We start from the raw sequence: 122,396 nt of genomic DNA on the forward strand, positions 1-122,396 counted from the left end.
GGGCCTAAAAAAAAAAACAATCTGTCTCCTGAATTAGACTAGTGTGAATGTGCGCCCAGCTAAATCCTGTCCCAAGCTTGTTTTTCCCAGTTTTCCTTTGCTAAACTATTCCAGTTTTCATCATCATTGCCCAACTTCATAAATACTGGACCCTCAACTTCAAAACTCCTTTGCTAGTTATACAATCATGTCACTAAGAAACTTAAAGCATTTATTGTTTGTAGAATAGTCATGACTGGTTCAAACCATCTGTAAGACATTTTACATTTACATTTTAGTCATTTAGCAGACGCTCTTATCCAGAGCGACTTACAGTAGTGAATGCATACATTTCATGCATTTTTTATTTTTTTTTGGTACTGGCCCCCCGTGGGAATCGAACCCACAACCCTGGCGTTGCAAACACCATGCTCTACCAACTGAGCCACAGGGAAGGCCCACTGGCGAAGGATATCTGGCGAAGGATATCATTGCTACTTAACGCAGATCCATGTTCAATTTTGAGATCCACCGGCGTCATTGGCTTTTATTTAACTAGGCAAGTCAGTTAAAAACAAAATCTTATTTACAATGACGGCCTACCCCGGCCAAACCCTAACCCGGACGACAGTGGGCCAATTCTGCACCGCCCTATGGGACTCCCAATCACGGCCAGTTGTGATGCAGCCTGGAATCGAACCAGGGTCTATAGTGATGCATCAAGCACTGAGATGCAGTGCCTTAGACCGCTGCACCACCCGGGAGCCCCCAAGGCTTAAGGTTAGCCTCTCCCTGCTTGGCTCAATGGGATATGTAGTGATTTTTTCCAACACAGACAGAACACAGTCTGGTACCTTTAACGTTTTTTTAAACTGACTATCGTATTTCTTGATTAAATCAGACTTTATTAATATAATGAGTAATCCAAGACTAGAGAAAAAACTAGAGAAAATAGCAACTCTACAGAGCGCAAAGGAGTACAATGAATGCCTAAATTACTTCCGGACACAGAGTCTGCAAAGCTCCTCCTCACCACTATTATTGATGCTTCAGCATTCAACAAACGTCACAATTCTTTGAAGTGAGCCGGTGTACTTCTGCCCAATCCCAGTAAGTAAACAATAACATTGTAGTCTCCCTGTAGTAGACTGATAAGGATCTCTGTAGCTACTAAAAAAAGAACATCACTCAGTCAGTGTGAAAGAATGCGTTTCTGATTATGCTCACGCCAGCACTGTCATTGTCACCAATGGAAATGCTCATCCTCAGTAGTATCTATTTCAGAGGTTGTTAGTTCATCCTGCCCTGTGAGGTCAGGTGAAAGTATCTTTGTCATTTAAATTTGAAAAAAAAAATACTTTTAATGTTACAGATACATGATACTATTGTCACATTAAAAGTAACAATCGAGATGTAACTGCTAGTTGCGGGACCAAGCTAAGTGAAAGCGTCATCAAACACAAACATTATGACAGATGGCAAGCTAAGATAGCCAGCTAGGTTCAGTGGTTCAAGTTAAGGGAACGTCAGTTTGAGGAACATAACCAGCGCATGCGCGATTAGCTAGATAGTTAGGGTGTGTTTCGCGGAGGACTAGGCAGTTAACGTTACACCAAAGATTATGGTAACGTTTGCTAACCAGCTAGTTAACGTTAGTCAGTCAAAATATGATTGTAACGTTAGCTCGAGCAAACACATCAGCTAACGTTAGCTAGTTAGTCTGTCAGTGCTGTTAGCTACTCTACTAAATATCTCTTCATAGCTTCAGTTTTCCAACAAAAAGTAGCACTAACGTTAGTGAGTTATCAACTAAATTCATTTGCTGCTAGCTACAGTAGCTAAATCAACAATAAATGCAATTTCGTTAGCTATCTAGTGAACGTTAGCTAAATGCTAACGTTAAATGGTAGTCTAAACGTCAATCATCTTGAGAAGATAGCTAGCTAAGCCACTTACTTGCAAATAGACAAAGTTATGTTCGTTGAAAAAAATCAACTGAATTCCCAACGAACTTGTTGGTATAACACTAGAAAAAGATCTACAGGTAGGGTTAGTTAGCAAAATGCAATGTCCACCTAGCTAACGTTACACCAATTTACAGTGTTCATTGCACATTTCTGTCAGAATAAAAGTCGTCTACTTCCGCTTCTTTGGAATTCAGTATAAAAGTCCGTCTGACAAACGTGACATTTGAACTGTTTTCATTGGAATTTTATTACAGTAGTTTCAATAACAAGGCCCAATACATAACACATTTCAAAACATCTGAGCCCTATACTACGAATCAGGTTTAAGTCAGCAAGGTCAAATTAGTTCAACTCGGGTTAACCTTTACCACGAAAGTGGCTCACCTTTTAGCTAGATACATTTCTATGGCAATGAATCGTTCAGAACTAACCTGCTCTGGGGCAGGTTAACTCAGGACTAACTCCATTTATCCTGAATTAAGTGTCTGAGCCACAACCCAGCTAACAGCAAATGTTCCCACAACTTTTGGGGCGGCGGGTAGCATAGTGGTTAGAGCATTGGACTAGTAACCGAAAGCTTGTCGTTCTGCCCCTGAACAAGGCAGTTAACCCACTGTTCCTAGGCCATCATTAAAAATAAGAATTTGTTCTTAACTGACTTGCCTAGTCAAGTAAAGATAAAATAAAAAACGTATAAAAAATAAAGAACTTACCCAGAATGCGTTTGTCATGTTCTCAGAATATAAGATTTTAAGGTATGTAAGGCCCAGATTGTACAAAAATGTAAATACATTTTTTGAAGCTCTGAGGGGTCTTAAAATTCATAATCAAATAGCCAAAGGATCCTCGATAAGACCTTCTTAAAACAATTCCATATAGCTTAGTTTTTTCTGGGACACATAAATGTTTTTTGAAACATTCCTTTAAAATGCGTCTAGAACATGAATATCTTATGTTCTGAGAACAAGGCATCCATGTTTTGTATATGTTTGGTGGGACGTTGATGGACTATTCTCCTAACCCACAGAAAAATGGACATGAATGTTCTTGCAAAGTTCTCATTTAACATGTCTAGAACATTAAAACCTCTTAAGGATTAGCCCCTTTTTTTCCATTTTCGCCTAAAATGACATAACCAAATCTAACTGCCTGTAGCTCAGGCCCTGAAGCAAGGATATGCATATTATTTGTACCATGTGAAAGGAACCACTTTGACGTTTATGGAAATGTGAAAGGAATGTAGTAGAATATAACACAATAGATCTGGTAAAAGATAATTCAAAGAAAAAACCAACTGTTCTTTTGTATTTTTTTTTTTGTACCATCTTTGAAATGCAAGAGAAAGGCCATAAAGTATTATTCCAGCCCAGGTGCAATTTAGATTTCGGCCACTAGATGGCATCAAGGTGTGTGCAAAGTTTAAGACTGATCCAATGAACCACTGTATTGCTGTTCAAAATGTTGTATCAAGACTGCCCAAATGTGCCTAATTTGTTTATTAATAACTTTTCATGTTCATTGTGCACTCTCCTCAAACAATAGCATGGTATTCTTTCAGTGTAATAGCTACTGTAAATCGGACAGTGCAGTTAAATTCTTGTTAATCTAAGCTTTCTGCCAATATCAGATATGTCTATGTCCTGGGAAATGTTCTTGTTACTTACAACCTCATGCTAATCACATTAGCTTACGTTAGCTTAACCGTCCCGTGGAAGGGACACCGATCCCGAAGAAGTTTAAGGGCACTCTTCAGCATTTCCCGTATGATCGATGAGGATCTCCATGTTGGAAATGTACGGTTCCTTACTAGACGTCAGCAAGTGTTATTAAAATAGGCCAATGGCCTCGGGTCGTCACCCAGGGCCCGGTCTTCCGGGAAGTCATCAAATAAAGTCTCTCGGACATTTGGTTTCTGTGTTATAAAATGGTACATTTTTGGACATTTTTACTAGAAAATTCCACCAGATTGCGACTGGCTGCTTATGGCAAATGAATAAAACATCACTAAATGGACATGGCCGTTTCTCGTAAATGGAAAAGACTTTGAAGACGAAACTCAGTGAGCACAGGTTTGGCCAAATGTACTTTGAGCCCAGAAACAAGATGGCATCGAGGCCTCAACGCTCTTTGAGTTAATGCCCATTTTCTGGGATTAAAGGTTGAAATCGGTAATACAGCGCTAATTTGACCACTTCACGTCAAAGTACATAAATCTACGGTGTAAGGAAAAATAGAACCAGCCATTTATCGTAATTTACGAGAAATTGTACAAACGTCCGTTTGATGATGGTTAAACAAATATGTTTTTTTCCCAAAAAGTTATAGATCCAGTTGCAGCATGTTAAGGCAAATCCATTAAGGCGGGTTTCAGAGCTTTATGTGATTTCTGTGATTTTCTGTGAGGGCTTACAGACGCACAGAGCCTGCAATAGTTTCCTGCATTCGAACAATCAAAGAACCGTCAGACTTAGAGTTCTGAAACTTTATAAACCTGTTCTGAGCTTAAGTCGGTAGTACACTGTGAGTTATGTCGCTCTAGAAGGTTCTTAGACCGAGAAACAGCCTCGTCCATTTGCAATAACTTCAATTCATTTTATACATTGCGGAAATGGCAACACTTCAAAAAGTCCCAGAATCACAAGACTAGCTGCATTGAAACCCTCGGGCCATAGAGACGGACCTTAAAGTTCCTGTCTGATAGCTCTTCCAGGGACACTGTGAGTTATGTTGCTCTTGAAGGTTCTCAGGCCGAGAAACAGCCTCGTCCATTTGCAATAACTTCAATTCATTTTATATGTTGCGGAAATGGCGACACTTCAAAAAGTCCCAGAATCACAAGACTAGGTGCATTGAAACCGTCTCGGGCCATAGAGACAGACCCTAAAGTTCCTGTCTGATAGCTCTTCCAGGGACTCGCCCGGAAAAAGGTGAATTTTCATCACTAATTAACCTGTTGGGGATAGGGGGCAGTATTTGCACGTCCGGATAAAAAACGTACCCGATTTCATCTGGTTACTACTCCTGCCCAGTAACTAGAATATGCATATAATTGTTTGATTTGGATAGGAAACACCCTAAAGTTTCTAAAACTGTTTGAATGGTGTCTGTGAGTATAACATAACTCATATGGCAGGCAAAAACCTGAGAAGATTTCATGCAGGAAGTGGCCTGTCTGACAAGGTGTCGTTCTTCTTGTCTCTGTTTATTGAAGAGTGAGGATCTTAGCTGTCCCGTGACACTTCCTACGGCTGCCATAGGCTCTCAGAAGGCGGCAAAACGCTGAATCGTGGCTTTGCAGGCTCTGGCTGAAACAAAGTAGCGCATTTGGGTAGTGGCTGGTTACAGTACTGTGAGACTCAGGCTCGTGCCCGCGTCGACCGAAAGCTTTGTTTTCTTTCCTCTGTTTAGCTAAATGGACATTCCCGGTCGGAATATTATCGCTTTTTTACGAGAAAAATGGCATAAAAATTGATTTTAAACAGCGGTTGACATGCTTCGAAGTACGGTAATGGAATATTTCGATTTTTTTTGTCACGAATTGCGCCATGCGCGCGACCCTGATTTACCATTTCGGATAGTGTCTGGGACGCACGAACAAAACGCCGCTATTCGGATATAACGATGGATTATTTTGGACCAAACCAACATTTGTTATTGAAGTAGCAGTCCTGGGAGTGCATTCTGACGAAGACAACAAAAGGTAATCAAACTTTTATAATAGTAAATCTGATATTGGTGAGTGCTAAACTTGCCGGGTGTCTAAATAGCTAGCCCGTGATGGCTGGGCTATGTACTTAGAATATTGCAAAATGTGCTTTCACCAAAAAGCTATTTTAAAATATCGAGTGCATAGAGGAGTTCTGTATCTATAATTCTTAAAATAATTGTTATGCTTTAGGTGAACGTTTATCGTGAGTAATTTAGTAAATTGTTAGTGAATTCGCCGGAAGTTTGCGGGGGGTATGCTAGTTCTGAACGTCACATGCTAATGTAAAAAGCTGGTTTTTGATATAAATATGAACTTGATTGAACAAAACATGCATGTATTGTATAACATAATGTCCTAGGGTTGTCATCTGATGAAGATCATCAAAGGTTAGTGCTGCATTTAGCTGTCTTCTGGGTTTTTGTGACATTATATGCTAGCTTGAAAAATGGGTGTCTGATTATTTCTGGCTTGGTACTCTGCTGACATAATCTAATGTTTTGCTTTCGTTGTAAAGCCTTTTTGAAATCGGACAGTGTGGTTAGATTAATGAGAGTCTTGTCTTTAAATAGCTGTAAAATAGTCATATGTTTGAGAAATTGAAGTAATAGCATTTCAAAGGTTTTGAAAATCGCGCCACAGGATTCAACTGGCTGTTACGTAGGTCGGACGAATTCGTCCCGCCTGCCCCAGAGAGGTTAATGAGGGATTTTCCATCACCAAATGGACAGACTGAAATCAACACCAACGAGCGATGGAGAGGAACCACAATCACTGCTCGGCCATCCCGAATTCAACGAGCCTGTCAATTGGGCATTTCTGCAGTATGTTAGAGCATGTCCAATTTGTGAATATAAATGCCCATTGTAATACATTGCAAATGGATAGCCGTGCACCTGGTTATTGAACGGGTTACCAGGAGCGATTTTTAATATGGCTCTAAATGGCTTCAGGGGGGTACTAGGGGGTCCATGGCCGGGTAGGGCGCACTCCCTACCCGGGTCCTGCCAATGGGGGGCATCCCTGGTCATTTTAGACGTTTTTAAATTTCTCTCATTGCACCACCGAGCGATGAAGAGGAACCACTATCACTGCTCGTCCATCCTGAGTTCAACGAGCCAGTCTATTGGGCATTTCTGCAGTATATTAGAGCATGGCCAATTCAGGATGGTAAATGCCCATTGTAAGACATTGCAAATGGACAGTGTACAATTGTACATTTCCAATGTATTTAATGAGGGATTTTCCATCACCAAATGGACAGGCTGAAATCAACACCAACACCAACGAACAATTGGACAGTGTCCATCACACATATGCTATATTGTCAGTGTGAATATGCTCTTCTGCAAATTGACAGTGTCCATTGCCAATGTATATCCATAAGGACTCCCCATCACGAAATGGACATGCTGAATCAACATCAACGAGAAATTCTTACTTCCTATGACTTCCTATGATCAAACATGACAAATAGACATTCTAGGTTGATTCAGGGCTTAACATATGGATATATATAATTTGGTCAGTATATATGCCATTTGGACATTTCTTATGCCATTTGGACATGGTTCACTGATATTTGGGTTTGGAGGCTGACTTCCTATGATCATATATGGCAGTTGGACATAACATCCTGATTTGGTACTTTCAATACTTATATATGCCATTTGGACATTTCTTATGCCATTTGGACATGGTTCACTGACTTTTGGGTTCGAAAGCCGACTGCCTATGATCATATATGGCAAATGGACAAAACATAGGCCTTATGGACAAACTCAATAAAATAAGACAAATGTATGTCCATACAGTTACTACATATATATAATCGGCAAAACATTGTCCAAAAATTCAAAATTTCACCCTTGGGACCCGACTCTGTGACCATTTCCAAATTGAAAATCTACGGTGGAGCGCGCTCTTACACTTGGCATTTGTAATGTTCCGGTTGCAATATGGTTTTGATGAACTGCCGCCCATTTGAGTGGTATTTGCGATTGTGTATATGGTTCGACCAATGCCAATAAGTTGCCATTAATTTTTGTCCATTTCATGGGGGTCTTCCCTTACTAGGCCTTACTGCCTAGTATCTAGCCCTTACTGCTATTTAACCCATATTGAAAAACATATTGAATATATAACAGATTCCCTACATGGAAAAACAGTCTCAAAAATCATAAGAAAGTTTGTTCTAAAGTGTCTGTCCTATATCTGAGAGCTATATGAAAGATCAGGAAATATATATATATATATATATATATATATATATATATATATATTTACATGTATTTAACCCCTTATTTTTGGCACTAAACAGTCTCAATATAGTGTACTACCATTTATTTTTTCAACTGATATTGGGGACCTTCAGACGAATCTCGTAAGGCCTGTGTGAGTCCTAGAGCAAAACAACCAACATGTACGTGTTCGTAAGAGTGTCACCTCTTTTATGGATAGCCAGGTGCGCGCTCCAACACTCAGACATAATTTACTAACAAAGCATGTGTTTAGTGAGTCCATCAGATCAGGCAGTAGGGATGACCAGGGATGTTCTCTGTGTGAATTTGGCCATTTTCTTGTCCTGCTAAGCATACAAAATGTAATGAGTACTTTTGGGTGTCAGGGAAAAGTTATGGAGTAAAAAGTAAAAGTTGATAAAAAATAGTAAAGTGCAGATACTGAAAAAAAAATACTTAAGTAGTACTTTCAAGTATTTTTAATGAAGTACTTTACACCCCTGTCTATGGGAGTATTTATATGCCAACTCACCCCTTCTGTCTCTCACTTGCTGTTTTGCAGCAACAGTCTTTGAATTACCTTCCACCTCCCCACCACCACCAACTAAAGGACCATCTTCAGATCCCCGTTCTCCCAGCGGGGGAGGGTTTCGATGCCAGCTGCCCAGCAGAGTGCAACATGTCATCAGCATCTGGCTCTGAGGAGCATTCCTCTGAGACGAGGCCTACCCCAAACTATTCAATGGCAACCATATTCTGTGTATGTTTGGTGGGACCCTCAGAAAACCGGACACGAATGTTCTTGCAACGTCCCATGATACGCGTCTAGCACATTAATATATTTTATTCTGAGAACATGGTAACCATGTTGTGTGTATGTTTGGTGGGACGTTGATGGAATATTCTCCTAACCCTCAGAAAACTGGACACATTAATGTTATTGCAAGGTCCCATTAAATGCATCTAGAACATTAACGTTCTATATTCTGAGAACATTGTAAACAGGTTCTAGATAAGTTCTGTTTGACATTAAGGGAATGTTCTAACTTTAACACCAAACCATGCGAAAAAGGTTCTCACTAACATAGATAGAATGTTCCCCTAACTAACGGAAAACTGGACACTCAAACATTAGAGGAACATTACGGGTAAGATTACAAAAACGTTCTCTCTCAATAGAATTGCTAGCTGGGAAGTTGAGGACCAATGAAATCAGATGCCCTCCCTCTCACAAAGATTGTGTCATCATCACCTTTATTTGAGGAAGACTACTGATTCACTATTTCATTCATCAAATGTTTTTGGGGTGTTTTATGTTAAAGGGATACTTCAGGATATTGGCAATCAAATCCTTTATCTACTTCCCCAGAGTCAGATGAACTCATGGATACCATTTTTATGTCTCTGCATCCAGTATGAAGAAAGTTATAGCACAATGACTGGAAGTCTATGGTTTCAACTAGCATGCTAGCAGTTACCATAGACTTCCAGTCATTGCACTAATGACATTGCGCAGAGACATAAAAATGGTATCCACAAGTTCATCTGACTCTGGGGAAATACATAAAGGGCTTCATTGCCAAAATCCTGAAGTATCCCTTTAAAATACCTATCACATTACACATTTAGTAATGACAGCATTTGCTTACCAAACTGTACATTTTTCACGTGATTGTATTTTGAAATTTGCAAAAGGCAAATTGACAGCCGCAACCAAACATAGACATATGGGCCTAATCCATAGATTGCAGTTCGCAATCAAGTCAAGACTGGTAGCCATTCTTCAGTCAAATTGCCAGGGTTAGAGGTTCCAAATCCCTTCTACGGATTCTATGTATATGGCCACAACGCAACAAGAAAGAGTGAAAGGAGTGGGAAAAAGTGGTCATGATTTGATAAGCACACCAAAGCACATCAAAGACTGCATTAACAATTGCAGAGGCGTCATCCCCATTGGGGGCACAGGGGCACGTGCCCCCTCAGATTGATCCTGTTAAAAATATTTAATAAACAGTAATCATATTTTTGGTTGATGTTTCACTGTAATACTACTAGCCACCTAGACATTTTATGAAGTTAGCCATTTCAGGCTATCAATCAAGTCAGAGTAGCTAGATTGTCAAACTATTTTAGCTGGCATGCATGTGGCAAGGTTGGTAGACTAGAAAAGCAAGCAATAACTAAATGTACTGGATAAGACTCACATTCCTTTCAATCTTTTACACTGTTTTTAGCAGCAATGCAGAGAAGCATATTTCGTTTCTTTAAAAAAAAAACACCAGTGCAAAATGATCCAACCCCCAGCCATCCTCACGTACTTTGTGCGTGTTATATCTAGCCTAGCTGTAGAAGAACGCACATCTGCACAGTTTCACATTGTACATCACTCTGTCGTTTAATGACATGTGCCAAGATTTGCCTGAGTAGATCTAGCTTGCTTCGTAGAATACCACTATGGACATGATATCACATAATGTAAACATAAAACATAAAACATAAAAAACAAGTAGACCTACCATTCTAATCACGCACACCTGCTGGATGGATAACTATGTGCACGTGACAAAACCACGGTGGAGTACCAGAGACAGAAGAGGAAGTGAGACATCTCACCCGCTCCTTTTTTCTGGTTCATATACAGAATATAATACAAGTGCCTTCCCTGTAGCTCAGTTGGTAGAGCATGGTATTTGCAATGCCAGGGTTGTGGATTCGATTGACATGGGGGGCCAGCACAGAAAAAAAATGTATGAAATGTATGAAATTGTATGAAATGTATGCATTCACTACTGTAAGTCGCTCTGGATAAGAGCGTCTGCTAAATGACTAAAATGTAAATGTAAATCTACCAACAGAGGTACAAAGGACCATATGCAGCGCCTTCAGAAAGTATTCACAGCTCTTGCCTTGTCACTGACCTACACACAATACCCCATAATGTCAAAGTGGAATTATAAAAATAAAAAAATCTTTACAAATTAATAAAAATGAAAAGCTGAAATGTCTTTTATCAATTAGTATTCAATCCCTTTGTTATGGAAAGCCTAAATAAGTTCAGGAGTAAAAATGTGCTTAACAAGTCATTTAATTTGCATGGACTCACTCTGTGCAATAATAGAGTTTAACACAATTTTTTATTGACTCTGTACCCCACACATACACTTATCTGTAAGGTCCCTCAGTCGAGCAGTGAATTTCAAACACAGATTCAACCACAAAGACCAGGGAGGTTTTCCAATGCCTCACAAAGAAGGGAACCGATAGGTAGATGGGTAACAATAAAAAAAGCAGACATTGAATATCCCTTTGAGCATCAGGTTTTTTGTATGGGCTGCATCTCAATCCACCACATTCGCCTATGCAGTGGTGGAAAAGTACCCAATTTTCATACTTGAGTAAAGGTAAAGATAACTTAATAGAAAATTACTCAAGTAAAAGTGAAAGTCACCCAGTAAAAGTCTAAAAGTATGTGGTTTTAAATATACTTAAGTATCAAAAGTAAAAGTATAAATCATTTCAAATTCCTTATATTAAGCAAACCAGACGGCACCATTTAAATATTACGGATAGCCAGGGGCACGCTTCAACACTCAGACATCATTTACAAATGAAGCATGTGTTTAGTGAGTCCGCCAGATCAGAGGCAGTAGGAATGACCAGCGGCGTTCTCTTGATACAGTGGCTTGCGAAAGTATTCACCCCCTTGGCATTTTTCCTATTTTGTTGCCTTACAACCTGGAATTAAAATCGATTTGTTGTGGGGTTTGTATCATTTTATTTACACAACATGCCTACCACTTTGAAGATGCAAAATATTTTTTTTTGTGAAACAAGAAATAAGACAAAACTGAAAACTTGAGCTTGCATAACTATTCACCCACCCCCAAAGTCAATACTTTGTAGAGCCACCTTTTGCAGCAATTACAGCTGCAAGTCTCTTGGGGTATGTCTCTATAAGCTTGGCACAGCTAGCCACTGGGATTTTTGCCCATTCTTCAAGGCAAAACTGCTCCAGCTCCTTCAAGTTGGATGGGTTCTGCTGGTGTACAGCAATCTTTTAGTCATACCACAGATTCTCAATTGGATTGAGGTCTGGGCTTTGACTAGGCCATTCCAAGACATTTAAATGTTTCCCCTTAAACCACTTGAATGTTGCTTTAGCAGTATGCTTAGGGTCATTGTCCTGCTGGAAGGCGAACTTCCATCCCAGTCTCAAATCTCTGGAAGACTGAAACAGGTTTCCCTCAAGAATTTCCCTCTATCTAGCGCCATCCATCATTCCTTCAATTCTGACCAGTTTCCCAGTACCTGCCGATGAAAAACATCAGTTGGTTTTCTCGGGGTGATGAGAGGTGTTGGGTTTGCGCCAGACATAGCGCAGATACTCCAATCTCCACTGTGGAGCTTTGCAGCTCCTTCAGGGTTATCTTTGGTATCTTTGTTGCCTCTCTGATTAATGCCCTCCTAGTGTTCTCCATTTTGCTCTAGGACCCCCACAAGTGTCAAGGTACTCGTTTGAGCTTAATCCATACAAAACCAATGGAAGTATGGAGGTAGTTTTGTGCCAACAAAAATAAGGGGTTATATATGTGTCAGAAAAAACTCAAATATTTCCTGAGCTTTCTTACATCGCCTACATATAGGACAGACACTTATGTTCCTTTTTTTCAATGGTAAGATGGCATGAGGGGGACATTTTCCAAAATTTTTGGTGAGTACACAGGTTGGCGATAGAAAGTATAAATAAATGTTGTTAAACGTTCTTCTCGCGTGTGATATTGTATATACAAATGTGGGGAAAATGTGCCTGAAATTGCTAGCAACATAAACAAACATCAGCAAACATTTTCAAACTGTTTTTGGCGTGAAATAAGGGGAGAGTAGCTAACGTGACACACTCAACTTGTGCTCATGGGCACATAGCACATAGCACATAGCACAGAGCACAACAAAATAATAGCCTAACTTTTTATACATTTCTTTCAAAACAAGTTTGTCTACTTCAGAAGGTGGTCATTAATAATTAAAACCTAATTTCAGAAACAAAACTGATTCAAATATTTGTAGTGGTTTGCCACACAGATGATCAATACATTATAATAGATAAGGTAAATGTCTATAAAAAAAAATGGGATTGACTTTTGCCCATTCTGATTAAATTGCATATGTTGGCTAACAGGTAGTTGTGTGGGTCACCATTAATTACTCAGATGCAAAAGATATTCAGAGCATTTTATTAAATTAATTGGTAGGCTATCTCAGATTGGCACCCGGCATAGACCCGGCACAGACCCGGCCACTCCTCAGACCCTGTTTCCTCTCTAAGTTTCTTCCTAGGTTCCTGACTTTCTAAGGGTTTTTTTCCTAGCCACCATGCTTCTACATCTGCATTGCTTGCTCTTTGGGGTTTTAAGCTGGGTTTCTGTATAAGAACTTTGTGACAACTGCTGATGTAAAAAGGGCTTTATAAATACATTTGATTGATGGGTTGCAATTGACTGTTGGCTGTTAAAAGGCCCTCTATGATGAACCTTGAATGTTAGCGTGACTGTAATTTGTAAAGGTCTGACAGGCTCTTTGGAGTTAGAGGTGACTAGCCTATTTAAATGGCATCCAGTATGTTATTACACTTTCATAGGGCTTCAACCTCAGGCTAGCACTCTGGAGATAACATTAGATAACATTTAGTGAATAAAATCAAAATGACAAATAGAAATTTAATTCGAGCACTCTTATAACCTCCCAACCCACTTGGCATGAGAGGACTTTAACTTTAACATGCATTCCAGTCCAATAATTATCTAACCATCTGGTTCTGGAGAGATTCCAGTCAGGAAGGAGCAGAGTGCAGCAGCACAGAACTATGTGAGAAATGTGAGGGAGAAAAAAGAGAAAGACTGAGTGTCTGTAGCTCAGCTGTAGTGCAACTTGACCCTATGCAGTGTAGCCCAATCCTTCCATCTGAAGTACCAACTGAAACATTCCACTGAAGATATTCAATGTTGAGCTCTCAGCTCTCTATAAGAAATAGAGAGACAGAAACTGCGAGAAATAGCCTACACTGCCTAGTGTTTTTTTTTCTCACTCAAAAACAATTGTAGCATAGGCGTACCGATGAAGAAAACCAAAGTAGACCTACATGGAATAAATCACCTATAATAAATCCTTCACCACATTTACATGCACACCGATATCCTGTTATACTCAAGTATTCGGTTTTTAAGTTGATGCATAATCATCATATCCCGTTTACAATAACACGAATAAGCTCCTATCCCAGTTTTGAGAAACCCGAATAAGACGCCTTAGACTGGATACTGTGGCATGTCAACATCTTATCCCATTTACTGTTGTTTTTTCGCGAAGACTTTGCAGGCTCAGTTTTGCATAATAAGGCTATTACCTTTAAAGTTCAGATGGGAACAGTAAAAGCTGGCAGCCTTTTGGGGGCCCTAAGCAAGATTTGGTTGAGGGCACCCCTCTTGGTGACAGAGAGATAAATGTATGTTTTAAAGTTCATTTCCTGCAATTCTAAACATTTTTGCCATGGGTGGAGAGAGAATCTAGCAATTGTATAACACATTTCATACAATTATACTAATTTGACCATGTGGCAGAGAGCCATTTTTGCCATTTTAAAGCTAATTTCATGCAATTCTACCTATTTTGCAATGGGGTGGAGAGACATTTTAGCAGTTTTAAAGCTAATTTCCTGCAATTCTAGATAACTGGCTAGCCTAACTTACCAATCTAAAAATGTAGTCAGTGACTGACAAAACAAAGAGAAAAACTGCTGATGCACAACCAGATGTCAAACTTGCACCTGTATTCTTCTATTCTATTCTAACTCTCAACAGTAAAAACAAATGTCTGGGTTGAGGGGCCCCTAGCGGCCGGGGGCCCTAAGCAACCACTTATGTTGCTTATCCCTGATAGTTGGAATAGTAACTGAAGCCTATTATAAAATTAAAGATGCAGTCCAGAAACTATCAGAAACATGTTGGATAGTTTTCACAGCTTTTCATTTCCTTAAAACTGGTCAACAAACTGATGTCATTTGAAAATTTGGCACGGAAAATCTCCCTGGTCCCAAAATGTATTGATGTCAACTATATTGTTGATGATGCATTCATTCTTTCAATTTATTACATTATTCTGGTGACCAAGGCTATATTTAGTATTCTAGAGCATCAAGGAATGACAGAAGAAAAGCTGCATGTATCTAATTATAAACAAATTGACTAACAAATTTCCTACCAAATGTTGGTAATTATATGCAGAAAATATAATTTAAAAAAAAATGTTTTTAATTTTTTACCCTATTTAAATAGTTTTTAATATAAAATCAAATTCGGAATATTCCATATTATTTTAAAGGGGGTAGATCAGCTTTAATATTGCTGATAGATTGTGGCTTTTATCAATGTAATGGTTTGCATCCTTTCCAATCCCCCATATTTTTTGGGGTATATAATGTATATATTCCTTCTATATTATTTTCCCCTAACCCTACCAACCCTCCAGTAATTGGAGTAAACTAATGGTCAACAATACTTAGGCTTCTACTTTCAGTTTATACATAATATATACATTTAACGGACACAGTATATTTTACATTAGGTATCTTTTCTATTGTCTTAGATTCTACAGATGGTAAATTAAACATTTTTGCTAAGAGTATTATTATATTATTGATTGATTGACTATGAATTTCAAATCACCCAGAAGTGCAATTTGCAGAGTTAGCTTCAAGTAAATATTTCAATTCTTCAGCCATTCCTGAACCTGTGAACAAAAACAAGCTACATATACTGTAGGCTGTAGCAAAACAAGTTATCTATTGATTCTGTATGTTCGCAGCAAAATCTGCAGAGATGGGATGGTTGTATCCCTCATGTATACAGTACCAGTCAAAAGTTTGGACACACCTACTCATTCAAGGGTTTACTTTAATTTTACTATTTTCTACATTGTAGAATAATAGTGAAGACATACAAATTATAAAATAATTCATATGGAATCATGTAGTAAGCAAAAAAGTTTTAAACAAATCAAAACATATTTTAGATTTTATATTCTTCAAAGAGCCACCCTTTGCTCTGATGACAGCTTTGCACACTCTTGGCATTCTCTCAACCAGCTTCACCTGGAATGCTTTTCCAACAGTCTTGAAGGAGTTCCAACATAAGTTGAGCACTTGTTGGCTGCTTTTCCTTCACCTTGCGGTCCAACTCATCCCAAACCATCTCAATTGGGTTGTAGTCAGGTGATTGTGGACGCCAGGTCATCTGATGCTGCACCATCACTCTCCTTCTTGGTCAAATAGCCCTTACACAGCCTGGAGGTGTGTTGGGTCATTGTCCTGTTGAAAAACAAATGATAGTCCCACTAAGTGCAAACCAGATGGGATGGCGAATCGCTGCAGAATGCTGTGGTAGCCATGTTGGTTAAATGTGCCTTGAATTCTAAATAAATCACAGACTGTGTAACCAGCAAAGCACCCCCACACCCCACACCAGCTCTGGGTTGCCACCGATGGAACCGGGGTTACCAGCCAGCTCGTCGGGCTTCCACGCCATAGCTGGCTTGAGAGGTTTCCTTGCCCCGGTTGGCTCGGATGGCATCCATCTCAGGTCGGGCCTCAACCGGATCGTCAGTTCTTGTTCACCCAGCCAGTCCAGGAGTTTTTTGGGTTTATTTTTGTTTTGTTGGTGACGTCGAGGTGGATTCCGCCGCCGATGGAACTGGGGGTGCCTAAGCTAGCCCATCGGGCTTTCACGCCCTGGCTGGCTCGAGAGGTTTCCTTGCCTCGTTGGCTCGGCGGCTTCCCATCCCACGTCACACTCCACTGGATCTTCGTCTCCCTCTCTGCAGCGGGATCGACAGGTGTCTTGCCTCAGCCGGAACGTCTGGCTTCCATGCCTCAGCCGGCTCGCCAGGCTCTCACTTTCCTGCCGGTTCATTGGGCTCTCACGCCCCAACCGGCTTGCCCAGTGCCCATGTCTCGGCCGGTTCGCCCAGGTGGGACGCCGGGTGGTGCCCCAAGAGGGGGGGTACTGTCACGTCTGCTCCAGCTCTCCCCCCCCGGCGCTTGAGGCCGCCAGGCTGCCCTGCATCACGTACTCCTTCCATCCATTACGCACACCTGCCTTCCCTCATCACGCGCATCAGCAATATTGGACTCACCTGGACTCACTCATTACTTGTTATTACCTCCCCTATATTTGTCAGTTCCCCAGCTCTGTTCCCCGCTTCTGCAATGATTGTCTTTTGTTTGTGTTAGCTGTTTGCTGACGCTGTTCCTGCCTCGTTCCATGTCCGTTATTTATTAAATGTTTTACTCCCCGTATCTGCTTAGTCTCTTCAGCGTCATTCCATGTGACATGATTAGGATGAATAATATCTGACATTACCTTTTTAATTCTATGCACTATGCAATTTGCTAGAATTTTGGCATCACAACACTGAAGTGTAAGTGGCGTCCAATTTTTTAGGTGGACTTTTTATATTTACCACCTTTGTCCTGTTTCAGCAATAGTGAAATCGGACCTTCTTGCTGAGTATCTGATATTCTACAATTTTTATAGAAGTAGTTAAAACATGCTAATAATGGTCCTTTGAGTACATCAAACAATATTTGATATACCTCAACTGATATGCCATTAACCGCTTGCGTTTTTCCGGACTTGAAGGCTTTAATTGCATCTAGAAGTTCCTCCTCTGTATGTCTTTCTGTACAGCTGTTAATTTTACACTATTAATAAATAAAATCCTTACAATTAACTTCAGAAGACTGAAATTAAAACATATGCTTAAAATACTTTGCCTCCTTTTTCAAAATATTGTTTAGTAGCATTTCTATGTTGAAGATATAACAATAATTTGGTGCATTTTTACTCATATCCCATCCAGTTCGCTTAATTTTTAATAATATATTACACTTGATCTTCCTTGAATAAGTTCCTCCATTTGTTTTTGTTTTTCCTCTAACTTATTCTGTGCCTCAATGTTACAGTTTTTATTGCTATCTATCTGTACTGATGTCCTGAATATTATCCGCATGTTAACGTGAACAAAAATATAAATGTAACATGTAAAGTGTCGATCCCATGTTTCATGAGCTGAAATAAAAGATCCCAGACATTTTCCATACCCACAAAAAGCTTTATTTCTCTCAGATGTTGTGCACAAATTTGTTTAAATCCCTGCTAGTGAGTATTTCTCCTTTGCCAAGATAATCCATCCACCTGACAGGTGTGGCATATCAAAAAGCTGATTAAAATGCATGATCATTACACAGGTGCACCTTGTGCGGGGGACAATAAAACGACACTCTAAAATGTGCAGTTTTGTTACACAACAAGTTTTAAGGGAGCGTGCAATTGGCATGCTGACTGCAGGAATGTCCACCAGAGCTGTTCTCAGAGAATGTACTGTTCATTTCTCTACAATAAGTTGTTTTAGAGAATTTGGCAGTATGTACTACCTGCCTCACAACTCCAGACCACGTGTAACCACGCTAGCCCAGGACCTCCACATGCGGCTTCTTCATCTGCAGAATCACCTGAGACCAGTCACTTGGACAGCTGTTGAAACTGTGGGTTTGCACAACCAAAGAATTTCTGCACAAACTGTCAGAAACCATCTCATGGAAGCTCATGTGCTTGCCCGTCATCCTCACCAGGGTCTTGACCTGACTGCAGTTCAGCGTCGTAACCGACTTCAGTGGGCAAATTCTCACCTTCGGTGGCCACTGGCGCACTGGAGAAGTGTGCTCTTCATGGTCGAATCCAAGTTTCAACTGTACCGGGCAGATGGCAGACAGTGTGTATGGTTATGGTATGGCCAGGCATAAGCTATGGACAATGAACACAATAGCATTTTATTGGTAGCAATTTGAATGCACAGAGATACAGTGACGAGATCCTGAGGCCCATTGTTGTGCCATTCATCCGTCGCCATCACCTCATGTTTCAGCATGATAATGCACGGCACTATGTCGTTGAAGATCTGAACACAATTCCTGGAAGCTGAAAATGTCCCAGTTCTTCAATGGCCTGCATACTCACATGGCACCCATTGAGCATGTTAGGGATGCTCTGGATCGACGTGTACGACAGCACGTTCCAGTTCCCACCGATATCCAGTAACTTTTCACAGCCATTTAAGAGGAGTGAGACAACATTTCACAGGCCACAATCGACAGCCTGATCAACTCTATGAGATGGAGATGTGTCGCACTATATGAGGCAAATGGTGGTCACATCAGATAGTGTCTGTTTTTTTATCCACGCCCCTTCCTTTTTTTAAGGGATCTGTGACAAACAGATGCATATCTGTATTCCCAGTCATGTGAAATCCATGGATTAGGGCCTAATGAATTCATTTCAATTGACTGATTTCTTTATATGAACAGTAATTCAATAAAATCTATGAAATTGTGGCATGTTGCGTTTATATTTTTCTTCAGTGTAAAATGGACAATAACAAAGATGATCTATTATATTGAGAAGATGGTTGACTGACTGCTCTAACAATGGAAATACATGTCCGCAAAAGGCACACAGGAGGAGGCGATCAGGTGGGAATATTTTAGCCAATGAGAGGACGTGTGTGAACAACAGGCACAACTCCGATATAAAATAGTTTTTCTCAAAGTTTCATATCAGTACACTCATAACAACCTAAGCATTATGAAACTTCTAGATCAAATAAGCCTCACCTATCAACATAGCAATTCACTTTAGCAAATTCTACACTCTCTCATTGCCCCCCATACAAAAACTCCTCACTTGTTAACACTTATTTTCGACCCTCTCGCTTCGCCTCTATGCTAGCTTGAGATTCCCCCCCAAAAAACGCCACTTGAATACAGCTATGACCAGAAGTGTCTTTTTCGTGGCAGGTTAGAGTAATTTACGGAGCAGGTTAGGTAAATTAAGGTAGCAGGTTAGGATAATTAACGTAGCAGGTTAGGAGAATTAGGTTAAGGTTAGGAAAAGGGTTAGATTTAAGGTTAGTGAAAATGCTCTCCTAACCTGCTAAGAAAAGTCACTTCCAGTTGTAGCTGTATTGAAGTGGCATATTTTTAGGGAGGTCCACGCTAGCTTCGCCCTCATGCGGGTGCTAGTAAACTAACAAGAATACTAGGTAGCCTACGGCTACTAGGTATCAACAGCCAATCCAGTAGGGGCTGGCAGGTATAGTGAGCTTTGATTGGTCAATGGTGCCGCGATATTGTTGAGTACCTGCATACATTTCAGCTTTCCCCAACTTAGGTCCCGCCGTGTTGACGCTCTTGCGCCCATGCTTGCATTGCCCAATGGTCCCCCGCCCACTTCGCTTTCCCCCATTGAAAATGAATGGCTTCCGATGTCTCATGGTCGTCACTAGCTTCCATAGCCACAAAGTCATAAACCCTGCCCATTACTACAATTTATTAACCTAACAATAACCTTAGCCCTAACCTTAACCACACTGCTAACCTTATGCCTAACCCTAAGACTAAAAAGCTATATTTTTGTAGCCAATTTTGACTATGGCTTTGGAATCTGACTTTGTGGCTATGGAAGCTAGTGGAAACCATGTTTCATCGCCTCCTGTGCAAAGCTGCGAAGTTGGCCAATCACATGAAGTTAGCCAATAACATCACGGATGAGGCATAATTCTCTTCTGTTTAATTTAAATAACAACATTAAACCCTTGTTTAGCATGATCTAGTCCAACTGTGGCACGTTTGCCATATTTTTATCCGTTTGCGTCAGTTCAATGGGGGACTTTTATTTTGAATGCAAATCGCCGATTCCACCGTTGTTGCTCACGCTAATGTTGTTCACGACACACACGTGGCTACACCAACCACAAACCGGACGACTGGGAGACGCTTGGCTTGGTTCGAGCGCAGCGTTGAGTGAGAGAAGGGACAGCTCTGAGCAGTCAGGGTTAGACTTTAAGGGAGTGTGACGAGCAGGTCGTGAATAAATTAACCGGGTCACCATCCCCCGTATTCCTTCCCAGCAAGGTAAGAGTTTATTGAATGTGTGATTATTGAATTATTTCACAAAAAATTTAACGATTTCAGTTTGATATTAGCCTATTTGTTGGAGGTGAACGCTTTGGATAAGCGTTCTTTGAGTGCCCCCAAAGTAGTGACATGAGTACGGAACTCGATAGAGCGCAACGTCGCTTGACATGACACTTGGGGCTTGTTGCTGTGGTGACAGTTGCAAATGCACATTTAGAATTTAGATTGTATTTTACAGCCTAATTTATCCCAATAAATCCTTTGCTTTTTCGGTTGTTAATGTCCGCGAATAGAGCGTCAACTTTATCTAATTCTCCGTTGGCATGGAGGGTATGGATGTGACATATTACGTCACCACTTGTTCTCTGTGGAGAGGAAATCCTGGGCAGAGAGACGCGTTCACTGACCTATTATAAACAATTTATCATGTTGACATATCTGGTTTTCATCCACATTTTATTTTGCATTTAGACCCACTTCTTAAGTCATAGACCTATTTAGTAATATGTCTTTAGGTTTACAGTATTTACAAAAAGTCGAGAGAGCGTAAAAGAAAGTTGCTGGAGAAAATTGAGGGCGTGCCTTTCTGTGCCAAATTCGAGAACTGTCTGTATGTTATATGAAATCAAATAATAGAAAATAAACACAAAATCCTCTTGCGATAAAACGACTCTACAAATATCTATTTGAAGCTAAATCAAACTGCATACACTGCAAATTCCAGATTGGGGCGTTGTGCAGTGTGCTGAAGTTATACACGAAACTGAATGCCCTCGATTACAGTGAAATGTAATAGTGAAACTTAATTTGACCATCATGAGAGAAAGTCAACATGTTGACTGCAGTAACTAGTTAAAATAATAATAAGGTATTTGCTTAAGTTGCTTTCAATATAGAGACTGCTTTCTATGTTTACCTGATATTAGTTTACAATGTGGGGCTATGATTTTAGTTTTTAACATGATTCGGTTATAGGCTACAAAAGTTGTATTTAGACCGTTTCTAATTGTATCATAAACATATATTATTATATATTTTTGTTTTGCATTTGTCAATGTCAGATATTGAACTTGATGTTTATACTGAGGTTAAACTTCACTGAACTTTTACAAACTGGAGGGCCCGGTGCCAGTCTGTTTCAACAAAAACAGACTGGAACCCACCAGAGAAACTCTAGATCCTGCTCTTTTCTCAGATCAGTGATGAGAAACCTGTTTGACAAGGCACCCCTGACCCAATGGACCAATCCTTTTTAATACAACAAATCTGTATTGTCCCCAAAGACAGGTACAGAAACATAGACCTACAACTATAGCTTCGTTACCATAGCAACTATTACCATGTTATTTCCACTTTGCTATAATGTAAAGTGCTACCAACCAGTTTGCCAGGCCTCTTCCCTCTTGGCCTCTATCCCTCCTTTTGAAAAAGAGGTATTTTGACTTCAATGGGACAACCAGGTAAAATAAAATAGAAATGGTCGTGTATAAAATGCCCTTGTTTTGTGTTCTATCTAGATGGCAGACGTAGAGCTGGTGAAGAAGATGTTACGGGAGGTACTGACGGCCAATAAGAGCGGACCCGGGGTGTCTTTGTCCCGCCTCCAGTCTGAATACAAGGATCTGACTGGTGAACAGATCCCTCATAAGCAGATGGGTCATGGCAACCTGGACGCTCTGCTGCACAGCATGCCCAGTGTGGTCCGCATGGAGCGCAACCGCTCTGGGGAGGTGAGGAGAGGGAGTGTATATATATATATATATATATATATATATATATATATATATATATAAACAGAGAGATGTATGGATGAACAGACACACACATACAAAGACACTGAGAGTGGGGTACCACAGGGTACAAACACTCTTTAGCTCACACCATCTGGATGCTAATCGTTCAGAATCATTGACTTTTGAAAACGTCATTTTCCAGCTAGCCAGCAACTGGATAAAATGAACAGTTCAAGCGTTCTAATTATCCCCTAATTACCAGTTAAAAAGTTAATGCAGGCTGATAATGTAGCTATTAGCTAACTGTTGTGTGTGTGTGTGTGTCTGCGTGTGTGCATCTTTGTGTGTGTGGGGGGTGTTCTCTCTTCCCTCTCCAGATGGTGTATTTCGCCTCGGTCTCTGGTGAGACTGCCCACGTCGCCAAGCTGGTGGCTCGCCAGCGTACCTCGAAGAAGACTGGACGACCCCAAATGGTCAACTGTCAGATGAGAGTGAAGCCTGCCGCCCCTCTCGTCCTCAACGGTAAGGTGTGTGTGTGTGTGTGTGTGTGTGTGTGTGTGTGTGTGTGTGTGTGTGTGTGTGTGTGTGTGTGTGTGTGTGTGTGTGTGTGTGTGTGTGTGTGTGTGTGTGTGTGTGTGTGTGTGTGTGTGTGTTCTGTCTGACTGCCTAAATCCATCTGCTTTTTCCATAACCATTAGACTTGTAGACCTATAGAATGGCAAATTGGGTCTTATCTGAATAGAAGAGGCTTATGTGACTGTCACTGAATGCCTTTTATTGTGTTAGCAGAGAGGTGAAATTCAAGTGTTTTGAAACTAAGATTTCACCTCATACTGGTTCCATGGAATGCCACCTTTTGGATCAAAACGGGAACATTCAGTTAACTTATCAAATTACACAGACACTTGAGCTTGTTTTTAGAATACGCCTGAACTCAATGCCCTACACGAGTTTGCAATGGGACAATGATGTAGGACAATGTATGTACTTGATATACAATTCTAAGTTGACAGGTTGAAAGTTAATTTATAGATATTTTGGGCCGGTCCAGAGGTACTAAGAATAAAAGCCTCGTACAAGACCAGACGCTTTACCGACACAGACACACTAAGAGTTTATTTGTAAAATGCTATATCCACCAATTTTTCACATTTGTGTTTTTTTTTAAATCAGAAATGATTGCTTATGGGTACATTCATCTGTGTGTAAAATACTATTCTCAGATTTTTAATTCCTAGATTTTAGATGTGTATGAAAAAAAAATTTTGTTGCTAAATGCTATATATATCCATTGTTTAGCTGGAATGGAATGTCCGTATCCTGTATATTTCACTGTGATATGTGGTTGTCTCACCTAGCTATCTTAAGATGAATGCACTCACTGTAACTCGCTCTGGATTAGAGCATCTGCTAAATTACAAAAATGTCAAATGAAAATGTTTTACATACAGATCTCATATTACTGTATTGAATGTTTTTATTTAAAATGTATAATTTGTAAAGTTCTTTATTAAAAATGTAGTTATTTGTTATATTTGACTGTAAAACCTAGCAGTACTACTTATTTCTCTGAAAGTGAGGCGGATATATAGCATTTTGCAAAAAACATGATTATTTGTCGCTCTGAAACCATTAAGTGACAGACACGTGTTTGTTTAAAATCTGTCATTGAACAACCCCATTCCATGATTTGATAGTGAAAAAACACACCAGTCTCTTTCATAATTTCTTTATACAATAAAAGCAAATTTCCAAACATTTCAGAAAATGTGTATATATAGTGTTTTGGAATGAAACTCTTTACACACACACACACACACACACACCGAGTTGCTGTACTGAGACACACACACAGTCGTTGTATAGACACCCTCGGTTGGATCAATAGTCTTAGCTGGGATCAGCCCCCGTTCAGGAAATGTGAAGGGGGAGAGAGAGAAGGGAGGAGAAGGGAGATTGAGGAAGAGAAAGGAGGGAGGGAGAGAGAGCGGGTGGGAGAGAGCGAGGGAGGGAGAGCAAGAGACAAAGAGAGATGGGGGGAGAGAGGGAAGGAGAAAGAGAGGGAGTCTAAGCAGACAGAGAGAGGTGGAGGAGGAGAGAAGCTCATGCAGTCTCATCGCAGCAGCGAACAGCGGATTTGGAAGCAAACGGCGAGGTGCTGATTCACATGCCAACGCAGCAGCCTCTCTCTTCCTGCATTCTCTCCCTCCTCTCTCTCCTCTGTCTTTCTCTTCCTTTCTCTCTCTCTCTCTCTCTTCCTTCATATCTCCTGAACAGGAGCTGATCCCAGCTAGTAATATTGATCCTTTCTGAAACAGAAAACCAGGGGAATCTGGGACTGTGATGCCGCTACTGCTGCTGTGTCTGCCGTCTCTGTCTCGCCACCACCGGTGTCGCCTCACCTAAACTCAGACGGCATGTCCCTAGAGGGGGAGGGTCACTGGTATGCATTGAGACAGGCCAGCGCGTACTGTAATTAGCTATAGCTACAGCCTATATCTGTGAAGGCGGTGGGATACGGAGGCTGCCGATGGTTGCTGCTGTGGTGTCTCATTCTCAGCATTAGCAAGGCTTGGTGAGTACTATGTTCTACAGAGGAGTGGAAGGGAGGAAGAGAAGAGCGGAAAGGATGAACAGTGGAGCAGGGAGGGAGGAGGAGACAGTCAGGCTGAGAGGTGTGGTGTGTTAGATCTGGGCTGTTTGTTGTGTGATGTCATGTCAGCTGGGTCGGGCTGATATGGACGATTTCTTACCAGAGTGGTGCTCAGGCTGATGATGTCATACTAGGGTTGGATCGGATCAGAGCCTTTACAATGTAAATAGAAGGCTCTGGATTGGATAGGGTGTCGGAACTAGGTTAATGGGTATGATGTGATGTTAGTGCTGCAGGGGTATTCTTTGTAGAATATCTGGCATCCAATCAGAGCTTGGATTTTTTTTTTAATTAAAAAGAGTATGACGATGTCGTGATTGAGCAGATTAGGAATCTACGATCTCATCAGTTGGATGGCGATCGCACTGAAGGTTTTATGACTTGTCAACCTTGCTTTAAGTTATGAAGTCATTGCAGAGTGAACTAGAAGGTATCAAATCAAATGCATTGGTCACATGCACGTGTTTAGCAGAATGCTTGATGTATTCTATGATGTAGTCTATTCGCTGCACAGCAAGGCATAATAATGACAATGGTGGGATCTACAGTGACAGTATTAGTGACTCGGCTGTTTTTATGATTGACCCAAAGATAGGCAGACAGCCCTTCTTCAATGTCTTGTTTAGATTTATTATTTCTCCTCTTGCCAACTGACCTTTTGCAGATGACTGTGTGTGCGTGTGTGTGTGTGCGCATTGCTTATCCATGTATGTAAAGTATATACCAGATGAATTCAAATTGAGGTCCAGATTACGACAGTTTTTTTTGTTCTACCTGACAATTCATTGCACCCACCTGGTGTTCCAGGTCTAAAGCAGTCCCTGATTGGTGGGGCAGAATGGGGAAAAAAAGCAGTGGAGCTTGCTTCCAAGTCCAGATTTTATGAGGGATATATACTGTACATATGTATTTGTGTATATGTGTGTATTTCCTATCATCCTGACATCACTATCTTTCTCTCCTCCCCAGCCAAGCCCAGAACCTCCCTAAGACAGCCAGACCATAGGGGTCGTGGTGTGGGGCGAGGAGGAGGAAGTGGAGGTGGTGGGGGCGGCCGGTCAGGGGGCCAACATGACTTTAGACAGGGGAGGGACATGAGGGACACCCAATCAGAAGGGAAGACTAATCAGAGTTCCAACCAGAACAAACCAACCCATCCGAACACCACTACCACCAGGAGGTCCTCTGTGCCCTCAGAGAGGTGAGTGGTTATTGGTGGGAACCATAGACTAGACTGGTTAGACTACACTTTTAATTCTAATCATGACTGAAATTAGTTACATAAAAAATCATGGAGGGAAAAAACTTTTCTCCCCTTGGGGGCCTAGTAGTGTGAATAACTTTCCTCTGGGGTTGTTTAAAATGCTGTCTCTGTAGAATTACTCTCTAGGAACCAAAAATGAGGGCTTCTTATTTGGTCCCTTTAGGTTGTCGTGCTGTTATGTAAATAGTTTGAGTTTCTTCCTCTGTTTAGGAAATATTACTTTGAGTTGGAAGCATTGCCATCACTGTGAGGGGGGGAATTTTGTTCCATGGTCTAAGAATCAGGGAAATGAAAGGACAAAAAGAACTAAGACAAGGATTATTTATCTGTCAGTCACTCTCCTCTCAGTTTCTTTCTTTCTCTTTCTTTCCTCCTCTGTCCTCCTCTTTTTTTTCTTTCTTCCTTGGTGCATGACCTGAATGAGAATAGAATCGTGAATGAAGGGCGCTGGAACCCAATGGTTGGTTTAGTTTAGTGGGGCCAGCCATCTCTTCCCCCCTCTCTCTTCCCTCAGTCTCTTCCCCCCCTCTGTGCTTATTCAGCAGTAGCACCAGGGATGCAGCAGCCTCTCTCTCGCTCCCCCCCCCTCTCCCACCCCCTCCCTTTCCCACCTCTCTCTCCTCCTCTCTCGCTTTTCAAGCACAATGTGGCTAACAGCTAGCTAATGAAAACAACTGACCTCACCCCAACTCACACTTTTTTTTGTGTATCATTGGCGCTCTCTAACCAGACAATGGACCACAGGAGAGACCGGAGTGACATGGCTGAAAGCATAGGGACAAGGCAGGCTAATCCCTCTCCTATTCTACTACAGATTAACAGCCAAATGAATCAGCATATTTGTAGTAGTACAGTCTGGGCACTTTCATCTGACGCCTCAGATCAAATGCAGAGGGACGTGCGTGGGAGCACACAAACAAAGCAGCACGCACACACACACACACACACACACACACACACACACACACACACACACACACACACACACACACACACACACACACACAGGAGTGCACACACACATACACACTCACAAACACACATTTATCTGCAACTAGAGGGAAAATCTGGGTGGTGCAGCCACTGATCGCTTGGCCATTGTCAAGTACATACTGGTGGTATGTGAGGGTTTGTGGGGTCAATCACATTTTGGCCGCTCTCAAAAGTTTGTCTGGCTTCCTGTTAACTGTTGGGGCTAATACAATTGAACAGTTATAGCAATCCTGCATAGTTTACAATATTTATTTTCTAATAGTTTAATGTAGATTTCAGTCAAAGTCACATCTCAGTTTTATATACAGTGGGGACAGAATTTTTGAGCATATGCCCTCTCCTGATTAGGAAAAAACTCATAGGCCACAACTAGGGGAGTTTTTCCTGCTCAATGAGGCAACATAATGTGGTTATGACCAACTATTGGCCCCAATTACGTATGTCTGGGGTTGTGCAGCCAAAGAAAGGCCTGTTTATGGTGCATCAGTACTATTCTGCCCGGCGACCCAGTTGTATAAGCGTATGTATTCATAATGTTATGTCCCTATTGTCTAAGGTCATTCTGGGATGGAGAGACTCCCATCAGAGAGCATTATGGGTAGTATGGTGTAATCAGAGAGGCCATCAATAGAAATTGTATTTGTAGGTGGGCTCACCAACCCATGGACTTGAATGGGGACCGTTCTAGGAATTATTCTACTTCCATGAGGAGGCTTCTAGACTATCTCAGGTCTCTAGACATTAGAACACAGGGGTATTGTTTATGGAGTGTGTACAGAATACTGTAGAGTATAGTCTAGTCTAGCACTGACTGCGTTGACTGAGTGATTTCGCTGGCTTCTTCCACCAAAGTTTCTGTTTGGTTGAGAAATGGGGACGCAAACTGAAATGATGATTCCAAACAGGAAACAAATGGCTCAAAGTCAACACTTTATTTCTCTCTTCCTTTTGTGTAGGTCAGACAAAAGGATGACACTTCCGTCACGGTTCCAGAAGGAAGTGCACGCTCACCTATCCAGGAATACCCAAAGCAACTGTAAGTAGTACTCTGTAAAAGTGGCTCGGTGTATGTCCAAGAGCAAGGGTTTTCAAGGTACACAGCATGGCTGTTTTCATCCTTACACTCTAATCAGGGATGTATTTCCTCGTTCAGAGATGAGTCTTTACATCTGAGGCCTTTCCAGGTACTAGAACCTTATTCAAGCAGTTATTAACATATGAATGACTGGCCCCTCTGGTTCCTGGCCTTTAAATTACTGTCCTTTTAAACGCAACACATCGCAAAGCAAGAACATTACAGGCTAGAGTTTAGCTTCAGGCTACAAACTCATGATGTTCTTCTTAGTAATAAGATACAGGTCCAGGAAACAGACAGTTTTTTTTGTGTTACCTTGATACACCAAGAGTCTCTCGCAATGTAACACGTCGTTCTTAGATAAGCTACACCTACTTAGGTCCAGGAGTTTTTCCTCTGGGCCCTAGTTGCCTGGTCAGGACAGAGTCACTTGACTTATTTATTACATATCACCCCAATAACCAGGATATACCTGTAGAAGTTGGTACACGTCCATGCCTAACCAACATACGCTTGACCTAAAATGTCTTCGTCCCCTTATTTTCTCCTTCAGCTCCCTCAAACCTCAACGAGAGTGCTGGCTCTGGGAAGCCCAAGCCGCAGCACTCCCCCAAGGACTACAACCCCTCTGCCGGTGGGAACTACAGCCCCCAGCAGGTGCAGGGGCGTCTCAGAGAGGTGCTGAACAAATACAGTAATGGCTTCTGGGTGTCTAAGTTACCCCAGCTCTACAGAGAACTGTACAAACAGGACCTGCCTAGCGAAGCACTCAAGGATCTGGAGCACTGGACACACGTATGCACTGTAAGTTATATTGGAAACGTAATTTACAGGTCACATATTTTAATGAATATGAATGTAGGAAAGATAAATAAATGAAATGTGTTTGCAAAAGTGTAATACTGATATTGTACAGGGGTGCATTGAGTAAATAAATGTTCCTATAGTTAGATATATACTCATCAGTATGCGGAATTCAATCATCTGGTTTGCATGAGCAAAAATATTTGCATCTTAGACCTTTTGTAAAAGTTGATACTCTCTTAGTCAAATAGCCTGTAGGTCCCCACAGCTGCATAGCATATGGTGAAATATGTTCTATTTTATGATTGATTACTCCTGTATTATTGTTTTAGAGTGTGTTTTAGATCGGCTGGTTCTATGTATCTGAAGAAGGGTCTGGCCTTCTCTTCTGTTTCAGGTAGAGAAACCTTGCAGCAGTAACCCAAAAGAGTTACTCCTGTACCCAGCTAAACAACCAACACTTACACAGACCCCATCCCCTGTCCCTACCAGAGTCCTATCCCCCACCTCCGCCCCTTTCACTCCATCCACGGACATCAAACCCCAGTCAAAGCCCCCTACTAGCCCCCCTACCACCACCATGAGCCCTCTCCCCCTCACCCCCCCTTCCTCCTCCCCCAGTCACCCAGCCTCCCCCTCCACCCTCTCCCCCGACTTGAAACAGAAGCTCGGGGAGCTCCTAGTAAAATACAGCAACGGTCTATGGGCCCACGCCTTACCCAAACTCTACTTGGACACGTACAAGACAAAACTCCCCGAACACGTCCTGGAGAATCTCTCGCTGCTCTCCGACTTCTGCACCGTAGACTACCCCATGCCGGACAACCCCAAGAGGGCCATCCTGTACAAGAGGACCAGGGAGGAGGAGAGCTGCAACAGGAGGGAGTCAGTGGAGGAGCGCAGGGCCAGAGAGGAGGTAGGGAGGAGGCTCAGTACCCAGGCTGTACCTCCTCTCCTCATCCCAAGGGAGGAGTACCCCTCTGTGCTGGTGGTGGAAGCTACCAATACCAACGGAGTCATACTTCGGTAAGAACCTCTGTAACAGGCACAGGCTGTTATGGCAGTTGTTTGGTTATGGGTGATTGGTACTGGCTCTGATGGACAGTTGTTTGGTTATGGGTGATTGGTACTGGCTCTGATGGACAGTTGTTTGGTTATGGGTGATTGGTACTGGCTCTGATGGACAGTTGTTTGGTTATGGGTGATTGGTACTGGCTCTGATGGACAGTTGTTTGGTTATGGGTGATTGGTACTGGCTCTGATGGACAGTTGTTTGGTTATGGGTGATTGGTACTGGCTCTGATGGACAGTTGTTTGGTTATAGTTCATTATGAACAGGGCATGGTTTGTTGACCAGCCCCTTGGTGCTGTTGGAGCTGGACTGACAGCACTCAAAATAAACAAAAATGACTTTGCTGTCCCATAAAATGTGCTTGTGCTCGCTCTCTCTCTCTTCCTCCTCTTAATCGCTCCTAACCCCTCTCACCCTCTCTTTTTCTCTGTCTGTGTGTGTGTATCTGCCCGTACCTGTGTGTATTAACTCGATCCAGGTACATAGGAGAGGGTTACTCCCAGGCCCAGGAGGCTCTGGAGGACGAGATGAGAGAGTTCTACTGTTGCCAAGACAACAACAGTCGTACCCCTCTGGCCTCTCCAACCTCGGGTCAGCTGACAGCCGTCAGGGCTGAGGAGGAGGAGGAGATACTACGAGCACAAGTCACAGAGGTCATGACCGACAAGGTCAAGGTGAGGTCAAAGGTCAATTGGTTGGATATGACAATGGAATTGACTAAAGATACATGGATTTCTATTGCTTAGGTTATTTGTCATATTAAACATCACATCTATGGTGCCAGGTTAATGATTTGAGAATTGGATGAGAGTTTATGGTTTGACATTTTAGAAAATGAATTGCATCTCTCTGCTTTTTTCCACACATACTTTTTGTGTCTGTTGGCGAATCTGTAGGTTTACTACGTGGATCACGGGTTTTCGGAAGTCATCAGCAAGGCCAAAGTGTTTGAGCTGCATGATACGTTTTTCAAGCTGCCTTTCCAGGCCACCAAGTGTAAATTGGCTGGTGAGTTTTTAATTTGAATTTTCAGTGATATATTTTTTAACAATAGTGTTGAGGGTTGGATTCCGTTTTCTATCTTCGCAATGAAGTGTCTGTCTGCCTGTCTGTCTCTGTTTCCTTATCCAGGTCTGGAGACTTTCTGCCAGGAACCTGCTGTTCTGAAGAAGTTTGAGTCCATGGCTAGCGGAAAGATCCTACTGGCTGAGATCCTGGAGAGAGAGCAGACCCCATTGGTGGTCCTGTATGACACGTCGCAGGATGATGATGTCAACATCAACGCAGCCTGTATCAAAGCCCTGCAGGACAAGACCCTAGCCAGCCCCCTACAGGTGAGCTACTGTTATTGTAATTTGCTGTCAGTGGGTTGAAGAGATTCTTGAGCATCCTTCATCAATACTGTACTAATCCATGTTTTTCAGTCATGATTATTTTAATCTTGGGTAATATCTAAATATTAGCCTTGCCATTTTCAAACTTTAATGAACCATGGAACAGATTCCCAGATGCCAGATTGCACCTTCGCATGTTTAAATAAGTGTAATGGGATCATGTCTAACCCAGCCATGGTTCTCTCTCTCCCCGTGTAGGTAAACAGTGCCTATATGAACGTGGCGGTGAGAAGTGTGTGTTCAGACGGGACCATATACTGCCAGCTCCCATCTCGAGGCCTTGCCAAACTCACTGAGATACTGGAGAAGACTGAGGCTTACTTCCACTCACAGGTACCTGTATGTGTGCGTGTGCAAGCTTGTGTATGTATGTGCCTGCGTGTGTGGTAGAGCCTCTGTCACTTATCCTTATACTCTGAGGAGGCATAGTGGCAGATAGTTGTTTCCAGATTGAGATTAAGGAACATAATCTGGGGTTAAGACACAGGCCACTTAATCTGATCACATGACACTGGGACTGACCTACTGGGACTGACCTACAAGCCACATACTACTACTACCTAGCGTAATCCCCAGTTATAATTCATTAAAACGGGTCAAATTGTTCAGATTATTTCAGATGCATACAATACAGATGTATACATAGCACAAGGGCAGGCTACATAATGTTATATGTATCTGGTATTTTGTTATTACCTTGATGTATTGTTGTTATATAAAAAAATATTGACTGTGACCTGAAATATTTTGCTTCAACAGTCACCATAGGCCTCATGTTTCTTCTTCCCTGTGTCTGTCTCACGTTGATGACATAATCCTGCTCCATATTGATGACATAATCTCTTCTGTGTGGCAGGTGACATCAGAGTTCCTGGTGTCCAGACCGTTCTGTGGTAAAGGCTGTCTAGCGCGCTACAAAGGCAAATGGTCTCGCGTGGAGGTGAGATGGATACTATTACCTTAGAGTCAATACTGTACGCTGATGTGGCAGAGACGGATGGATACTATTACCTTAGAGTCAATACTGTAAAGCTGATGTGGCAGAGACAGATGGATACGTTTTGCTAGCTGCTGCCAAATAGGAATGATGTCTACACTTTGGTCCAGAATGAAAAAAAGTGACAGTTAATTTCAGTCCTTTATGCACTCTGATCATAGGAGTGTCCTATCTTTGAGAGTGAACCTTACTTATCTTATTATATAATTTGTATTATTTTATCCATCCCAGGACACCCTGAAAACCTGTGATAATTGTTGCTGAATGGATTGTCCTGGTTAAAAAAAAAATAAACTGAGCTGAACTCATAGTGTACAGAGATATACCCCAGACTCATGACCTCTCTCGCTGCTTTCCTACAGATAACCAACCTCCATGGCAGCAGAGTCCTAGACATCCTTTTCATAGACTTGGGGGTCCAGGCCTCGGTGGAGGTGTTTGAACTGAGGGAAGTCCCTCCCCCTTTCCTACGCGACCTGATTGCTATTCCACCACAGGTCAGCACATGAGAGGGCAGAGGAGAGATGATGTGTGGGACGGGGATGGTGTGTGTGTGTGTGGTTTGTTATGAGCGTGCATCCTGAGGGTTTTGCTTTGAAACAAAGGCCTATAGGTGTTCAGATAGTCTGACATTCTGGTAAATGGATATGATGTGAATGGTAATGTACAACAATGAAAATAAAAACAATATGTATATAAATGACATTTTTTTTTTGCTCAGAAAACTTGGGGGAGGGGGACAAATAAAACCACCCGCGGGCCTCCAGTTGGGGAACCCTGAAATAGAGCCTCCCATAATGCAATTGATGTCTGCCTGGTGCAGTTGGTGAAAAGCAACTGCAGCAACTTGAAGGCGACTTTATCAAAAACTGCATGAACTTTGATCACATTATTATTTTTTTTGCCATAATGCAAATATTCTGAATGGCGGTGACCAACGATGGTCATCGACTTGACTAAAGTGATCCGCTCGAACACGCCCACTCTCTAGGCAGTGAAGTGTTTTCTGGGTAATGTAGTCTGATGTGCAGTAGTCTCTCTCCAGGCAGTGAAGTGTTGTCTGGCTGACCTGGCTGTTAGTGGTGTGGGCTCTTGGACTCCAGACGCTGTTCAGTGGCTCCGAGACGCCGTGCTCAACTCTACTGACTGTAGTATGAAGGTACATGAACGCACACACCCGTGTATGCACACACATACACATATGCATACACAAACACATGCTGTAAATCTGCGCTGAGACGCATGATATGCAGTTGAAGTCAGAAGGTTGCATACACCTTAGCCAAATACATTTAAACTCAGTTTTTCACAATCCCTGACATTTAATCCTAGTCAAAATTCCCTGTCTTAGGTCAGTTAGGATCACCACTTTATTTTAAGAATGTGAAATGTCAGAATAATAGTAGAGAGATTTATTTCAGCTTTTATTTCTTTCATCACATTCCCAGTGGGTCAGAAGTTTACATACACTCAATTAGTATTTGGTAGCATTGCCATTAAATTGTTTAACTTGGGTCAAATGTTTCAGGTAGCCTTCCACAAGCTTCCCACAATAAGTTGGGTGAATTTTGGCCCATTCCTCCTGACAGAGCTGGTGTAACTGAGTCAGGTTTGTAGGCCTCCTTGCTCGCACACGCTTTTTCAGTTCTGCCCACACATTTTCTATAGGATTGAGGTCAGGGCTTTGTGATGGCCACTCTAATACCTTGACCTTTTTGTCCTTAAGCCATTTTGCCACAACTTTGGAAGTATGCTTGGGGTCATTGTCCATTTGGAAGACACATTTGCGACCAAGCTTTAACTTCCTGACTGATGGCTTGAGATGTTGCTTCAATATATCCACATAGTTTTCCTCCCTCATGATGCCATCTATTTTGTGAAGTACATCAGTCCCTCCTGCAGCAAAGCACCCCCACAACATGATGCTGCCAACCCCGTCCTTCACGGTTGGGATGGTGTTCTTCGGCTTGCAAGCGTCCTCCTTTTTCCTCCAAACATAACGATGGTCATTATGGCCAAACAGTTATATTTTTGTTTCATCAGACCAGAGGACATTTCTCCAAAAAGTACAATCTTTGTCCCCATGTGCAGTTGCAAACGATAGTCTGGCTTTTTTATGACGGTTTTGGAGCAGTGGCTTCTTCCTTGCTGAGCAGCCTTTCAGGTTATGTTGCTATAGGACTCATTTTACTGTGGATATAGATACTTTTGTATCTGTTTCCTCCAGCATCTTCACAAGGTCCTTTGTTGTTGTTCTGGGATTGATTTACACTTTTCGCACCAAAGTGCGTTAATCTCTAGGAGACAGAACGCGTCTCCTTCCTGAGCGGTATGACGGCTGCGTGGTGTTTATACTTGCATACTATTGTTTGTACAGATGAATGTGGTACCTTCAGGTGTTTGGTTCATCCTTGGGAAACAATTTCCAGACTTGTGGAGGTCTACAATTTATTTTTTGATGTCTTGGCTGATTTCTTTTGATTTTCCTATGATGTCAAGCAAAGAGGCACTGAGTTTGAAGGTAGGCCTTGAAATACAAAGCTATGACATAATTTTCTGGAATTTTCCAAGTTGTTTAAAGGCACGGTCAACTTAGTGTATGTGAACTTGTGACCCACTGGAATTGTGATACTGTGAATTATAAGTGAAATCTGTCTGTAAACAATTGTTGGAAAAATTACTTGTGTCATGCACAAAGTAGATGTCCTAACCGACTTGCCAAAACTATAGTTTGTTAACAAGAAATTTGGGGAGTGGTTGAAAAACGAGTTTTAATGACTCCAACCTAAGTGTATGTAAACTTCCGACTTCAACTGTAGTCATTTTTTTTTTTTACTCCACCAGTGACCGTTTCATCATTTCTTGTTAAAGTTACCTTTTACTGCAGTAGGCTAAATCAGGGTCACACAGAGTGATTCTTGGTATTCTTAAACAAATCTATCTGAGGCAAAAGTACACACCTCACACACATGGTTATGGGCTTAAAAAAAGAAGACACCTGTACCATGTCAGATATAGAGTTGAAATGTACTACATTTTGAGTTTGCATCCCAATATTACACTTTATATACATTACAGAAGACTGAAATATAACAAAACGGTTTGACATAGAAACACAGGATTTCCGTCTTTCTTTATTAATATTCTTGATTAATTATGAAAAATATTAATAACATTCCACCCATGAGGCCAAAGAGGGTGGTTTTGGTCATTGACTGCAGGAAAGGGTTACAGTTGAAATCCTCGGAATTCTCTTTCACTCTCTCTCTCTCTCCACCCCCTCCCTCTATCCCTCCACAGATAGCCAAGCTGGACAAGACCAAGCGCAGCGTAGTCCATGTCTACCTGTTCACCGACAAGAACTTCCACGACCCCACGAGAAGCCTCAACCGCCAAATGGCCGCCTCTGACCTCTTCAAACACCAAGGAGACGTCTTCCTAAGCAGCCACAGGTAGGGCTAGGAGTTGATTCCAAAAACAGTCTATTCCTGATTCCTAAAGTGTGGAGCCTCCTGCCATTGTGCTTGACTCTCGTGGGGTTTGGATAAAGGAAAAATACAAATTTGTGACAGTTGACAATAAAGTAGATGTTATGTTATCACAGCCCTTCCAAGACCTCCACCTGTAACTCCACTGCCACCCTCACAACCACAACCACTCCCAGCTCCAATGGGACCAAGCCCCAGCTACGACGCGCCCACTCTGGCTCGGGACCCAGGCCAACGGGGGGTACAAGCACCCCTCCTGGAACTCCCCCACCTCCCTCAACCACCGCCCCTATTAAGCTACCCCCTCTGCTGGACCTCCCTCCTGCAGGTCAGAGACATATATTTACAGGCTTCATAATGTTTTATTTTTTATCTGAAAATTAAAGTACTTGTGTTTTGTGCAAAGCTGTTTCCAACCTCCCGTCTGTTGTTCCACCTTCCCCTGTCCCGTTCGTTGATTTAAAAAGATTGATGCACCAACAAAAATCTATGCATCCTAATGCTGAAACCTCAATGTCCAAACTCTCAAAATCTATGCCTCTGCTGCAGGTCACAACATGGATATCTATGTGTCTGTGGCCTGCCACCCGGGTCACTTCGTACTGCAACCCTGGAGAGATATGTACAAGCTGGTAGTTCTGATGGGAGAGATGATCCTGTACTATAATAAAACAGAGGAGAAGCCTCTCAAAGTGGAGAAGAATCAGATATACGCTGCTAAGGTGGAGAACAAGTGAGTAGAGGGAGGAGTGGGTGGGAATGTGTCTTGGGAGTATGTCTGGGCACTGTAGATTTCAAGTGTGTATGAGGGATTTGGGTAGTGCTTCTAGTAGGATAGTCTGACTGCATTCAATCATTTGATTAGCCATCTAGTTTATTTGGGCCCCCCAGGCTAAGGATTAACTTGAATTAACTAAATTAACTTGATTAATTGACCTCTAACCTCTGACCTCTCTTGGTGCCCTCCCAGTTGGCACCGTGTGCTGGTGAAGGGGGTGTTGACCAACGGCCTGGTGTCTGTCTATGAGCTGGACTACGGTAAACACGAGCTGGTCAGCGGCACCCAGCTTCGCCCACTAATCCAGGAGTTCAGACAGCTGCCATTCCAGGGCATCACTGCACAACTCGCAGGTAACTAAGGAAGTGTTGTCCTCCCGGCAACCATATTATGTACCTTAGATTTTGCTATTCACCTCAACATAGCAAAGTAATCTACAACAAGTGGTTCTTGTTATTGGCAGACGTTAGGAAAATAGTTATGTCCCTAAAAATGGGTTCCTTTTTGTTGTTGTTGTGAACACACAAATAAAGCATCCCTACCCTCACTTAGTAGTGTGTCACATGGGCCTTAAAAGGCCCAGTGCAGTCAAAAACATGACTTTCCTATATTTTATATATATTTCCATACTATGAGATTGGAATAATATTGTGAAATTGTGAAACTCATGATAATGCTCTTTTAGTGTAAGAGCTGTTTTAAAAGACTTACGTTTCAGCCTGTTTTGGTGGGATGGAGTTTTGGTCTGCCTGGTGACATTACCAGGCGGTAAATGAGTTAATAGACCAATAAGAAAACCTATCTGCCTATAAAAGCTAGTTTTCGGTTTTTCCCTCCCCACTCCCTGACAATCCTAGCCAAATTCTTGCTTGAGAAATGCTAAGAGGCTATTTTTGTTCCTTTTTTACAATTTTAATTGAAAACAATCACAGTAAGGCACTTAATTGTTACCCAGAAATGATTTGATATTGAGAAGAGAAAAAAATGTTGCGTTGGAACTTTAAGCTCCTTAACGTCCTGATAATTCCATTAATTCAAAACCTTGGAGAAGGGAGGCCTCTGGTGGCAACAATAGACATTGGTCGTGTCCGAATACCCATACTTGCATTCTAAATAGTAGGCTGTTTGGGTATTAGAAAGTTTTATAGTATGTGAAATTTAGAACATTTTGTGTGCTTTAAATGCCAAGATGTTGGATTTTCATCTCGTAAAATTCGCTGCACACTATTGAAGAAGAGAATCGTCTTTTCACACCCACGTGTGTTTGACAATAGCTGATAATCAGAATAGGGGATGTGCTCTACAGAAATGTATGAATGGCGGGAACAAGCACGATTGCGCATTAGATGATGCCTTCTCATTATGGATGAGTTGTATGTTCATATTTGTTGCTTACTACATACTATTTAGAATGTAATGTTTAGTAAAAATGTATGTAGTAGGAATAGTACACATTCTGTAGTTTTAGTAAGTAGTAGGCAACACAGATTTTGGACACGGCCATTGACTGGAGAAATGCCTTTCCATTTTATGAAATTATAAGGTACTTTCGTGTGCCTTTTGTTATAATGCTTGTTTATTTCTAGGATATTAATAGTTTTCGGCATTCAATGCTGATGTACAGTATTCATTATTTTGGTGTAAGGCTATGTGACATTCTCACTCCACCAATAAGAGTGTAACTTTAGTGACTGATATTCTCTGTCCACCAATAGGAATGTAACTTCATTGACAAATATTCTCTCTCCAACAATAGGAGTGAAGCCGAGGCAGTGGTCGGAGGAGGCTTCCATCGTGTTCCGGAACCACGTAGAGAAGAAGCCGTTGGTGGCCCAGCTGGAGGCCGTACAGGAAGCGCATCACCCCTGGGACAGGAAGTTGACCGTCTTCCTGGTCGACACCTCGCAGGAGGAGAGGGACATCTGGGTGCATGACATCATGGCTGAGTTCACAGACGAACTCACCAAAGAAGTGTAGTTGGATAAACTGTGCACAACAGTGCATCTATAGTGCAGGTTATGGCAGGAACAACTAGGTAGGTCTATCCAAAACAAATGTAAAAAAAAAAATATATATATATATATACACATTTGTTTTGGATACCTAAGTGTAGTTGGATGCTGGACTTTGCTGCGGACGTTGCTATGAGAAACCAGAACGCTTGTTGGGGTTGCTATGGAAGACCATTGGGAGATGGTTTAGAGATATGTCACTTAGACTTGTCATTTTGTGTTTGAGAGTGTTTGAGAGTGACAGTGAAACACACTCGCAGCAGCATGGCATGATATTTTCATCAAAAGCTCAATAATATCACCCTCGTGCTGACTTACCTTAAAGCTTTGCCACACAGAGGAGTTATCATAGTAAACTGTTGAATATCTAGTCTTGATAAGGGATGGGTTTCCCAAAGCCTTCGTAGCTAATAATATGGGACAGTACTTTGTTTCTCTGGACAACCCAGACTCACATCACTTTTTGAACAGCAAAGTGCTTCATTTGACAAATTCCGTTCCTTAACTGGAAAACATTGATAAATCTGTTTCTCTCGCTTGTCCAGGTTGTAGAAAGAAATAGCAGTCAACATTAGCTACAAAGGATTTTGGAAACTCACCTATGGCTAGTAGCTTTCATTAGGCTACAGTGTCTATATAAAGAATTCCTACTCTGGCTATACAAGCTATGGAAATGTATATGTGGTGCATTAGCTGCATTATCGATCAACAATGCACAAAAAGTATTTAACTCAACTTGTAAGAGACTGTGGTTGGTTTAAAGGCCTTTACCAATAGCCTGGTTAAACTAGATTGAAAGGTGACCAACAATAGTTAGTGCCGCATTCGGTCTGTTATAACCAGGCTAACTTTACCAAGGTCTGTTCATGGAAATCTGATATAAAAGGTATATATGTGATACATTATGTGATACATTATCGATCAGCAACGCACAAAAAGTATTTAACTCAACTTGTCAGAGACTGTTGTTAATTGAGGCACAGAGTTACAGTATGAAGGCCTTTACTTTACCCAGGCCTGTTAATTTGAATCTGACGTCATGAAGGTTTACAAAACATAGTTTAAAGGGATAGTTCGGCAATTATTTTGTCCATAGACCGCTTTCAAGGTAAGGAAACAAATAAGTAAATATGTTAAAATGACTGAACTATCACTTTAAGACATTCCCTCTAGTGAATTGATGATGCAAAGAAGCCATTGTTATTTCTATTTCCCGCTCATGTGACTTAGCTCGGTTTTAAAAACATTGGTTTTAATTTATTTATTTTTAATTCATTGATTTTGTGATTTTGTGTCAGACAACAATACTTTCTGCAGATACCGTATTCTTAGACCAGGAGTTTTGAGTGACCACGTGACCTGACCGAGAACATTTTTGGGGGCCCTAGCTACAGTATTAGGATATTACTGTACTATAGGGCCCAAAGTTTTTTTTCTGGTCATGTCATCTAGGTCGGAAAAAACTCCTGGCCCTAGATACACTGCATGATATGTTGGAAATTGTGCTGAATTGCGTGCACATAATTTGATAATACAATATATGCTAACCAGTAGTTGTTTACCTGACGATACTCTCTGCTTTACCGTTGGAGTGATGGGATCGTTGGAGTTTTACTGAAAACAGAATAATTACAGCCCAGCTAGCACATTTCGTTCCTTGGAAGTTGTGGGAACGTACGTTTTTGTTTTCCCGTTGGTTCTAGGAACGAAACCATACGTTTTCTGACCGGTAAAACGGAATGTTTTTTAACGTTCTAAGAACGGAGGTGAAAATTTTGCCTGTTGGGTGAAAGTCCATTTTTAGGTTGCAGGAAGGTTCTGAGAACGTTTTACTATGGTTCACTGAACGTTTTTGTCTGTGGTTTTATTAACGTTCTGATAACGTAAATTATAGATTATTTGAAGGTAATTAAATAAGTAATAACTTACTTTAAACTTTCACTGAATGTTTCAATTAGACGTTTAATAACACTGCTAGCTTAGTTTAACTGTTTTAAACTCTAAGCACAGATAGCACACATGGGAAGAGAAAAATATATATATTGTGACACGGCGTCAGTGAGATTTTAACCAATGATCTACTGTTCTCTATCCATGGAATTAGTCTTCTGCGCCACCAGGATGGAACTAGCATGCCATGTTTTTTTTAAGCTGTTCATTTTAGTCTATTCAAACAGACCCCATTTCAAAGGAAACAAGCACTCATTAAGTTCAGGTGTGGCCAATTAGTGGCCACGGCAAACACACCTAACAAGAGAGAGAATAGAGAGAGTTTTGTTGATGCTAAGAATGAAATGTATGTGTTTTAAAATAACATTATTAGAACTTTCTCTGAATGTTACTAAAGTTTTATTACATTTTCACAGAACATTGATTCTTAATGTTCTCTGAATGTTCTGAGAACATTACTTTAAATAGAACCATAAGTAAACCTGAAGGAAATGTTATTTTGAAGTACTGAAATTCCCACATGAGAACGTTGTTAACATTCTCTGAACTATTTGAGAACATTCCCAATGTCAAACCAGTTGGAGAATGTACCTAGAACATTACCAACATTTTAATTAAATGTAGCCATGTTCTGAAATGTTTTGTTAAAGTAATGAAATACCATGAAAATAACATTTTTGTCAAGTTCCTTAAACGTGCTGAGAATGTTCCAAATCCAAGCAACTATCCTGCTCCATTCCCAGAAAGTTGTGGGAAGGTTGTATGCAAAATAATCATAGGACAACCACGCTCTCACCAAGCTCTAAGAAACATATGGTTCTCAGAACGTTATGTTCTAGCTGGGAGTACTCTCGCCTGGTCCCAGATATGTTTGTGCTGTCTTGCCAATTCTATTACTACATTTGCTAATGGAGTTGGCTAAACAGTACAAACAAATCTGGGACCAGGCTATATTTCCTTTGCTTAAGGGTTATTTTATTTTCATTTTGTTAACCTAACATTTAGCCTTGGTTAATTGCATACAGTATGTACAACGTTTTAGGAATAAAGTTTAAAAAAGGAGAGTTTCAAATTTGTCCAGTTATTTGCAGAAGTAAAGTTTACAGGCTTATGGTTAATTGAGTGTGCCTGATACAGTTGAAGTCGGAAGTTTACATACACTTAGGTCAGAGTCATTAAAACTCGTTTTTCAACCACTCCACAAATTTCTTGTTAACAAACTATAGTTTTGGCAAGTCGGTTAGGACATCTACTTTGTGCGTGACACAAGTAATTTTTCCAACAATTGTTTACAGACAGATTATTTAACTTATATTTCACAGTATCACAATTCCAGTGGGTCAGAAGTTTACATACACTAAGTTGACTGTGCCTTTAAAGCAGCTTGGAAAATTCCAGAAAATGATGTCATGGCTTTAGAAGCTTCTGATAAGCTAATTTACATAATGTTAGTCAATTAGAGGTGTACCTGTGGATGTATTTCAAGGTCTATCTTTGCTTGACATCATGGGAAAATCAAAGAAATCAGTCAAGACCTCCACAAGCCTGGTTCATCCTTGGATGCAATTTCCAAACGCCTAAAGGTACCACGTTCATCTGTACAAACAATAGTACGCAAGTATAAACACCATGGAACCACACAGCCGTCATACAGCTCAGGAAGGAGACGCATTCCTTCTAGAGATGAACGTACTTTGGTGCAAATCAATCCCAGAACAACAACAAAGGACCTTGTGAAGATGCTGCGGGAAACGGGTACAAAGGTATCTATATCCACAGTAAAACGAGTCCTATATCAACATAACCTGAAAGGCCGCTCAGCAAGGAAGAAGCCACTGCTCCAAAACCAACATAAAAAAGCCAGACTACGGTTTGCAACTGCACATGGGGACAAAGATTGTACTTTTTGGAGAAATGTCCTCTGGTCTGATGAAACAAAAATATAACTGTTTGGCCATAATGACCATCCAATGTTTGGAGGAAAAAGGGGGAGGCTTGCAAGCCGAAGAACACCATCCCAAACGTGAAGCACGGGGTGGCAGAATCATGTTGTGGGGGTGCTTTGCTGCGGGAGGGACTGGTACACTTCACAAAATAGATGGCATTATGAGGCAGGAAAATTATGTGGATATATTGAAGCACCATCTCAAGACATCAGTCAGGAAGTTAAAGCTTGGTCGAAAATGTGTCTTCCAAATGGACAATGACCCCAAGCATGCTTCCAAAGTTGTGGCAAAATGGCTTAAGGACAACAAGGTCAAGGTATTAGAGTGGCCATCACAAAGCCCTGACCTCAATCCTATAGAAATATAGTGGGCAGAACTGAAAAAGTGTGTGCGAGCAAGGAGGCCTACAAACCTGACTCAGTTACACCAGCTCTGTCAGGAGGAATGGCCAAAATTCACCCAACATATTGTGGGAAGCTTGTGGAAGGCTACCCAAAACATTTGACTCAAGTTAAACAATTTAAAGGCAATGCTACCAAATACTAATTGAGTGTATGTAAACTTCTGACCCACTGGGAATGTGATGAAAGAAATAAAAGCTGAAATAAATCATTATCTCTACTATTATTCTGACATTTCACATTCTTCAAATAAAGTGGTGATCCTAACTGACCTAAGACAGGGAATTTTTACTTGGATTAAATGTCAGGAATTGTGAAAAACTGAGTTTAAATGTATTTGGCTAAGGTGTATGTAAACCTCTGACTTCAACTGTACATGTGTAGATATTTCTTCTGTCCCATGTCTTCATTTTGTACTTAGAAAATGCAGACTGTAAAAAATTATACAAAAAAATGTGTTTTCAAAAGTCTGTGGTTGTAACTCAGTCAGCAACTCAGATTGAAATTCAAATTATTTATTAAAATAGCAAAATGGTATTTTATTTAGATGTCATATTACATACAGCCAATCAGTGTCTACAAACGGATTAATCCAAATACATTTCAAATGCATTTACGAATATACTCTTGCCCATTGTACACCATATTTATTTTCTCAGTGACAGAGTATAGAGGAGAGAACAGGAGAGGAGAGAAAAGGAGTGAGGAGATGAGAGGAGTACATCTCATCCTTAAAGCTGATCAAACACACAAATGATGGCATCCTCTCAGGTCTTCCAGCACTTACCGAATGGACAAAATCATGACGAACTCTGGAAGGCAAGAGAGGGAAATGAGAAAGGCTACAAAATGTATGGGCACCACTGCATTAGATAATTGTATTTTTGTGTATGTGTGTGATCTTACTTCTGTGTGTGTTTGTGTGTCGACCTGTTTCTGCATGTTTGTGAGTGTTTCCTCCGTGTGTGTGTGACCTTACATGTATGTGTCTATGCACAGTTATCTCCTCACCATCAAAGTCGATGCTTCCGTCTCCGTTGATGTCTATCTCTTTGAGTATCTCTTCCAGCTCTCCTTTCTTCAGTTTCTCCCCCAGTAGACTCTTCACCGCCTCCTTCATCTCATCCTGGCTGATCTTCCCATCACAGTCCTGGTCAAACTGAGAGGAGGAGAGGGTAAAGTTATGATGGATGGATGTTGAGGAGGAGAGAATGTGGGTGATTAAGTGAACATGGGAGTTAATATTGGCCGAGGGCCTAACAATAATGAAGAAGCTGGGAGATGTTAATGAGAGTTTGTGTAGGGCCATAATGCCTGTGTTTGTAGGCCTGTGTTTTATGATCATTCACTCAATTTCAGTCTCTTTGGCTCCGTGTCAGTCTCCTACCTGTGAGAAGGCGGACCTGAGCTCTTTCAGCCCCAGCATGTCTGCTGTCTCTCCCATTATCCTGGGACCCATCAGCTCACAGAAATCGTCAAAGTCCATCAGACCGCCCACTGAAGGGAGACAGCCAATCAACAGTCAGGACACAGGTAGGAACTGGACAATAATCACATTTAAATGAAAATAGATTAAAATTGACATACTCCTCATCTTGATCTGTTGCACTATCTCCAGCAGCTCCATCTCAGTGGGCATGTAGCCCATGGTCCTCATGCACTCAGCTACGTCCTTGTAGTTCAGGTAGCCGTCACAGTCGTAGTCAAACTCCTTGAAGGCAAAGTCCAGCTCTGTGCCAAAGGTTAAAGGCTAGAGGTCAGAAGGTGAGGATGACACCATAGAAATAGAACTACCAGAAAGGACATTGCCATTCAAGTCAACGTTCCGTGATGGGTGGACCGGCTGCCATATTGAGTGTACCCATGAATGTACCGTCAAATTGCCGTGGTCTGAGGGGCTTTTCCCCCAATCTAGTCAAACTATTTCTATTGATGATTCAAAGATACCCCCTTTTCACAAATATAATGCCTGTCTGAATCCTAACTTGAGTAACACGGGTTCAGTGTAATAAGTTGTGCAACTAGTCAATCTACTGAAAGTAAAGCATTCTATTGTATGTGCAATATCACTGTGATAAGAAGACTCACCATCCAACTCTGCTTGGGCCAACTCCCTCTCCTAAAGGAAGACAACGGGCAAAGGAGAGACACTGTATAAACAAAAGTATGTGGACACCCCCTCAAATTAGTGGATTCGGCTATTTCAGCCACACCTGACTGGTGTACAAAATCGAGCACCCAGCCATGCAATCTCCATAGAATAAAACATTGGCAGTAGAATGGCCTTACTGAAGAGCTCAATGACTTTCAACGTGGCACCGTCATAGGATGCCACCTTTCCAACAAGTCAGTTCATCAAATTTCTGCCCTGCTAGAGCTGCCCCGGAAACTGTAAGTGCTGTTATTGCGAAGTGGAAAAGTCTAGGAGCAACAACAGCTCAGCCGCAAAGTGATAGGCCACACAAGCTCACAGAATGGGACCACCGAGTGCTGAAGCGCGTGGTGTGTAAAGATCGTCTATCCTTGGTTGCAACACTCACTATAGAGTTCCAAACTGCCTCTGGAAGCAACGTCACCACAGAAACTGTTCGTCAGGAGCTTCATGAAATGGATTTCCATGGCCGAGCAGCCACACACAAGCTTAAGATCACCATGAGCAATGCCAAGCGTCAGCTAGAGTGTTATAAAGCTCGCAGCCATTGGACTCTGGAGCAGTGGAAACGCTTTCCCTTCAGTGATGAGTCACACTTCACCATCTGGCAGTCTGACGGACGAATCTGGGTTTGGTGGATGCCAGAAGAACGCTACCTGTCAGAATGCCTAGTGCCAACTGTAAAGTTTGGTGGAGGATAAATAATGGTCTGAGGCTGTTTTTCATAGTTCGGGCGAGGTCCATACAGAAATGGTTTGTCGAGATCGGTGCTGAAGAACTTGACTGGCCTGCACAGAGCCGCGAGCTCAACCCCAATGAACACTTTTGGGATGAATTGGAACGCCAACTGTGAACCAGGCCTAATCGCCCAACATCAGTGCCCGACCTCACTAATGCTCTTGTGAATGGAAGCAAGTTCCCGTAAGAAATGTTACAACATCTAGTGGAAAGCCTTCCCAGAAGAGTGGAGGCTGTTATAGCAGCAAAGGGGGGACAACTCCATATTAACGCCCATGATTTTGGAATGAGATGTTCGACGAGCAGGTGTCCACATACTTTTGGCAATGTAGCATGTGTTTTAGTAAGGGAGCTGCCATAGAGAAACAACACTGTCTGCCTTTTGAGTAATATTATAGTGTTTAGATCTAGATATACTGGATCGGGTTCACCTTAAAGTGTCAAATACAGGTATTTTTGGATGGAAGTTTAGCACAGGCGATTTGAGATGTACACAGTTGTGTAAGAGGAGGTTGGAAGTTTTAGGGTCAGGTAGATCTGGTGTGGTAGCAAGTTAGTGAGGGATTGGGGACAGGTGGGGCTATTTCCTGATCATGGTGGATTAAATCATTATGGTTTCTATCCTGTTTGTTTGGGACACCAGTCAACCTCATTCACACGTGTTTTTTTTTAAATTTAACTAGGCAAGTCAGTTAAGAACAAATTCTTATTTACAATCATGGCCTACCGGGGAACAGTGGGTTAACTGCCTTGTTCAGGAGCAGAACGACAGATTTTTACCTTGTCAGCTCGGGATTCAATTCAGCAACCTTTCGGTTACTGGCCCAACGCTCTAATCAATAGGCTACCTGTCGCCCCAGCGTGTTGTGTTTACACGCATAGCCTACTCACACTGCATGCTCAGTATGATCTAGTTTAAGTTCTAGTCCGAATTATTCTATCCTAAATCAATGTCTCCGAGCTAAGTTTTACAGTGTCAAGAAACAAAGTAAGAAAAGCAGAAATTGTTCATTTAACATCAGACATCAATTGACACACAATATCACACCGGTCACTGGTGGATCTAAACACTTACAAATATCCCCCCCCAAAAAAGTTCCTAAAACAATCATACAACTTTCCCTTTGTGTTCGATGCTCTTCCTGCAGCTTCTACCCATTAATCCTAATGAATGGTGACGCTGAGCCACACTAAGGATCTATAAGGATTAGCTGGAGAGGATAACTGTGTGTGTGTGTGTGTGTGTGTGTGTGTGTGTGTGTGTGTGTGTGTGTGTGTGTGTGTGTGTGGCTTAGAGAATTATTACCTTCCACACACACATGCAGGCAGGAAGGCACACACACGCAGGCAAACGCAGGTAGGCAAGCAGATAGGCAGGCACGAATGCGCAGGCACCCACTCACACACACAGCATGCAAAGATCAGGAGCTTAGCTAACATTGTAGCTTCTATGACTTTTCATTCCTTTGCATCTAAATGCTAGAGGCGTCACTACAGACACACTGGTTCGAATCCAGGCTGTATCACAACCGGCTGTGATTGGGAGTACCATAGGGTGGCGCACAATTGGCCCAGCGTCGTCCGGGTTTGGCCGGTGTAGGCCGTCATTGTAAATAAGAATTGGTTCTTAACTGACTTGCCTAGTTAAATAAAGGTTCAATAAAAAAAATGGTGTGTGTGTGTGTGTGTGTGTGTGTGTGTGTGTGTGTGTGTGTGTGTGTGTGTGTGTGTGTGTGTGTGTGTGTGTGTGTGTGTGTGTGTGTGTGTGTGTGTGTGTGTTTGCGCGTACCGCTCCAAACACGCTGCTGAGCAGGGTGGTGTGTATCTTCTCCATGTCTTTCCTCTTCTGCTCTTTCTTAGACACCTTCTTAGGAGCCGACTCCGAACCCGAGGACGAAGTCTTCCGGGATTTGCCACCTTTGCTACAGAACATGAGCAAAGAGGCACCAGGTGTTCACAATTTTGGAGACATTGGCAAGAGCTATCTTGACACCTTGACTTGACTTACAGTACTGTAATAAACATGCGACGAAGCCACACAAATAGGATCATCTCTCAATGGCTTCGTCGTACATATTCAAGTCTTACAACTAATAGTTGTGATACAATAGAGAGTTTGTCCGCACAAAAATATTCGTACAAGTATTGTGGAGACGCCGCTTGACGGTTTTGTCGATATTTTAGGGCATCACAAACACATCAGGGATATCACAAACACATCAGGGATATCACAAACACATCAGGGATATCACAAACACATCAGGGATATCACAAACACATCAGGGATATCACAAACATCAGGGATATCACAAACACATCAGGGATATCACAAACACATCAGGGATATCACAAACACATCAGGGATATCACAACCAGTGAGTCAACAATATCACTTGTACAAACTGAGTGTGTACAGCGCCAATGTCTCTCAATAACTCTGTTGTGCCCATCATGGCCAATCAAGTTCTCCAGTCTCAAACGTAGGCGTTGATCTTACCTGTCTGTAGAGGCTGCAGACGTTGCAGAGGTTACAGAGGCTGCAGACGTGGTGGACGGGGTCTTAGACATCCTGAATAAAATGAATATACAGGTGAGAGTGTGTGTGTGTGTGTGTGTGTGCGTTAGCTACATTCTCAGAAACTGATATTGCCAGGTGTCACGGTTTGCAAAGCATACCCAACACACTGTGAAAATGGGTAGCATCGTGGTTAGAGCGTTTTGTCAGTAACTGAAATGTCGCTGGTTTGAATACCTGAGCGGGCAATGTGAAAAATTGTACGTGCCCTTGAGCAAAGCACTTAACCCTAATTTGCTCCATGGGTGTTTTGGCTGACCTTGTAAAACAACACATTTCACTGCACCTATCTGGTGTATGTTACAATGTGTGTATATATATATATATATATATATATATATATATATATATATATATATATATATATATATATATATATATATATATATGTATATATGTATGTGTATATATATATATATGTGTATATATTTTTACTGTAACCTACTTTAGGGACATACACACATACACAGTCAAGGTGTAGGTAATCAACCAACCTGCAAGGAAAAGTCACTTCCACTCTCTATTTAATGCAAATATTACAGACAGAAAATGTCCTTACCTTTAGCTGGTCCTCCTGCAGTAATGTGAATGACAGGACTGGGTCCACTTGCTCTCCTCAACCTTCCCCTCCTCCTCTCTCTCCCTCCCTCTGTCTATCCCTCCATCCATCAAAGAGTATTACCAGGTGATTACCTGGCTAAATGTGTCTAGGTCAGAAAGCTAAACACCACACTTGACACAGTGTGACTGACCGTGGCTCTCTCGCACACACTAGCTCGCACACAGTCGTTCAGTCACACCGTGTGTGTGTGTGTGTGTATGTGTGTGTGTGTGAGACACAAAGTGTATTGTCAAGGGTATTATTGTATTAGGTAGCTACCTGATATCTTTTAAAGTGTATTTGTAGTTGGACGTCAGTGATAGTTAATAGCGTTGTCAAAGCTATTATTTGAGGTACAGTACTGGGCACCCAATTAAACGTGTAAAAAGTATTTTGAACGTATGGTATTTCTGATTCTGACAAATGGAAATACAACTCATTTATTTGGTTAAACATAACAAAGCACAAAGAAAATGTATGATGTTTCATTTAAATTTGATTTAAATTCATCAAATGCAGAGCAAATTCATTCATGAAGATTTTTTTTTATATAGGATTCACATAAATAGGCTGTGTGGTAACACTTTATTTTACAGTACCATTTCATATAGTGTTTACAACTACACTTAGAAAAAAAGGGTTCCAAAAGGGTTCTTCGGCTGTCCTAGGAGTGTAGCATTTATCATGAAATAACATGATATCAACAGGTATTCTTTATTTATAACCCCAATTCATAACTACATGGTACCAAATGGTGCATAGATACAAGGTTGGGGTCAATTCCTTTTCAAATCAGTCAATTGAGGAATTAAACAGAAATTCCTAAATCAAATCACATTTACGTCATTGCCTCCTATAAGAAAAAAATGGAATTGAATTGACCCAAACCTTACATAGATAATAGTCATGCACACTTAAGTAAAAAACAAGTCAACAGTGGACTGAAAACACACCAGAACCAAAAAAACGTTACTTAATGACCTATTCATCTTCACATAGTAGGTCTAGCCCTGGGCATATCGCTGGGGCCAACTTCATGAGGATACACAAGGGCTTTCCTCTGTAGCATCTTGCACTTTGTCTTGCATGTCGTTCTCCTGCGTGCCGTGCAGTTGGGTCCAGGGTATCCCTGTCTGGTGGCTTCCAGCTCTCTGTGTCTCTTGCTGGGGCCCGCCTGATGGCTCTCCTCCCCCCAAGACAGAGTACTGTGGCTGGGCTGGGAACAGTAGGGCTGAGGGAGGTAGCTCTGGAGGTTATCCATGGGTCTCATCAAGGAGGGGCCAGCCTGGTAGCTCTCGTCTCCCCGAGACAGAGTGCTAAAGCTGGGGTGGAGACTGGGGCTCCTGGGGGCCCCTCTCGAGCTCACGTCGTTGTCTCTCCTTCTCTTTCTGGAGGGTGTGGAGGAGGAGGAGGAAGGCAGGACTGGAGACAGTACATGCTCATGGTGCCTGGATGATGAAGATACCACAGTGGCTGAGACTGAGGATGATGAAGTGGAAGGCAAGTATGGATGAAGGTGCTCTGCATGGCGTCTTGGAAGTTTCTTGGTGACTGAAACAGAGGATGAGCAGGAGGAGCCAGTGATGCGCAGAACTGGTTTCACCACCATAGGAGGAGGAGGAGGAGAGGGACAACGCCTGATCATCTGGCTGTAGAGGAAGCTACAGGCCTGCCTGTCTTCCCAGCTGTCTAGAAGGTGGGCCTGGAGGCAGGCCAGGCTTGGGAAGGGCAGCTGACACAGGGCACACTGGTTGCCCTCAGAGCCCTGGTAGCCCTGGTGGGAGCCTGGACTGTTATTGGAGGCCTACAACAAAATACAATACAACTTTATTGTCCATATGTTTCAGTAAACAACAGAAATGTGTCTTCTGCTCAATTCTCCCCCTTCCTCCACACACATATACAACACACATAGACCTGGCTGGAGACATTGCGGACGAAGTCGGCCTGGAGGTGGTCAGTGCATCTGCCTCGAAGCGATCCCAGTTTCGCCTCAAGGTCATTGGGGACGGCGTAGAGATGACAGGCCCTATCAGCCTCCTGGTCCTGCTGGTTATTGTGGACATGGCTGGGGGAAGATGGTGATGGCTCCTCAGATACATGCACCAACGGAGCAGGAGGAGACGGACACAGCCTGATCATGTCACTGTAGAGGCGGTTACAGCCTGTGCTGTGGGTCCAGCTGACCAAGAGGTGGGCCTGGAGGGAAGCAAGGCTGGGGAGGGGCAGCCGACACAGGCCACATTGGTAGCCCTGGAAGCCCTGGTCGTCTGTTCCCTCAGTCAGGTCCTGGTGGACGGAGACACGGTAGAGGAAACCAGCCTGGAGGTGGTCGGGGACTCTGGAGGTGCCTCCCAGGTTTGCCTCAGGGTCATCGGGTATGGAGTAGCGCCATTTGGCCCTGCCAGACTGCTGGTCATGCTCCTGAATACTAAATACCTCATCAAAATACACTGTGGAAGGAAGACAGGCAGAAGTAAAGGTTAATGTCCAAAGCAGCAGCCTATTCCCTACATAGTGCACTACTTTTGACCAGAGAAATTGCACCCTATTCTCTACAAAGTGCACTACTTGTGACTAGAGAAATGGAACACTATTCGCCACATAGTACACTACTTTTGAACAGAACCCTATCCCTGGTCAAAAGTTGTGCACTGCATAGGGAAAAGGGTGCCATTTGGGTCATCAAGCCAGTACTTGGAAATGTATGCTGACTTATTTGTAAATTACAGAGAAATAGACACATTCAAGCAAATAAACCTTCTTTATAGTAAACCTTTTATGTAAATACATTCACAATCTTTTAATAATTTAACAGTTTGTAGTCTTACCACTTGGTAGATCCATTTCTTGGTGAAGGATGGGGGATTGAAAAAGTTTGGATGTCATTGTAACTCACACACCTCTGCTCATTGAAAGTAATGTTTGAATTCTGAAATGATTTGCATATATTTGCTGAAAAGTGCATTCCAGTCTAATGTTTGGTTCTGTTTCCCAGGGAATCATGTGAAAATTCGGATACATCATAGAACTCAATTATGATGGAACCCTGATGTCATAATTGATATCTGCCATGTGTTCTATATATTTTTTTTTACAGTAGGTTATTATTTCCTGGAAAACAGCAGAACTAAAAATGCGACTTTTTCAGGAAGAAAACATGCATATCACAAAGTATTTCTTTCATAAAAAATGGTTTTTAAAAGTAGTGTTAGACATTTTTTAAATATTGTGTTGCATTGATTACATATTTTGTTATTGTGTTATGGGCTATTATTGTGTGTTTTTATGTTTGCTTTGTGTCCGCATTTCATAGGTTACACAATTCTTAGTAGTGCGAAAAGTGATTGAAACCACATCTAATACTACAGATACTAATGGCAATATTGGGTCATTCTTTTCAGTCAGTTGGACTCTATAGCGCTGTAGTGTAAGCCTACAGCAGACTATACTAAGTGTTAACTCCAGGCTGATATAGAAGAGGAAAGGGAAACGCTGATGTTTCCTAGGATGTGCCAGAGTTTAGTTTTGGCAAAGGACACATTAGTGCATGCAGGAGACACTGTGGAAATGTTCAAATGATGCAATGGCTAGGCCTATAGGCTATATAGGAATTGGAATTCTAAATTGTATCAATAGGTCTATGCAAGTGTTAAGCTTTATCCAAATCTAAGAATGTTTAATACATTTGGATGTATACATTTTCTCGTGTGTGTATGCGTGTGCGTGCGTGCGTGCGTACAAGCATTTCGCTACACTACACCAGCAATAACATCTGCTAAATATGTGTGTGACCGATACAATTTGATATGATTTGATTCTGACTAGTTTACTGCAGTATCCTTTTCAGAATGTGAAATAGCTGAAATACCAAGGAATTATGAATGACACTATACAGTCAGAGAGGTGGAAATGTTTTATATAAAACACCCAGAACTCAAAGTTCTGGAAAAATACATTTGAGAATTGAAAAAATAAGTACAATTTTTCCCACAGGCCTATATTTATAACTGGGAATTCCTGTTTCTGTTGACAGAACAGTCAGCGCGGTGGATTTTGGAAAATAAAGAAACTTTATTTGTTTAGTCAGGGATTATTAACCTGTTCAGTGCACTTTCTCCGCACCTGTGACACAGTGAACTGGAGAGTCTCATGAGCCAAACGTCACAGGAAAGGACATGACAATTCTGATGATGTTGGGAAATCTATAAGCAAAACAGCGATTTTCTCTAAATATATAACATTAGAATACCGTAAGTACAAGTTGACAACACCATATTGCTATTATTCTATGACAATGCATCTCTAAGTGTGGGGTTTACTCAAACGTTTCATGTTATCTTCGACCGGGATAGTAAAGGTTTATGAGCCCTTTCCCCCTCCCCTATGCGTTCTGCGTGGATAGTGCGGGCGAGGCGCAAGGAGGGCGCGGTGGCGCGTGATCCACTGTCGATCGCGGAGTTTTCGTTAGGGCCACTAAGGTTACATGGAGAAGTGGGAAATGATTTGATCGAAGATGTCAAATGCGGAACAGGAGGTAGAACCGGTTGCGGTGGCGGTGGGTAACGGAGTTGACACGAGTCGCTGTTACTGGAGAGAGCACTCAGCAGATGACCACAAGCATCTTCACCATGATCCGGTAAAAATTGAGACTATCACCCGAAGTAGAAAAATGGGTGAGTAAGTGATACAAGTAAAAAAGTACACTCAGATGTACAACACTCTGCAGTAGTAGTCTACAGTGATATTGTTATTAATTAGGACTATTTGGAGATATATTACAGGCCAAGGCCTATATAATCATTAGATGTATTTCTTTTCTCAAATACAAACCTTTAGGTAATGATAATCTTTAGGAATAGTTTGACCAAGGTGAAATTGGTTTTATATCGGATATTCGGTGGTTATTCGGTTTTCTCTTCTAAATAGCTATTGAACCAAGCATGCCATAAATATGAAGATGGCATATTCTGAATCAGGGGTGGATGGAGAATAATCCATACTTTGAAATCAGAAATCATATATATTTTTTAATCTTCAATATCTCTTACATAAAGCATGCCATGACTATGATAATGATATATTCCGAATCAGCGGAGGACGGACAAAATCTACAGCTGTTTTTTGTGGGGAAATTTGGAGAGAGAAAAATATTCAGACTTTCAATCTTCAATGGCTCTTACCAAAGCCTGCCATGACTATGACAATTATATATTCAGAATCAACCACTTTTTTTGTTTCTTGAAATATGTACAGTACCAGCCAAAGTTTGGACACACCTACTCATTCTAGGGTTTTTCTTTATTTTTACTATTTTCTACATTGTAGAAATAATAGTGAAGACATCAAAACGATGAAATAACACATATGGAATCATGTAGTAACCAAAAAAGTGTTAAATAAATCAAAATATATCTTAGATTTTAGATTCTTCAAAGTAGCCACCCTTTGCCTTGATGACAGCTTTGCACACTCTTGGCATTCTCTCAACCAGCTTCATGAGGAATGCTTTTCCAACAGTCTTGAAGGAGTTCCCACATATGCTGAGCCCTTGTTGGCGGCATTTCCTTCACTCTGTGGTCCAACTTATCCTAAACCATCTCAGTTGGGTTGAGGTTAGGTGATTGTGGAGGCCAGGTCATCTGATGCTACACTCCATCACTCTCCTTCTTGGTCAAATAGCCCTTATACAGCCTGGAGGTGTGTTTTGGTTCATTGTCCTGTTGAAAAACAAATGATAGTCCCACTAAGAGCAAACCAGATGGGATGGCGTATCGCTTCAGAATGCTGTGGTAGCCATGCTGTGCCCTGAATTCTAAATACATCACAGACAGTGTCACCAGCAAAGCACTCCCACACCATCACACCTCCTCCTCCATGCTTCACGGTGGGAACCACACATGTAGAGATCACAACTGCCGTCTCACAAAGACACGGCAGTTGGAGCCAAAAATCTCAAATTTGGACTCCAGAACAAAGGACAAATTTCCACCGGTCTAATGTCCATTGCTCGTGTTTTTTGGCCCAAGCAAGTCTCTTCTTCTTATTGATGTCCTTTAGTGGTGGTTTCTTTGCAGTAATCGACCATGAAGGCCTGATTCACTCAGTCTCCTCTGAACAGTTGATGTTGAGATGTGTCTGTTACTTGAACTCTGTGAAGCATTTATTTGGGTTGCAATTTCTGAGGCTGGTAACTCTAATGAACTTATCCTCTGGAGCAGAGGTAACTCTGGGCCTTTCTTGTGGTGGTTCTCGTGAGAGCCAGTTTCATCAAAGCGCTTGATGGTTTGAGTGTGCAAAGCTGTCATCAAGGTTAGTTACTACATGATTCCATATGTGCTATTTCATAGTTTTCCTGTCTTCACTATTATTCTACAATGTAGAAAATAGTAAAAATAAAGAAAAATCCTTGAAGGAGTTGGTGTGTCCAAACTTTTGACTGGTACTGTATATATATTTTTCTTCTTTCAATCTTCAATACATCTTAGACAGTGTGCCACGACTATGAAAATAATATATTCTGAATCAGGGGAGGATGGACACAAATCCACTGCTTTTTTTGTTTTGAAATTTATTAAGAGAATATTCTTCCGGCTTTCAATCTTCAATAGTTTTTACACAAAGTATGCCATGACTGTGAAAATTATATATTCTGAATCAGGGGCAGATGGACCAAAAAAATATGATGTGTGGATTTTCTTCCATCCTCCCCCGATTCAGAATATATAATTTTCATAGTCATGGCACGCTTTTTCTAAGATCTATTGAAGATTGAAAGCAACAACAAAAATTATATCTACATTTTAACAAATGAAAAAAGTTGTGAATTTCTGTCCATCCTCCCCTGATTCAGAATATATCATTTTCATAGTCATGGCATGCTTGGTCCAATAACTATTGATGAGAGAAAAAACGAATATCCACCAAATATCTAATGTAAAACTAATTTGACCGTGCTAATATTTTGATGATTGATTGTCTAGTACTATGAATAGTCATAATAGCTCCATTTGATTGAATTATTTGACAACTTGATGATTTAAAGGTCTATGGTGGTCTGTTTTGTTCCCCTTCCCCTCCCTTTCTATTCTTCCTGTTTAGATGGGGACACTATGAAATCAGAGCTTGGCAGATGCCTCCTGTTCTCTCTCTCTCTCTCTCTGTTTCTCTCTCTGTCTCTCTTTCCTGCACTTGTCATAATAAACAACATGAAAGACATGTCACCCTCTGACTCACCAAAATGAACAATGAAGTACTACGAAGTTGTAGAAAGTTTGATTTGTTACCTATTTTTTTACAATCTTGCATTCTACGTTGGTAACCAGTTTATAATAGCAATAAGGCACCTCGGGGGTTTGTGGTATATGGCCAATATACCACAGCTAAGGGCTGTATCCAGGCACTCTGCGTTGTCGTGCATAAGAATATCCCTTAGCCGTGGTATTTTGGCCATATACCACATCCCCTCGTGCCTTATTGCTATTATAAACTGGTTACCAATGTAATTAGAGCAGTAAAAATAAATGTTTTGTCATACCCGTGATATAAGGTCTAATATACCACAGTTGTCAGCCAATCAGCATTCAAGGCTCGAACCACCCAGTAAAACATTTTTTATATTTATCACAATAGTATAAATTCTGTCTTCAATTGTTGGTAATATGTTGTTACCACTCTACTTAAAGCATCCCAGTACAATGAGTTATAACTTGTCCTAAGCATGTATGACCCATTAAAATGTCTTATGACAAGGCTTATAATATGTTGTGTCTTTCTATTCATAACCAATGCACCTGTTTATTACAGAGAGGTCATTCTCCAGAGAAGCTGGCAGTGTAAGGGGAACCATGTCAACGTCTGAAGACAGCTTCCCAACAGGTAACATTTAACTGATCTAGGATCAGGTCCCACCTGTCCATGTAATTAATTACGATCTAAAAAGCAAAACGGATCCTACTCTGAGATGCTTTATGGATGGACCCAGAAATTTGACACCAGTTAAAGGGTCAATTCCATCTTCTCATGCATGTATATCAGACACTTCATTCTGAATGTGGAACTTTCATGAAATTGAATGGAATTTTACAAAAGTTCCAACCACAGTATTCTAATGAGGAGTGGAGAGAGTTTGGGATTTGGCGTCGGCAGTTGGAGTAGTTATGGTTCATGGGTTCTCTCTCTCTCTCTCTCTCTCTCTCTCTCTCTCTCTACGATGAGCTCTGTTATTTAACTGTGGGTTTTGACTGACATTCTGCTACGAACCATCATGATATTTCATAGTTTATGCAGACTGATTTTTTCCAATATCAGGATATCAATAGCAGGGGTTGAGAACCACAAACAGTGTTTTGGGTTCAGTTGGTTGCCTTCTGCCTTCTGCTCTAGTAGTTTGATCCACACTACCACTGTAGACTTATTATCATTAAAAAACCTCAAATTAATTTAGGGGATTGCGAGGTGATATTGAATTTTGTTTTTCTGGTCCCAGATCTGTTGAACTGTCTTGCCAACTCTTATGGTCATTGTTACATTTAGCATCACAGTGACCATAGGAGTTGGCAAGACAGCACAAACAGATCTGGGACCAGGATAGGAATTCACTTCTCATTATGGTAAATCATGTGGTTGACAGTGAACTTTAACTATCTTACACCTTGGACCTGAGAGAGCCTGAGAAAGACTCTTTGAAGTCATTGATTAATCTCTGTAGGTCAGTCACACTGTCAGTCAGTCAAAATGTCACCAGACTAGTGATATGGTAGGCTCCAAAATAGCCCTCAGTTAATAAAGAAATAGGAAGTTAAACAAAATTGAGGATAAAGTATTAGTACTATACCGGTCAGCATATTGACATTATTTCTGAGAGTTTCAAGTTGTTTTTTGTCTCTAACTATAGCAAATCTTAACCTAAACTCTTGACCTACCTTTGGATGTTATAGAATAGGCTATAATTGTGGAATGAGGAAGTTAATTACCTCAGCATGGCGTTTTAAAACACAATGTTCTTGTTTTATTATTGAGTCACCTGAGTATCTCTGTCACCACTTTTTTTTCCTACAAAACATTAACTAGAGAAGAATTGCTCAAACTCAGCTTGTCATAGACTGTAATGGAGATGTAATGTAGATGTAATGTATCCTTAGATTGGCGTTAGAGACAGATATTGATTGGAGTGTATTATAACGAATTGTATTTTAAAAGTACTCAATGTCCATTGCAAAGGAGCAGATTGACACACACACACACACACACACACACACACACACACACACACACACACACACACACACACACACACACACACACACACACACACACACACACACACACACACACACACACACACACACACACACTATGGGTCTTGGTCAACATAGTGCACTATACTGTATAAAGAATAGGGTGTCATTTTAGATGTATCATATTGTTGTAGCGTTGCCCATGCTGCTGGCCATGGTTGAGGGGCCGGACAGGCTTCCTGCCTACATGTTGTTGTATTATATTGTGTTCCTGTCACGTTGTGTTCCAGCTCTACCCATGTTGCTGGCCATCGTGGAGGGGCCCGACAGGCACCCTGCAGACGAGGGGTCTCAGGAAGTGCTGCGGGCGAAACTATGCCTCCTGGAGGCCGACAGCGCGGAGGTCAACGCTCTCTTTACGGTATGACCCTCTTCGTTCAACATTTATGTATCCAGGTAAGTCTTGTTGAGGAAATATGTTTTTTCAAGAGTCATCTATATGTACAGCTAAACCGCATTCGCTAGGATACTGTTCCCAGTTACACCCCACTTGGTCAACATGCTTTGTCACAGCTTTTGTGGAATTATCGCAAGTGTGTAAAGATAGATTGAGTGGAAGGAATGCCTTATGTATGGTGGTGCCATTTTTGCAGATTTGTTATAACCTAATGCCACTACATAGACTTCCAGTCATTGTGCTAACACTAGTTAGCATTGGCTTGCAAAACTACCTCTAACGTCCTTCATACTGGACACAGAGACATAAAAATAGTATCCACGAGTTAATCTGATTCTAGGGAAGTAGATAGATTGCCAAAATCCCAAAGTATCCCAAAGTGTCCCTTTAAATGGTTTTGTTATCAGTTTGTGATTGTTCCCATTGAATACCAATACGTATTTTACTCACAGATTACATTGCTTCATATTGACCAAACAGGTTTAAATGAGTCAACATCTCATGTACACCCTCTCCTCTGTTCTCCTCTCCTGTTCTTAAGGAACTCTCTGCCAGGCTGGTCACCATCAACAGTGAAGAAAACGTTATATTCGTCGCATTCAAAACATTCGAAGAGATATGGAAGTTCACCACATATTACACAATGGGTATGTCTTATAAACACACAGATAAGGGACACTACAGAACAACAAACTCTGTTTGTATGGGATAAGAGGATACTTGGCCACAGTGCTTCTACATCTGCATTCCTTGCTGTGTGGGGTTTTAGGCTGGGTTTCCGTATAGCACTTTGTGACATCTGCTGATGAAAAAGGGCTTTATAAATACATTTGAATTTGATTAATTAGATGTTCAAATCAAATGTCTTATATTTTCTTAGAACATGAAAGTACTAGCTACATAATTTCTTAACAAATACTAGGTAAATACCAACTGGAATAGGACTTTAAATGACAGTTTCCTCACTAACTTGACCTGTTGAACTCTGTTGTCCAGGCTTTCTGGGTCAGTGCATGGAGAACCTGCTCCTAGACCAGGATTTCTGGTTGAGCTCTATGGACGAGAAGAACGTGGGCATAGAGATCTCTATCCAAGAGGACACTCTCAACCTAATGTACAAAGGCATCCTCATGCAAGAGGGTAACTCTCTAACTCTCTACTCATTCCTAAAATGTTGCTGTTAATTTTAACATGAAGATATCTGACTGACAGCTTTTTTCTATGTTTGCAATGTACATTGTTGTTGACCAACTCAGTGGCCTTATGGTTAGAGTGTCCGACCTAAGATTGGAAGGTTGGGACTTCGATCCCTAGTCCAATCATGCCAAGTCCTCAAAAAAATAAGCTTATAGTGTTATAAGATGGTACAGTTATCCCAGCTAGCATATAACGTTCTGAAAACCATATGTTTCTGAGAGCGTGGTTGTCCTATGGTTATTTTGCATACAAACTTCCCACAATGTTCTGGGAATGGTGCAGGATACCCAGCTGAGGACCATATGTTTCTTAGGTGGGAATTTCAGTACTTATGCATAACGTTTTCTACAGGTTTCCTCGTGGTTCTATTCAAAGTCATGTTCTCAGAACGTTCAGAGGAAGTTAAGAAACAATATTCTTCTGTTGGAATTTCAATACTTCAGCATGTTTTCTGCAGGTTTTCCTCATGTCTCTATTTAAAGTCATGTTCTCAGAACATTAAGAAAACTTTCCATAAAAACACAAAATATTAGTAACGTTCAAAGGACGTTCTAAGAATGTTATTTGAAAATACATATATTTCGTTCCCAGCATCAACAAAACTCTCTCAATTCTCCATCTTGTTAAGTGTGTTCAGGTGTGTTGGCCGCGCCTTCTAATTGGCCACACCTGATCTCAATGAGTGCTTGTTTCCTTTGAAAAGGGGTCTGTTGAATAGACTGAAATGAACAGCTTTGTATGAGTTAAAAAAAGCATGGCATGCTAGGTCCATCCTTGTGGCGCAGTGGACTAATTCCATGAGTAGAGAACAGAAGATCATAGGTTTGAATCTGTGTTTGCATGATTAATGCCTAAGCAAATTCATTTATATCGGTACTTGGAGTTCAAAACAGTTAATTTAAGCTAGCATTGTTATCAGAATTGTTATTAAAATGTTCTCAGAACGTTATTTAATTACCATCAAATAACCTATAATTTCTATTCTCAGAACGTTAATAAAACCTCCCAGGAAAACATTTAGGGAAACATAGTAAATAGTTCTTGGAGCCTTCCTGCAACCTAAAAATGTATGTTCCTAGTACAGGCGAAACGTTAAAAAACTTTTATTTTTACCGGTGTCACGCCTTGATCATAGAGAGCCCTCGGGATTCTCTATGGTGTTTTAGGTCAGGGTGTGACTAGGAGGATTTCTAGTGAGTTTATTTCTATGTTGGTGTATGTGTATGGTTCCCAATTAGAGGCAGCTGAGAATCGTTACCTCTAATTGGGGATCATACTTAGTGTGTTCTTTTTCCCACCTGCAATGTGGGATATTGTTTGTGTGTGCGCTACGTAGTGCACGTTCGTTAATTTTTTGTTGTTTTGAAGTTTCACTGTAATAAATATGTGGAACTCTACTCACGCTGCGCCTTGGTCCGATTATTTACATAACGATCATGACAACCGGTCAGGAAACATATGACTTTGTTCCCAGAACCAATGGGAAACCAAAAACGTACATTCCCACAACTTCCAAGGAACAAAATTTGCTAGCTGGGATTTTATCAGATATTAGGTACAATGTTATACATTCCTAGAAGCTCTTCAAATAAAATATTACCAAATCTCTTCCCCTCTCTTAGGTTCCTTCTTCGCCAGCTGCAGTTCCACCCAGATGTTTGACAGCTCCACCTCTGGTAGTGACCTCTACCTGGAGCAGGGGGACATAGCCCTGTTCGAGCCCCCGTTCTTGGGGTCGGGGTGGACTGTACTGTCCCTGGGGGATGGAGCCCGGGGGACCAAGCCCAAACCAGCCCTGGAGCCCGTCATACCCTTCCACCAGTCAGTAAAATATATAATTTCAGCATTGTTAATATTCTGCAATATAAATATATATACAGTACCAGTCAAAAGTTTAGACATCTACTCATTCAAGGATTTTTCTTTATTTTTACTATTTTATACATTGTAGAATAATAGTGAAGACATCAAAACTATGAAATAACACATGGAATCATGTAGTAACCAAAAAAGTATTAAATAAATCAGGATATATTTTAGATTCTTCAAAGTAGCCACCCTTTGTCTTGATGACAGCTTTGCACACTCTTGGCATTCTCTCAACCAGCTTCACCTGGAATGCTTTTCCAACAGTCTTGAAGGAGTTCCAACATACGCTGACTACTTGTTGGCTGCTTTTCCTTCACTCTGCGGTCCAACTCATCCTAAACCATCTCAATTGGTTGAGTTTAGGTGATTGTGGAGAACAGGTCATCTGATGCAGCACTCCATCACTCTCCTTCTTGGTCAAATAGCCCTTACACAGCCTGGAGGTGTGTTGGGTCATTGTCAGTGGTGTAAAGTACTTAAGTAAAAATACTTTAAAGTACTACTTAAGTCATTTTTGGGGGTATCTGTACTTTACTATTTATATTTTTGACAACTTTTACTTTTACTGCACTACATTCTTAAACTTCATACGACACCAATCCCGTCAGCGGGACTGAGTTTGACAATAGCCAGTGAAAAATCAGAGCGCCAAATTCCAAACCACAAATCTAATAATTTCAATTTCTCAAACATACGACTATTTTACACCATTTTATAGATACACTTCTCCTGAATCGAACCACGTTGTCCGATTTCAAAAAGGCTTTACAGCAAAAGCAAAACATTAGATTATGTTAGGAGAGTACATAGACACAAATAACCACACAGCCATTTTCCAAGCAACTAGATGCATCACAAATACCCAAAACACAGCTAAATGAAGCACTAACCTTTGACGATCTTCAACAGATGACACTCCTAGGACATCATGTTACACAATACATGCATTTTTTGTTCGATCAAGTTGATATTTATATCCAAAAACAGCATTTTACATTGGTGCGTGACGTTCAGAAAAAATTGCTTCCAATACTGCCGGTGAATCAGCACAACAATTTACAAAAATACTCGTCATAAACGTTGATAAAATAATAAACTGTCATTCAAAGAATTATATATGAACATCTCCTTTATGCAAACGCTGTGACAGATTTCAAAAAAGCTTCAAGAGGAAAGCACACTGCAATAATCTGAGTACTGCGCTCAGAAAAATACACTAGGCAATACAGATACCCGCCATTTTGGAGTCATCTAAAATCATAAATAGCATTAGAAATATTCATTTACCTTTGATGATCTTCATCAGAAGGCACTTCCAGGAATCCCAGGTCCACAATAAATGTTGTTTTGTTCGATAAATTCCATAATTTATGTACGAATACCTCCTTGTTGTTAGCGCGTTCAGTTAGCTACTCCAAATGTAGGAAGCGCGTGGAAAATGTCACGACGAAAAGTAAAAAAAGTTCTATTTACGTTCGTTCAAACATGTCAAACATTGTAAAGCATCAATCTTTAGGGCCTTTTTAACTTAGAATTTCAATAATATTCCAACCGGATGATTCCAGTGTCTTGAAAAATGTTTTGGAACACAGCTACCTCTCACGTGAACACGCGCCAATGAACTGATGTCCTTCCCTGGGTCACCAACTTCCCAGCCATCTTGTTCGCTCTCTGTTCATCATAGAAGCCTCAAACAACTTTCTAAAGACTGTTGACATCTAGTGGAAGCCTTAGGAAGTGCAAAATGAATCCTTAGTCACTGTGTGTTCGATAGGCAATGACTTGGAAAGATTCCACGCATCAGATTTCCACTTCCTGGTAGGATTTTTCTCAGGTTTTTGCCTGCCATATGAGTTCTGTTATACTCACAGACATAATTCAAACAGTTTTAGAAACTTCAGAGTGTTTTCTGTCCAAATCTACTAATAACCTCTATGGGCTAGGTGGGACGCTAGCGTGCCACCCGTGGTGCACTCCATCAACAGCAGGTGCATTTCAAGAGCGGCAAATTTGAATCCAAATAAATGTCAAAATTCAAATTTTTCAAACATACAACTATTTTACACCCTTTGAAAGATAAACATCTCCTTAATCTAACCACGTTTTACGATTTCAAAAAGGTTTTACGGCGAAAGCATAAATTTAGAGTATGTTAGGACAGTACATTTACAAGAGTTGTGTGTAATGTTTTGTCAATTCAAAGACAGGGTCACCAAAACCATAAAACCAGCTAAAATGATGCACTAACCTTTTACAATCTCCATCAGATGACACTCCTAGGACATTATGTTAGACAATGCATGCATTTTTAGTTCTATCAAGTTCATATTTATATCCAAAAACAGCGTTTTACTATGGCATTGATGTTGAGGAAATCGTTTCCCTCCAATAACCGGCAGTCAAGTCAGCGTCACAAATTAAATAATTAAAATTAGAAAACATTGGTAAAATATTATATTGTCATTTAAAGAATTATAGATTTACATCTCTTGAACGCAATCAACTTGCCAGATTTAAAAATAACCTTACTGGGAAATCACACTTTGCAATAATCTGAGCACTGCGCCCAGAAAAATACGCGTTGCGATACAGACTAGACGTCATGTTGGGGAGATCTAAAATCGAAAATACTATGTAAATAATCCATTACCTTTGATTCTCTTCATCAGATGTCACTTCCAGGTATCACAGGTCCATAACGAATGTAGTTTTGTTCAAAAAAGCTCATCATTTATGTCCAAAAATCTCCGTCTTGTTAGCACATGATCTAAGCCAGCCGGACTTCGATCATGAGGTACCGAGGGAAAAAATATATTTACGTTCGTTCAAACATGTCAAACGTTGTATAGCATAAATCATTAGGGCCTTTTTTAACCAGAACATGAATAATATTCAAGGTGGACGAATGCATACTCTTTTATAACGTATTGGAACGAGGGTACCCAACATGAACTCGCGCGCCAGGTGTCTAATGGGACATCATCGTTCCATGGCTCTTGTTCGGTCAGATCTCCCTCCAGAAGACTCAAAACACTTTGTAAAGGCTGGTGACATCTAGTGGAAGCAATAGGAAGTGCCAAAATATTCCTCAGCCCCTGTGTTTTTCAATGGGATAGGTTTAAAGGCAATACAACACATCAGGTATCCACTTCCTGTCGGAAAATGTCTCAGGGTTTTGCCTGCCAAATGAGTTCTGTTATACTCACAGACACCATTCAAACAGTTTTAGAAAATGTAGGGTGTTTTCTATCCATATGTAATAAGTATATGCATATTCTAGTTACTGGGTAGGAGTGGTAACCAGATTAAATCGGGTATGTTTTTTTATCCAGCCGTGTCAATACTGCCCCCTAGCCCTAACAGGATAATATGCATATCCTAGCTTCTGAGTTTGAGTAGGAGGCAGTTTAATATGGGTACGTATTTCATCCGAAAGTGACAATACTGCCCCCTATGCGATTGGTGTCGTAAGAGGTTAAAGACAATAATGTACTTTTTACTCCATACATTTCCCTGACACCCAAAAGTACTCGTTACATTTTGACAGGAAAATTGTCAAATTCAGGCCCTTATCAAGAAAACCTCCCTGGTTATCCCTACTGCCTCTGATCTGGCGGACTCACTAAACACAAATGGTTCGCTTGTAAATTAATGTCTAAGTGTTGGAGTGTGCCCCTGGCTATCCATACATTTTAAAAAACAATAAAATTGTGTTGTCTGGTTTGCATAATTTAAGGAATTTGAAATTAATAATTATTTTACGTTTGATACTAAAGTATATTTAGCAATTCAATTTACTTTTGATACTTAAGTATATTTAAAACCAAACACTTTTAAGACGTTTACTCAAGTAGTATTTTCCTGGGTGACTTACACATGTTCTATTAAGGTATCTTTTCTTTTACTCAAGTATGCCATTTGAGTACTTTCTCCACCACTGGCCATTGTCCTGTTGAAAAACAAATGATAGTCCCATTAACTTCTCTAGGGCCAGTGAGACGATTTCGTCCCACCTACGTAACAGCCAGTGGAATCCCGTGGCGCGTTATTCAAATACCTTAGAAATGCTATTACTTCTATTTCTCAAACATATGACTATTTTACACCATTTTAAAGACAAGACTCTCGTTAATCTAACCACACTGTCCGATTTCAAAAAGGCTTTACAACGAAAGCAAAACATTAGATTATGTCAGCAGAGTACCCAGCCAGAAATAATCAGACACCCATTTTTCAAGCTAGCATATAATGTCACATAAACCCAAATCACAGCTAAATGCAGCACTAACCTTTGATGATCTTCATCAGATGACAATCTTAGAACATTATGTTATACAATACATGCATGTTTTCTTCATTCAAGTTCATATTTATATCAAAAACCTGCTTTTTACATTAGCATGTGACGTTCAGAACTAGTATACCCCCTGCAAACTTCCGGTGAATTTACTAAATTACTCACGATAAACGTTCACAAAAAACATAACAATTATTTTAAGAATTATAGATACAGAACTCCTCTATGCACTCGCTATGTCCGATTTTAAAATAGCTTTTCGGTGAAGGCACATTTTGCAATATTCTAAGTAGATAGCCCGGCATCACAGGGCTAGCTATTTAGACACCCAACAAGTTTAGCCCTCACCAAAGTCAGATTTACTATAAGAAAAATGTTATTACCTTTGCTGTTCTTCGTCAGAATGCACTCCCAGGACTTCTATTTCAATAACAAATGTTGGTTTGGTTCAAAATAATCCATAGTTATATCCAAATAGTGGCGTTTTGTTCGTGCGTTCAAGACACTATCCGAAAGGGTAAAGAAGGGTGACGCGCACGACGCGTTTCGTGACAAAGAAATTCTAAATATTCCATTACCGTACTTCGAAGCATGTCAACCGCTGTTTAAAATCAATTTTTATGCCATTTTTCTTGTAAAAAAGCGATAATATTCCGACCGGGAAATCGTGTTTTAGTACAAAGAGAGAGAAAATAAAAACATGGCGTCGCCCCGTGCACGCGCCTCAGTCTGATGGTCCTCTGATAGAGCACTTACCAAAGGCGCTAATGTTTTTCAGCCTGGGGCTGGAATTACATCATTCAGCTTTTTCCCGGGTTCTGAGAGCCTATGGGAGCCGTAGGAAGTGTCACGTTACAGCAAAGATCCTAAGTTTTCAATAAACAGAGCCAAGAAGCCCAAGGAATGGTCAGAGAGGGTACTCCCTGAACAGAATCCTCTCAGGTTTTTGCCTGCCATATGAGTTCTGTTATACTCACAGACACCATTCAAACAATTTTAGAAACTTTAGGGTGTTTTCTATCCAAAGCCAATAATTATATGCATATTCTAGTTTCTGGGCAGTAGTAATAACCAGATTAAATCGGGTACGTTTTTTATCCGGCCGTGTAAATACTGCCCCCTAGCCCTAACAGGTTAAGCGCAACCCAGATGGGATAGCGTTTCGCTCCAGTATAGTGTGGAATGCTAGTCAAGTGTGCCTTGAATTCTAAATAAATCACAGACAGTGTCACCAGATAAGCACCATCACACCTCCTCCTCCATGCTTCATGGTGGGAACCACACATGCGGCGATCGTCCGTTCACCTACTCTGCTTCTCACAAAGACACGGAGGTTCGAACCAAAAATCTCCAATTTGGACTCATCAGACCAAAGACAGATTTCCATCGGTCTAATGTTCATTACTCATATTTCTTGGCCCAAGCAAGTCTCTTCTTCTTATTGGTAGTTGTAGTAATTTCTCTGCAGCAATTCAACAATGAAGGCCTGATTCGCGCAGTCTCCTTTGAACAGTTGATGTTGACATGTGTCTGTTACTTGAACTCTGTGAAGCATGTATTTGGGCTGCAATTTCTGAGGCTGGTAACTCTAATGAACTTATCCTGTGAAGCAGAGGTAACTCTGGGTCTTCCATTCCTGTTGCGGTCCTCATGAGAGCCAGTTTTATTATAGCGCTTGATGGTTTTTGCAACTGCACTTGAAGAAACTTTAAAAGTTCTTGACATTTTACGGATTGACTGACCTTCATGTCTTAAAGTAATGATGGACTGTTGTTTCTCTTTGCTTACTGGAGCTGTTATTGCCATAATATGGACTTGGTCTTTTACCAAATAGGGCTATCTTCTCTATACCACCCCTACTTGTCACAACACAATTCATTGGCTCAAACACATTAAGAAGGAAAGAAATTCCACAAATTAACTTTCAACAAGGCACACCTGTTAATTGAAATGCATTACAGGTGACTACCTCATGAAGCTGGTTGAGAGAATGACAAGAGTGTGCAGAGCTGTCATCAAGGCAGAGGGTGGCTACTTTGAAGAATCTCAAATATAAAATATATTTTCAATTGTTTAACACTTGATTCCATATGTGTTATTTCATCATTGTTTTGATGTCTTCACCACTATTCTACAATGTAGAACAAAGAAAACCCTTGAATGAGTAGGTGTGTTCAAACTTTTGACTGGTACTGTATTAATGAATAGTTTATTTCCAAAACGGTATATCCACCAATTTTTCACATTGTATTTTTCATCAGAAATGATTTCTTATGGGTATCTTCCGATGTGTGTAAAATATTACTGTTCTAGATGTGTCTTAAAATGTGTTTCTTTGCAAAACGCTACAGTTGAAGTTGGAAGTTTACATACACTTAGGTTGGAGTCATTAAAACTTGCTTTTCAACCACTCCCCAAATTTCTTGTTAACAAACTATAGTTTTGGCAAGTTGGTTAGGAGATCTACTTTGTGCATGACACGTAATTTTTTCCAACAATTGTTTACAGACAGATTATTTAACTTATAATTCACTGTATCACAATTCCAGTGGGTCAGAAGTTAACATACACTAAGTTGACTGTGCCTTTAAACAGCTTGGAAAATTCCAGAAAATTATGTCATAGCTTTAGAAGCTTCTGATAGGCTAATTGACATAATTTGAGTCAATTGGAGGTGTACCTGTGGATGTATTTCAAGGTCTACCTTCAAACTCAGTGCCTCTTTGATTGACACCAAATCAAAAGAAAAAAATGGTAGACGTCCACAAGTCTGGTTTGTCCTTGGGAGCAATTTCCAAACTCCTGAAGGTACCACGTTCATCTGTACAAACAATAGTATGCAAGTATAAACACCATGGGACCACACAGCCGTCATAACGCTCAGGAGGAAAACGTGTTCTGTTTCCAAGAGATGAACGTACATTGGTGCGAAAAGTGCAAATCAATCCCATAACAACAGCAAAGGACCTTGTAAAGATGCTGGAGGAAACAGGTACAAATGTATCTATATCCACAGTAAAACGAGTCCTATATCGACATAACCTGAAAGGCCGCTCAACAAGGAAGAAGCCGCTGCTCCAAAACCGCCATAAAAAAGCCAGACTACCGTTTGTAACTGCACATGGGGACAAAGATCGTACTTTTGGAGAAATGTCCTCTGGTCTGATGAAACAAAAATAGAACTGTTTGGCCATAATGACCATTGTTATGTTTGGAGGAAAAAGGGGGAGGCTTGCATGCCAAAGAACACCATCCCAACCATGAAGCACGGGGATGGCAGCATCATGTTGTGGGGGTGCTTTGCTGCAGGAGGGACTGGTGCACTTCACAAAATAGATGGCATCATGAGGCAGGAAAATTATGTGGATATATTGAAGCAACATCTCAAGACATCAGTCAGGAAGTTAAAGCTTGGTCACAAATGGGTCTTCCAAATGTACAATGACCCCAAGCATACTTCCAAAGTTGTGGCAAAATGGCTTAAGAACAACAAAGTCAAGGTATTGGAGTGGCCATCACAAAGCCCTGACTTCAATCCCATAGAAAATACTTAAAAGCGTGTTCGAGCAAGGAGGCCTACAAACCTGACTCAGTTACTCCAGCTCTGTCAGGAGGAATGGGCCAAAATTCACCCAACTTATTGTGGAAAGCTTGTCGAAGGCTACCCGAAACATTTGACCCAAGTTAAACAATTTAAAGGCAATGCTACCAAATACTAATTGAGTGTATGCAAACTTCTGTTGGGAATGTGATGAAAGAAATAAAAGCTGAAATAAATCACTCTCTACTATTATTCTGACATTTCACATTCCTAAAATAAAGTGGTGATCCTAACTGACCTAAGACAGGGAAGTTTTACTGGGATTAAATGTCAGGAATTGTGAAAAGTGAGTTTAAATGTATTTGGCTAAGGTGTTTGTAAACTTCCGACTTAAACTGTATATATCCATTGTATAGCTGGAATAGAATGTTCGTATCCTTTAAATTTGACTGTGATATATGGTTGTCTCACCTAGATATCTTAAGATGAATGCACTAACATTAAGTCACTCTGGTCACTCGAGTGGCGCAGTGGACTAAGGCACTGCATCTCAGTGCTAAAGATGTCACTACAGACCCTGGTTCAATTCCAGGCTGTATCACAATCGGCCGTTATTGGGAGTCCCATAGGGCGGCACACAATTGGCCCAGCGTTGTCCTGGTTAGGGTCATTGTAAATAAGAATTTGTTCTTAACTGACTTGCCTAGTTAAAATAAAAAATAAGAACACTTGCTAAAGTGTTAAATGTAAATGTTTTAAATACAGATCTCATATTACTGTATTTAATTCAGTGGGGACTGCTGAGGGGAGGATGTCTCATAATAATGGCTGAAACGTAGCCAATGGAATGGCATCAAATACATGGAAACCATGTGTTTGATGTATTTGATACCATTCCACCTATGCCGCTCCGGCCATTACCATGAGCCCATCCTCCCCAATTAAGGTGCCACCAACCTCCTGTAAATTTAATTATTTAAAAAAATATATATTTTTAAATGTTGATGTGACAAATGTAACATCTGTACAGTTCTTTATAAAAAAAATTTAAACCTAGCAGCACAGCTTATTTCTCTAGGAGGGAGGCGGATATGTACTATTTTGATTTCTTTTTTTAATGTCTTTCTGAAATGAAACCATCGTGATAGATTTTAAACAAATACGTCTGTCATTGAACAACCCAATGCCATGATTAGATAGTGAAAAAAAAAAACACACCAATATCTTTCATAAATTCATTTAACAATAAAAGCTCATTTACCAACATTTCTGAAAATAGATATATAGCATTTTGGAAATAAACTTTATATTATTTCCCTCCTTAAAGATGGTTCTTGAAATCCTGTGCGGAGAACATCTTAGTTGGTAGTGGCAAGCCAGCATGTGACTTCCTCTGCCAGTTTGGTAAGCAGTTCATATTCCATCACTGTACAGATTTCTACACAGTAAATCAATGTAATCTAGTTCTGTAGTATTCTTCATTGACTTCCCATTCTCCCATCTGTAGGATCATTTCCTAGACATATCTTAGTTCTAAGGTCTCCTCTGTCCAGTCTCTTTCCCATAGAATTTGAATTATTGGGGGAATTCTAAACCCACTAGTGGGGGAATTCTAAACCAACCCTAAAATTCTAATTCCATCCTTCCCTCTCTGTATCCTCCTCTCCCCATGCTAGCCACAGGCTCCTGCATTGCCACTGTGGAGTATGACGCAGGAGGGCCAGATGAGCTGAGCCTGGAGCAGGGTGATCACGTCATCATTGTGGGCCTGTTGGTGTCGTGCTTCGAGTGGTTCACTGGCAGGCTAGAGAGGACAGGAGAGGTGGGACTGGTGATGACAACACTGGTCAAGCCAGCTGATGATACCCTTTGTGAGTAAGTGTATCTCCCTGAGTTATATCAATCAATCAATCAATCAATCAATCAATCAGCCGATATCCTTTGTAAGTGTATCCTTCTGATGAGTTATATTTTGATGAACTGCGTCATGATGTTTCCCTGCAACTATGCAGCTCTTTGATATCAGCCATTCTAGTGTATGCAGTAAATGCACATAGACTTTGGACAATGCTATCAGAGCCATGGGGAATTAGATGTTCAAAACACACATTGAAGGTCCTCGCTTTCCTTTTAAAAAGTGTTATTATTCTACCTTCTTTTGATTCATCAATCCCCTTTTAGGTCGGCGGACATATTCCTAGACAAAGAAGAAAGGTTATTTTTTAACCTGAAAGAAGAGCAGATCAAAGAAGAAACTATTGCCTTGCTGAAGAAAATCTCCCAGAATGATGTTGGATCCGTCTACAAACTTGGTGAGACAGAAATTGAGAAATGTGCAAGCGCATTTTGTTCGTGATGAACAGCTCTCTACGACTGCCATACTGTGTAAAGATGGTCAGTTTTGATATTGATTCATGAATTATCCCTTTTATTCCAGATCTGATTGATCAACCAGATTCTCCAAAGGAACCAACTCAAAGTAGGCGTATTTATTGTTTGCTTTGTACAATTTGCACAGTCTGTACGGTTGGGTTTGAGTATTATATTGTTTTTCTTCTCAACATAAAAAAATATTCAAACAATAACTTATTCTGGCTCCTCCCACATGTCCACCATTTCATAAATAGTCATCTTCATCTAATGTCTTACAGATGGTTCCCAAGGAAACATGGACGCTCACCAACAAGCAGAACTGAAGAGGAAGATAGAAGAGATTCTACAAGAAGGGAAGGAGAAAGTGCCTTGTGCGACTGTGATGACAAACGGAACTCTGGAGGACCACAGTGAGTCCTCTAAGACTACATTACCCAGTGGGCCTCACTTCACCGTCCACCCAGTAGAGGAAGGCACCACCACCAACCAAGAGAAACTCCTTCCTTTTCTATCCTTTCTGGGCGGCTCTGACTACAAACCAGATTTTGGCACCCTCTACGGACAAACCCCAGAACTGCTCCTTGCCACTTTCAAAGGCCATTCGGATGACATTGACGAATTGGTGGCATACTTAGGCATAGCCAGGGAAACAGCCAGGAAGAAGCGTCTCCATTGGTCGCAGAGCCGCCTCTGTATGCTTTTGGGGAAACTCTGCGCGGGAAGTTCAAAATTCTCCCAGGCTCGAGTCTACTTTGAGGAGGCCCTCAGCATCCCTCGAGAAGGATTCACGGACATGCTAATGCTAGCTAACATCTATGTAAACCTAGCTGTGATCTATCTTATGCAACAAAACACAGAGAAGTACTTTGCTTTGTCAGAGCGGATTGCTGCATTGCTTATGGGTATCCCTGACTGCGTCTCTACTGTAGAAAAAGACTCTGAAGTTCTCAAATTCATCCTGAAGAAAGCGGTTCTCGCTCAAAACAAGATGGCTGAAGCACGTGCTTGTTTCCTTCTAGCAAAGCTCCACTGGAGGCGAGGCGAGGGGGCGGACGCTGTCCCGTTCTTGGAGAGACTTCTGGTTCTCTCGGCAGAGCCAGCAGGTGTCCGGAGCGTCAGGCCCAGCCACGGCTACCTGAGCCTGGGGAGACTGTACAGCCAGCTCTCCCTCCCCCATCTCTGTGTCAGCTCAGCCAGGAGAGCCACAATGCATCCGTCCGCTAGGCTAGCCGATTGTCTGAATGGAATGGGGCTAGTGCTGGAGAACACAGCCAGACTCTATGGGATCCGGAAGCAGGAAGACACCATTCCAGCTCAAGTGGCTCTGTATCTGAGCCGGTCGCTCTCTTTCACTGGGGAATTAGCTGGAGTCGGTGGCAATGGTGACCACACTCTAAGCCAGGCACTCACACTCTGCCTATCCCAGCTGTTTCAGAAACACGGGAAACTAGGACGTGCGGTGCGCTCCATGCACACTCTCATAGACAATCATTGCGGGCCGTCATCATCATCAGGCGCCACTAGCAGCCCTGAACGCATCAGCGCCCTCGTGTGGCTAGCCTGGCTGCACATCTGTGACAGCCAACCGGAGGTATCACTAGACGTCCTCGACTCAGTGCTGGCCTCCATGCCAGAACACTGCACTACTCCACAGGAAGGTCTGATCTCGTTGCTGTTTATCTTATGTTTATATCTGCTGTATGTTTGTACCCTGGCTGTTTGTCAAATTTCCCAATTAAAAAAATTAAGATTGAGGAATTGAATTATTAAGGATTGGTCCACAACATGAGAGGTGTGGCCCTTCGATGCATGGGAGACCTGCGGAGGGCGGCAGAGAGCTACCAGGCAGCCATTTATGTGTGTGAGGAGTTTGAGGACAGGTAATGATCATTCTTGTGTGTTTTAAATTTGTACATTGTATCAAATAAATCAGCCTTCACTGCTATTGATACTATATAATGTTTCCTTATTGTAAAATAAACCCTTCTCTCAGGGCCAACTGGGCAGTCGCGCAGGCTAACCTGGGGTTGCTGTGTCTGAAGGCTGGGGCTAAGGTAGGGTTGTAATGTTTTGGTTTTGTAACTTCTTCTTGTCTTTTACATTCAACATTGTTTGTTTTACCATCGAGGACCACTTTGGAAATAAATGTTTTAATTGATGTTTTCTAGTGATATCCTCTGGGATCAAATCCACATCTTGCTAGATGTACACAGAGCAAAAATATAAACACAACATGTAAAGTGTTGGTCCCATGTTTCATGAGCTGAAATAAAAGATCCCAGAATTGTTCCTTTTCCAAGATAATCCATCCACCTGACAGGTGTGGCATATTAAGAAGCTGATTAAACAGCATGATCATTACACAGGTGCACCTTGTGCTGGGGACAAAAAAAGGGTACTGTAAAATTTGCATGGATGTTTCAAGTTTTGAGGGAGCGTACAATTGGCATGCTGACAGCAGGAATATCCACCAGAGCTTTTGCCAGAGAATTGAATGTTAATTTTCTGCCACAAGCCAACTTCAACATTGTTTTAGAGAACTTGGCAGTACCTCCAACCGGCCTCACAACCACAGACCACATTTATGGAGTTGTGTGGGTGAGCGGTTTCTGATGTCAACGTTGTGAACAGAGTGCCCCGTGGTGGTGGGGTTATGGTATGGGCAGGCAGGCATAATCTACAGACAACTAACACAACTGCATTTTATCGATGGCAATTTGAATGCACAGAGATACCATGACGAGATCCTGAGACCCATTGTCGTCCCATTCATCCACCGCCATCACCTCATGTTTCAGCATGATAATGCACGGCCCCATGTCGCAAGGATCTGTACACAATTCCTGGAAGCTGAACATGTCCCAGTTCTTCCATGGCCTGCATACTCACCAGACATGTCACCCATTGAGCATGTTTGGGATGCTCTGGATTGAGGTTTACGACAGTGTTCCATTTCTCACCAATATCCAGCAACTTTGCAGAGCCATTGAAGAGGAGTGGGACAACATTCCATAGGCCACAATCAACAGCCTGATCAACTCTATGCGAAGGAGATGTGTCGTGCTAAAGGAGGCAAATGGTCGTCACACCAGATACTGACTGGTATTCTGATCCATGTCCCTACCTTTTTTTTAAAGGCATCTGTGACCAACAGATGCATATATGTATTCCCAGTCATGTGAAATCCATAGATTAGGGCCAAATGTATTTATTTCAATTGACTGAATTCCTTATATGAACTGTAACTCAGTAAAATCATTGAAATTGTGGCATGTTGCGTTCATATTTTTGTTCAGTATATATATTATTTCACCCAAAATAAAATTCAAGGGTCTGGCGGAGAGGCATCTCACGGAAGCCGTGGAGCTGTTCTCAGAGCTGGGTGGAGAGGAGCATGAGGTGAACTTTATAACAGTGCTGCTGGAGCTGGGACAACACTGTGTGAACCAGAGACTCCTGGAAAGAGGGAAGATCTACTTTGAGTGGGCTCTGCTGATGGCCATTAAGTCAAACCATTTAGACAGTAAGTGTCTTTACTGCTTACCTCCTTTTCTCAGTGTAAGTGTGTTACGCATAGAAATGGTTAACTTACGCACACACACACACACACGTGAAATGAATTCCACATGCAAGATTCCTGATTCATCATTTCATCCTCAAATATGGTTTAAGTCCGTATCCATTAACCACTCGAGCTTAGCAGGCTAACAGTCTTGTGGCCTGCAGGAGAGGTTTGAATCACTTTTGGTCACATATACAGTGTACAAAACATTATGAACACCTGCTCTTTCCCTGACATAGACTGACCAGGTGAATCCAAGTGAAAGCTATGATCCCTTATTGATGTCACTTGTTAAATCCACTTCAATCAGTGTAGCTGAAGGGGAGGAGACAGGTTAAAGAAGGCAATTGAGACAAGTGTGCCATTCAGAGGGTGAGTGGGCAAGACAAAATATTGAAGTGCCTTTGAACGGGGTATGGTAGTGTGTGCCAGGCGCTCCGGTTTGTGTCAATAACTGCAACGCTACTGGGTTTTTAAAGCTCAACAGTTCCCCTTGTGTATCAAAAATGGTCCACTGCCCAAAGGACATCCAGCCAACTTGACACAACTGTGGGAATCATTGGAGTCTGGAGGCGAAAGAAACGCACACCTGTTTAGGTGAGGTGCTGGGTAGCGGAGTAAAGGAGAGCTGCACACTCTAGGACAAGGGGGGGAGGGGCAAAGTACAGCCCGCGTGCGTAGGAAACACCGTACACCTGGCGACGTGTCAGCGTGCATGCGCCCGGCCCGCCACAGGTGTCGCTAGAGTGCGAAGGGACTAGGATATCCCGCCGGCCAAACCCTCCCCTGACCCGGACGATGCTGGGCCAATTGCGCACCGCCTCATGGGTCTCCCATTCACGGCCAGCTGTGACACAGCCTGGGATTGAACCCGGGTCTGTAGTGACACCTCAAGCACTGCGATTCAGTGCCTTAGACCGCTGTGCCAGTCGAGAAGCCCCCGCAAATTGATTTTAAGAAACAATTGGTCCCCCGAAAAATGGGGCCCTCCTTTGAATTTCAAAATCCCGATGTGGCCCTCGAGCCAAAAACTTTGCCCACCCCTGCTCTAGGAGCTCAGATACAATAATTTAATAACCTAATAACCAATGTTTCGACAGACAAGCTGTCTTCATCAGGGTATAATGACAAACACTGCAGATCAAAGTCTACGTTGAGACCGAAGGAAGCAAGGGTATTTAAATTAAATGTAAAAACATTTTTAAATGTAACCTTTATTTAACTTTCCCAGCAGAGATCCATACAGCCTCTCGTTTTAACAATACATTTTTGAGGTCACCCCCTCTCCTAGGGAGGGTGACATGTTCGATGCTGATATAATGTAGGGACGAAATCAAGTGGTTCGCATCCAAAAACTGGGCCCCAACTGGGTAAGTTGTGTTTTTGCACCTAATGGTGCTACGATGCTCCGAGATTCGTACTTTTAATTTGCACTTTGTTTTACCCACATCATTTTTACCACACGGACAAGTTATAAGATAAATAACTATTTCCCTGTTTGGGGGTGTTTGAAGGATCTGTGCCATTGCATTGAGCGCAGCCATTACACTTGTAAACTCAGCAACAACAAAAAAGTCCTCTCACTGTCAACTGCGTTTATTTTCAGCAAACTTAACATGTGTAAATACTTGTATGAACATAACCAAGATTCAACAACTGAGACATAAACTGAACAAGTTCCACAGACATGTGACTAACATAAATGGAATAATGTGTCCCTGAACATAGGGGGTTCAAAATCAAAAGTAACAGTCAGTATCTGGTGTGGCCACCAGCTGCATTAAGTACTGCAGTGCATCTCCTACTCATGGACTGCACCAGATTTGCCAGTTATTGCTGTGAGATGTTACCCCACTCTTCCACCAAGGCACCTGCAAGTTCCCGGACATTTCTGGGGGAAATTGTCCTAGCCCTCACCATCCAACAGGTCACAGACGTGCTCAATGGGATTGAGAACCGGGCTCGTCACTGGCCATAGCAGAACATTGACATTCCTGTCGGACCCTCCACCTCCAAAATAGATCCCGCTCCAGAGTACAGGCCTCGGTGTAACGCTCATTCCTTCGACGATAAATGCAAATCCGACCATCACCCATGGTGAGACAAAACCGCGACTTGTCATTGAAGAGCACTTTTTGCCAGTACTGGCTGGTCCAGCGACGGTGGGTTTGTGCCCATAGGTAACATTGTTGCCGATGATGTCTGGTGAGGACCTGCCTTACAACAGGCCTACAAGCCCTCAGTCCAGCCTCTCTCAGCCTATTGCAGACAGTCTGAGCACTGATGGAGGGATTGTGCGTTCCTGGTGTAACTCGGGCAGTTGTTGTTGCCATCCTGTACCTGTCCTGCAGGTGTGATGTTTGGATGTACCGATCCTGCGCAGGTGTTGTTACATGTGGTCTGCCACTGCAAGGACGATCATAGTCCGTCCTGTCTCCCTGTAGCGCTGTTTTAGGAGTCTCACAGTACGGACATTGCAATTTATTGCCTTGGCCACATCTGCAGTCCTCATGCCTGCAGGGACCTTGGGCATCTTTCTTTTGGTGTTTTTCAGAGTCAGTAGAAAGGCCTTTTTAGTGTCCTAAGTTTTCATAACTGTGACCTTAATTGCCTACCGTAAGCTGTTAGTGTCTTAACGGCGTTCCACAGGTGCATGTTCATGAATTGTTTATGGTTCATTGAACAAGCATGGGAAACAGTGTTTAAACGTGAAGTTATTTGGATTTTTACAAATAATCTTTGAAAGACAGGTTCCTGAAAAAGGGACGTTCCTTTTTATGCTGAGTTTAGTTTCCATCCGGTAGAGGCGCAAATAGACGTGCAGGGAAATTTTGGGGCGGTAAGTCAGAGTTTACCAATTGATCTCTGAGATTTCTGCCCCGCGAGAATACATCCACGGGAGGGTTCGAAAACATATTACCGATGCGGTCATCGGATCTCAGAATGTGCCAATGTTTGTCGACGATACCCTTAATTTGTTCAGACTGTCCTTTAAAAAGATAATGTTTTGTTTTGAATTTCCCAATGGCAGTATTAATCTGACCATTTCTGTTGAAATCTGATTGTTTTTTGCAAATTCTTTTGATTCAACAGAATTGGCTGAAGGGGAAACTGTTTTTCAAGGGAAGCGGACAACTATCAGCCCTCAAAAAATCTGTTACGATCAGTAGGTTTCCTGTAAATGTCAGTGTATAGAACAGTATCCCCACACAAAATCGGAAGCTCAAGGAAACTGATTTGTGTGTCAGATTGCATAGTAAATCTCAGGTGCTCAGAACAAGAGTTAAGACAAGCATGGAATGCCTAGGGCAGTTTTGCATCACTCCACCATAGAACAAAAATATCATCAATGTACCGTTTCAAATAATAATGTTGGGCAAGAAAACATTTGAGAGGATTGAAAATGTACTGTTTCTCCATGTAACCCACAAACAAATTAGCATAGTTAGGAGCAATAGGGGATCCCATAGCAGTACCCTTCGTCTGAATAAAGAAATAATTTAGAAACAAGTAGTTCTGAGTACTATTTCAGCCAATGTTATAATGCATGCACTGGATGTTATAATGCAGGCACTGGAAGGTAGTTCATTCGGGTCATGTTGCAAAAGAAAACGTTCCATGGCTTCGATACCGCACTCGTGTGGAATATTTGTGTATAACGACTCAACATCAAAAGTAACCAACAAAGTATTATCAGGGAGAGGATCAAGAGATTCAATAATAGCGATCATACTGCTGGTGTCCTTTACAAAGGAGGGGAGCTGTTCTGCGAGTGGTCTAATAAAAATAAAAAATCTTCAAAAGTCGATAAAGGGGCCGTTACTGCGTCAATGAATGCTACAATAGGGCGCCCTGGAGGTTTTGTAACATTCTTGTATATGTGTTGTTATGTGTTATTAACATTTAGACTACGTTACCCAGCAGGCTATACTGGAAGCGGATAGTTGAAGAATGCCTTGCATGGCTAAACATGGAGTTTTCTAGCTGAAGTATATGTTCATTAAAAGTAGTTAAACCTACGCCCCGGTTTGTCAATATATAAGGAACAAACATAACAGTGTAATTTCGGCAAAGTATAGAAAGTGGCAATTTTATGCCGTTGAATAAGCCAAAAAGTTGTTCTTTTTTTGGTGATTTGACCAGAACTTAATTACCCAAGCATTGGAGTCAACATGGGCCAGAATCCCTGTGGAACACTTTCCACACCTTGTAGAGTCCATGCACAGACGAACTGAGGCTGTTCTGAGAGCAAAAGGGGGTGCAACTCAATAGTAGGAAGGTATTCCTAATGTTTTGTACACTCCGTGTATATACTGTTGCTATGTTGACCTGACTCTATCCATCCATGTTATGTGTGTCCCAGGTCAGTTAAGTGCGACGCGGCGTCTGTGCCACCTGTACGGAGCTGTATGTTCTGACGAAGCTCAGTGCATAATCTACAAAGAACATCAGCTTGCCATACTGGCGACCCGGGGAGACAGGGGACAGGAGGGGGAGGTGCTGGAGACCATCAGCCAGCTATACCTCAGTCTGGGGACAGAGAGGTGTGTGTGGAGTGGGCAGGGGTGTGAGATGTGTGTCTGTCTGTCTGTCTGTCTCTAGTTGGCAGCAAATTCTAACATTTCTGTCCCTTCCTTTCTATCTCTGTGTCCAGGGCTAGGCGGTCGGCTCTGGACTACACCAAGCGTAGCCTGGGTATCTTCATAGACCTGGGCCGTAAGGAAAAGGAGGCATATGCCTGGCTGCAGGCTGGGAAGATATACCAAATGCTGGGCCAAACCGAACTAGTGGACCTCTATGTACAGGTCATAACCTATTCTACTGTATTTTATTCTATTATACAGAGCAGACAGCATTGACTCAGAGTTACATTGACTTATTGCTTCTTGTATTCCTCACAGGTGGCCCAAGATGTGGGCCTGAGTACAGGAGACACACACTTTATCCTACAGCTGCTGGAGGCAGCTGGGGATGTCTTCTTCAACCTCAACCAGGAGAGAGAGAAGGCTGTCTGCTTCTATAGGGTACACACACATACACACACTGCTTATATGGGGTAGGACAGAGTGTGTGTGTGTGTGTGTGTGTGTGTGTGTGTGTGTGTGTGTGTGTGTGTGTGTGTGTGTGTGTGTGTGTGTGTGTGTGTGTGTGTGTGTGTGTGTGTGTGTGTGTGTGTGTGTGCGTGCATGCGTATGTTTACATGTGTGTGTGTGTGACCTAATGTCTTTGTGACATGTACAGTACCAGTCAAAAGTTTGGACACACCTACTCATTCCAGGGTTTTTCTTTATTTTGACTGTTTTCTACATTGAAGAATAATAGTGAAGACATCAAAACTATGAAATAGCACATGGAATCATGTAGCAACCAAGAAAGTGTTAAACGAATCAAATTATATTTTATATTTGACATTCTTCAAAGTAGCCACCCATTGCGTTAATGACAGCTTTGCACACTCTTGGCATTCTCTCAACCAGCTTCTTAAGGAAAGCTTTTCCAACAGACACATCTCAACAAAGTTCTGATGTCGTCACTATTATTCTACAATGTAGAAAATGGTAAAAAAAATAAAGAAAGACCCTTGAATGAGTGGGTGTGTCCAAACCTTTGACTGGTATTGTAGGTGATTTCACCTGTGTGTGTATCCATGTGTGTCTCCAGGACCGTGCCCTGCCCATCGCTGTGAGGACCAGCAGTACAGAGGCCAGACTAAGGCTGTCTAACAAGCTGGTGGAGCTGCTACTGCAACTGAAGCTGTATGGAGAGGCCGTGGAGTTCGCCCAGGCCGCCCTGGACATCAGTGTTACACTGGGTAGGACACAACGGAGCTAGTGTATTCTAGCTATGGCCACCAGATGTCAGACTTAACTTAGCCCAGACCTAGGTTGAATCCCAAATCACCCCTTTCTCCTTCCCCTAGCCCCTCTGCCCTCCGTTTTCGAGTTGACGCGCTCCTCCGCCATATGCACGAGTGTCCCAAAGTTGAGGGTGTGAAAATTATGGAGGATGTAGGGCCTAATTAGTCCAGAAATAGCGCCGTGCCATATGGGATTCCACAATTTGCGAGTTTATCGCAATTTCACACAAAAGAATGGAGAGGCGTGTCTAATTATATACCATGTGTATTTTTGTATGTCTGATGACGAGACTTGACACACAAAAGATTAAATACCTCCCAAATGAAATGTTTAACTGTTACTGAGGTTTATATCTTGTAAAATGACAGGGGGATTTGTTCATTTGAATTTCATGTGTGTTTTATTATTTAAAAGTGGAACATGAATTGCATCATTCAAGTCATGAGTGTGTCCCAAAGTTGATGGGTTTATTGTTCCCCCTTGCCCCTTTCTGGAAGTCACCCTCAGTTTTGTCAACAACACATGACAACGGATGACCCTCTGAGCGAGTTGGTAGGGTCGAGAGAGTAGTATGAGATTCACAGCTAGTCCTTACTTGTATTTCCCTAGAGAAATCTGCATTTACAATTAGCAGATCCTCTTATCCACAGCAACCTGCATGAATGCATTCAATTAAGTTTGGTAGAATAAAATGGAAAAATAGCCATTATCAGCAGAAATTGTGCCAGGGAAGAAAAAAACAAGTGCAATGCCATAGCCTGGTTATAGATAATTTTTTAAAGAAATACTGATGAAATGATGGTTGTATATTTTGAAATAGGAAATCGTCTAAATGAGCGCGTGGCCTTCCACCGGCTGGCCACCCTGTACCACTGTCTGGGTCAGTTTGAACTGGCTGAACACTACTACCTGAAGACCCTCTCCCTCTGCCCCACGCCCCTGGAGTTTGATGAGGAAACCCTGTACTACGTTCGAGTCTATCAGACGCTAGGGGACATCATCTTCTATGACCTGAAGGTAAAATAATCTGAAAACAATAGAAGTTATACATGGACAGTTTTTTGCATTTTAAGTTTTAAATGCACTATTGAAAGAAATACAAATGGTTTTGATTTTAAAACTGATGGTTGACAAGTACATGAGAGTTGTTGAAGTCAATACAGGATTTGAATTGCACTCCTTTGGAGAAATTCCGTGTCATGATGGAGTTGACCCCAACCCTGAAAAACATAGAGGATCCAAGAAGATGCATGAATTTGCATTTCATTGTGTTCATATTCTCCCACTGCATGACTCACATGGACCGAAACAGCTTTAACGATTCCTCCACTGACCCCATCCAATCTCACCTCTAAACCCTGACCCATAACCTTTCACCTTTGACCTTTAGGACCCCTACGATGCCGCGGGGTACTACCACCTAGCGCTGGCAGCAGCCATGGACCTCGGCAACAAGAAGTCCCAGCTCCAGCTCTGCACGCGATTGGCTACGATCTACCACAACTTTCTGGTTGACCGGGAGCTCTCACTCTTCTTCTACCAGAAAGCGCGAGCGTTCGCCTCAGACCTCAATGTACGCCGCATCAACCTCTCGCCCGACCAGAACTTCAGTAGTATGTCGCAGTACAAGTCGATTAGGGTTAGCACTCGGGAACCAACAACAAAGTAACCACCAAACCACCATCTTGGTTTGAAGTTTGGCAGAAGAATGGAGAGTTTAAGGTAGAGGAAATTGTGCCAAGTGGATGTCGTATGTTGGGTTTGAAGAAGTGTACATATGTAATTTTGAGCTTTTTAAACCATTAAGATGTGTTGATGTGATTTTGCCAATTAGGGTTCTGTGCCGTACTGAACAATTTCACTTATAGAATCATATACCAATATCTACAATTGTCTTCAGTTGATGACCTGAAATTAGATGAAGTCATGGTAAAAGGAATGAATCATGAAAGACATACAGTACCAGTCAAAAGTTTGGACACCCCTACTCATTCAAGGGTTTTTCTTTATTTTGACTATATTATACATTGTGGAATAATAGTCAAGACATCAGAACTATGAAATAACACATATGGAATCATGTAGTAACCAAAAAATTGTTAAACAAATAAACATTTATTTTAGATTCTTCAAAGTAGCCACCCTTTGCCTTGATGACAGCTTTGCACACTCTCAACCAGCTTCACCTGGAATGCTTTTTCTTGAAGGAGTTCCCACATATACTGAGCACTTGTTGGCTGCTTTTCCTTCACTCTGCTGTCCAACTCATCCCAAACCATCTCAATTGGGTTGAGGTCGGGTGATTGTGGTGGCCAGGTCATCTGATGCAGCACTCCATCACTCTCCTTGGTCAAATAGCCCTTATACAGACTGGAGGTGTGTTTTGGATCATTCTCCTGTTAAAAAACAAATGATAGTCCCACTAAACGCAAACCAGATGGGATGGCGTATCACCGCAGAATGCTGTGGTAGCCATGCTGGTTAATTGTGCCTTGAATTCTAAATACATCATGACAGTGTCACCAGCAAAACACCTCCACACCTTCTCCCCCATGCTTCACAGTGGGAACCACACATACGGAGATCATCCGTTCACCTACTCTGCGTCTCACAAAGACACGTCGGTTCAAACCAAAAATCTCAAACTTGGACTTATCAGACCAAAGGACAGATTTCTACCGGTCTAATGTCCATTGCTCATGTTTATTGGCCCAAGCAAGTATTCTTCTTATTGGTGTGTCCTTTAGTAGTGGTTTCTTTTGCAGCAATTCAAACCATGAAGGCCTGATTCACGCAGTCTCCTCTTTACAGTTGATGTTGAGAACTCTGTGAAGCATTTATTTGGGCTGCAATTTCTGAGGCTGACAACTCTAATGAACTTATCGGCAGCAGAGGTAACTCTGGGTCTTCCTTTCCTGTGGCGGTCCTCATGGGAGCCAGTTTCATTATAGCACTTGATGGTTTTTGTGACTGCACTTGAAGAAACTTTAAAAGTTCTTGAAATGTTCCATATTGACTGGAACATTTCATGTCTTAAAGTAATGATGGACTGTCATAATATGGACTTGGTATTTTACCAAATAGGGCTATCTTCTGTACACCACCTCTACCTTGTCACAGCACAACTGATTGTCTCAAACGCATTAAGAAGGAAAGAAATTCCACAAATTAACTTTTTACAAGGCACACCTGTTAATTGAAATGCATTCCAGGTGACTACCTCGTGAAGCTGGTTGAGAGAATGCCAAGAGTGTGCAAAGCTGTCATCAAGGCAAAGGGGGGCTACTTTGAAGAATCTCAAATATAAAATATATTTTGATTTGTTTAACACTTTTTTTGGTCACTACATGATTCCATATGTGTTATTTCATAGTTTTGATGTCTTCACTATTATTCTGTAATGTAGAAAATAGTAAAAATAAAGAAAAACCCTTGAATGAGTAGGTGTGTCCAAACTTTTGACTGGTACTGTATATGTAATAAAAGTAATTTAAGAGAAGATAACGGGAGTATGAAGGTCCAGTTGTTAAAGGTTATAGTGGTGTGAATTTCTTTGAGAGTAAAAACAACATGGACTGCACACCTGGGACCCTATCCACAATAAGTCCTGATCTAGGATCTGTCCATATAATTGTATTCATTATTGTCTAAAATACTAAACTGATCCTAAATCAGACTCTTTGTGGATATCTACCCTGACCTCTAATCATAGCCATGTCCTTCAAGGGAAGGATAGAGCCGTAACAAGCGCCTTGAGTTTTTCCTGGTCAGATCTCTAGTCAATAAAAACTACAGCCCCCTATAATCATAACTGATGAGCCACCAATACCTTTTTTGTAATTATTCTCTGTTTCTTGCAATAAACAATCACTGTGATGATGTTTTTATAAAAGTCCACATGCTAAAATAAGTTCCGCAAAGTCTTTCTATGTGGGTTCCCATTGTGAAGCATCTTCAAAATGTCTGTCATAACTGGGGCCCAGAGTTTTTCTGTCTAACTGGGGCCAGGAGTTTTTCCTGACAGAAAAACTCTGGGCCCTAAATCTTTTGAGCAGTGGTGAGGGTGCTTGGGTAAAATCATGCCAGATGGAATGCTTGTCTGCCTTCTCCAGATGGTGTAGAAAAGCAGAGAGAAAGACATGGAGAGGGAGAGAGATAGATGGAGAGAAAGAGACAGTAATCTGCCAGTGGACTCACTTCAAAGACACACTTCAAAGACCTCAAATGAACAACATGCTGCATTGGAATTATGTAAACAAAATATGCCTTGAAAGCATGACTGCTAAAATGTAGTTACAGACAAAGAGAGAAAATAATGCTGCGTCTTGCTTTTCTGTAATGAGTGGCATATTCAGTACAGCAATATCAGAACTTCAGCAACAATTCCATATTTTAATCCTATGAATAACACATCTAAAGTATGCTTAGGAATCGTCAAAATATCACCAAGCACTGCTTCCCCATTTAGGGACCGAAACTAATCACCTTTCGGGCGGGGGGGGGGGGGGCTTTGGATGACGACTGACTGTATGCGAAAGAGTGATGCAGGTTTGGAGCAATACTGGCTGTATCCAAGGCTCAGCCAATCGTTCACATAACAACAGAATGCGGCACGCGACTGAAGAGACAACCTATTTGCTAGTTACAGCATCAACTGTAAAGAGGGTGGAAAGGCAGTTTGCCAGTTAACTTACAGCAGCAGCACGTCCCCTGGCCTGAAATCAAATCAAATCAAATCAAATTTATTTTTATATAGCCCTTCGTACATCAGCTGATATTCTCAAAGTGCTGTACAGAAACCCAGCCTAAAACCCCAAACAGCAAGCAAAGCATGTGAAAGAAGCACGGTGGCTAGGAAAAACTCCCTAGGAAAAACTCCCTAGAAAGGCCAAAAACCTAGGAAGAAACCTAGAGAGGAACCAGGCTATGAGGGGTGGCCAGTCCTCTTCTGGCTGTGCAGGGTGGATATTAAAACAGAACATGGTCAAAATGTTAAAATGTTAAAATGTTCATAAATGACCAGCATGGTCAAATAATAATAATCATAGTAGTTGTCGAGGGTGCAACAAGCACGTCCGGTGAACAGGTCAGGGTTCCATAGCCGCAGGCAGAACAGTTGAAACTGGAGCAGCAGCACGGCCAGGTGGACTGGGGACAGCAAGGAGTCATCATACCAGGTAGTCCTGAGGCATGGTCCTAGGGCTCAGGTCCTCCGAGAGAAAGACAGAAAGAGAGAAAGAGAGAATTAGAGAGAGCATATTTAAATACACACAGGACACCGGATAAGACAAGAGAAATACTCCAGATGTAACAGACTGACCCTAGCCCCCCGACACATAAACTACTGCAGCATAAATACTGGAGGCTGAGACAGGAGGGATCAGAAGACACTGTGGCCCCATCCGATGATACCCCGGACAGGGCCAAACAGGCAGGATATAACCCCACCCACTTTGCCAAAGCACAGCCCCCACACCACTAGAGGGATGTCTCCAACCACCAACTTACCGTCCTAAGACAAGGCCGAGTATAGCCCACAACGATCTCCGCCATGGCACAACCCAAGGGGGGGGGCGCCAACCCAGACAGGAAGACCACGTCAGTGACTCAACCCACTCAAGTGACGCACCCCTCCCATGGACGGCATGGAAGAACACCAGTAGGCCAGTGACTCAGCCTCTGTAAAAGGGTTAGAGGCAGAGAATCCCAGTGGAAAGAGGGGAACCGGCAAGGCAGAGACAGCAAGGGCGGTTCGTTGCTCCAGCCTTTCCGTTCACCTTCACACTCCTGGGCCAGACTATACTTAATCATAGGACCTACTGAAGAGATAAGTCTTCAGTAAAGACTTAAAGGTTGAGACTGAGTCTGCGTCTCTCACATTGGTAGGCAGACCATTCCATAAAAATGGAGCTCTATAGGAGAAAGCCCTACCTCCAGCCGTTTGCTTAGAAATTCTAGGGACAATTAGGAGGCCTGCGTCTTGTGACCGTAGCGTACGTGTAGGTATGTACGGCAGGACCAAATCGGAAAGATAGGTAGGAGCAAGCCCATGTAATGCTTTGTAGGTTAGCAGTAAAACCTTGAAATCAGCCCTTGCCTTAACAGGAAGCCAGTGTAGGGAGGCTAACACTGGAGTAATATGATCAAATTTTTTGGTTCTAGTCAGGATTCTAGCAGCCGTATTTAGCACTAACTGAAGTTTATTTAGTGCTTTATCCGGGTAGCCGGAAAGTAGAGCATTGCAGTAGTCCAGCCTAGAAGTAACAAAAGCATGGATTAATTTTTCTGCGTCATTTTTGGACAGAAAATTTCTGATTTTTGCAATGTTACGTAGATGGAAAAAAGCTGTCCTTGAAACAGTCTTGATATGTTCTTCAAAAGAGAGATCAGGGTCCAGAGTAACGCCGAGGTCCTTCACAGTTTTATTTGAGACGACTGTACAACCATCCAGATTAATTGTCAGATTCAACAGAAGATCTCTTTGTTTCTTGGGACCTAGAACAAGCATCTCTGTTTTGTCCGAGTTTAAAAGTAGAAAGTTTGCAGCCATCCACTTCTTTATGTCTGAAACACAGGCTTCTAGCGAGGGCAATTTTGGGGCTTCACCATGTTTCATTGAAATGTACAGCTGTGTGTCGTCTGCATAGCAGTGAAATTTAACATTATGTTTTCGAATGACATCCCCAAGAGGTAAAATATATAGTGAAAACAATAGTGGTCCTAAAACGGAACCTTGAGGAACACCGAAATTTACAATTGATTTGTCAGAGGACAAACCATTCACAGAGACAAACTGATATCTTTCCGACAGATAAGATCTAAACCAGGCCAGAACTTGTCCATGTAGACCAATTTGGGTTTCCAATCTCTCCAAAAGAATGTGGTGATCGATGGTATCAAAAGCGGCACTAAGATCTAGGAGCACGAGGACAGATGCAGAGCCTCGGTCTGACGTCATTAAAAGGTCATTTACCACCTTCACAAGTGCAGTCTCAGTGCTATGATGGGGTCTAAAACCAGACTGAAGCGTTTCGTATACATTGTTTGTCTTCAGGAAGGCAGTCAGTTGCTGTGCAACAGCTTTTTCTAAAATTTTGGAGAGGAATGGAAGATTCGATATAGGCCGATAGTTTTTTATAATTTCTGGATCAAGATTCGGCTTTTTCAAGAGAGGCTTTATTACTGCCACTTTTAGTGAGCTTGGTACACATCCGGTGGATAGAGAGCCGTTTATTATGTTCAACATAGGAGGGCCAAGCACAGGAAGCAGCTCTTTCAGTAGTTTAGTTGGAATAGGGTCCAGTATGCAGCTTGAGGGTTTGGAGGCCATGATTATTTTCATCATTGCGTCAAGAGATATAGTACTAAAACACTTTAGTATCTCCCTTGATCCTAGGTCCTGGCAGAGTTGTGCAGACTCAGGACAATGGAGCTTTGGAGGAATACCCAGATTTAAAGAGGAGTCTGTAATTTGCTTTCTAATGATCATGATCTTTTCCTCAAAGAAGTTCATAAATTTATTACTGCTGAAGTGAAAGCCATCCTCCATTTGCGAAGGCTGCTTTTTAGTTAGCTTTGCGACAGTATCAAAAAGAAATTTCGGATTGTTCTTATTTTCCTCAATTAAGTTGGAAAAATAGGATGATCGAGCAGCAGTAAGGGCTCTTCGATACTGCACGGTACTGTCTTTCCAAGCTAGTCGGAAGACTTCCAGTTTGGTGTGGCGCCATTTCCGTTCCAATTTTCTGGAAGCTTGCTTCAGAGCTCGTGTATTTTCTGTATACCAGGGAGCTAGTTTCTTATGACAGATGTTTTTAGTTTTTAGGGGTGCAACTGCATCTAGGGTATTGCGCAAGGTTAAATTGAGTTCCTCGGTTAGGTGGTTAACTGATTTTTGTCCTCTGACGTCCTTGGGTAGGCAGAGGCAGTCTGGAAGGGCATCAAGGAATCTTTGGGTTGTCTGAGAATTTATAGCACGACTTTTAATGCTCCTTGGTTGGGGTCTGAGCAGATTATTTGTTGCAATTGCAAACGTAATAAAATGGTGGTCCGATAGTCCAGGATTATGAGGAAAAACATTTAGATCCACAACATTTATTCCATGGGACAAAACTAGGTCCAGAGTATGACTGTGGCAGTGAGTAGGTCCAGAGACATGTTGGACAAAACCCACTGAGTCGATGATGGCTCCGAAAGCCTTTTGGAGTGGGTCTGTGGACTTTTCCATGTGAATGTTAAAGTCACCAAAAATTAGAATATTATCTGCTATGACTACAAGATCCGATAGGAATTCAGGGAACTCAGTGAGGAACACTGCATATGGCCCAGGAGGCCTATAAACAGTAGCTATAAAAAGTGAGTGAGTAGGCTGCATAGATTTCATGACTAGAAGCTCAAAAGACGAAAACGTCATTGTTGTTTTTTTTTTGTAAATTGAAATTTGCTATCGTAAATGTTAGCAACACCTCCGCCTTTGCCGGATGCACGGGGGTATGGTCACTAATGTAACCTGGGGGTGAGGCCTCATTTAACACAGTAAATTCATCAGGCTTAAGCCATGTTTCAGTCAGGCCAATCACATCAAGATTATTATCAGTGATTAGTTCATTGACTATAACTGCCTTGGAAGTGAGGGATCTAACATTAAGTAACCCAATTTTGAGATGTGAGGTATCACAATCTCTTTCAATAATGGCAGGAATGGAGGAGGTCTTTATACTAGTGAGATTGCTAAAGCGAACACCGCCATTTTTAATTTTGCCCAACCTAGATCGAGGCACAGACACGGTCTCAATGGGGGGAAGCTGAGCTGACTACACTGACTGTGCTAGTGGCAGACTCCACTAAGCTGGCAGGCTGGCTAACAGCCTGCTGCCTGGCCTGCACCCTATTTCATTGTGGAGCTAGAGGAGTTAGAGCCCTGTCTATGTTCGTAGATAAGATGAGAGCACCCCTCCAGCTAGGATGGAGTCCGTCACTCCTCAACAGGCCAGGCTTGGTCCTGTTTGTGGGTGAGTCCCAGAAAGAGGGCCAATTATCTACAAATTCTATCTTTTGGGAGGGGCAGAAAACAGTTTTCAACCAGCGATTGAGTTGTGAGACTCTGCTGTAGAGCTCATCACTCCCCCTAACTGGGAGGGGGCCAGAGACAATTAATCGATGCCGACACATCTTTCTAGCTGATTTACACGCTGAAGCTATGTTGCGCTTGGTGACCTCTGACTGTTTCATCCTAACATCGTTGGTGCCGACGTGGATAACAATATCTCTATACTCTCTACACTCGCCAGTTTTAGCTTTAGCCAGCACCGTCTTTAGATTAGCCTTAACGTCGGTAGCCCTGCCCCCTGGTAAACAGTGTATGATCGCTGGATGATTAGTTTTAAGTCTAATACTGCGGGTAATGGAGTCGCCAATGACTAGGGTTTTCAATTTGTCAGAGCTAATGGTGGGAGCCGTCGGCGTCTCAGACCCCACAACGGGAGGAGTAGAGACCAGAGAAGTCTCGGCCTCCGACTCCGACTCGCTTAATGGGGAGAACCGGTTGAAAGTTTCTGTCGGCTGAATAAGCGACACCGGTTGAGCATTCCTACAGCGTTTCCCTCCAGAAGCCATGAGAAAGATGTCCGGCTGCGTGGACCGTGCGAGGGGGTTTATACTAACGTTACTATCTGTACTTACTGGTGGCACAGACGCTGTTTCATCCTTTCCTACACTGAAATTACCCTTGCCTAACGATCGCGTCTGAAGCTGGGCTTGCAGCACAGCTATCCTTGCCGTAAGGCGATCGTTCTCCTGTATATTATAAATACAACGACTGCAATTAGAAGGCATCATGTTAATGTTACTTAGCTTCGGCTGTTTGAAGTCCTGACGAACCATGTCCAGATAAAACCTCCGGGGATGAATGAAAAAAGTTGAGTGAGGAAAAAAGTTGAGTGAGGGAAAAAGTAAAAATATACGGTAATGAAAAAGTAAAAAACCGTCAGGTATCAAAGTAAGATCGGCAACAAAAACGCACAGCAGCGTAAACAAGTCTGCAAGTTGTGACCGGTATCGAAGAGGTAGGTGAGGAGCCTGACCATGGAGACCGGGGTGAGAAAGTCAGACATTTTTGCACACCTGTAGCCTATGTCAACTCTGATTCAGAGGGGTTGGGTTAAATACAGAAGACACATTTCAGTTGAATGCATTCAGTTGGACAACAGACTAGGTTTCCCCTTTTCCCTACTATAGTGGCCACTATAATAGAGCAAAAATAGAATGCCTGTTTGTTTCATTCTATTTCTACTTAAGCTAGCTCCCGAGTGGCGCAGCGGTCTTAGGCACTGCATCTCAGTGCTAGAGGCGTCACGACAGACACCCTGGTTCAAATCCAGGCTTTATCACAACCGGCCGTGTTTGGGAGTCCCATAGGGTGGCGCACAATTGGCCCAGTGTCGTCCAGGGTTTGGTCGGTGTAGGTCGTCATTGTAAATAAGAATTTGTTTAGAGCAGACTTGCCTAGTTAAATAAAAATAATGTTTTTTTTCCCCCCAAGTGCAATATTTAGATGTGTGTGGTCACAAGCGTTCTATTATAAAGGCTGTCATGGCTAACTGCAATATTAGTGTATTGTTTTTTTCTCAAGACTTGAGTGTCATTTGCAGTAAAGTCTAAGCAACAAATAACATTGGATTGCTTTCTTTACATTTTTTATCTGTGAGTTGGGTTCACATTAACCACTTTTTATTTTACACACAGAGACTGATCATATAGATCATATTCTTTGTTGTTTAATTAGTTAAAACCTGCATTTCACCCTGAACGGATTTTTTGCATGTTTCAGTGCAAAACAAAAGTGTCACATTTTTGGGCCCTCAACAGTTTGCAACCCTGCCCATTAACGGCCAGCATAATGGATACATGTGACTGGAACAAGAGGTCCAGGGTTTCCGAAAAGTCCGAGGAGTGATTGACATCGAGTTTTCAAATAAACATACCCACTATGGGCCGTGGTATAAAGTAGTGCACTATACAGGGGATAGGGTGCTATTTGGGATGCATCCCACATGACTTGTTGGACACCCTCACTTCTCTACCATAACAAACATTTATTAGCTCTAACCATGTTATATCCATTCCCCTTAGAGAGAGAACAAGAGCACGAGAGAGAAAGAAAGAGAACAAGAGAAAGAAAGAAAGAAAGAAAGAAAGAAAGAAAGAAAGAAAGAAAGAAAGAAAGAAAGAAAGAAAGAAAGAAAGAAGTATGTGCTAAAAACAGAACCACATCTGCAATTATGTCTGTACTGGCAGGTCATCTTAAATTGTCCTTAAAAGGGGTACTTATAAAAACATGGTACTATACAGCATGTGTCCCAAATGGCACATAGGGCCCATAAGGCTCAAAAGTAGTCTGCTATATAGGAAATATGGTGCCATTTGGGACGTAACCACGCACTCATTCACATCCAGACTGAGGAATGGATTACTTAATGTTTTGAAAAGGAAAAAAATAGAACGTGTCAGATCAGTCACTAGCTGCATGGATGCCCATGTTGTTTGACAGAGACCCAATAATTTACATCAGTTATTTCGACACTTTTTTGGCCCCCAGTATAATATTGTCCAGGTTGTGTTGCTACTGACAACAACGTTCATTTCCAAATCAGGCATCTCAAGGTATGATGACAACGTTCATGCTAGATATGATAAAGAGTAGACCGAAGAGTTATGCGTGGTCAAGAGGATCCAACTCTCCGCTTCCTGGGGTCGCGTTTTTATCGTCAAAGACCTACTTTGCGGAGCTACTTTGGCTTAGTTTATTAATTCGACGATTTTAAAAACAAGCACACATAAAACTTGAAAAATACAAATAAAATCATCGAAGATAACACACAATAATGTCTGGGATTTATTTCCATTGTTGTCCTCCTGTGACATGGTGGTTGGTCAAGATCACTTGCGCTTTGGAGGGGCAGATCCAGACCAGACGCAACGAATGATGTTGGATCTTCAAAAACCTGAAAAAACAAAAGACACCGCACGGCTGTACTGAGACTCATTGGTGTTCATTGCAAATATAGCGACAGTGCATCGATTAGACGCACAATAACGGCATATTTGGGATCAGTTTCCACTTCTTTGGGATAACGTTTCCAATTTAATCTGGACCAAGAACGGGCTGCATATGAGTTGAGAACTTTCCAGTTTTAAGAAAATCCCGGATATCTGCCCTGCAAGCGTAACTTTTATCTCAACAGTCCTGTGATAGAGATGCGTAAAAGTGTGGAGTGTTGCTCGTTGTTCAATCTTCCCAAATTACCCGCGACCGTTTTACCACCGAACATGACCGTGTAAATACTTAGCCTAACATTATTTGTTATTATTTTATAGTTTTTATTTTATCATATCTCCACTGCACTTGATCGCAAACGATGCAGGTCCTACTGTTTGCTACCGTTCTTTACTATATCGTGAACTTCGTCGGGGCTGAGCCCAAACCAAAATGCCCAGAGCGGTGCGACGTGAGCATTTGCCCCAGCCCTAGCTGCGCGATGGGGTACGTTCCAGACCGATGCAACTGCTGCCTGGTTTGCGCCCAGGGAGAAAGCGACCCATGCGGGCGCAAAGATGACCTACCCTGCGGCGATGGACTCGAATGCAAGCACCCGGCCGGAAAGCGGCTAGCCAAGGGCTTTTGTCAGTGCAAATTGGGTCACAAAGTTTGCGGCAGTGACGGCATTACCTATGGGAACGTGTGTCAGCTGAAGGCGCAGAGTAGGAAGGCTCTGCAGCAGGGGCTGCCCGCCATCAACTCGGTCCAGAAGGGACCATGCGAAATCAACAATAACAAAGGTAAGTCATTTGTGTCTAAAAAGAAAACAACAACAACAATAACAGCTGCAACATATAGGCATACTGTAGCTCAACATGAATCAGTAACAGCAGAAATGTATAGGCTGCATACACAGTTGCACTTCATGCAATAGACATGGATGGATAATTTAATAGATGTACTACTTTTTGGGGGACTCAATGCTCAATGCACTATATAGGGAATAGGGTTCCATTAGAGACATAAATATAGTCTAGGCTAGAGGAATATAATTAGCAACCCCTAAACCCCTCCTTTGTCGAAAGGGGCAGACAGCAGACTGTCTGGGTCATTAAAGTTAAACCCTACAACTTTGCCCCTAGACACTGACCTGAGGCCAGGTTTGTGGTTCTCCAAATCATTTAGTTTAAGATTGGGGGAGCGAAACTGATCACCATAATTATTCTCAGCCAGACTCCCTATAGATTACAGTGTCGCATGATAAAACTAATGACCAGCCAGTGAATGACTGAGTTCACTTGTCAGAATGTAGTGTTTGTTTTCCTGTCTATTTTTTATTAGCATTTCCTGTGTTCTTTTTTCCTCCTAATACCCAGCAAAAACAAAAGCGTTTAGTGTGAAAAAAAAAACAGAAAAAAAAACAAAAGTATTATTATTATCGTATGTGCATTGTAGTGGCCATTAGGTAAAATAAACATGACAGTAAATGGGGACACTAGACAAAAAACATAGGTGGCACATCCTGATGTCCACTACAGAGGACATTTATTATTGTTATTTAGCTCTTATTGTTTTTTAGCTCGTATATAATGTGAACAAAATTACAGCTAGCACATATGTTTTGTATTTCTATGTTCATGTTCTAGTTTTGTATTTCTATGTTGGTGTTGTTTGGGATGATCTCCAATTAGAGGCAGCTGGTCCTCGTTGTCTCTAATTGGAGATCATACTTAAGTAGGGGTTTTTTCCACCTGGGTTTGTGGGAGATTAATTTTGAGTAGTGTGTGTTTCACCTCTGTGTCACGGTTTGTTGTTTTTGTCATTAAGTTTATTTATGTAGTGCATAGTTTCACAGTATAAATAAAATGTGGAACGACACACACACTGCACTTTGGTCCGCTCCTCTCTACGACAACCGTGACAGAATCTCCCACCACCAATGGACCCAGCAGAGTGCCCAGGAGAAACAGGAATGGACCTGGGAAGAGATATTGGACGGGAAAGGACCCTGGAGGCAGGCTGGGGTTGGCAGAGTCAGGTTGGAGACCTGAGCCAACACCCCGTGCTTACTGTGGGGAGCGAGTGACGAAGCAAGCACAGTGTGATGGGCACTGTGTCGCCAGTGCGCATTCACAGCCCGGTGCGATCTGTGCCCCGCATTTGTCGAGCTAGGTTGAGCATCCAGCCAGGACGGGTTGGTCCAGCTCTACGCGCGAGACCTCCAGTGTGCCTCCACGGCCCAGTATATCCTGCCTGCCCCACGTACCCGGCCTCCAGTGAGTCTATCCAACCTGGTACGCCCTGTGCCTGCTCCTCGCACTTGCCCTGAGGTGCGTGTTACCAGTCTGGCGCCACCTGTGCCAGCCCCACACATCAGGCCTCCAGTGCACATTCCCAGTCCGGTGTGTCCTGTTCCTGCTCCCCGCACTTGCCCTGAGGTGCGTGTCACCAGTCTGGCGCCACCTGTGCCAGCCCCACGCATCAGGCCTTCAGCCCGCCTGCCCAGTCCGGGGTGTCCTGTACCTGCTCCCCGCACTTGCCCTGAGGTGCGTGTTACTAGTCTGGCACCACCTGTGCCAGCCCGACGCATCAGGCCTCCAGTGCGCATTCCCAGTCCAGAGCTTCCGGCGACAGTTCCCAGTCCAGAGCTTCCGGCGACAGTTCCCAGTCCGGAACCTCCTGAGACGGCCCCCAGTCCGGAACCTCCTGAGACGGCCCCCAGTCCGGAACCTCCAGAGACGGCCCCCAGTCCGGAACCTCCAGAGACGGCCCCCAGTCCGGAACCTCCAGAGACGGCCCCCAGTCCGGAACCTCCAGAGACGGCCCGCAGTCCGGAACCTCCAGAGACGGCCCGCAGTCCGGAACCTCCAGAGACGGCCCGCAGTCCGGAACCTCCAGAGACGGCCCGCAGTCCGTAACCTCCAGAGGCGGCCCGCAGTCCGGAACCTCCGGTGATGATCCGCAGTCCAGAACCTCCGGTGATGATCCACGGTCCGGGTCCTTCGGCGACGATCCAGAGTCCGGTGACACAAAAGCGGAGGGATCAGCGGGCGGAGCGGAGGTTACGCCCCGAACTGGAGCCGCCTCCTCTGCTGGAGGATCTGCGGGATGAGAAGGTTCTGAGTACTGCACCAGAGCCGCCATAGACATTTGTCACCCTCCCTTACCCTCCCTTTTTTTTGTGTGTTGGTGCGTTCGGAGTCCGCACCTTTGAAGGGGGGGTACTGTCACGTCCTGACCATAGAAAGCTGTTATTTTCTATGGTAGAGTAGGTCAGGGCGTGACAAGGGGGTTTTCTAGTTTAGTTTTCTGTTGTTATGTTCTAGTTTTGTATTTCTATGTTGGGTTTTGTTTGGGATGATCTCCAATTAGAGGCACCTCGTTGTCTCTAATTGGAGATCATACTTAAGTAGGGTTTTTCCCACCTGGGTTTGTGGGAGATTGTCTTTGAGTTAGTGTATGTTTCACCTCTGCGTCACGGTTTGTTTTGTTATTCAGTTTATTTATATGTATTGCATAGTTTCACAGTTCAATAAAAATGTGGAACGATAATCACGCTGCACTTTGGTCCGCTCCTTCCTACAACACCTGTGACATATACACTACCGTTCAAAAGTTTGGGCTCACTTAGAAATGTCCTTGTTTTTGAAAGAAACTCCAGGATGCTGGCCTTCTAGGCAGAGTTCCTTTGTCCAGTGTCTGTGTTCTTTTGCCCATCTTAATCTTTTATTTTTATTGGCCAGTCTGAGATATGGCTTTTTCTTTGCAATTCTGCCAAGGAGGCCAGCATTCCGGAGTTGCCTCTTCACTGTTGACGTTGAGAATGGTGTTTTACAGGTACTATTTAATGAAGCTGCCAGTTGAGGACTTGTGAGGCGTCTGTTTCTCAAACTAGACACACTAATGTACTTGTTCTCTTGCTCAGTTGTGCACCGGGGCTTCCCACTCCTCTTTCTATTCTGGTTAGAGCCAGTTTGCGCTGTTCTGTGAAGAGAGTAGTACACAGCGTTGTACAACATCTTCAGTTTCTTGGCCATTTCTCGCATGGAATAGACTGACGAGTTTCAGAAGAAAGTTCTTTGTTTCTAGCCATTTTGAGCCTGTAATCGAACCCACTAGTGCTGATGCTCCAGATACTCAACTAGTCTAAAGAAGCCCAGTTTTATTGCTTCTTTAATCAGAACAAAAGTTGTCAGCTGCTGTGCTAACATAATTGCAAAAGGGTTTTCTAATTATCAATTAGCCTTTTAAAAGGATAAACTTGGATTAGCTAACACAACGTGCCATTGGAACTCAGTGGTGATGGTTGCCGATAATGGGCCTCTGTATGCCTATGTAAATATTGCATAAAAAATCTGCCGTTTCCAGCTACAATAGTCATTTACAACATTAACAATGTCTACACTGTATTTCTGATCAATTTGTTATTTTAAAGTACAAAAAATGTGCTTTTCTTTCAAAAACAACGACATTTCTAAGTGACCCCAAACTTTTGAATGGTAGTGAATATGTGTATGATATTAGCATATGATGAGTACTGTTTACATTTTTGTCTTTACTTCTCAGATCCCACGTACATTTCACTTGCCTCTCACGTCTCAGTCTATATGGCTATGTTTAAACAGGCAGGCCAATTCTGATCTTTTTCCACTAATGGATCTTTTGATCAACCATAAAAATTGGGCAAAAGATCAGAATTACTCACTCTTACTTACTTCAGTCAAATACTATATCATCATATGAACCCATTCAACTTACAACATGTATTTCAAGTCATCCTTGAGTTATTTCAGATAGGCCTACTACCACTTTAGACTAAACCTAAAATGATCTTGTCATTATCATTAGAATGGGCTGTCCTTCAGGCTAATGACATGTTTAGTATCTTCAAACTGTTCTTCGATCAAAAAACACATTTTCCAGAGTCATCTCAAAGCTTTTTGTCCACCACTCAGGATAATAGCAGCCTGCAGTCCCAGATTTGTTTGTAATGATTTGTTACTCTCATATGGTTATTGTTGGCAAAACAGCACAAACAAATCTGGGAGCAGGCTAGAATAATAGCCGAGTTGGATTTTTCCATGGTTACTGCCAAGATTGTGCCATCCACTGGTTTGGTTTTCTAATGCTTGGTTAGCCAACTGAAGAGGGCCAATTTGTAGCCTAGTGCTGAAATATGCTCTTCTGAGATTCCCCTTTGCTTGCGTGTTTAATTCTCCACTCCCATAGCCAACAATTTCCGATTGGTTAGGAGGATGACCATAGCCAAATATTTGATTAGCAAATGGATAGGATGTGTTGGGAAAAGTTCTAAAATGTAGAGCCAGATGTAGAGCCATGTAGAGTCTAAAATGTAGAGCCAGATGTAGAGCCATGTAGAGTCTAAAATGTAGAGACCGATGTAGAGCCATGTAGAGTCTAAAATGTAGAGCCAGATGTAGAGCCATGTAGAGTCTAAAATGTAGAGCCAGGTGTAGAGCCATGTAGAGTCTAAAATGTAGAGCCAGATGTAGAGCCATGTAGAGTCTAAAATGTAGAGCCAGATGTAGAGCCATGTAGAGTCTAAAATGTAGAGCCAGGTGTAGAGCCATGTAGAGTCTAAAATGTAGAGCCAGATGTAGAGCCATGTAGAGTCTAAAATGTAGAGACCGATGTAGAGCCATGTAGAGTCTAAAATGTAGAGCCAGATGTAGAGCCATGTAGAGTCTAAAATGTAGAGCCAGGTGTAGAGCCATGTAGAGTCTAAAATGTAGAGCCAGATGTAGAGCCATGTAGAGTCTAAAATGTAGAGCCAGGTGTAGAGCCATGTAGTGTCTAAAATGTAGAGCCAGATGTAGAGTCTAAAATGTAGAGACCGATGTAGAGCCATGTAGAATCTTAAGTGTAGAGCCATGTAGAGTCTAAAATGTAGAGACCGATGTAGAGCCATGTAGAGTCTAAAATGTAGAGCCAGATGTAGAGCCATGTAGAGTCTAAAATGTAGAGCCAGGTGTAGAGCCATGTAGAGTCTAAAATGTAGAGCCAGATGTAGAGCCATGTAGAGTCTAAAATGTAGAGCCAGGTGTAGAGCCATGTAGTGTCTAAAATGTAGAGACCGATGTAGAGCCATGTAGAGTCTAAAATGTAGAGCCAGATGTAGAGTCTAAAATGTAGAGACCGATGTAGAGCCATGTAGAATCTTAAGTGTAGAGCCATGTAGAGTCTAAAATGTAGAGCCAGATGTAGAGCCATGTAGAGTCTAAAATGTAGAGACAGGAGTTTTTCCCTAGCCATGTGACCTGACTAAGAAAAACTCTGGACCGTAGTTATAGGAAGTTTTTCCTGAGCAGGTCATCTGTGCAGGAAAAACTCCTGGCCCTGCTAACACTGCATGAGATGAATAGGAGTAACTGAATGGACATCATGCTTTTCATATTTAGGTCACTAGTACACCGCCAGCTAGTTCCAGGACAGGGTGTGTTGTTTGTTTGCTCTCTAAAATCAGCTGTGTAACCTGACTGTTTATACGAGCCAAGGCGATCACACACACATACGCACGCATACATGCATGCACATACACGCACACACACATAGCCAAGGCAGTCTAGTCACAGGAAGCCACGGTCAGCTGAGGAGAACGAACGCCAGTCAGCGGAGCAGACCGCCATGTGCTGGAAATAACCGACTGTAATTAACATTAGTTTACTGCAGCACGCCACACACACAAACCCACACACTCATGCACAGGCCACTAAGGCTTTTTCATGGCCCTGAAGGAGCGCAGCCCGGCAAAACTACCCGGCTGTTTTTAGACCAAATTACTGAGGTTTCATGTAGGAAGGGGTGGAGTATAGAAAAAAAATATTGCAGGGTATTGCAAAGGAAGTTCACCTAAGAACCTGTACTTGTCGGACTAAAGAAATATGTGTCATTGCTATTTTGATGTTGTTGTTGCTGTTCTTGTGGCTATTTTTAAAGTCAAATTTTTTTCGGACCACTTGATCAAACCTGAAACCACTCCTGGCCCCAGTTACTTTGTGACCACTTTTAAGCAGTGCATTTAATAAAAGCGTTATACAACATTATAAAGGCTCATACATGCTTATAACAAGTTATACATCATTATATGTGGATGGTTTAAGTAAAGCGTTTCCAATATATTTTTTTCTGCACATAAGGTTGCAGGTAACATGTTAAGAAGCAATAGTACTATTGTTAGAGAGGTGATAGTGTAGAGGAGTGAATGTGTTATATTATTAACATGAGTAATTCTTCCTGCTAGTATAGGTACTTCACACCCCACCAGTCCCAGGTACAAGTTTAACTTCATAGCTGACGTGGTTGAGAAGATTGCGCCGGCTGTTGTCCACATTGAACTTTTCCTCAGGTACGGTGTGTTTGTGTAGGCAGACTCAGACACAATTTTATGTAGTCGCACTACAGTGTGTGTTGTGTCTGTAAAGTATATGTAATGATGGTTGAACCAAAATAATCCTTTTTATCACATATAACTTACTGGTAGTAACTTCACAACAGTGTAGATCTTATGTAATCTTTCATCATAAGCAATAAACACAAAACACATCACAGTAAACTCTTGTCTTGTTGTTGTTCTATCTTGACCTCTTTTGAGCTCTATATTGACCTCTTGACCCCCAGGCACCCTCTGTTCGGCCGGAATGTCCCTCTGTCCAGTGGGTCAGGCTTTGTGATGTCAGACACAGGTTTGATAGTGACCAACGCCCATGTAGTCTCCAGCACCAGGCCTGTGTCGGGCCGTCAGCAGCTCAAGGTCCAGATGCACAATGGTGACGTCTACGAAGCGACCATCAAGGACATCGATAAGAAGTCAGACATCGCCACCATCAAAGTCAACCCACTGGTGAGAGGAGTGTCTCAGGATTGTGGTCAATTTCGTTTCAATTCCAATCAATTCAGGAAGTACACTGAAATTCCAAATCCAATTGTTGTTTACTTTCTGAATTAGATATTGCGTAAGAGTCAGACAAAAGACATGCTGCTTTTTTTGTCTTAGGCATGTTCTTATGCATAGCCCTATTGTCAAATCTCTAGACCTATTGTTCATTGTAACGAGACATATGTGACAACAATGTTTGTGGTTAGAGGAAGACTGACACTGTATTTTTTCAAATGGAACCATCCAAATACTATGTTCTGGTTCACATAATAGCTGTATTGTATTCTACAATATGGTCTTACTGTTAAATACAGGGGGAATAGGAACAAAGAAACAGCAAAGAAAAGAAAAAAGCAGGGGGAATTCCTGTATGTTAATGAGTTGAATAGCTATTTGGATGGATGTCATGAATGTCTGAGGTCACAAATAGTTATGACTGATGTCATATCCTGTTTGTGATAGGATTAAACAGGCGTGGTGAAACACAGTTCAATTCAATTCCTCCCTGGGTGTAGCTGAATGTTTTAGGCCCAGGTGCATAGTTTATGACACGGACCCTACCACTTTAGGGATAAGTAGGGAGATTTTAAGATGGGCCAGTCAACCATATTACGTAAGTGTTCAGTCAACGAAAGCCCCTAAAGTCTCCAAAACAATGGATCGGCCTACAGAGAGAAAGACAGGGAAACGCGTGAGCAGTGAGAAAGACCTCAAAGAATTCCTACACAGCCCGGTCCCTCTCTTTATCTCTATTTCTGAATCTCACATCACGATATGACTCAGAAACATGTACAGTGAGGGAAAAAAGTATTTGATCCCCTGCTGATTTTGTACATTTGCCCACTGACAAAGAAATGATCAGTCTATAATTTTAATGGTAGGTTTATTTGAACAGTGAGAGACAGAATAACAACAAAATAATCCAGAAAAACACATGTCAAAAATGTTATAAAATTATTTGCATTTTAATGAGGGAAATAAGTATTTGACCCCTCTGCAAAACATGACTTACTAATTGGTGGCAAAACCCTTGTTGGCAATCACAGAGGTCAGACGTTTCTTGTAGTTGGCCACCAGGTTTGCACACATCTCAGGAGGGATTTTGTCCCACTCCTCTTTGCAGATCTTCTCCAAGTCATTAAGGTTTCGAGGCTGACGTTTGGCAACTCGAACCTTCAGCTCCCTCCACAGATTTTCTATGGGATTAAGGGCTGGAGACTGGCTAGGCCACTCCAGGACCTTAATGTGCTTCTTCTTGAGCCACACCTTTGTTGCCTTGTGTTTTGGGTCATTGTCATGCTGGAATACCCATCCACGACCCATTTTCAATGCCCTGGCTGAGGGAAGGAGGTTCTCACCCAAGATTTGACGGTACATGGCCCCGTCCATCGTCCCTTTGATGCGGTGAAGTTGTCCTGTCCCCTTAGCAGAAAAACACCCCCAAAGCATAATGTTTCCACCTCCATGTTTGATGGTGGGTATGGTGTTCTTGGGGTCATAGGCAGCATTCCTCCTCCTCCAAACATGGCGAGTTGAGTTGATGCCAAAGAGCTCCATTTTGGTCTCATCTGACCACAACACTTTCACCCAGTTGTCCTCTGAATCATTCAGATGTTCATTGGCAAACTTCAGACGGGCATGTATATGTGCTTTCTTGAGCAGGGGGACCTTGCGGGCGCTGCAGGATTTCAGTCCTTCACGGTGTAGTGTGTTACCAATTGTTTTCTTGGTGACTATGGTCCCAGCTGCCTTGAGATCATTGACAAGATCCTCCCGTGTAGTTCTGGGCTGATTCCTCACCGTTCTCATGATCATTGCAACTCCACGAGGTGAGATCTTGCATGGAGCCCCAGGCCGAGGGAGATTGACAGTTCTTTTATGTTTCTTCCATTTGCGAATAATCGCACCAACTGTTATCACCTTCTCACCAAGCTGCTTGGCGATTGTCTTGTAGCCCATTCCAGCCTTGTGTAGGTCTACAATCTTGTCCCTGACATCCTTGGAGAGCTCTTTGGTCTTGGCCATGGTGGAGAGTTTGGAATCTGATTGATTGATTGCTTCTGTGGACAGGTGTCTTTTTTACAGGTAACAAACTGAGATTAGGAGCACTCCCTTTAAGAGTGTGCTCCTAATCTCAGCTCGTTACCTGTATAAAAGACACCTGGGAGCCAGAAATCTTTCTGATTGAGAGGGGTCAAATACTTATTTCCCTCATTAAAATTCAAATCAATTTATAACATTTTTGACATGCGTTTTTCTGGATTTTTTTGTTGTTATTCTGTCTCTCACTGTTGAAATAAACCTACCATTAAAATTATAGACTGATCATTTCTTTGTCAGTGTGCAAACGTACAAAATCAGCAGGGGATCAAATACTTTTTTCCCTCACTGTATTCTAGTGTCAAAATGTACTACAAAGTTTAAAAAGGATAATTAATATACAAATATTGAAAGCATTTAATGAGACAACTAAAAGATGTGCAACATAAAAATATTGTCTCAATTACGTTGTGTAATTTATTGACAGTCTCTAACTAGCCCCAGAGATAGGCTATCTATCCAATGTCAAACCAACTTTGCCAAGGTTGCACACCAGCCAGCTGAAGCTAATTGGCGAAAGAAGTTAGCTAGCCTAGGCGACTTCAAGACACAAGTTATCTGGAAGGGTTAGTGACTGTAACTGTGTACTAAATGTACAAACGCTTGCCACATGCGAACACACACACAAGAGACACCCAAATTAAACCAACCCCCCAGACAACTCTCGTTTGGTGTCAGTCATGTCCGCTGCATTTCTTAATGGCCAGGCTGAAAAATGAGTCCAAATCAGGAAATTCAGCACCCCTTTAAAGCTTCTCTCCGGCCCTCTCTCCCTCTCTCCTCTTTCTCTATCCCCTTCCTCCCTCTCAGAAAAAGCTCCCGGTGCTGTTGCTAGGCCACTCGGCCGACCTTAGACCTGGTGAGTTTGTGGTTGCCATTGGCAGCCCCTTCGCTCTCCAGAACACGGTTACCACAGGGATCGTGAGCACTGCACAGAGAGACGGGAAGGAGCTGGGCATCAGAGACTCTGACATGGACTATATACAGACGGACGCCATCATCAACGTGAGACAATCAATTCAATACAATTTAGCTTAACTTTATTTAAAGGGCAATTATAGCAGACTTCACTTATAACCAACTCAAAAGGCTGTCTAGCTGTCTGTTTTGACATTTTAGAAGAGGGCATGTATGATCATAGAGATCAAATACACAGACAAATATATACACATCCCATTGATTGACTGAATAATTGATTGATTTATTGTTTTTGATATTTTCTCAGTATGGAAATTCAGGCGGACCTCTTGTTAACTTGGTAAGTGTTATGTCAGCCCCCAACACTTTTTCACGATCTTCACTGTGATAATATTGAGTAGAAGCAGTAGTGAGACAGCCGTAGAGCTTTTTAAATACACTAGTATGAAAGTATCCCAAGATGGCCATCTTTTTGGTCACGTTACCAGGATGTTAATGTCTATTGTAGTGTTCTATTTAATTCAATGGAGCCAGCTCTGTTCTAAACCCCTTATAACCTTTCACCCTGTATTGTCTGCCATCAGGACGGGGAGGTGATCGGTATCAGTTGTGATCCAGTTCCTATTCGTAACACTCTGTTAAGTTGTTTGTCTGACTGCCACCAGGACGGGGAGGTGATTGGCATCAACACTCTGAAAGTGGCTGCTGGGATCTCCTTCGCCATCCCTTCTGATAGGATCACGCGCTTCCTCAAGGAATCAATGGACAAGCAGAGCAAAGGTAGGCCCGCCCCTCCCCTCCCCTCTGATAGGACAACACACTTCCTCAACGAATCAATGGACACGAAAAGTAAAGCCAGGCCCGCCCCTCGTGTATATGATAGGATAACACTCTTCCTCAACGAATCAATGGACAAGCAGAGCAAAGGTAACTATGTCTGAGATAGCCAGACAGCTATTAGCTACTAGTATGATCACATTATAATTCAACAAAGGCAAATTATGTATTATTATGTATGTTAAAGGCAAATTATTGTTTTTTTATTTTAAAGAAGTGAGATCATTGAAGATACGGTTCATTGGAATAAGGATGCTCACCATCAACCCAGCGTAAGTCTTATACAAGCATGACACTGTGCAATACTACAGTTACCAATAATACTGTGTTAAACTAAGACAGACGTTTCTAATTCGTCTTGTGTAGGCTGGTTGAGGAGCTGAAGCAGCAGAACTCAGACTTCCCTGATGTCTCTAGTGGGATCTACGTCCATGAAGTTGTGCCTCACTCTCCTGCACAGAAGTAGGTGGCCTCAAAGCTACCATACACTGTCAAAGCTACCATACACTGTGCAAATAGCATAGTTTCCCTGACAAGGGTCAAGATGACTTCGTATGGAAATTTAGCATGGACTATTTCATTACATCTCTTGGTTTTCTTAAAGGAGTAATTTATCACTCACTTTCATACTTTTAATATCTTTACCCAAGTGTCTCTCTTTGCACTATAGCCTTTCCCATCTCAAAATAATGTGTTTTTACCCTCATCCTCCTTTCTACACACAGAGGTGGTATCAGAGACGGTGACATCATCGTGAAGCTGAACGGCCGTCCTCTGCTGACCACAGCTGACCTACAAGGGGCGCTCACGGAGGAGACAGCCCTGCTGCTGGAGGTCAGGAGGGGCAACGACGACCTGCTCTTCAACATCCAGCCTGATGTCATTATGCAGTAACCCAGTAATCATGAAGACAATGGCCAGGAGTACTGTATTCAAGATATATTTCTATCGGAACATTCTGTAAACGTTACAACGTCACTCGTGAACATGCTCCCAGCTGTTCAACATCGAGCCAGACGACGTCTTCATGCCGTAATCACAGCAACCGTGGTGTGGAACCCGGGAGACTGAAAAAGTAGAATGACCAAACAAAATAAAACAAAACAAAAACTCTGGTTGAGAGCCCTATACACTGATAAAGCTGCCCCTATAGTTACTGATCTAAGGTCAATTTGTATTTGTTTTGGGAGGGTAAAACTGATCCTAACTCAGTGCCTAAAGGGTGACTTTTAACTACTCAGAGCCACGGAGAGAACGATCAACAAAAACAAGTCAAGAAACAGAAAACTGTGTTTGTTGGAACCTTGATCTGGAAACAATAGAGACTGACTGACCCTTGCTTGGTAAATCCAGCCAGAAAACTCTGGAATCTGGATGCATTTAGGACTGAATGTTGGAACGCCCAGCGAAATGAAACACTTGATTTTTAGTATTGTTGTTTTTGTGTTTTGTATCATCTGTCTTTGTCAAAGCATACTAGCTGTTTTTTGAGACTCACTTACTCCCAATGCAACTGATCATTGGTAAGACAAGTTTAGCATATAGTTAATTCAAAGATTTGTCCATTGTTACACTGCTTTTATAGGCTTTGTTATCTGTTGAACAGAACTTATTTCTGTACATGCGAGTACAGTAGCTATGTGTCCAATGCTTTCAGTTTGAAACCATTCCATAACCAACTGTGAATGTTGTTTTTTTGGTCAGTTATAAGTTGAAAGAAAGACCAAATTTTTATTCAACTGGTAAAATGTAAGCAAATGTCTGTTTGAATCTCACTGTTACTGGATTCTTGATGTCTTCTACTATAACCGACCCATTGGGAACACTTTACATTAATGTCCTAAGGGTTTATAAAGGGTTTGTAAAGGTGTTATAAGCAGTTTTATAAACACTTTACAATATTGACCTGTGCTTATAGCATGAATAAATAAATTCCCTTTACAGTCAGTTACTTATATCTTAATCATCATGACTTAAGAACAGATTGAATGTTTACAAATCTGGATTCCTTACCAACAGGCTATGTCAATGGGAGTGATTGTTTTAGTTTTTGCTACTTTTATAATGTGTATAAAATAAAATAAATTGCTGTATAGGACGTTCTTGCATTGATCCAGTGAGACGTGTGTGCGTACATGCGTGTGTGGGTGTGATTCCTTTGACAACATTCTGCTGTACTTGGACATGGTTGACGAGGAAGCTAGGAATGTTTACTGCTGCAGGCTGTAAGGAGCTTAGCCTTGTTTAAGTACAATCAGGTTATTGTGGCTGCTACGCACGCACGCACACAAACACACACACTGAAGGGGGCCTACTTTTCCATCCTCCACCAGCACAATCAGTCATGGGGTAAGGTGAAGACGTATTTATGTTAAGTTAAGGGTCCTAAAAATAGTCATACAGTTTTACTTGTCTTGTCACAGGTCATAAATGTATGTCTGATGTCCTAGGAGGATGTCTGGAAGGACTATTCTGGTCCGCCAGAGAGTCTGTGTATTGTTGGCTAATCTCCTTAATGCAGCTACTGCTAAGTTAGCTCTGTATACAAACTTGACATGTTGCTATGACAGAAAGACAATTCCAACAAAGATTTAATTGCAACTCATATTTAAGTGGGTGCTCATGCTGGCCCCTTTTTTCCCCATTTCTGATATGATGGATTGTTGGCTCCAAGGACCCTTTGATTTATTTACCTAAGAGGATGAGTTGAGCATGTTGGAAGTCTTGCAACTAGCTTGGAAAGACAGTACCGTGCAGTATCGAAGAGTCCTCACTGCTGCTCGATGATCCTATTTTTCCAACTTAATTGAGGAAAATAAGAACAATCCAAAATGTATTTTTGATACTGTCACAAAGCTAACTAAAAAGCAGCATTCCCCAAGAGAGGATGGCTTCTACTTCAGCAGTGATAAATTCATGAACTTCTCTGAGGAAAAGCTCATGATCATTTGAAAGCAAATTACGGACTCCTCTTTAAATCTGCGTATTCCTCCAAAGTTCAGTTGTCCTCGGTCTGCATAACTCTGCCAGGACCTAGGATCAAGGGAGACACTCAAGTGTTTTAGTACTATATCTCTTGATACGATGATGAAAATAACCATGGCCTCTAAACCTTCAAGCTGCAAACTAAACTACTGAAAGAGCTGCTTCCTATGCTTAGCCCTCCTATGTTGAACATAATGAACGGCTCTCTATCCACTGGATGTGTACCAAACTCACTAAAAGTGGCAGTAATAAAGCCTCTCTTGAAAAAGCCAAACCTTGACCCAGAAAATATATAAAACTATCGGCCTATATCGAATCTCCCATTCCTCTCTTCCTCTGCGAAACGCTTCAGTCTGGTTTTAGACCCCATCATAGCACTGAGACTGCACTTGTGAAGGTGGTAAATTACCTTTTAATGGCATCAGACCGAGGCTCTGCATCTGTCCTCATGCTTCTAGACCTTAGTGCTGCTTTTGATACCATCGATCACATCATTCTTTTGGAGAGATTGGAAACTCAAATTGGTCTACATGGACAAGTTCTGGCCTAGTTTAGATCTTATCTGTCGGAAAAATATATCAGTTTGTCTCTGTGGATGGTTTGTCCTCTGACAAATCAACTGTAAATTTCGGTGTTCCTCAAGGTTCCGTTTTAGGACCACTATTATTTTCACTAAATATTTTACCTCTTGGTGATGTCATTCGGAAACATAATGTTAACTTTAACTGCTATGCGGATGACACACAGCTGTACATTTTGATGAAACATGGTGAAGCCCAAAATTGCCCTAGCTGGAAGCCTGTGTTTCAGACATAAGGAAGTGGATGGCTGAAAATGTTCTACTTTTAACCTCAGACAAAACAGAGATGCTTGTTCTCGGTCCCAAGAAACAAAAAGATTTTCTGTTGAATCTGACAATTAATCTTGATGGTTGTACAGTCGTCTCAAATAAAACTGTAAAGGACCTCTGCGTTACTCTGGACCCTGATCTCTCTTTTGACGAACATATCAAGACTGTTTCAAGGACACAGCTTTTTTCCATCTACGTAACATTGCAAAAATCAGAAACTTTCTGTCCAAAAATGATGCAGAAAGATTAATCCATGCTTTTGTCACTTCTAGGTTAGACTACTGCAATGCTCTACTTTCCAGCTACCCGGATAAAGCACTAAATAAACTTCAGTTAGTGCTAAACATGGCTGCTAGAATCTTAACTAGAACCAAAAAATGTGATCATATTACTCCAGTGCTAGCCTCTCAACACTGGCTTCCTGTTAAGGCAAGGGCTAATTTCAAGGTTTTACTGCTAACCTACAAAGCATTACATGGGCTTGCTCATACCTATCTTTCCGATTTGGTCCTGCCATACATACCTACACGTACGCTACGGTCACAAGACGCAGACCTCCTAACTGTCCCTAGAATTTCTAAGCAAACAGCTGGTGACAGGGCTTTCTCCAATAGAGCTCCATTTTTATGGAATGGTCTGCCTACCCATGTGAGAGAAGCAGACTCAGTCTCAACCTTTAAGTCTTTATTGAAGACTCATCTCTTCAGTAGGTCCTATGATTGAGTGTAGTCTGGCCCAGGAGTGTGAAGGTGAACGGAAAGGCACTGGAGCAACGAACCGCCCTTGCTGTCTCTGCCTAGCCGGTTCCCCTCTCTCCACTGGAATTCTCTGCCTCTAACCCTATTACAGGGGCTGAGTCACTGGCTTACTGGTGCTCTTCCATGCCGTCCCTAGGAGGGGTGCGTCACTTGAGTGGGTTGAGTCACTGACGTGATCTTCCTGTCTGGGTTGGCGCCCCCCTTGGGTTGTGCCATGGCGGAGATCTTTGTGGGCTATACTCGGCCTTGTCTCAGGATGGTAAGTTGGTGGTTTAAGATATCCCTCTAGTGGTGTGGGTGCTGTGCTTTGGCAAAGTGGATGGGGTTATATTCTGCCTGTTTGGCCCTGTCCGGGGGTATCGTCGGATGGGGCCACAGTGTCTCCCGACCCCTCCTGTCTCAGCCTCCAGTATTTATGCTGCAGTAGTTTATGTGTCGGGGGGCTAGGGTCAGTCTGTTATATCTGGAGTATTTCTACTGTCTTACCCAGTGTCCTGTGTGAATTTAAGTATGCTCTCTCTAATTCTCTCTCTCTTTCTTTCTCTTTCTCTCTTTCTTTCTTTCTTTCTTTCTTTCTTTCTCTCTCTCTCTCTCTCGGAGGACCTGAGCCCTAGGACCATGCCTCAGGACTACCTGGCCTGATGACTCCTTGCTGTCCCCAGTCCACCTGGCCGTGCTGCTGCTCCAGTTTCAACTGTTCTGCCTGCGGCTATGGAACCCTGACCTGTTCACCGGACGTGCTACCTGTCCCAGACCTGCTGTTTTCAACTCTCTAGAGACAGCATCAGCGGTAGAGATACTCTGAATGATCGGCTATGAAAAGCCAACTGACATTTACTCCTGAGGTGCTGACCTGTTGCACCCTCGACAACCACTGTGATTATTATTATTTGACCCTGCTGGTCATCTATGAACATTTGAACATCTTGGCCGTGTTCTGTTATAATCTCCACCCGGCACAGCCAGAAGAGGACTGGCCACCCCTCATAGCCTGGTTCCTCTCTAGGTTTCTTCATAGGTTCTTGCCTTTCTAGGGAGTTTTTCCTAGCCACCATGCTTCTACACCTGCATTGCTTGCTGTTTGGGGTTTTAGGCTGGGTTTCTGTATAGCACTTTGAGATATCAGCTGATGTAAGAAGGGCTTTATAAATACATTTGATTTGATTCTCTCCCTGTACCCGGTGAATAGGGCTATACATGTAACTGCAGATCCATTGTTTATGAAGTATAACAACCTTATTGGGTGTGCCTCGACTAATAGTCTTCTCAGTGTGAAGTCTCTCTTGGATCTCATAAAACAATAAAATGATTTTCGTCTGGGTTCAGTAGTCCCCCATCAATATTGACTATACGACTTAGGTCATGGTTTATCCATCTTGCTCAAGCATAACCCTCCTGAAACCCTTTATGAATATTATCATCACAATAGGGTGTTGACTTGCCCCTCAACTTCACTCTTAACCCAATGAGTAACCAATCACCATTTGGAACTTGGAACAGATCCCCCAAAGAGTAAGGAACAGCCAAGGAACACGTTTGGTTTAAAGCTTTGTGATTCCAGAAACGATTTCTAGGTAAAAGGTATTAAAAAGAAACTCAATCTATTCTCCACCCTGCTTTAGTTTGAGTCGCTCAAACAAAGAGAAGAAACCAGGGGCCATATGTATCAAGCGTCTCAGAGTAGAATAGCTGATATAGGATCAGGTCCCTCCTGTCCAAATAATCTAATTTATTATGACCTAAAATGCAAAACTGATGCTACATTAGCACTCCTATGCTTTCTCAATAAATGTCCTTATTCCAGAGGTTGAAACATTGAAGAAAGTCCAGATAGAAATACATCATGTTGAACAGATAATATTCTTTGTCACAGAGCATAATCTATCATGTCTGCTCTATAAATTACATTTCTATCTGCAACACTGTAACATTTCAGCCTTATGAACATGCACATTTCGGTTTAGCTGAGTATGTACATTGGAAGATTTACTCAGACATACAGGAGATTTGTTGGTAGTTAAGACAACGACATCAGATATGGGTGATTCTGCAGAAGTGGTGCAAATTACAGTCCCACCCCAAAAAACAATGAAAAAAAACTGTTATTTCTAATTCAATCCAAGGTAATAACAAGCATCTTGTTAAATTAATATAGTATAAAGTCATTGTTTGTACAGTTATTTCTATTGAGAGGTGGCTGTCCCAAACCCTGACTCCTAAACTTAAACTTAAAATACTGATCTAATAAGTTGTTTTGTAAACATTTTTATATCTTTCTCTTAAAAATGCTGTCCCACCTTTTGAGGTCACTACCGAAACACACACTTTAAAAGACTGTAGAATGAATGTGCCTTAAACTACGACCCTACAAATATCACCAGGTGATGGGATTGCACCCCTCTCCAGCATGGCCACATGATGAGTAGTCTATCTGAAAACATTTTGGAGAAATTTAGGGAGCAAGTTGATAAATCTTCATCTTTTTAAGAAGTATTACTACCGACTGAACATCTAATATATCAAGAAATATGTAAAGTATGGTTATGGGACAAAAAAAAAGAAGCAAATTTGCTGTCCATTAAAATAACATCAAATTGATCAGAAATACAAGGTAGACATTGTTAATGTTGTAGATGACTATTGTAGATGGAAACAGAGTATTTTTTATGGAATATCTACATAGGCGTACAGAACTGTTGTTCTGATTAAAGAAGCAATAAAACTGGCCTTCTTTAGACTAGTTGAGTATTGTCACGCCCTGACCAGGTGAACTCGGGTATTTTGGGTCAGGGTGTGTCATGTTGGGTATTTTTCCTTGGTTTGTTTTCTATGTTAGCGTTATAGCCTTGTGTTAGCTCTATGTGGTTTATTTCTAGGTTGGGTTCTGTCGATTCCCAATCAGAGACAGCTGTCGCTAGTTGTCTCTGATTGGGATCACATTTAAGTTCCTTTTTTCCCCACGCTGTTTGTGGGGTGTTGTCTCTTTGTTTTTGAGCAGTTAACGTATCGGCATTTTCTTGATTTTGTGTACGTGTTTATTTCAGTGTAAAGAATAAACATGTGTTCGCTCCCAGCTGCGTTTTGGTCCACTTCCTCATCACCCGACGACGATCGTTACAAGTATCTGGAGCATCAAGCATTTGTGGGTTTGATTACAGGCTCAAAATGGCCAGAAACAAATAACTTTCTTCTGAAACTCACCAGTCTATTCTTGTTCTGAGAAATGAAGGCTATTCCATGCGATAAATTGCCAAGAAATTGAAGATCTCGTACAACGCTGTGTACCACTCCCTTCACAGAACACCGCAAACTGGCTCTAAACAGAATAGAAAGAGGAGTGGGCTTTTCTTTCAAAAACAAGGACATTTCTAAATGACCCCAAACTTTTGAAGGGTAGTGTATATTTGCTGGGATGTACATCTGTCCAAATGAAAGATAGCCAGCCATATGTTAGCTATGGAGATTCTTTAAAGTTCAAAATAAGTCAAAATTGTACAAACCGAAATGGTCACAACCGAAACAATTGACACAGTAGAGATATAGAGATCCATTTAAAAGTTACATGCTCCATGCTCTACTTACTGAGCTACAGAGGACCACCACATAAAGTTGAAGTCAGAAGTTTACATACACCTTAGCCAAATACATTTAAACTCAGTTTTTCACAATTCCTGACATTTAATCATAGTAAAAATGCCCTGTCTTAGGTCAGTTAGGATCTCCACTTTATTTTAAGAATGTGAAATGTCAGAATAATACTAGAGAGAATGATTTATTTCAGCTTTTATTTCTTTCATCACATTCCCAGTGGGTCAGAAGTTTACATACAGTCAATTACTATTTGGCATTGCCTTTAAATTGTTTAACTTGGGTCAAACGTTTCGGGTAGCCTTCAACAAGCTTCCCACAATACATTTGCCCATTCCTCCTGACAGAGCTGGTGTAACTGAGTCGGGTTTGTAGGCCTCCTTGCTCACACACGCTTTTTCAGTTCTGGCCACAACGGACTGTGGAGCGTCGCAGGAGGTTCCGAACTGTGGACCGTCGCAGGGGGTTCCGGACTGTGGGCCGTCGCAGGGGGTTCCGGACTGAGGGCCGTCGCAGGGGGTTCCAGACTGGGGACCGTCGCAGGGGGTTCCGGACTGGGGACCGTCGCCAGAGGCTCCGGACTGTTGACACGCACTTCAGGGCGAGTGCAAGGAGCAGGCACAGGACGTACCGGACTGGGGAGGCGCACTGGAGGCCTGATGCGTGGAGCCGGCACAGGTTGCACCGGACTGGTGACACGCTCTTCAGGGCGAGTGCGGGGAGCAGGCACAGGACGTACCAGACTGGGGAGGCGCACTGGAGGCCTGATGCGTGGAGCCGGCACAGGTTGCACCGGACTGGTGACACGCTCTTCAGGACGAGTGAGAGGAGCAGGTACAGGACGTACCGGACTGGGGAGGTGCACTGGGGGCCTGATGCGTGGGGCCGGTACAGGTTGCACCGGACTGGTGACACGCTCTTCAGGGCCAGTGCGAGGAGCAGGCACAGGATGTACCGGACTGTGGAGGCGTACTGGAGGTCTGGTGCATAGAGCTGGCACAAATTGTCCCGGACAGATGACACACTCCCCACGGCAAGTGCTGGGAGCTGGCACAGAACGTACTGGGCTGTGGAGGCACACTGGAGACCTGGTGTGTAGAACCGGCACAAATTGTACTGGAACAATGACACACTTCGCACGGCGAGTGCGGGGAGCTGGTGCAGGATGTACTGGGCTGTGGAGGCGCACTGGAGACCTGGTGCGTAGAACTGGCACAAATTACACACCTCAGGGCGAGTGCGTGGAGGAGACACAGGACGTACCGGACTGGGGAGGCGCACTGGAGGCCAGATGCGTGAAACCGGTGCAGATGACACCGGACTGATGTCGTACTCCTCAGCACGCCCACGCTGCAGCTCTCTCATCGCCACCACCTCTCTCCGGAATCTTTCATCGAGTTCCTCCTTCGACTCCCTGACGGTGTCTGGCTCATTCCTCGGCTCCGCTGACCACCCCGTGTGCCCCCCCCCCCCCCCCGGCAAAAATTCGGGCTGTCTTTTGGGCTGTCTTTGTGGCCGCGAACCCCGGCATCGTCACTGTCCTCCCTTCTCTCCCTGCGTCTGCTTCAACGGCAAGCTTTCGTATCTTGCCAAGACTTCCTCCCAAGTCCAGGATATTCTCTCCTCGATCTCCTCGTAAGTCCAGGAGGCCATCTCCTCCTGGGCACGTTGCTTGGTCCTGTTGTGGTGGGATCTTCTGTCACGGCTGTGTGGAGAGACGGACCAAGGCACAGCGTGCTCTAAGTTCCACATCTTTATTTTTGTGAAACTTACAAAACAAAAAGGAAACAAACAATGAACCGTAACATAAGACGTGCAGCATGCACTAACTCAAAATAAGATCCCACAAAAACCAGTGGGGAAATGGCTGCCTAAATATGATCCCCAATCAGAGACAACGATAAACAGCTGCCTCTGATTGGGAACCATACCAGGCCAACATAGACATAAAACAACCAAGGTTACCCATCCTAGTCACACCCCGACCTAACCAACATAGAGAATAAAAGGCTCTCTATGGTCAGGGAGTGACAGATTTATACAACCAACATTATACATTTACAGAGAACAATAGAGATTATATTTCTCTAAATTCATGTAAAGGTTTTGAAAATCAGGTTAAAAATTATGTTTTTGCTATTTTGTTAATTTGGTATGCAAATATATATTTGTTAATGAATCTGTAATAGAAGGTTAAACAAAATTATGGTTCTCTCTTTACTGCAACTTGTTGATACATTACATTAATGAAATTACATATATTACAGTGGGGTGGTATGTAATTCTGGTATGCAAATACAAACAAAGTGTGTGAGTAGTATATACATCTACCTGACATATCCTGAAAGTTTGGGAAAAATAGGCTAGCCCCATTTTGCCCCACTTCTGTAAAATTACCTATATAGGCCATGGTAATACTAGCCTTTCAGCCCAGTTCCTATAAGTCTTGGCACAGAGCGAGGCCGCCGAACTCCAGTTTCCCAGCCCTAACCTCAAACCCCAATCTGTGTGGGTAACTGATGAATCCAATATGGACGTAGGAGCCATGTGATTTAGTGTATTGCTCCGTCATGGATATATAATAAAGTATTACAGAAGCATTCCTAAACCCCAGATATTAGATTTCCAGACTGTGTCGAAGGAAAGCTAGTTTTCAGATGGTTCGATCATGGTTTTTGCAACATCGACTTTGTATGTATGAGTCTCGCATGGGAGTACTTTTAATGAACTTGAACTTAGTATAACTTATGGGCAATGCCAAGATAAGGAGGATGGTGTTATAACTTTATAGCATCAATGATTATATATACTGAATCTATGAACTTAGATACAATATACTTAAACTAAAACTTGAACCTAATCTGGGTAACTACCATAATAGGAGTTTGACAGATTATAAAACACTGTTTTTCTCCATCCTGAGAATCTCCATGATGACAGAAACCAAATATAATCAGATAACAACCATACTGTTGACTTTGGCTAACCAAACCACAGATATATCTAATAAATGTATCACTTCACTTCTCATTTCACAATCCGCCCAATGAATGATAATCCTCTGCATTCTAAACTGCCATCTTTCATGACTCAGAAGGAAAATTGGCAGAAAACTTAATTTACATTTTAGTTAAAATGCAAGCTAGCTAATATGGGGTGGGAAAGTCAGTGAAGTCAGTGGAAAATGTCCAAAGGGGATCATAGAGCATGTATTTGGGAGAGGAGAGTTGAGGCCAAAGATCCTTCCCACATAAGAAGGCTTGCATCTCCTGTGCAATTGGTCTTGGTTTGGCTCTCTTTCTTGTAACCCTGTGTGTGTGTGTGTGTGTGTGTGTGTGTGTGTGTGTGTGTGTGTGTGTGTGTGTGTGTGTGTGTGTGTGTGTGTGTGTGTGTGTGTGTGTGTGTGTGTGTGTGTGTGTGTGTGTGTGTGTGTGTGTGTGTGTGTGTGTGTGTGTGTGTGTGTGTGTGTGTGCGTGCATGCGTGCGTCTCATCTCTGTCAGCTCTAATTTTAAAGCCAACGTATAATTTAATGTTTACGAAATAAACGCTGGAGAGGACTGATACTATAAATGGTGAAGTGCTTTTACTATAGTGTATACAGGCTTAACTCGCTGGTGTCACTTTAAAAATAAGTGTTGATAGATTCTGCCTCTCTCATAGAAGGACATGGTCCTAGCACTAGAGATACAGATTGACTAATGTTTAGATTTCTCCTTAAACTGGCCTATGAAAGTGTGAGTGTTTTGCAATTGTGGTTAAAGAGAAAATAGATATAAAAGTCATGTCAACATCTACCTTAGGAAATGTAAATTTAACAGAGTTGAGAAACCAACATGCAAGCGGTGAAACTAACCGACAACAAACTCTCACTTCTCCTGCATATGTGATAAATATGTCTCACTTCTGCATATGTGATGAATATGTCGCACTTCTCCTGCATATGTGATGAATATGTCTCACTTCTCCTGCATATGTGATGAATATGTGCAACAGAGTGGCGCAGCGGTCTAAGGCACCGCATTGCAGTGCTAGAGGTGTTACTACAGACCGGGGTTCATTTCCGGGCTGTGCCACAACCGGGCGTGGCCGGGATTCCCATAGGACGGCGCACAATTGGCCCAGCATCATCCGGGTTAGGGTAGGGTTTGGGGCTTTAATTGGCTCATCACGCCTTAGCGACTCCTTCTGGCGGGCCGGGTGCCTGCAGGCTGATCCCGGTCACCAGTTGAACGGTGTTTACTCCGACACATTGGTGCGGCTGGCTTCCGGGTTAAGCTGGCAGGTGTTAAGGTGCGCGGTTAGGCGGGTCATGTTTCGGAGGATGCATGACTTTGCCTCTCCCGAGCATTTTGGGGAGTTGCAATGATGAGACAAGATTGTAATTGAAATTGGGAGAAAGAAAAAAGGGGGTAAAAATAAAAAAATGTAATAAGAAATAAGAAATAGATGTGTCTTAATCTCAGGTCAAGACAAACAGACATTGGCAGTTAATTGATCCAAGATAGTTAAACAAGAACAGGAAATTGTGGGTGGAATGAGAGGAAGTAGAACTTCTGTGATGCTGGAAGAGGTTCAATTCTTGGTGCTTTCAAGACAACTGGGAACTTGGGGAAAAGGTAGGTCATATCATGGCGTCATTAATCTTTAGGTCGGAAAGTCAGAACTCTAGAAAGATGCCAGAGTTTCCGACTTGGAATTACAAACTTTTTTCCCCAGTCAGAGCTTGTTTTTTTTCCGTGTTCCCAGTTATTTTGAACACGGCAAGCGTGGAGGTATGAGACCACAAGGCCAGAAGATGATTGGAGATCTGAGGGTGGTAGATGGTTGTTTATGTGTGTTTGTATTCTAGCTAGACGAAAGTGAATGGGGAAGGAGTCAAGCCTTTTCTGTTTAACATGCCAATTCAGTACTCAATTTGAGTAGTACACACACAGACGTGACCATAAAATGTATTCCCAAGTTCATATCCAAGACTTTCTTTAGTTCTATGGCTGCGTTTAGACAGGCAGCGCAAAGATTTTTCATTTTTCCTTTTGACCAATCACATTAGATTCTGTCCGCATCAGATCTTTTTCAGAGCTGATCTGATTGGTCAAAAGACGAATTAGTGAAAAAAATATCAGAATTGGGCTGCCTGTCTAAACGTAGCTCAAGTTGCCTCAATCAAGCCTTTCCCTTCAGATTGAACGTGAGACTATGGATTTTGGCAATGCAAGATGCTCTAAGTAATGTAACGCAAGTGGGTGTATCATCAAGTAATGTAAGATACTTTCTGGCATACAAATATGGTTCAGTAGGACATGCATCAGAAATAATGGGACATTACCCTTTTATGGGTAATGTCTAGTTCTCCGAAGTTGGTTGACAGTTTTGTGTGGATCCCATGCATTGAGTATCCTTCTTCTTTTTCAGTCTCTCTCTCTTTCTCCCTCTCTCTAGACACAGCTGGAGCCTCCATTCCATCTCTGTTTCAGACCACGTGTTTGAAAAGGAGTGTCTCAAACACAAACCACTGGTGCAGTCTCACACCAATATATAGCTCTACCTCAAAATTCACCTCTGCTCAGCACACCCCTTTATTCTGACCAGAATTAATCTTTATCTTTTGCAGCTATGAGCTTCAAACCCTGTGAAACAGTTCATAATGTTTGGTATAAAATAATACATTCATATCTAGGCTAATGTATGCTCAGTATGCTCTAAGTTGAGTTGAAGCTTTAAATATTGCTGACAATACAGTAATAGACACAGCGAGACTTTTTATGACCTGGCAGTTTGGATTGAGTTATAGTCTTCTATTCGAAATTAATTGGAATGAACTTGTCCTTCCAGAAAACAAACAGCTAGAATTTGGCCTCCTAGAATCTCCTGGGGTTCTAGAATGAATGTCTGGAATGTAACGCATAGAGGCGCAGTCAGTGAACCTAGAGAAAGTTTGAGACAGAGAGGGAAGGAGAGAAAGATGGAGTGATGGAAGAGCAGACATTGAAGGAAAGGGAGAGAGAGGGTAGGAGAGATGGAAAAGATATAGAAAATGAGGGAGGAAAAGAGACAAAGAAGAAAGGAGAGGAAAAGAAAGAGTGATGGCAGAACAGACAGACATTTAAGGGAGGGGGGGGTGGGAGGGAGGAAGGGAGGGAGGAAAGGAAAGAATGAGCGAATGTACAGACATAGAAAGGAGGGAGACAGCAGAAAAAAACATGGCTGTCCTAGACAACCCAACCACATGTATCGCTGAAGATCTAATGCGGTGGTCAAGCCTGGAGAATTGTAGCAACAAGAACCCATCCAAACACACATACACTATATATACAAAAGTATGTGGACACCCCTTCAAATGAGTGGATTCGGCTATTTCAGGTTTGAGCTAGGCCCTTATTTCCAGTGAAGGGAAATTTTAACGCTACAGCATACAATGACACTCTAGGCAATTCTGTGCTTCCAACTTTGTGCCAATATTTTGGGGAAAGCCCTTTCCTGTTTCAGCATCACAATGCCCCTGTGCACAAAGCGAGGTCCATACAGAAATGGTTTGTCGAGATTGGTGTGGAAGGACTTGACTGGCCTGCACAGAGTCCTGACCTCAACCCCATTGAACACCTTTGGGATGTATTGGAACGCCGACTGCGAGCCAAGCCTAATCGCCCAACATCAGTGCCCGACCTCACTTATGCTCTTGTGGCTGAATGGCAGCAAGTCCCCACAGCAATGTTCCTACATCTAGTGGAAAGCCTTCCCAGAAGAGTGGAGGCTGTTGTAGCTGTAAAGGGGGGACCAACTCCATATTAATGCCCATGATTTTAGAATGAGATGCTCGACGAGCACATACTTTTGGTCATATAGTGTATTTAGGTGCCAATGGTCATCTACAGGGAAGACAAGTGTCTACACTGTTTGCACTGCCAAGAACTTTAATTCATTGGTCCTGTCCATCCTTAAACAGGAAATAATGAATTTCAACAAGTCATCTATCTTGGATTCACCAGTTGTTGTTTGTAGGTCAGAAGTAGTTAAATTGGTCTCCAAGAAATGAATTACATAAGTCTACGTGCAATTCATGATGTTGACATTTTACTTTCGACATGAACAAGCTGCTCGCTAACATTGGGTGCAATCGTAAATTCACTCTGGCTATCTACTCCGATTTTAGCAGAACAACTGCTGAATTAATACTGAACAAAAATATGAACGCAACATGTTAAGTTTTGGTCCCATGTTTCATGAGCTCAAATAAAAGATCCCAGAAATGTTCCATAAGCACAAAAAGCGTATTTCTCTAACATTTTGGGCAGAAATTTGTTTACATCCCTTTGACCACTTCTCCTTTGCCAAGATAATCCACCCACCTGACAGGTGTGGCATATCAAGAAGCTGATTAAACAACATGATCATTACACAGGTGCACCTTGTGCTGGGCACAATAAAAATTATCAAAGACTCCAGCCACCCTAGTCATAGACTGTTCTCTCTGCTACCGCAAGGCAAGTCTAGGTCCAAGTCTAGGTCAGCAAATTGGATGCAGTCTATCACAGTGCCATCCGTTTTGTCACCAAAGCCCCATATACTACCCACCACTGCGACCTGTATGCTCTCGTTGGCTGGCCCTCGCTTCATATTCGTTGCCAAACCCACTGGCTCCAGGTCATCTATAACTCTTTGCTAGGTAAAGCCCTGCCTTATCTCAACTCACTGGTCACCATAGCAGCTCCAGCAGGTATATTTCACTGGTCACCTCCAAAGCCAACTCCTCCTTTGGCCGCCTTTCCTTCCAGTTCTCTGCTGCCAATGACTGGAACGAATTGCAAAAATCACTGAAGCTGGAGACTTATATCTCCCTCACTAACTTTAAGCATCAGTTGTCAGAGCAGCTTACCGATCATTGCACCTGTACATAGCCCATCTGCAAATAGCCCACCTCATCCCCATATTATTTATTTTTAAGCTCCTTTGCACCCCAGTATCTCTACTTGCACATTCATCTTCTGCACATCTATCACTCCAGTATTTAATTGCTAAATTGTAATTATTTCGCCACTATGGCCTATTTATTGCCTTACCTCCCTAGTCTTGCTTAATTTGCATACTCTGTATATAGACTTTTCTATTGTGTTGTTGACGGTACGTTTGTTTATTCCATGTGTAACTCTGTGTTGTTGTTTGTGTCGCACTGCTTTGCTTTATCTTGGCCAGGTCGCAGTAGTAAATGAGAACTTGTTCTCAACTGGCCTACCTGGTTAAATAAAGGTGAAATAAAGGTGAAACATTTTTTTTATAATAATTGGGGCAGCAGGTAGCCTAGGGGTTAGAGCGTTGGGCCGTTCTGCCCCTAGACAAGGTAGTTAACCCACTGTTCCCCGGTAGGCCGTCATTGTAAATAAGAATGTGTTCTTAACTGACTTGCCAAGTTAAATAAAGGTTCAATTTTAAAAAATCCTTCCAATGATCGAACTCCCATCCTTCCAATCTTAGGGCAGACTCTCTAAGCACCAG

The 122,396-nt window shown here is 42.1% G+C and overlaps 5 protein-coding genes across 11 annotated transcripts; 3 read left to right on the plus strand and 2 right to left on the minus strand.

The window, feature by feature from the left end:
- The first annotated feature begins 20,702 nt into the window (after nt 1–20,702).
- tdrd7b (tudor domain containing 7 b) lies at nt 20,703–42,191 on the plus strand. 4 transcript variants are annotated; one of them, XM_014207215.2, is made up of 19 exons: nt 20,703–20,913; nt 22,434–22,646; nt 23,027–23,171; nt 26,272–26,503; nt 28,516–28,595; nt 29,188–29,438; nt 29,836–30,464; nt 30,989–31,184; nt 31,407–31,518; nt 31,642–31,844; nt 32,103–32,237; nt 32,761–32,844; nt 33,264–33,398; nt 33,947–34,060; nt 36,202–36,353; nt 36,506–36,717; nt 36,939–37,122; nt 37,360–37,520; nt 38,924–42,191. In XM_014207215.2, exons 2-19 carry the CDS (start codon nt 22,434–22,436, stop codon nt 39,142–39,144), a joined length of 3,459 nt encoding a protein of 1,152 aa, XP_014062690.1. In that variant the 5' UTR covers nt 20,703–20,913; the 3' UTR covers nt 39,145–42,191. The 4 variants fall into 4 exon arrangements, with proteins under 4 accessions (XP_014062690.1, XP_045577784.1, XP_014062692.1 ...); XM_045721828.1 differs by lacking the exon at nt 20,703–20,913 and adding an exon at nt 22,081–22,203; XM_014207217.2 differs by lacking the exons at nt 20,703–20,913; nt 22,434–22,646; nt 23,027–23,171 and adding exons at nt 24,682–24,804; nt 24,968–25,224.
- Nucleotides 42,192–43,975: 1,784 nt separating this feature from the next.
- LOC106609021 (calcium-binding protein 2) lies at nt 43,976–49,573 on the minus strand. The gene is made up of 8 exons (XM_014207351.2): nt 49,501–49,573; nt 48,864–48,935; nt 48,156–48,288; nt 45,565–45,595; nt 45,064–45,207; nt 44,864–44,973; nt 44,488–44,635; nt 43,976–44,288 (listed from the first exon to the last, which is right to left on the minus strand). The coding sequence occupies exons 2-8, from the start codon at nt 48,932–48,934 to the stop codon at nt 44,260–44,262; spliced, it is 666 nt and encodes a 221-aa protein (XP_014062826.1). The 5' UTR covers nt 48,935; nt 49,501–49,573; the 3' UTR covers nt 43,976–44,259.
- Nucleotides 49,574–50,533: 960 nt separating this feature from the next.
- On the minus strand, nt 50,534–52,461 carry LOC106608904 (uncharacterized). Its single transcript, XM_045722589.1, has 4 exons — nt 52,374–52,461; nt 51,460–51,995; nt 51,216–51,346; nt 50,534–50,930 (listed from the first exon to the last, which is right to left on the minus strand). The coding sequence occupies exons 1-4, from the start codon at nt 52,429–52,431 to the stop codon at nt 50,534–50,536; spliced, it is 1,122 nt and encodes a 373-aa protein (XP_045578545.1). The 5' UTR covers nt 52,432–52,461.
- Nucleotides 52,462–53,710: 1,249 nt separating this feature from the next.
- Nucleotides 53,711–83,995, plus strand: LOC106608958 (SH3 domain and tetratricopeptide repeat-containing protein 1). The gene is made up of 20 exons (XM_014207214.2): nt 53,711–54,218; nt 57,349–57,420; nt 59,072–59,202; nt 59,780–59,885; nt 60,235–60,378; nt 62,058–62,256; nt 71,470–71,546; nt 71,819–72,017; nt 72,324–72,454; nt 72,580–72,621; nt 72,794–74,173; nt 74,287–74,395; nt 74,509–74,569; nt 75,846–76,038; nt 80,441–80,621; nt 80,732–80,882; nt 80,979–81,101; nt 81,739–81,889; nt 82,756–82,952; nt 83,326–83,995. The coding sequence occupies exons 1-20, from the start codon at nt 54,059–54,061 to the stop codon at nt 83,602–83,604; spliced, it is 4,086 nt and encodes a 1,361-aa protein (XP_014062689.1). The 5' UTR covers nt 53,711–54,058; the 3' UTR covers nt 83,605–83,995.
- A 9,188-nt stretch (nt 83,996–93,183) lies between these two features.
- On the plus strand, nt 93,184–107,822 carry LOC106608957 (serine protease HTRA3). 4 transcript variants are annotated; one of them, XM_014207209.2, is made up of 9 exons: nt 93,184–94,772; nt 101,239–101,338; nt 101,611–101,833; nt 104,780–104,974; nt 105,195–105,227; nt 105,472–105,814; nt 105,939–105,996; nt 106,091–106,186; nt 106,450–107,822. In XM_014207209.2, exons 1-9 carry the CDS (start codon nt 94,352–94,354, stop codon nt 106,616–106,618), a joined length of 1,638 nt encoding a protein of 545 aa, XP_014062684.1. In that variant the 5' UTR covers nt 93,184–94,351; the 3' UTR covers nt 106,619–107,822. The 4 variants fall into 4 exon arrangements, with proteins under 4 accessions (XP_014062684.1, XP_014062685.1, XP_014062686.1 ...); XM_014207210.2 differs by having other exon boundaries at nt 93,187–94,772; nt 105,553–105,814; XM_014207211.2 differs by having other exon boundaries at nt 93,192–94,772; nt 105,472–105,667.
- The last annotated feature ends 14,574 nt before the right edge of the window (nt 107,823–122,396 follow it).

The sequence above is a fragment of the Salmo salar genome, chromosome ssa07 (assembly GCF_905237065.1).
Source record: "Salmo salar chromosome ssa07, Ssal_v3.1, whole genome shotgun sequence".
In the NCBI taxonomy this organism is placed as follows: Eukaryota; Metazoa; Chordata; class Actinopteri; order Salmoniformes; family Salmonidae; genus Salmo; species Salmo salar.

What these genes read in the sequence shown, in the direction of transcription:
- tdrd7b (XM_014207215.2), top strand. Translation starts at nt 22,434, where the DNA reads ATGGCAGACGTAGAGCTGGTGAAGAAGATGTTACGGGAGGTACTGACG. An exon ending in TGATTGCTATTCCACCACAG is followed by an intron (nt 33,399 to 33,946) that starts GTCAGCACATGA and finishes GTCTCTCTCCAG; the next exon opens with GCAGTGAAGTGTTGTCTGGC. An exon ending in GCTGGACCTCCCTCCTGCAG is followed by an intron (nt 36,718 to 36,938) that starts GTCAGAGACATA and finishes CCTCTGCTGCAG; the next exon opens with GTCACAACATGGATATCTAT.
- LOC106609021 (XM_014207351.2), bottom strand. Translation starts at nt 48,934, where the DNA reads ATGTCTAAGACCCCGTCCACCACGTCTGCAGCCTCTGTAACCTCTGCA. An exon ending in TCTGCAGCCTCTACAGACAG is followed by an intron (nt 48,289 to 48,863) that starts GTAAGATCAACG and finishes CATGTTCTGTAG; the next exon opens with CAAAGGTGGCAAATCCCGGA. An exon ending in GCAACAGATCAAGATGAGGA is followed by an intron (nt 44,974 to 45,063) that starts GTATGTCAATTT and finishes GTCTCCCTTCAG; the next exon opens with TGGGCGGTCTGATGGACTTT.
- LOC106608904 (XM_045722589.1), bottom strand. Translation starts at nt 52,431, where the DNA reads ATGACATCCAAACTTTTTCAATCCCCCATCCTTCACCAAGAAATGGAT. An exon ending in AGAAATGGATCTACCAAGTG is followed by an intron (nt 51,996 to 52,373) that starts GTAAGACTACAA and finishes TTCCTTCCACAG; the next exon opens with TGTATTTTGATGAGGTATTT. An exon ending in CTAGACAGCTGGGAAGACAG is followed by an intron (nt 50,931 to 51,215) that starts GCAGGCCTGTAG and finishes CACACCCTCCAG; the next exon opens with AAAGAGAAGGAGAGACAACG.
- LOC106608958 (XM_014207214.2), top strand. Translation starts at nt 54,059, where the DNA reads ATGTCAAATGCGGAACAGGAGGTAGAACCGGTTGCGGTGGCGGTGGGT. An exon ending in CTGCACTACTCCACAGGAAG is followed by an intron (nt 74,174 to 74,286) that starts GTCTGATCTCGT and finishes TGAATTATTAAG; the next exon opens with GATTGGTCCACAACATGAGA. An exon ending in TGTGAGGAGTTTGAGGACAG is followed by an intron (nt 74,396 to 74,508) that starts GTAATGATCATT and finishes CCCTTCTCTCAG; the next exon opens with GGCCAACTGGGCAGTCGCGC.
- LOC106608957 (XM_014207209.2), top strand. Translation starts at nt 94,352, where the DNA reads ATGCAGGTCCTACTGTTTGCTACCGTTCTTTACTATATCGTGAACTTC. An exon ending in CCATCAAAGTCAACCCACTG is followed by an intron (nt 101,834 to 104,779) that starts GTGAGAGGAGTG and finishes CCTCCCTCTCAG; the next exon opens with AAAAAGCTCCCGGTGCTGTT. An exon ending in ATGCTCACCATCAACCCAGC is followed by an intron (nt 105,997 to 106,090) that starts GTAAGTCTTATA and finishes CGTCTTGTGTAG; the next exon opens with GCTGGTTGAGGAGCTGAAGC.